Source organism: Cricetulus griseus (genome assembly GCF_003668045.3).
Source record: "Cricetulus griseus strain 17A/GY chromosome 1 unlocalized genomic scaffold, alternate assembly CriGri-PICRH-1.0 chr1_1, whole genome shotgun sequence".
In the NCBI taxonomy this organism is placed as follows: domain Eukaryota; kingdom Metazoa; phylum Chordata; class Mammalia; order Rodentia; family Cricetidae; genus Cricetulus; species Cricetulus griseus.
The window spans coordinates 121,816,363-121,960,541 of NW_023276807.1; the positions used below are offsets into that span (position 1 = coordinate 121,816,363).

At 40.5% G+C, this 144,179-nt stretch overlaps 2 protein-coding genes and 1 long non-coding RNA gene across 7 annotated transcripts in view; 2 read left to right on the forward strand and 1 right to left on the reverse strand.

Annotated features, from left to right (window-relative positions):
- Positions 1 to 19,234: 19,234 nt before the first annotated feature.
- Rbpj (recombination signal binding protein for immunoglobulin kappa J region) lies at positions 19,235 to 102,956 on the forward strand. 5 transcript variants are annotated; one of them, XM_027386947.2, is made up of 12 exons: positions 19,603 to 19,722; positions 50,952 to 51,133; positions 66,818 to 66,856; positions 75,314 to 75,409; positions 85,393 to 85,558; positions 89,162 to 89,336; positions 93,061 to 93,198; positions 93,353 to 93,465; positions 95,434 to 95,574; positions 96,802 to 96,957; positions 97,306 to 97,409; positions 97,520 to 97,835. In XM_027386947.2, exons 2-12 carry the CDS (start codon positions 51,117 to 51,119, stop codon positions 97,833 to 97,835), a joined length of 1,461 nt encoding a protein of 486 aa, XP_027242748.1. In that variant the 5' UTR covers positions 19,603 to 19,722; positions 50,952 to 51,116. The 5 variants fall into 5 exon arrangements, with proteins under 5 accessions (XP_027242746.1, XP_027242748.1, XP_027242747.1 ...); XM_027386945.2 differs by lacking the exons at positions 19,603 to 19,722; positions 50,952 to 51,133 and adding an exon at positions 19,235 to 19,490 and having other exon boundaries at positions 97,520 to 102,956; XM_027386946.2 differs by lacking the exon at positions 50,952 to 51,133.
- Positions 38,533 to 43,486, forward strand: LOC118237815. The gene is made up of 2 exons (XR_004772598.1): positions 38,533 to 40,449; positions 41,340 to 43,486. It is a non-coding gene; the product is annotated as an uncharacterized LOC118237815 (long non-coding RNA).
- Positions 102,957 to 143,204: 40,248 nt separating the features above from the next.
- The window catches only part of Cckar (cholecystokinin A receptor), an 11,656-nt gene continuing 10,681 nt past the window's right edge, over positions 143,205 to 144,179 (reverse strand). The window contains exon 5 of the mRNA XM_027386944.2: positions 143,205 to 144,179. This exon is cut by the window's right edge and continues 2,474 nt beyond it. The gene's annotated coding sequence lies outside the window, so the exon portion shown is untranslated.

The window sequence follows — 144,179 nt, forward strand, 5'->3', positions numbered from 1 at the left end:
CACAATCAATACAAACAGCAGACATGAAAACACAAAACTAACACAGAACATACAGCTCACACAGAGACAGAATAGACAGAAAAGAACAGATGCCAACCCAATCTGTCCGCGCAGCTTATAAGGCAATGGTGCCTGGCAGATGGGTGGCAGAACCAGGTGGCTACAATTGCCACTATCTGACGAGCGTCTAAGCATCCTTGGGGCTCTAATCCTCCTGTGGGCCGTCCACTCAGGGCAGCAGTCTGCGATCCTCCAGGCACGTCTGCTGATCGTAGTCCGGGAAGGTCTCACGACCTACCGCCAGGATAACTGCAAACCAAAAACTGAAAGTGCTTTTACAGAATATATAGAGACAGAGCCGGCAGACAGTAGACAAGACAGAATAGGGTACCCATTTACCTCCAAGATCGACTCCACTCAGGTGAGGGATGGTCACAAATCCTGGATGAGGCCCCAAATGAAAGACCCCCCAGAAGCTCAGGCCCCCAGGATCTCGGCCCAGGACCACAATAACCCCAATCACCCTAATCACCCCAATCACCCCAATCACCAGATGGAGGCAAAAACTTGATGCAAACAGCAAGAGGTTTTATTGCAGTTGTTTAACGAGCTAACCCCATGTTAGCTCGGGCCTTTCATTCATCAACCATGGCGGATGGCTGGGGAAAGACACCGAGAAGCCACTGGATAGAGATCTTATAGGGCAGCTTAAGGGGAATGTCTAGGGGTACGCACAGGCTCACTATTGGTGTGCCTCCAGCCTTGGAGGACTTGCACTGTGTTGATTGGTCAACTGGTTGTTATGGCCCATAAGCCCTCCCAGGGTGGTTGCTATGCTCTGCACGTCATTGCTGTGCACTTGTCTGTAAAGCACACCCAGAGCCATAAAGCATAGCACCACCAGCTAACTTCTGATTGGTTCCTTGCCATGAGGCAGGCATCTGACCTCTTCGTGATTAAGACAAGGTCAGACAAGCACGTGTTAGACTGTCATGGCTGCTGAAATGGGCAGGCATCTGACCTCCTAGTGACCAAGGCAAGGTCAAGCAAGCATGTGTTAGGCTGTCATGGCTGCTGAAAAGGGGAGCTGGTCCCTTCCAAACAACATTATCATAGGACTGGAACTCAATGGAATAAGCCGAAGCTAAAGGCTAATTTTAAAAAGAAGCATTAAAGGACTAAGTTTGCAAAGACGACTTTTAAAGACATGTGCATGGGTAGAGGGTACAACAAAGAAGAAAGTTGGAAAACATAAATCCTGGGAAAACTGTAGTCAAGGGAGTTCCCTGCATTCTCTTTGGGCCTGGAGCCTCAAGAATACAAAGGTCTCTGGAATCCAGAATATTTAACTTCCAGGCCCAACCTTAAATTCGAGGTTGACTCCATCTTCCCCTTCTTACCTTCCCACATTTAAAAATAAAAGAGTTCGGTTTCCCATACCATTTCTGATGTCATTCCTTTTTTAGCTCCCTGATTCCCAGAAGCAACCACTTCCAGGAGTAGCCTAGACATGGTCTTCAAAGGAACATCAGCACAGTGTTAATTCCCTTCAAAACACCCCTCCTCCAGTCTTGGGTTATAATAAAAAGTGGGAAAGAGAAAAGGCAGTCTTAGGCCACCCATCGGGCTATGGAGAAAGGCTAGAACACAGCATTCAAACTGGAGCTATCTGGAACCATTTGTGAGAGTTTAGGAAACCTTACTTAATTTCTCTGGGTCATAGCTTCCTTCCTTAATCTCTCTGAGCCATAACTTCCTTAAAAGGGGCTGCAGAAGTCTTAGGGATGAAGAAAGAGCCACAAAGATCATGTCGATTAAAACTACTAGAATTAAGTTGGTGTTTATACTTCCACCCATTAATTTCTCCTCTTAAGATAAGCTGCAGAGATGGCTCAGTTAATAATGTGCTTGCCAAGAGACCTTGAGGACTTGAATTCTATCCCAAGCGCCCACATGAAAAAGCCAGGTGCCAAGGTGTGTGGCCCACACCTGTAATTCCAGGGCTGGGGAGGCAGAGAAGGAAGGATCTGTGGGGTTTGATAACCAGCAGGTCTATCCAAATCAGTGAGCTCTGTGTTCAGTGACAGACTGTCTCAGCAAATTACATAGAGAACGATCAAGGAAGACGCCCGAAGTCAACCTCCAATTCCACCTGTACGCACATGCGCATGCGCATGCGCACACACAAATACAAGCATGCCACTTAGGAAATGTTAAAGAGTCTATCTGGGAAACCACCTCAATTTTAGTGTAAGAAGCAGGGATAGATCAACACAGTGATGACTGTTTCTGGGTTTTCTGTGGAGTTCATTTCATTATTTATTGTCCCTACTTGGACTTTATATCAGCACACATCTTACCAAGCAAAGCTCAATGTGACATTGGAAATCATTTAATTGAATGCAGTATAACTACCCCGCCTCCTTTCCTCTTTTTTTTGGGGGGGGGGCTGTCATCTTAACAACTTTATTAATATATATAAGCTATATAATTGAATGATTTAAACAACATGTTCAGGGTTAGGATATGGCTCATTTGGTAGAGTGTTCACTTAGCATACACAAAGCCCAACTTCAATCCCAGCCCTGCATAAACTGGGTGTGGTGGCACATGCTTCTAATCCTAGGACTCTGAAGACAGAGGTGGGAGGATCAGGAGTTCAAGTCAGGTTCAGTCACATAGTGAGTCCCAGGCCAGCCTGGGATTCCTGAAACACTGTTTCACAAGACAAAGCAAACAGATAAAAGTGCACATTCAGTGAATCTTAGTTAGTTAACATAGTTGTACACTTGTCATTACAGCCAATTTTCATTACTCCCTCGGCCCCCACTCAAGCCCTGAACCCTTTGGCAATTACCATCTACATATACACTTCTCTGGTCTAGACAGCCAGTCTCCTGTCTCTTTATCAATCTACTGTCTTTACAGACTTCTCTTTTTCTGGACATTAGAATCATACTATACAGTATCTTCTTGTAATTTGCTTCTTACAATTTAGCATAGTTTTAGAAGTTTGTAATGACTATCAGCAATTCACTTTTTTTTTTTTTTAAATAGCCTAATAGCCAATTTCTGGACATACCACACTTTGTTTATGGATTCATGGGTTGGTGTGCATTTTCAGTTTCACACTTTCAGATATTACCAAAAACACTGCCATGAACACTTATGCTTTTATATGGACATATATTTCATGTTTTCAGTTCTCCTTGGTTGCATACCTAAGCGTGAACCCCATGAGTCATTTAGAAAGTCTGCATTAGCCTTTTGAGGAACTGCCAGTGTTTTTCAAGATGGCGGCATCACTTTACATCCCTATCAGCTGGGTATGGGGGTTTCAATCCTTGTCAGTCTTTGGTCCTTGTCATTATCTCCTTTTTCTTTGTTGCTTTATTAGTAGGTATGAAGTGGGTGAGGTTTTGATTTCTTTCTCACTAATAATGTTGCCTATAGTGTTGAATACTTTAAAAGATTATGTTTAATGGTTATTTGCATGTTTTTTGGAAGAGTTTCTAATCACATCCTTCTGTTTTGAGGTGCTAGGAATTCAACCCAAGGCCTTGCACATGCTAAGCAAGAGTTCTATCTTCAGTTACACCTCCAGCTCGACTTCCTCTTCCTTCTCCCTCCTCTCCTTGTCTCTATCCCTTCTCCTTCTTCTGTGTAAGGGATTAAACCTAGGACTTCCTGCATGCAAGGCAAATATTCAATCAACTAAGCTATATCTCTCAGCTCTTTTTGCCCATTTTTAAATTGAATTGTGTTTTAAAAGTGTGTGTGTGTGTGTGTGTGTGTAAAAATGTAGAGGTCAGGGGGCAGCTTGAGGCAGTCCTTCTACCAGGTGAGCACTGAAAACTGAACTCAAGTCTTTGTATTTTGAGGCAGGTGTCTTTCCTCACTGGGCTATTTAACCAGTTTGAGTTATTTGTGTTTTATTATTCAGTTTTAAGAGCTTTTTTCTTATTCTCCATACTAGGCTCATGTCAAATGAATGGTTTGCAAATATCTTCATTCTGTGAGCTATGTTTTCACTTTGTATTTATTTTTTTACTTTATTTTGAGTGTAGTATATACATGTGTGTGGGTACACTAGTATGTGAAGCCCCAAGAATGTCACGTGTCTTCTTCAATCTTGCTCCTCTTTTTTTTTTTTGGTTAATGTGTAACTAAAAATGTTGAAACATTTATTTTGTGCTGGATTAGCTCTTAGAGTAAATATTGACCAAATAACATTGGTATTATTTTGGCATACTACAAATCATTTTTATTATAATATTTTTTGAAATTATAGTATGATCACATCATTTCCTCCCTTTCTTTTCTCCAACACCTCCCATTTACTCTTCTCTTTCTCAAGTTCATGGTTTCTTTTTCTGTTACTACATACACATAGACACCCACAGACATCCACACACAATTCCTAAATATGTGAATATAACCACTCAGTCTATATATTTGTATATGTATGATTTCAGAGCTGACCACTTGGTATTAAATACCCATTGTGAGTGTTCTTCCTTTGGGAAGGCCGTTTCTCCATCTCAGCACCCCTTAGCTGCCTGTAGTTCTTTGTCTAGGATTGAGGCCTTATGAACTTTGCATCTTCCATGTTAGCATGTTGATTGGCGTCATCCTTGTTTGTGTCTTGCTTAAGCAGCTATGTTGATGAAACTTCATGAGTGTAGCATCCATCTTATTTTTTTTGAACAGGTGTTACAATAAATCTTTCCGCCAAAAGCTGCCTGAGCCCCACCACCATGTGTGTGCTTTACGCCAGCCGCCTGCCCGAGTTAGGCACAAATAAATACACAGAAACTTGTATTAGGTTTAAAGCTGCTTGGCCAATGACTAGGATTCCTCATCTGTTAGCTCAGTCTTAACTATCATAAATCTATGCATGTTATAAGACTTATCTTATCGGACGCCTTATTGGCGTCCCTCCTTGTCGGTGGCTCACATCCTGCCGCTGGAGGAGGTGAACGGGAAAAAAAGGGGCCCTTCCTGTTTCATCTTTGCTTAAATATGAGTCTCCTTGCTATGTCACTTCCTGCCTGGATCAGCACTTCTCTACTACATTTCCCAGAATCCTCTTTGACTCCTAGTCCCATCTACTTGCTGTCTCATTGGCCAAACAGTATTTTATTTAACAATCAATAAGATAAACATACACAGTACATTCCCCAACATCTCCTCTTTTCTGTCTAAATAAAAAGAAAGATAACTTATCTAATAATTGAAGAAAACTATAACCAACTCTATCTTTAACTCTATCAAAGACCACAGAAGGATAATATATAAACTCTAGAATTAACAGAGACATCTCGCTACCTGGACAGTCACCCAAAGTTTCTCTGTAAAGTTGGGGCATCCATCTTTAGCCTATAGGCCATAGTGTGTCTAGCACACTTCTCCATTTTAACAGGAACCCTTTAGTACTGTCTTGTTTTGTAAGTTTAGCAGTCATTTTCTTGTGGGTCCTGCATGTCTAGTTTATACAGCAACAAATGGTCCAGGCAAGAGGTCTTGTCCAAATGGCTAATCTTGTCATGTTGAAAGCAAACTCCGTAACCAGTTTCTTCGATGCCCATCCTCCTTTCTGACATAATTGGTGTGCCAGGAGCAGTTGTGTCTTACTGCCAAGAAAAACCCTAAACCATTTAAATGCCATATTTCTGTAGGTCTTTGAAAGGTTTGAAGAATACCTATCCATCTCAAATACATCTTTGTATATCTAGAAAACCTAACTAACCTGATTATAAGTTCTGACTATTATAGGTAAAAGATCTGTATAAACACAATACCTAAACAAGAAGAGACATATACCTATCACAAAATTGACCTTAAAGTTGTATCAACAAATAAAAATCTATACCAATGTAAAGTATTCATTCCTATATCCTATTCCCTTTTTTTTTCTTTAAAAAGAGATTGACTATGCTCATTATCATTTATAACTAACACCATTTAAGTGAAAACAAATATTTATAAACAATATTTGGGAATATGGGCGTCGTTCTTTCTAAACTGTTTTCTGCTGATTGGGGACGATGTTTATATACCATAGGGATAATGATAAAACATAGAAACCTGACCAAGTCCTTGTTTTTTGTAGTCTGTAAGGCTGTATCGTCTCAGCTTTAGGGGGTCTTGCTTGATCAAACCATATTAGTCTGGAAGGAATCCACAGCTTTTGATTTTCTGTGGAAATACAAGTAAAACCTTTATTTCTAAGTAGCCTGTCCTTAAACTCAAATCCTGAAGTTAGAGCATTTTTAAAATGTATAAGTTGGATTAATTTAGCAGCATTTATAATCAAATGTATTTTAGTAGTAGTAGTAAGTCTTTCCTCAGCAATCAAACAATTTAAAGACAACAATATGGCATATAGTATCCAGATTCTCTGTGTATTTTCCATCTTTATGTGGCTTTTTTATTACTTTATTTTTACTTTCATTTGCTTCTTTTTTCCCCGAGACAGGGTTTCTCTGTGGAAATCCCCCTGCCTCTGCTTCCTTCAGCAAAATCCTACCTACGTGCACCATCACAATTGGCTACTCTATTTCCTCCTGTTATTTTTTCTCTCACAAGCCTACATATATTTTTAAATGCAATGTAAACTTTTAGAGGTTTTTCTTTATCTGGATCTGTCTTTATCATCTTAGAAGTGTTGAGTCTAAACTCCAGAAGCGCCAGGACGGCACGAGCATATGGAAGCTGTTCCGATGCCTCTCAGCAGCCCGACAGGGCAGGCTGTGGCAGCAGGTTTCCCTCTTTCTCTGGGAACCTTGGGGTGTGGAGTCATCCCACTTCTGACACCAGACAGGCTTTCACTAAAATTGGAGCTTGTTATTTTCAGCTAGACTGGCTGGCCAGTGAGCAGTCAGAATCAACCTCTCTCCTTTGTTGGGATTACAGGTCTAGCTTTTCACATGGGTGCCAAGTCTAGGGTCAGGACCTAAGGCTTGCCATCAGAAGCAGGTTACCCACTGAGCCTTCTACCTAGCCCTCATTGTACTGTCTTGAGAGTGTCCTTAAAAGGACAAAAATTCTGATTTGGATGAAATTCAATGTTATTTTGTTTTTCACTGTTACTGTTTGCATTGTTTTCCTTGTTATGGTTTTTGTTTTTGAGATAGGTTCTCACATAGCACAGGCTATGTGCCCAGGTTGGATTTAAACTCCTGATCTCTCTTTCCCTACCTCCTAAGTTCTGGGATGGCGTCGTGCCTAGCTTTATTGTTTATAATTTTTTCACATCATAGCTATAAGACCATTGCTAATCCAGAGTCCCGAGGATCCAAATGCTTTCTTCTATGAGTGTGGGAGTTTGGGATTTTGTGTTCACATATGGTCCAATTTTTAAGACTTATTTTTATTTATGTGGATGTGTGTATGCATACTGTGTGTGTGTGTGTGTGTGTGTGTGTGTGTGTGTGTGTGTGTGTGTGTGTTTGAATGACTGAAGATGCCAGAAGGAGGGCTTTGGATCCCCTAGAGCTGGAGTTACAGGTTGTTCTGAGTCAGCCAGCATGAAAGCTAGGAATTGAACTTGATCCTCTTCAAGAATAGTTGAGTATTCTTTCCAACCCTCAGTTTCACTCTGTTGCATATAGATATCCATATACTATTCCTGTTAGCGTATAATAAAAATAATTTACATATCTATAGTCCCTAGATAATGAACTGCCTTGAGTCATAGTTCTACTCTTAGGAGTAAAATGAGCATGAATTATATTTTCTGTGAATAATCTGTGAAAATGGAGAAAGTTTCTTACTCTCAGCATTGTCCTGAGAAGTGGCAGAAATGACTGATGTCCTTGAGAAGGTTTTAGACAATGACCATGCAATGATATTATTGAGTTCACAAATTATATATAAAAGCATGTATTCATTATTTATTGCAGGATTGGGGATGGAGACCAGGGCCTCATACATAACTGGGCATGTTCTCTGCCACCTCCCAGCCACATGCCTAGCCCTGGCATCTTTTAGAATAGAAAGTAGTTGCAGGTTTGGCATACATCCTTTTGGAAACCCTTTACTTCGTAAAACGAAATATTTCTGCATATAACCTGTTCTTTAGAAGTTGTCTTTCAGTTTTTACGTCCTACCCTTTTTGCCTAGATTCTATGATTATTGCTTATTTTGGGAACTTGGAAAGTACCATGCAAATATAGATATAGCTATGCTAGTTAAAAATAAAAGACTTAGATTTGCTGGTGAAGGAAAATATGATGCTCTCTGTAGGTATAACTGCTTGATGAACACCAGATTTGCATTTCATAAGAACATTTCTGGAGAAATTGAGAGTACATTGAAAACCAGGAGCCAAATGCCTTTCCCAGACGGTAATTTATAACTTTCGGTGAAGTCAAAAGTAATTCTGAGGGTAGAGTTTAGGCCACGTGTTTGGAAAACTGGAAGAAAAAAAAGCATGAATAAATTTCCAAAGCTTTCCAAAGTACTTAGAAGGGAGGCAATTTGTAGTTATGAGCTTGAGAAATGTTTTTTTCCACTGGTGGAATATTCTTTCCACTTTGGTATAATTTATTTTACCTTTTACAGGATGCTAATAATGGTAAAATTTAAATAATCACTTAAGCAGCAAAAATTAGGTAGAACCATACCAGTTATAAATCCTAACACAGTCCTTAATGATTCTTTTAAATGGATTCTCTAGTGCATTTTTCGATGACCGTATCATTAGATGTAGCTGAAGCTTTTCAAACAAACTTACTATGTATGTATCAAGATGTCTGTGCTCATGATTTATCCATAGTTCCACTGGAAATTACCGGAGGCTTTTCCTTTTCTTCTTTTGATTTTTGTTTTTGCAAAAGTTTCCAGAGCTCCTTAAGAAAAAAAAAAATCCCTGTTTGTAGGCCAGGTGTGGTTGTGCATGCCTTTATTTAGTTCCAGCAACTCGGGAGGCAGTGGAAGGCAGATCTCTGAGTGTGAGGCCAGCCTGGTCTACAGAGTGAGTTTCTAGGATGGCTAGGGCTACAGAGAGAAACTCTGTCTTGAAAAACCAAACGTAAGTAAGTAAGTAAATAAATAAATAAATACCCCCTACATACCTTCTACATGTTGGAACTCTAGAGATGCTTCAGGTGTTAAGAACACTTGATCTCCTGTGGACACTGGGCATACGCATACATGTAGGCAAAACATCCAAGCACACAAAATAAAAATAAACCTAAAAATAGTGGGTTAGTTGTAGCATACTCCTTTAATCCCAGCACTTGGGAGGCAAAGACAGATAGATCTCTTGAATTTGAGGACAGCCTGGTCTACAGAGCAAGTTCCAGGAGACTATGTCTATACAGAAAAACCCTGGCTCCAAAAACAAAACCAAAACAAAACAAAAATCTAAAAATAATTTTTCAAAATCCCGACATGTTGATGTCATGACAATTTAAAGCAGTTAAATATAAAACTGGCATAATGTCAACTGTAACTATTAAAGGTGATGGCACACAACTCTGGTAGTGATGTTGAGGGGGTGATGGGGTACTGAGCTTACTTTGATAGTGATAATTTCATAGGAATTATTTGAAAACTCACTACTTGTTATTGCTCAAACAGATGGTTTCCAAGATTAATTTTATTAGTTAGCCTGTTTTGGACAAGGATATTAGCCACAAAGGTCTCTGCAGGTTTATGCTTATCATTATGAGACAATTAAAAGCACAAAACCTTTCTGGCAGCCTTGCCTTGAAACTGTGAGAGAGACCAACCACCCTTATGTTCAAGACAGAAGCCTAGTAGTAACTGCAGCACAAATAACATAAACCCAGAGATAGATATTGGGATTTAAGCTAAAGATCAGAAAAGCAAAGCAGCCAGCTACTAGCTCTTAACCTGTACCTCAGACTGAAGGGGTGATCCTGGCTCTGAGAATCCTCATCGTGGCTGTAGACTGAGCTCCTTATATACCTCTCTAGTGCTGGGATTAAAGGTGTGAGCTCTGTTTCTTCTCTTTTAGACTGATTCACTCTCATTGTAGCCATGGGTGGCCTTGAACTCACAGAGATCCATCTGCCTCTGTCTTCTGAGTCCTGGGATTCTAGGTGTGTGCCACCACTACCCAGCTTCTATGGCTGTGGATAATTTTGCATTTTGATTCCCACGCAAGCTTTATTAAATCATACACATTATATCACCACAAGTAACAGTCTAGAAAAGAAAATGTAAGGGTTGTTTTCTATTATAATGATTCACTTTATAATATAGCTAGCCTTAAAATTTTTTTTCTGTATATGCATGTGATTGTGTCTAATTTGTTGGGGGGGTGTATGTGCATGTTTGTGTTTGCACATGTATGTTTGTGTTTGCATGTGCATGTGGACGCCTAAGGTTTGTGTCAGGAATCACCCTCTATTGCTCTTCCACAATCTTCCATGGACCTGTGTTCGACAGTCTCCTAGTTAGCTTGCTCTAGGAATGCCCTTGTTCTGCCTTTAGAAGCTATTACAGATGGGCCTCTAGGTCCACCCAGCATTTCCATGGGTTTGTGGGGGATCCAAACTCTGGTTCTCATACTGTGATGACAAGCACATAACTGCTAAGTCAATGACCTAGCTCCAGAGTAGACTTTTCAAAGGCAAATGTGCCAGTTGAAAATTAAATGCCGCAACCTTACTTATGGTCAATTGTTTCTATTTAATTGCTTACAATTATCTAACTTGATGCATGCCACAAAACACTAATGCAGGTGATAGTCCATTGAAGGGTTCAGAAAACAGAAAGTGGAGGTGGGGGTGGGGAGAATTTCCCAGGGTAGAAGCTTCCTGTATACCTGGTAAGTTGATGTAATATTTCAAACCCTCTGTTTCCCATTTGCAGATTAGGAAAAAATGAACCTGTCCACAGTGGACCAGCTGATTAGTGGTGAAGGCCTTGGTTCCAGCTGTTTCTTCAAACTGTGGATATTTAACAGTGACAGTGCAAACACCTTAACTAGTGCAATATTTGTATGATACACGACAAAGAGGGAAAGTCCATGAAGTCAGAATTTTAATGTATGCTTCTATGAATGGATAACTGGAATTTTATGATTCCCATGGTATTTTTTTTTAGTGTTAACTGCCATTATATTATTTATAAAAAAGAATGAAATACATGGATCACACATGGAAACATTCTCTTCCTATCAATTTGCTGTTAAAACCTGTGGCAGATTATTAGATTTGTACACATGCTTTTCACCAAGTGCACATTTGGTTTCATTCATGCTGCACTTAGCTAGAGCAAATGGCCTGCTTTCCTACTCTGACTCCTATCATTACTGCACCTTAGCAAGCAAAGCAAAAAATGCAAACCAGGCCCACAAGAAAGTCAAAGAATCTTGTTAAAACTCCAATGTAACTTGAAAGAAAGCATGGGTATTTGTTTTTCTTTCTCAAGTTCACCCGAAGCCTGTTTCTCAAGTTCATTTTGTGACTCGCTTCCAGTGTTCATATTCTTTTCCTTCTTCCTTCTTTCCTTCCTTTTTTTTTTTTTTTTTTTTTTTTTTTTTTTTTTTTTTTTTTTTTATTAAGACAAGGTTTCTCTGTGTAGCTCTGGCTACCCTGGAACTCACTCTGTAAACCAAGCTGACCTTGAACTTAGAGATCTGCTAGCCTCTGTCTTCTGAATGCTGGGATTAAAGGTGTGTGCTACCACCACCCGACTTGCTTATTTTTTCAATCTTGGAGTTAGAGCTTATGTTTCTTATAGAATCGCATAGTCTAATAACATCTTCCATGCTCTTTCAATATTCTGAAAAATTGATTAGCATACACTAGGATGCAACAGAGATGATGATACTGTAACTACAAGGGAGGTGTAAGGATGAATGAAAAATAGTATATATGTGTACATATTTGTGTGTGTGTGTGTGTGTGTGTGTGTGCGCGCGCGCACGCGCGTGCGTGCGTGCGTGTGTGTGTGTGTGTGTGTGTGTGTGTGTGCGCGCGTGTGCGCGTGTATGCACATTTGGAAATCAGCAGTTGACATTAAGTGTCCTCCTCAGTTGCTTTCCATCCAATATTATCAGGGTCTCTTTCTGAATGTGGAACTTGCTGATTCCCTTAGAGCCACTGGCTAGCACTCATCCTGACTCTTCCTTCCCAGCTAGGATTACATGTGTGTGTAGGAGCATGTCCAACTTTTACATGGGTACTGGGGTATTGAACTCAGGTCCTCATAATTGTCTGGCAAATGCTCTACTAATTGAGCTATCTCCTAGGCCCCAGGAAGTCTTTTTTTATTTTTATTTTTTAATAAATGTTGTCACCATCCCATGTGATTGATGGCAGGATGCCCTATTTTATATACTCAGAGGTACCCTCTTGCTACAAGTGGTTTTCCTCAATTACTTGAGGCATGAGAGCCTTGTTGAAATTAATACTAAATAACTGTCATTTTTTAGTGGGAAATGCTAAAGAAAGAAACTAACATTTATCTGGATATTTGGCTATCTGAAAATGGGTTTTTGAGATGCTCAAGACACTTTGACGAGTTTTAGAAGGATTTTGGCAAGAATACAAGCCATAGACTTGCTGATTAATAGTGACTTGATCTCATATATAGTGACACTTTGAATCCCCAGAACAACTCTACAAATTGGGCACTATCACCTACATTTTATAGGCAAGAGACAGGGCTTTGAAGGTTAAATCTGATATCTAATGGCTTATAGCTAAGAGATCAGTTGTTGGGTGTGTGGTTCATTAATGTGGGAATCTTGATTAGACTTGATTTTAAGTTAAAAGCAGCATCAGCCTTGTTGGGAGGCAAAAGCGGGCTTGTTAGAAGTTCAAAGGCACCTTGGTTTGCACAGTGAGTTCCAGCTAGCCAGGACTCTAGTGACACCCTACTGAGATATAGAGAATGAATAAAAGCAATACTGAATGTTACATGTGTTAATGAGCTACCAACTGCTTCGATTGTCTACTGGACATATGTTCAGGGACTTCCAAATTCATTCCTTTCCTATTTAGACATTTCATTTATTGGGTTAAAGAAAAATGATATGCTGTCACTCATGGAATGAAAACCTCTTGGGGGCCAGGAACAGGCCACTGCGTCAGCATACTTGATAGATACCTCTGGTACAGTCTGTTAAATACGCCCACTCTGTGGCACAGGTTACTAAACCCACAGATAGAGTTTCAGTGATGCACTCTAAGATTTTTTTCTTTTTTATGTTTGTAGGTAGTTTACCTGCATGTATGTATGATGGGGGATATCCTTCTGTATATATGTTTCTCTTATTGGTTGATGAATTAAACACTGTTTAGCCAATAAAGGTAGGAGGATAGGTGGGAAAGGTAGGCAGAGAGAGGCACCACAAAAAGAGATGCCATGTAGAGACCAGGAAGACAGGAAGCACCAGGAGTTTGCTGGTAAGATAAGGCCATGTAGAAATACATAGATTAGCAGTTATAGGTTAATAATTATAGGAGAGCTAGCCAATAAGAAGCCCTAGTTATCGAGCTAGCCAATAAGAAGCCCTAGTTATCGGCCAACAGTTTATAAACCAATATAGTGGCTGTGTGTTTATTTGAGGTTGAAGCGGCAGCAGGACCATCTTCTAGAAATGGAATTACAGAAAGTTGTGAGCTGCCATGTGAGTGTTGGGAATGAAACTCAGGTCCTCTGAAGAATGCTCTTAAACCCTGAGACATCTCTCCAGCCCCCTTCCCACACCTTTACAATAGAAACATTTTAACTTTGGCATAGACAATATTGTGTTTTATTATGTTGTTTTCAAACAAAGTTTATTTTTTGCTATTTTTTCCTCCCTTCTCTGTCCTCCCTTTCCCATGACCTTGCACTTCTCAATGACCTTCCACTTTTGTGTCATGGTTCTCTTATTGCCTGCTCCTTCTTTGATTCCTCAACGTTTCCTCTTGTCATCTCTTGGTTTCCTTTCCAGTTTCATGTTGTATGTCGACACTTACACCCACTTACATGCATATGTATAAATATAAGTTAGGAACCACATATGAGAAATTCAATATTTGTCTTTCTGAGTTTGGGTTACCTTACTTAATCTGTTTTCCAGACCCATTCATTTTCCTACATATTTAATGATTATATTTTTCTTTACCACTGAATAAATTACATTGTGTATATGGGCCACAATTTCATTATCCATTCATCTACTGGTGGGCATCTAGGCAGGTTCTATTTTCCTGCTGTTTTGAATAATGCAACATTAACATGGATGTACAAGAGTGTCTGATGCAACTCATATATAAGGACTGAGGTTATCCTACATGCCTGCTTGTGACCCTGTGCGGATTCTGAGCATTTCTTCTATATATATTGGTCCTCCAACTTGAGTTCTCCTGAATGTAAGTCTCTTCACACCTCAGAACTTGCTGTTTCCTGTCCTGGTGTACACCTGCCCCCTCTTACTGTCTTCCAAAAGGCAAAAGGCAACTAAAGATCATCTCTGCAGAGGTTTCCTGCATTAATCAGCCAAGGGTTAACTCTTCTACCCTGTTCCAATCCTGTTACCTAGGCTTGGTGTCCAGCATTGGTCAGTCAGTGCAGTCTGCTAGCCAGGAGGACCCTGGAGTCTCTCTGTGTTAGCCATTTTTGTAAAACATCAAAGGTGATATTTGAGCTCAATGGTACTACACCAAGTGGATCATGAGTTAGTTTTTCCATTTTAATGCCACTGAGATGGCAGAACACGTGCATAACTTTTATTAGAAAATGATTCCGATGAAGTGAACAAAAACAAAACCAAATCTGGTAAAGAACAGGGTTTTGTTTTTGTTTTTTGCTTATTGAACACTTACTACATTTTCTTTTATTTTCCTTTGTTTTATATTTTAAGTAGGAAATACATGCCCATGGTCCAAATTCAAAGATCTAAGAGAGCCTACTTTGAGGAAAGCCAGAGTCATTTTAGGTATAAATAAGCTACTTGTGTACATTTATGTATAACTGTTTGCTTTTGTTGAAATTATGTGATTCTTCCACATAAATATATAAAAACTAGTTTTTGCTTACTAGCAGAAACACACTATTGCATTGTTTCCAGAAAAATTTTAGACAGTACAGGCAAATACACACACACACACACACACACACACACACACACACACACACACACCAGTTTGTTATTGGAACTATGAGATCCTTCAACCTAAGTACCTAAAGAGTCATTTTTACTTATAAACAAATACAGACCATTACATTCTGTCATTTTTTTCATGATTTAAAACACAATAAAACACTGGACTGAGAAGGCTCAGTGAGTAAAAACTGTTGCTTTATGAGGACTCAAGCTCCAAACCCCAATCTCTATGTTAAAACCAGACTCTTACTTCAACTATCTGTAATCCCAGTGCTCTTATGGGGAAATGGGAGGCAGAGACAAGAGAATCCCTGGATGCTCACAGGTCAGCTTACTTGGAGTATGCAGGGGAAAAACAACAAAGGGACCCTGTCAAACTACAAGACAGGTGATCACTGACAATTGTCCTTTGATCTCTATTCACAAGTCCACATTCAGACATACAAATACAGAAAAAATAATTCTGACACGTAGGAGGTTCCCAGTATTTTCTTTCATCATCAGAAGTGCTGTAATATAGGTAGCTTAATAAATGGGTTAGTATACTTGTAGCATAAACTACAAAGAGTTTATGATTAACACATAGTGACAAATATGCCCAATTCCCAGAGCCACCCATGAAAATATCTATTTCTTTATTTTCCATTAAAAGCATTTTCCTTTCTTGTGGGGCTAAGAGAGTAGGAAAACTCTTAAAAGTATAGTTTCATTTACTGGTCTAACTCAAAATGGTTTTCTTCCCTTCCCCGTTTCATTTCATCATCTTTCCATCGTTTAAAATTGTCTCTACTCTGTCCTAATAAGAGAGACTCACTATCTCTCCTCCATCCCCCTGTAAATACTAAGTATCAGGCAATGTTCCAGGAACTGAGGCTTGAAGAATGAATAAAGAGATGAAACTCCTTATTTCCAACAGTCATTATAAAGAGAACAGTCAGACCGTAAACAACACACTGAGTGTCATCCATGGTGCATCAGATTGTGATGCCTTGAGAAGAACAAAGGATGTAAGAAGAAAGAGGCATGGAAGTCACTCTAGTGAAGGGTGGCCAGAAAAGGCCAGGGTATAGCATTTACCTAAAGACTTTAAAGGAGTCTTCCTTCCTATGTGCATAAGGGGAGAGCATGGCAGGTCATGGAAAGGGCACAGGATTGGAGTGGAAAGTGCTTTAATGTGGCCTGGGAGCTTCAAGGAGGGCAGTGTGCTAGAGCTTCACGTAAAGGAAAAGAGGATTGGTTAGAAACAGGTAAGAAGAATTTGGCAGTAAGCCCAATGCTAAGTTCTCATAATCAAATGGGAAAACCACTGGAGTCTTAGAGGATGATGAGGAATGGTCCACTGAGAAGACAGGGGGAAGCAAGCATGGATGAAAGAAGTATCACTTAGGAGACTACCTGAAAACCAGGTGGGGACATTGAGTTAGACGAGGCTAGTAGCTAAGGAGGTAGAGAAGGTTAGGATCTATGTCTATTTTGAAAGTACAATTCTGTGGTTTGAACATAGTTCACCTGTGATCCAAGTTCATGTGTAGTTTTGGTCTTCAAAGTAAAAACTTGAGAAGTCGTTGAACTTTTAAGAAGTTGGGCCTGGTGGCAGGTAATTAGGGCATTAAGTCTGGCAACCAAAGAACGATCCCTAGAACCCACAAGTAGGAAAGAATGGGTTCAGCAAGTTGTCCTCTGACCTCCACATGTATGCCATGGCCTACATGGCACACCCACACACATAAAAAAGTGATTCTAGAGACAAGCTTAGCTCCTGTTCTGTCTTTGGTTTTCAGTCTTGCAGTCGATGTGACCTCTTCTGCATGCACATACTTCTGTTACTGTGACATCATCTGCTAAGGGGGACTAGCCACAGCCAAGCAGATGTTAGTTAGCATCATGCTCCTGCACCCTCCAAAGCTGGAGCAATATTAACTTCTTTTCCTTACATTTGAAAATAGACTAATAGATATAACTAGCACAATTTTTTCTTGGCGATTCAATTCTGGGCGAGTGATAAAAGGTAAAAGTAATTTCAAGGTCCTCTTCTTAAGTGAGATAGAAGGATTTACCTTTATTGAAAAAGGAAAATATTGTAGGTGGAGCTGATGGGTTTAGATTAGATTTATGACTAACAGGGTTTTCCAAGGTCTCCGATGGCATAGGTCCAACATTACCGTCACAGACTACACTATGTCTGAAAATCCTTGGGATGACAGTTCTGAGGAAATGTTAAGAAACATTTTCCTTCTGCAGCACTCTTCTGGTCTGGATGAGACTTGTTCAGACATAGCCTATTAAAAGGTCATACATTCTTTTCTTTCTTTTTTTTTCTTCAAGAAAGTGCAACAGGGACATATATTCTTTTCCATGAAGTAGATAACCAAAGTAATAGGCAACCCCTACTATACAAAAGCTTGATTTTCTGTCCATAGTAGAACCAGGAGACACTATCTATTAGGGATTAGGGGGGCTCGCTGTCCCTTAAACATCAAAACATAGTTCAAGTCTGTATTTGTGGGTCTATGATGAGGCCAGAGCCAATCTGAAAAGTGGCTGACTGAAGAATATTTTGACACCTCCTGGGCAAATAAAAAGTCCCAAAAGAAAGGGTGCACGGAAAACAGTAGCCGCTAACGTTATCTGATGAAACAGTACCTAAAACGGGATGCTTACTACAAACGCATAGAAAGAGGAAGGAAACAAGACCGCACCGGGGAGAGGGGAGACAGAAACTGGTTTGTAGGGATTCATTTAAAGGTTAGGATCAGACTCGGGTAAAGATACTTTTAAATCGTGACCTTCTAAGACAATGCAAACACGCGAGATCGCCAAGCTCAGCTTTCCCGGAGCCTTGCCCGGCTCACAAGTCCAGTGAAGACACTATGAAAAAAAACCATCCATTGCTAGAGCAGTTAAGGGAATCCAAAGTTGTAAAGCAAAGTGAAGTGGAGGCCAGACTAGGTGACTCAGATGCATGACTCAAAGCCGACACGGGGCTGTCTGTCAGCTCCCAGAGGCGGGGGGCACTACGTCTGGCACAGTTCAGGAAAGTACCAGGCTCGGGAGGGCGACAGGAAGCCTCCCCGGCGCGTGCGTGAGTGTGCCAGGGAGGCCTCCGCCCGTCCCTCCCCGCCACGCGCCCACCGCCCCGCCTTGCGGGCCTGCCCGACCCTGCCTTCCACGCCCGGGCACGCGCGCCTCAGACGCACGAGACGGACACCTGTCGGGCCCCTGCTCCGCGAGATTTAGGGCGCACCCCCAGCCGCCCGAGGGTTGGGGGGGGGAGCACGTTCTCGCGAGGTTTCGTAAATTTCCCACGGCTCGTGTTGTGTCTGAGCCGAGCGGTGGCAGGCGGTCGGAAGGAGGTGTAGCGTGAGACTCGGCTGCCCGCATTGCGCACATGCGCAGTGGCTCAGGCGCGCGCCGCGCCAATCCTGCGGCGCCTCCGAGCGGGCTTCGGGCGGTGTAGTCCAGTTGTCCGGGTTTTGCGGCTCCCTGCAGGAGGCAGCGCAGGAGCTGGGAATCTCTAGGAAAGGACAGGGCCGGGAGGGGGAGTGGGGAGGATCGCAGGTAGGGGAGGGGCGGGGCGCTGGCCTGCACCTGGCGGGGAGCCGTGGGGAGCACGCAGCGGGCGGGGGGACAGGGCCAGGCCACCGGGGGAGAAGCTTCTCCTCAGCCGCCTGCACGCCGCCGCTCGCTCCATCTGCCAGGAATTCCTAGGCAGTCTGGGTTCGGCGGGAAGCTCGCTCCCGAGTGCCTGGGCTGGCAGTGTGGCTCGCAGCGGTGGCTCCGGGGAGAAGAACCAACCATTCGGGGCTCTGATGTGTGAATGCGAGGTGGACATCCGGGGGCTCCTCGGCCAGAGGCTGACCTCGGGGTGACCTCATTTTGCACCGGGGAGAAGCGGCTCAGGCCACAGAGCTTGATCCGCAGAGCTATCCGTCTGCAGAGCTCTGGAAAGGGTCGGGCCGTGCTGTAGTCATGCCCGTCTCACCACGTGTGCGGGTAGTCAATGAAGACAGCCGCTGGCGGGTCACGGGGGCCGGATCTCGGTCCGGTCTCCGTCGTTCCGGCACCTGATACCGAGATTAGCATAAAGGAGGTGTCCAATGAACGTCTGAATGAATGAAAAGGGCTGGGAACCCGCGGTGAGCGGGAAGCCGCTTGGAAAACACCCATTTGAGGAGGTGTCTCATCTAGGCCTGTGAAACGCTCACATTTTCCCAGGACCCCTCCTCCCGGCCCGTGGGCCCCGCCTCCTGACCCCTCCAGTCCTTGTCCCCGTAGTAATCCCCTCCGGTTTTCCTCAGTCTCCACGTACGTCCCCGATGGCGCATCCCAAAACCCGGATAACCGGAGCGCTCCCCATGGACTACACGGAGGGCTCGCCCGCGGAGGAGCGGCGTGCGCATGCTCCATCGCCGGGGTAGGTTTCCAGGGAAGGCAGCGAACTGGATCCCCTAGTCCGCGGGCGGCGCGAGGTGGCAGGCTCCCGGCGGCGGCGGAGCGGGGAAAGGCGGCGCGGGGGCCGGGTGGCAGCGATCCGCGAGGCCGAGGGAAGGGGCGGGGGAGAGGAGCAGGGAAAGGCGGCGGGGGGAATCTCGCGAGGGTTGGAGTTTTGGCGAGAGTTTGTGGAAGATGGCGCCTGTTGTGACAGGGTAAGTCTGAGGGGGCAGCGAGTGCTGGGAACCGGGAAAGTTGCGGGCGTCTGACTGCCCGCGGCAGGCGGCGGGCCCGGGCTGCGCGGCGCGCCTAGGCTCGGGAGGGGGCGCGGGCGGCGACGCGGTCGCGCGGGCGGTGCGGTGCGGGACTCGCCGTGCGCCGCGGTGGAGCGGGCTCCGGCGCGTGAGGGCGGGCGGTGACGAGGCCGGCGGCTGCGGCGGGCGGGCGGAGTGCGGGCGGCGCGCGGGGCCGTGGGCACCGTGCCCGCCGCGCGCCCCCTCGGCGGGCCTGGCGGGGACCCAGCGCAGCTTTGTTCCCGGCGGCCCGCGTCGCCTGTCCGCTCCGCCGCTGCCCCCGGAGCCCCGGTGCTTTGTCTCTGCGCGCTGCCCCCCGCGACTCTGCCCCCGGCCCTTTGTTTCGCCGCCTTAGGCTCTCGGTGGGAGCCGCTGCGCGCCCAGCATCCCGTCTGCATCTCCCCTCCACGGTCCTTCCTCCAGTGCCCCTTTGTTGTGTACCTCTCCTCGGTAGCCGGGTGACCTGCCACAGCCCAGGCACCAGATTCCTGGCTTTCTCTTTCTTCCATTGTCTTTCTCTTATGTATCCTCTCTCACCTTTTTCTGTTTGGTCCTTAGTCCCCCCCCCCCCAGAGGCTTTGTCTCCCCTATCTAGTGGCTCCATCGCTTAGCATCCCCTTCCTCTCGTGTCACTGCTTGCTTGATTTATCCACTGCCCACTGTGTCTGTTGAACTGTCTCAGCCCCGGGGACTCCATCTGGTGCTTCTAAGTGTGCACAGACTCTATGGTTTGCTTTTGTTGTTTGAGTCTGGTAGATGCTTGGGGGATACTTAAGTTTGCCCCTCCGCTCCCCTCCTTTCCTTCGCACCCCTTTCTCTCAGGATCACCCCAACACCAACACTATCACCACCCCCACGCCCCCCACCTCCGTTCGTTCTCCTGGATTAAAACGACTCCAGTTTTCTTTGACATCTTTCTGGGCCGGTGATTGTTTTGCTTGGTGACAGTAGCGCTGGAAAATGAGCTAGATTCTTGATGGTTATTGCCCTCCATCATTGGCTTCTGACGGCCCAGGACGCCCGCAGTAGCGTTGCACCTGGGTTACCCGAGGATTGCTGGAGGGTATATTGTAAGACTGTTAGAAATAGACCTAAAGACATTTTTTCCCCTTCCTTTTGGTGTTGAAGAATAGTTTCAAATATTCGCAGTGGATATTCATTTGGTGTGAGTAGGAGGTGAGTGAATTTTGATGTTGAAAACTTATGAATGTTGGGGTGGAGAATAGTATTTTTTTTTCTAGAATCTAGATCTACAGTTTAATTGTTTTCTTACTCCTGCTTTATAAGGAAGTGAAATCTCGATTTTGATAAATGACTTTTGATAAAGGGGGATTTGACAAATGGCTTGCTTTTTAAATTTTAATTAGAGTTTACCACTTATGATATTGAATCTTGATTTTTACTTGTGTAGATGTGTGGCAACTCCTGTTCCGACTTTGGGATCAGGTGCCAAAGAGCAGGGGCAGTTTTGGCTTGATAAATGCTGCTTTTAGCATCTTTGTGGAATACATTAATTACAGACAATGAAAAGACAGTGATAGCTTCTAGTTCGGTTATCCTAAAGGTACTTCCTTATGTTACATGAGCATTAAGTTGTTTTCAGCTCTCATTGTTATGGTAATGTTTAAAGCTGGGGTGATGGCTAGGGGGTGTGGTGCAGGTTATTGTACACTAATGGCTTGAATTATCATGCTAAGAATAATGTCAGGGTTGCTAATTTGGAATGTAGTGTTCAGGAAATTTTCTTCTACTAGTTGATCACCACATTTGGAAGACACATTACCCACAGAGTCATATGCAGCTTCCTCTCTTTAAAGTTGTACTTGTACAAAGGGCTGTTGATGAGGACATAGAAGATGAAGTCTGAGGGATGTTGGCATGTTGGAAAACTTTAAAACCTTGGTGATTAGAATTCATAGGCTGATTTTTAACCCCCAGTGGAAATCGTGTTTTGGTGAATGATACATGAAGGTTTTTTTGTGTGTGTGAGAGAGAGAATTTTCATTTGTCTCATACTTAGTGCATAACTCTCGAGGTTAAAATCAGGCACACACTAGTTCTGACTGAAAGCACAATGTGAATGCTGTGTTATAATGGAATGTACTTTGCTCTGATTTGTGTATTTAACAGCCAGGCAGTGGTTGCGCTTGGGAGGCAGAGGCAGGTAGATAGATCTCTGTGAGTTCGAGGCCAGCCTGGTCTACAGAGGGAGTTCCAGGACAGGCTCCAAAGCAATACAGAGAAACCCAACCCTGTCTCTGAAAACAAACAAAACAAAACAAAAGCAAAAATGAATAATCACAAAGACCATAAAGTGAGTTTCACAGTTGAGTTCTGTTGCTTCCAAACATGCAAGACTTTCATACTTTATCCTGAGTGATCATGTAAGAATTTTCATGAAGTAAAAACAGTGCCTTAACTGACAACAGCTACTTGGAAATGTACAGGATGGACTGTGGCTGGAAACTTTCTGAGTATTGACCATTTTAGCTTTAAATTTATTTTCTCTGAAAAGGCTGGCTTGAAATTTTTAGGTTTGTTTAGAATAGTACTTCTAGGGCATCTTAAACAGTTAAATTTATGTTAAAGTTACTTTTTGCCGTAATACTCAGATTTCTCCTACTATCTCTTATATGGGTAAGATAAAAACCAAGGGGGACACTGCTATTGCCAGATGTAATTCATTAGATTATCTTTGGTAAGGCATTAGGAGAAAATGATTGTTTTAAAGTTCTTACATGTTTTATTTCTGAGGTTCACTAAATTTTAGAAATAAGACTTGGCTTGGAAGCATTATTTTGCATTTTACTTCCTCCTAATACTAAATTCATGTTATTTCAGCTAGGGGCAGTATTTTCTCATGGATTGACTAAAAGTTGTTATTTTTGGCGTCTGTCTTTGTGATTATTTCCAAGTTACTCTGTTTCCTCTGCCAGTTTCCTAACTCTGTAGAATGGGAATGGAATTACTTGCCACATCTGCAGAGATGCACCCTGGGGTTTTCAGAGTCCCTTTGGATGAACAGTATGCTTAAGATCTAGGAACTGTTATTGAAATGAATTGATGTGAAGTAGGTCATATTTTATAGGAAGTCAAGTAGAAGGTTATGAACTAAGTTCTTGGCAAGTTACAGGAGTGACAGTGGAATGAAAAGAAAACCCAACCATGTATTATAGTTTGTATAAAAGGTATATCTTCCCTATAAATTTAGAGGGAGAGGGTAAAGTGAAACAAGCTTGTGTAAGAGATTGAAGATCTATAAAACTAAAGTGTAATGACACATTGTAAAATCATGGGATGCCTTTATTGATTTCTACATGTAGTAATAGTTTTTAAAAGATACTAAAGAATGTTTTCCCTGCACTTTTAGCCAGGTCTGGTAATGAAAACTTTTATATCTGGCTTATATTTTTTGATGTTTTGTCATATGCTTTCAAGAATGTTTTTTGACCACTAGGACGTAATTTTAGACTTTCAGTTTTGGGGGGGGTTCCCCCTTGTTTTGTTTGTTTCTTTGTTTTTTGAACTTGACATTCTGTAGATAACTATTGCTGAGACCCATTGTTCCTTTTGGTAGCTGATAGTCAGGTGTCATCTGGTCCGTGCCCTCCCCCCCTCTCCATCTCCTAGCAAAATTTGGGCTTTCTCTCACTAAATGTTTACTTCTGAACCATTGAGAGGAGGTTGCAACATGTAGCCTAGCCTAGGGCGGCCTGGTACTTAAGATACTCCTGCCCTTAAGCCTCCCCAGTGCTGGGATTACATGTGTGTATATAGCTGAGCCTTTACTTCTTTCTAATTACTAAGAGTGGTAGTTTTACCGCCTAAACAACCCTTTTAATCTGTCTTCATCCTTAACACCACAATGCATGCTGACGTCACTTCTCACCTATTTTACCACAGGCCTCTTTCCCCCTTCTAGATTTACCTCTAGATTCTCTAGCTTCCACATAGCCAGAGCAGTGTTTCTGAACAGTAGTAAATCAATAGTTGTAACTTTAAAAAGCTTTCAATGGCTCCCCCTACAGCCTTCACTGGGAGAGGCAGCAGGCTAGAGGGTTTTGAGGTCACATTTAAGATTTGCTCTGTGTTGGGTTCCAATTCTGTGTTTTCTTCCATTTAACTATCTATAATATTATCAGGCTGCTCTACCCTTCCCTTGCATCAGTTGTAAGATAATCATTCCTAATTCAGAGGGTTTTGAGGAGGTTAAGTGAGATAATAGTTGAAAGCATTTACTAGAATTCAAGGCATACACTTAGTGCTTGAAAAAAATCTTTGCTAGTGTTTCATAGAAGGTTCTGCATCGATATTTATTTCATAGGTGCCTTTTGTTTGTCTTTTGAGACAGGGTTTCTCTGTAGCCTTGGTTATCCTGGCACTCACTCTGTAGACCAAGCTGGCCTTGAACTCACAGAGATCCGCCTGCCTCTGCCTCTGCCTCTGCCTCTGCCTCTGCCTCTCAAGTGCTGGGATTAAAGGTGTGTGCCACCACCGCCCGGCTTCAAGTCTCATATTTAAGAGCTTGAAGTTCCTACACAGGCCCAGGAGTTTAATGCCTCGCTAAGCTTTTTGAGATTGAGGTCAGAGAATAGTCTAACCAGATATCAGGCTAAGTTCCATGCCCCTGCTGTGTGTTATTAAAAGATTGGTGTAATTCTCTTGGAAGTATGTTACTTAATTGTAGTGTAATCATTATATTCAAATACTGCCAGTTACTTGGCCACAAATACCATTTTCTCTTAATCATTTATATATTATACTCACAAGTGTGCCAGAATATTTGTTACTTTGAAACGTGAATGTACTATGGCTATATAGTCTGAATTTAGTATATATAAATTGCTCATGTAATAAGATACTTGTATATCTCTTGATTACGATTCTGTTAAGAAACTGTTGCTGATGAACCCAAAGGAATTGGTGTTCTTAGCCTCAGGCTGTCACATAATATTAGAAAACATAGTGAGGCTCATGGAGGTACCTTTTAGATGATAGAAAACACTGCTGTAAATTGTCTAAGAATGACAAAAGTAAACTTCATTTTTGTTTTTATGTGGTTGGTAATCAAGTGGCTCACAATAGGTTTTTTATTTATTTAAAGACAAGATTTTTGGCCTGGGAGATAGCTTAGATTTTAGTGCTTAGGATATGAATTTGAGTCCCAAATGCTGACATCCTAACTCTGGGGAGGTTGAGACAGTGGACAGTGGAGCCCCTAGAATGTCCCCCACCACTAGGTCATCCTAGCCTTCTTGGTAAGTTTCAGGCCAGAGAGAGATAGAGACTGTCTGGAAAAAAGAAAAAATAGTGGACAGCTACTGAAGAATGACATCCTAAGTTGTCTTTTGGCTCCACACATATATTCACATAGAAAAGACACATAGTCTTTCTCTGAAGCCCAGCTGGCCTATTCCTGAGTGCTGGGATTATAGATATGCTGTAGCCATCCTGTGCAACTTAATTAAAAATTAATTTTTAAGTGTTCATTTATTTCTCAGATGCATAAAAATGTGTATGAAACTGTGTACTGCTTTGTTTTTGATCCATGCTTACAGAATCAAATTAATGATCTGCAGGAAAATTCATCTTTAGGAATGCTTATTTACTGATAATTTCTTCATCAGATTCTATATAAAATAGGGAGACATACTTTCATTGTATTTATCTGCCAAGCACATTGTGACTATGTTACAAGTGAAATTTATAAAGGTCCAATAAAACAAGGTGTGAGTGATTTGTAAATAGAAAAATATGGAGCTATTTTGCTGTCAGTTTCCTTGGTAACCTCTTATGGACACAGCTCAAGTTACACTTTTCTGTTGCATCCTGTGGTTTGTGGGTCATGTTTTAGGAAGGCAGCAGTGTGTTTAGTACATAGGACCGCAGCCCTTGAGCTCTGTGCTTTGACATTTTGAGCAGGCATATTTGGTAAATTACTGCTTCACTAGGGATGTTGTCATTGAGTCACCCCCAACTTTGGGGTTTACTTCTTGCTGTTCATGGATCTGCTTGGACAACCAAAATAATAAAAGAATGTTGACTGCCCAGCTGTTGCTATCTTTCAGACACTCTGTTAGCATTTCTGGATGCCTCTTAGAGCCTGGCATTACATCATGATGTTGCTTATGCCTCATTAGGCCTGCTGCTGCTTTGATGAATGTAATGACATTTATTGGGATGGAGGAAGTATAAGTGGTGATAATTGTCTTTTCTGTATAAATATTTGGTTTTTTGATAATTTGTTTTGGTTTTTCAAGGCAGTGTTTCTCTGTAAAAGCTTTGGCTGCCCTGGAACTCAATCTGTAGACCAGACTGCCCTTGAACTCACAAAGATCCCCATGTCTCTGCCTCCCAAAAAGCATGTGCCACCACCACCTGGCCTGTACAAATATTTGTGTAAATTTGTTGGGTTGGGAAAATGCACAGAGGTACACACAGCACAGTCAGATTGGTAAAGTCTCTGAAAGTACTGGGATTAAACTATTTTAAGCTTATATATAAGAAGAAAAGACAGAAACCATTTTTTAAAAGGCATTGTAAGTTGCAAAGACTTGAACTGAAAGTGCTGCCTACATCTGATGGATGTGAGATAGAATACATCAGAAAACCCCTCTGCTATGATTCCTGTATTCCATCAGTGTGTTTGGTTGGCGCTAGAGCTAATTTGCATTGTTAATTAGGTAATACTCTGAATTGTTAGAATAGTTTCTCATAAAAAGTGTCCTATAAAAGTGTTACTTTGTGAACGTGTTAGAGAATGTAATAGAAGCAGTATAGAACCAGTGCTATAGGGGCTTGTAAATTATAAACAGCTTTTCTTTGGACACAATTTACTCAGGATTCCAGGACATACTAGCTTTAGACTGGTTTGCATTAGAACAAAGTATTTTCCTCCTTTTCTATAAACTCATGAAGGCCTTCTGCAGGCGTATTTGTTCAAATTGTATTTTTGGTTCTAAATGTGAGAATAGTTTCCCTGCCCTGAACCAATTAATTCTATTGGTAATCCTTATACCAGTTGGAGTAAGCAAAAACATGGAGGTCCCAAGACATGAAGAAAGTAACTTCAGGGAAATGAGGCTGCCTTCCCTTTGTATATTTCATTAATTGTGTAGTAAAGAGACAGTTGTTGAGCACTCCTAAGTAAAGGATTCCACTGTGACAGTCTCTTATAAATGCCCAACATGCTGTGTTGGATATGATTTAGTGGAACGTGTTCAGATAATTAAGAGAAATTGTGGTAGATGCTGAGACACATGTATAGTGTTGGTACGGACACTGTTATCATTGATTATATTCAATTGAAGGGATATTTTTAGTAAAAATGGGTGGTAATAGGGAGTTTTAATTAAGCCAGGAATGTGGTTTGGGGCTCTTGGGAGAAACTTGTCAAGCAAAGTCAGGGATGCATAGAGAATACAAGCGGGTTTTAGTCGATCCAAGGCTTGTAATGGTAAAGTAGGTTGGAATTGGTGTTGATCTTAAGAGAAACACAATAGAGGTCCATTTTGGGTATAGGCCTAGGAATGGAAAGGCAAAACAGCTTTTTTTTGAGCCAGTGTAGAATTGGAAACTGTGGAATCAGTGTGCTGTCACTAAAGTAGATCTTTCGTAATGGGCATGTTAATTTAAGTCTTCTTCATGGTGTTGATGTAAGGATTGAACACAGCAAGGGAAGTAGTTTTGGAATTAGTAGATGCTTAAATAGTTTAGTATTCCCCCTTTTGTACTGAGGAATTTTCAGATAATGAGAAGGGGATATGGAAAAGAAGGGAGAACAAAATGTAAATGTTTGAAACCTGAATGTTGACATAATGGAAGAGTCAGAGTGAAGTGAAAAAATGTAAGAGAACATATATATATGTTGAGTTATTTAATAAATGTCAAAATACTTACATATGCATAGATAACTGCTGTGGCAGTTAACCTTGTTCTACAATTGTAGATTTGTCTGTGTTGTATTTGTCTAATCTTTCTGTGAACTCCCAAAGCACCAGAGTCATTTTATTTGTCTGTAATAATTACGTAGACCGTCTCCCAGATTGCTACTTGTTGGATGAGTGGCTGTGCCTGAAAAGGATTTAATAGTATGTAACACTTGCCACTAGGTGGCACTTGGTTTAAGTGATAAATCTGAAACTCCTCATAGAGTGGTTTTTCTACTTATATGGCCCACATAGAAACTGACTCTTGGATTAGATTCATCATTCTGTATTTCTGGACTGTATTGTTTGAAGTGGAATATGAAAAATATCAAATAGAAAACCCAGAGTGAAGGACAAAATTGAACAGTTTTAGACTGTCGTGTAGATATAATCTTATTATAGTAGGTGTTTTTGTTGGTAAGACAACATTAGTAAGATTTCTTTAGAGGAGAGTGTGGCGGTATGTTTCTTAGAGGATTTGTTGACAGATGGTGAAATGTGGTCTGTCCTGACAGTGAGGTATGACTTTTATTTTTGACCCACTTCCTTACCCCCAGTTCTAAAATCTTGTTACTGCTAACTGTGTCCTGGGCTATACACGATGTATATAGAATCCATTAGATTCAGGGAACTTATTAAGAGCTGGAAAAGAACTTAACAATTTCATGTTCTAAAATCCTCACTCATTTTAATAGGCACAGACAGGTTAGATAGTTCACAGGTGGTTAGACTGAGGTTCAGCCACTGGCTCCTTTTGGTTTTTTTATTGTTGTTGCTGTTGTTTTTGGAGGGGGGAGCATATGCTTGTGATTTCACTCTTTTCTATTTATTTATGCCTCTTGGCCATCTGTTACTGTGTCCAGCCTTTCTTTGTGTGGACCAAGAAGAATGCAAGCAAGGTCTTTAGCCCCCCAGGCCCAGTGGTTTGCCTCTGCCAGCATTGCTGTGCAGTTGTCAAGTCTTCTTCCTTTGCTGCCATCCTACTTTTGTTTTTGTTTTTATTTATTTTTTTTGAAAATGGGTCTCAGTGTGTAGTCCAAGTTGGCCTTGAATTGATTATTTAGTCCAGGCTGCCTCAAAATCACTGTAGTCACCTATTTCAGCCTCTCACTTTCTGGGATTACAGTCCTGTAACCCACTATACCTTGTTTTTGTATTTGTTTTTTATTTATTTGTTTTTCATTTTTTAATTTGAATTACAAACAAGATTCAATTACATGACAATCCCAGTTCCCTTCTCCCTCCATTCCTCCCCTTTGTTTTTGCATTTGAGACAGGAATTTATTAGTAGCTTTGGCTGGCTGTGAATTGCTATGTAGCAATCTGGTCTTCACTTATCCTCCTGCCATAGTTTCCCCAATACTGGGTTTATAGGCACCAATCACCATATCTAACTGAGATCGTCTATTATTGATATTACTTACAATGCATTGTCTGTTTCTGACTGACTCCTGGGAGTATAGCCACCTTACTGCATACCTTCTTACTCACTGAGGACATAGTTACTTCTGCCTCAACCTTCTTACTCACTGAGGACATAGTTACTTCTGCCTCACTCCTCTCTACCATTTTACTTAGTTTGCACCTGGCTGTCCCTAGAAGAAGATGGAAGGGCAGAGGGTGACAAGAATGACTTTCACACATGGAAAAAATGCTGTAACTTTAAATTTTATGCTGAAAAGCTGACTGGCTTATAAACTTGATGATGAGCTTGCAGCCATTATTCTGGTCTGTATGCTAAGACAATACTCTTAACTACAGAGTATTAAATCTCTGCTTCAGATGTCAAGGAAGTGAATTAAATTCATTTTGACACTCAAAGATAGTAGCGATATCATTTGCTTATTCACTTACAGCTTAATAATGAATGCCATTATTTGACTAAAAGAATTGTTGGTTCACTGGTGTAATTTTTTTTTAAACAATCAAATCTAGGTAGCTGCAAGGGTTATTTCATGAATATTGGCAATCCATTCTTTAACCTAGCCTTCTCTGTTATATTGAGTGTACACAGTTTTGTGACATGTCATTTATTTAAACCTATAGTTTCTCAATTTTATCTCCTGGAAATTGTCAGTTGGTAAATTAGGTACTTGTTAAATTATATAAGAATTTACTGTGGACCAGGCCTGCAACTCAGAGGTCCACCTGCCTCTGCCTCCTGAGTGCTGGGCCTAAAGATGTGCATCATCACTGCCTACCACCACCCACCACCACATGGCTGATTTTAAACTTACATTCATCTCGTAGTTGTACCATGGCTCTTTCCATAGTTATTTGTGTAGTGGAACTTTTTCCTTCCTTTCAAACCCCTGGCTTTGTACCTGTAAGGCAAGCATTCTATAGGCTACATCCCTAGCCATGGAAAATTTTCTTAAGGGTTAATGTCACATTAGTACATACTTGATTCTTTTTCTGATTGGAAAAATGTTACAAATGTTACAAAAATATAAAAACTTATATAAAGAGAGCCATTGTTATAGCAAGAATTAACTATTGTTAATATTTGTGAGTATATTTTTTATAAATGCAAATGTTAACATTTTGTTTTATATTAAAAATGTCAACAGATAGCCAGTATAATATTTAAAAAAAGATGAGGTTGTGGGGCTGGATAGATGGCTCAGTGGTTAAGAGCATTAGTTATTGCTTTGGACCTGGGTTTTATTTCCAGCATCCATAGGCGGCTCACAACCATCTATATATCCAGTTCTAGGGGTCCTTGCCCTCATCTGACCTTCATTTGCACCAGTTACAGGTGATGCATGACATACCTGCAGGCGAAACACCCACACAATGCAATACAGTAATAATGAAAAAACTGGGGAGTTGTTTAAGAGTCCTCAAATAAAGTCAGTCTTAAGTACAGGTGGCATCTCTGTCTCATGGAAATTTGAAGGTCAGAGTTGTTTAACTTCAAACTCTGCTTTGATACTACATTTGGGTTGTACTTCCCCACCCTATACTGACTTGCTTTGTATTTGTCTTTCCATTTGAATGCTTTCATGCTGCTACTTGGGGCAAGGCAGTTCCTGGTTTAAGTCAGTGTGGTAGAATACTTTAAGGAAGGGTGACAGTATTCTTTTTCTATTAGATCGCTATAAAAGTAAACATTTCTAGAAATGCATTTAAAGTTATATTTGATTAGATTAGTTTATACTAAAAGTTTTGAAGTAACAGTTTATCTTTAAATTTCCTATTTAAAAATTTTAAAGTGTCGGGCTGTTAGACCCCCGGAAAACTCAGGTATCCGGGGTCCCAGGCCACAACCGAGGTCACCCCAATCACCAGGCGGATTCGAGAGCTTGCTGCAAACTGCATGAGGCTTTATTGTAATTTAACGAGCTAACCCGTGTTAGCTCGGGTCTTTCACCCACCCGCCATGGCGGATGGCTCGCAATAGACAAGACCTAGGGCCTCCCAAGAGATCTTGTAGGGCAGCGTAAGGGGAGTGTCTAGGGGTACGCACAGGCTCACTATTTGGTGTGCCTCCAGCCTTGGAGGGTTTGCCCTGTGTTGATTGGCCAACTGGTTGTTATGGCCCATAGGCCCTCCCAGGGTGGTTGCTATGCTTTTCGTCATTGCTGTGTTCTTGTCCGTAAAGTACACCCAGGGTCGTAAAGCATAGCGCCACCAGCTAACTTCTGATTGGTTCCTTGTCACGAGGCAGGCATGTGACTTTCTAGTGTCTAGGATGTCATAGATGCACGTGTTCGGCCGTTATGACTGCCGAAAGGGGAGCTGGTCCCTTCAGGGCATTCTTGACATGCTGCTTCATTAGATAATGCTGTTTTTACTTTGTGTTTTCAGATCCAACTCCCCTCCCCAAGTCCCCAAAGAATTCATTTTCTGCCTACAGATCAATTTCAGGTCTTGTAATTCTTATGTATAGATACAGCATGGCTTTGGGTGAGAGTAACTGACTTGCTTTGTGACTAAAATTTCTCCACATGGGAAATGGAAAAAAAGCACAAAGTTCTTGGGAGGGCCAAATACACTGCAAAGAACCTGCAACAAGAGACTGGCCCTGTTGAATTGGTTATACATCTTTTTTTCATTTCTTACTTCAGCTGAAGCAGCTGCTGCCCTCTTTCTTTAAGGTTCCTCGTAGCATGGTGTCTCCTTTTTACTCCCCTTGTTAGGTGTTAAAATACAGTGTGTGTGTGTGTGTGTGTGTGTGTGTGTTGGTTGCTTTTATTGACACAGTATCTTTATATCCTTGACTGACTGCAGCACACTCTATTGCCTATACATGATCTTTCCTTTGATACTCTATTGTCAAAAATATTGTTAATTTTCCTTGTCCCCTCTTTGCTGTATTTGTTACTTTGTGTCTTACTACTTTTAGTGTTAGATCTATATTTCTAAAACTCCTGCTGTCTGCTCTGCAAAACAAGGTTGGTGTATACACTATATGCATCCATCAACCATCTAAGTAAGCTCCATACCTTATAATAGTGCTGCTGTCCTGACTTGCGCGCCCCCCCACACTGCTCCCTAGGAAACATTATCTACTGTCTGCTGTGTGTGTGTGTCACTTCCTTCTATTCTCATTTTTTTTTCTTGTTTTGTTGATGACCAGATCTTTTCATATTCTTCCAGGTGTTTCTTACTTTTGTAAGAGTAAAAGCATTTTTCACTTTGCTTACTGCCACTGCCTTATTGAGGTCTGCCTCATACTGCAGTTGACTGTTTCATTCTTTACTACTCCACCACCCCTACTATCAACCCAAGTTATTTTATTCTGTAGTCTATGGCTGTGGACAGTTTTTCCCCAGTTAGCATTTGGGGGTTATAGGGTTACTTGGCAACCTGGTTTTATTGTAAATTGTATCTATGAATTTTGGATTGGTCATTTGGTAGCTGCCTTGTATTGTGAGAAATGGTAAAATTATGTGTCTGCTATTTCCATCTTAAAGTTCTTTGGCCTTTTAAAAAAGGTATCAGACAGATGTATTAACTGTAAACTAAGTCGATCGATATGAAGTGTATTAAGTCCTTTCTCTATACGTGTAAGTCCCAACCCTCAGAGATAACTATGCTAAAGTGTCAGTGGGCTGTTTCTTTCCAGCTTGGAAATTATTTTCTTGGCATGTCTAGTGTCTAGTTACAGGTTTTATGCTTGTTCTTAATCTTTTATTATTATTTTGAGACAATGATCCTCTAGCTCAGGCTGATCTAAAGCTAATGGAATGCCATGGGTGGTTTTGAACTGTCATCCTTCCCCATTGCCGTGATTACAATGTGAGCCACTGTGTCTGAGTGTTTTTTGATTCTTAGAGGTTTGAGTTAACTTGTGTATGTTGAATAAATTCAACACATCTGGTATTTATAATACCACAAAACTAACAAAATATAACAAAAAATTCATAATCCTAAATTAAACATAAGTAACATTTTAATGTATATAAATCCTTTCAAACTTAAAGTTAAGACTCCTCCCTCTCCCAGGTAATATGTGAAAAGTAATGGCAGTTGTAGAGCTATGAAGGTTTCCTTTGCCTCTGTCCTGTAGAGATAGCCCTTGTTGAAGTAGTTTTCTAGACTTCTGGTATGTATTGACTTGCACAGGTGATCTTCTCAAAAATATGTGTTATGCTAGTCCTTGCTTCTGTTGCATAAATTGGACAGTATTAATTAGGCAGTGCATTGTTTTTCCACTTGAGTTGTTAAGCAGTATTTTATGTGTTACTTTTGATGTCTGGGAGGTGTGGTTTCCCAGGATTCTTTTTTTTTTATTTTGAGACAGTGTTTCTCTGAGGCTTTGAAGGCTGTCTTGGAACTAGCTCTTGTAGACCAGGCTGGTCTTGAACTCACAGATATCCCCCTGCCTCTGCCTCCCAAGTGCTGGGACTAAAGGCGAGGGCCACCACTGCCTGGGGTTTCCCATCATTCTTAATCACTGCTTGGAGGTTCTTAATTCTTGCCATCATTGTATCTGTGTATCTGTGAAAATGAAAAGCATGGATATTTTAAGGTGGAATTTCTGTTTTTCAACTGTACTTATTATACATTTACATTTTATTGATGAATTACATTTATAAATGTATTTTTCTGTTGAAGTCTTTTTTTCTCAATTTGTGTAAGAACTTGTATTTTTTCCAATCATTCTTGGGTCAATTCTCTATATTAAATATTTTCTCTTACATTTTTTGTTGGTTTGTTTTTCTAGAAAGTGTTTCTTGGTGTAGCCCTCGATATCCAGGAATGCTAGACCAGGCTGGCCTTGAACTCAGAGATCCATTTGCCTCTGCCTCCCACTGCTGGGATTAAAGGTGTGTGCCACCACCACCAGCCTGGCTGCTTCCCTTAGCTTTTTACCTAACTGATTCTTATTTGTGTTGAACAGGCATTAAGATTTTTTATGTAGCTAGGAGTTTTATGTTTTACCTCCTTCATCCTACCTAGGATTATGAAAGCATTCTTAACCCGCCTCCCCTGAAGCATTAATCAAATTAATCCTATCAGTAAAAAATCTGGAGTAAATATTGGGGTATGAATCTAAAAGATCAGAGAAGCAGGGAGCAGCTGCAAGACTTCCTGCTTCTACTGTTCCTCCCTCCAAAAAGGCCAGGATCCTCTCTCAGCCCCGCCTTACTATTTCCTGTCTCCTCTGTCTACAATCCTCCAAACCTCTATGGTTAATTTTGGTTGGCTAGTGGATGACTCTGCTGCCCTCTGACTTCAAGCAAGCTTTATTTGTGAAAGCATAGTCAAAATATCATACAACACTCTCTCCAAGCTCTTTCACAATTTAAAGAAATTTAGCTCTTGAAACTGTTTAGGGGGGCATTTATTGATTGATTGGTTTATTTAGGTAGGTGTTATAGAATATAGGATCTAACTTTATTTTATATTCATTGATATTTTGCTCAAATGTATGTCTTTGTGAATTGGAACTGCCATGTGGGTGCTGGAATTGAACCTGGGTCCTCTGGAAGAACAGACTGTCTGTGAACCATTGGGCCATCTCTTCAGCCCAGGATCTATCTTCTTTAAAGAGGATAGTCAAGTATACAGCATTTCTAGATCAGGGTCATCTAGAAACTCGACAGAAGTACAAACTTTGAATTTTACCCTGTAATTCTTGTATAGAAACATTAGGGTCTACCTGCCTGCTTCATCAGGCCCTCAAGAAGAGGCCGTACATACTGCAGTTTGCAGACGCTTGGAGAGCTCTAAGGGCCATTGAGTTTGTGCTCTAAAAGCCTTGTTCACCTTGTCTAGGTTAAAACATTGAACTCAGCAGCTCTTTCCTGCTTTCTCTACCCCAGTTCTTACCTCTTTGCTGAAAAGTTCTATAGTGGCCACTTAATGCTGCTGTTCTTTGCACCCACACTCTCCCTGGTTCCCACCACTCCAAAATCACTCCTTTCAAGTTTACCAGTTCTCTTCACACAGTGGGACTTCAGTAGCCGTCGGGTTCTTACATCTTGATTTAACTCACTTCAGCAGCATTTGGTGTCTTGGGTCAATTTGGGGAGTAGGAAAATTGAGAAATTGATTTTGAGAAATCAGGATTCCTTCTCCCATGTGGGTCTGGGGCTTGAACTCAGGTTTGATAGCAAATGCCCTGACCCCACTGCGCTGTCTTGCCTGTATACCATGTGGGATTTTAGTTACTTATTTTTTCACTTCTTTTTTAATAAAAAGATTTAAAACATTTTGTGTCTCATGTGTATTTAGCAAATTATCATTGTTTTACTTAGAAATTAGGACTCCAGTCTAAGTTTGACTTCCTAAATTCTGTAATATAATTGTGACATAAAATGAAAATTTACAGTGTAGCTATTTCCATTTTATTGACAACATTTTTTTTCATACTATACTTTTTGGTTATGTTTTCCTCTCCTTAAATCTTCTCAGATCCTCCCCCCATCCCTACCTACCTAACTTTATGTTCTTTCTTTCCCTCTCTTTAAAACAAATATAAAAAAATAAAACAAGAAACACAAAACAAAAAGCAAAACATTAGTAAGACAAAAAAAAATCCAAAACAAAAAATGAAATGAAACAAACAAAAGAAATAAAATGTCCACAAAAATACCATTGAGTGTTTATGTTGGCCAGCTACTCCTGGGCCTGGAGCCTGCCCTGAGATGTCCCCTGGAGAAAACTGCTTTTTCCTTTGCCTTTGAGTATTTGTTGTAGATAGCCTCTTGGTTAGGGATGAGAGCCCATGTCTACTTCCCCTTCCCAGTGCTGGGACCCCATTTGGCTTGAGCATATGCAGGTTCTGTGCATGCTGCCTCAGTTTTTTGAGTTCATCTATGTAGCAATCCTAATGTGTCCTTGGAGTTATCTGTCACTTCTGGCTCTTAACAGTCTTTCTGCCTTTTCTTCCTCATAGGACTCTTAGCCTTGAGGGAAGAGGTTTCACGAAGAATTCTCATTTAGGACTGAGTGCTCCAAAGACTCTTCATATTGTCCAGTTGAGGGTTTTATTTTTATTAGTTTGTCCTGTTCTGTCCCATCCCATCTGGTCTCTGCATGCATGGGTGCGTGCCTGGCAGGGTTTCTCTGAATTGCTTTGGAGGTTGTCCTGGAACTCACTCTGTAGACCAGGCTGGCCTTGAACTCAGAGATCCGTCTGCCTCTACCTCCCAATTCCTGGGATTTAAGGCATGAGCCACCATTGTCCAGCCATTTTTTTATTTTGTATTTCAATATGAGTTTGGGAGGCCATTTTGTGGCAAGAACATAAGCTTATAGTCATGAGAAACATTCTGCTCTCAACTATTGGTTATCGAATGCTAAAGTTCTTCTAATAACATTATCAATTGAAGGTATTGCTGAGAAGAGTCATTCAGTAGTCTTATAGTTTGATACTTTAAGCACCATTCATGACTTTCTTTTGTTGTTTAAAGGTGTGTGTGTGTGTGTGTGTGTGTGTGTGTGTGTGTGTGTGTGTGTGTGTGTGTGTGATGTAGCTCAGGCTAGCCACAGATTTATGTTCCACTATGCCTGTCTACCATTGATTTTCTCTGTTACACTCAAGTGCTTTTAATTTTAGTTGTATCTAAAACTGTTTTATATATGTCATTTTAAAATCTGGTTGTTTTTTTATAAGACAGCAGCTGTGGATGTGGCTTAAAAACTGATGAGCCCCTGTAGCGCTAGCCTTTGTGGAGCAGTGAAAGGCTCCTTACAAACTAGCCACAGCTGCAGTGAATGCTGTGCTTGTGGGTTTAGAGGTGGGGGCGACACTAAGCAAGCCAGTGTTTCTGCCTTGGTCATCTTAATGCTACTCTTTTCTTTCTTTGCCTTTGAAGGAATTTGGAACGTTTTTGCTTGATTATCTTAATGATTTTTTTTCTCTCTAGACAAGCTTTATGTTTAAGACATTTTATGGGCATTCTGTCTGTCATCTAGTAGTACACAGTTGCCATTATAGGTGACAAACACTACCTGTGTCCACTGTTGGAAGTTATGAACGTGGAGTTATTTGGAACTGAGTATTTCTCTATTTGAAAAGAACAATCACTTCAATGACTAAAATAATTTAAAGATTGGAGTTTCACCATGATTTTTTTTTAATCAAAGTAGTTACTTTTACTATTATATATCTTATATTTATATCAAAATAGAAGACAATTTTCCTAATTAAAAGAATAACAGAATTTATTCTTTCTTTCTTTCTTTCTTTCTATCTATCTATCTATCTATCTATCTATCTATCTATCTATCTATCTATAGTTTTTGAGATAGGACCTCATTGTATAGTCCTGGCTTGGCTGGAACTCACTATGTAGACTAGGCTGGCCTTGAATTTACAGACATCTGATTGTGTCTCTGCCTTCAGAGTGCTGGAATCACACATACCCACCCGCCCCCACACACACACCAAAAACATCACATGGGACTGTTTTTGTTGTTTGTGAAAAGTTTTAGATCATACGCAAAGCTTAACATAATTTCATACTGTAAAACATTTGAGTACTGAAGATAATCTGAAAACAGATTATAAAGGAAAATAGAGATTATAATTACCTAAATGTCTACTTTAACTTAATTTTTGGTGTGCTTGGCCTTGAACCCAGGATTTTGCACATGCTAGGCAAGCACTGTAACCTTCCTCCCTTTCCTTTTTAAATAAATAAAGTTGGTCTTTTCCCAGTAGTTAAAGTGTTTGGACAGTGACTAGCATTTGATGTTTCATTTTGTGGGATGAGTTTATAGAAGGATTTTTAATTCCTTGTAAAATGAACAATTTTGTGAGTTGTGTTGGTTAACCGTACTTTTGTATACAAAAGCATTCCCAGTTTTAACAGTGGCTATAGACTAGTAGTGAGAATAATTAGCCAGAAAATATTATAAGGGTAGACATCCCTTTGTGTAACATTTAACTTTAATTTCCTGGCCAGTTTATATGAATAATTAAAATTTTGAAGCAGTTAGGATTGTGCTGTTGTGGTTGATTCCTTGAGCTCACCAGGGAAGTTGAAATACTATCTCAAACATCAAGCAGATGGTTTTTCTATTGCTGTTCCTGAGAAGTACCTCCTGAAGCTCATGTTTGTGTTGGGTAATTTCCCACTCATACCAACTCAGTGTACTTTGGAATGATCATGCCTGGTAATAGAATATGATGTAGATATGTGCTTCCTACAGTTGGAATTGTGTGTGCTTAATCATGCTTTAGGGGAAAGAAGGACACTTCCTTTACCTAATGGATAAATATTCTTTAATCCCAGGTAATTTATTCTTTCTCTCCAGTTATCCTTTCATGAATTCTTAGCTGCTTGTTCACCCTTTTTACTTTCATCAACACCCACCCACCCCCATTATTTTAGACAGGGTCTTTCCTGGTAGCTTCAGGTGGGCTTTGAATTTGGGATCCTCCTGCCTCAGTACCCTGAGTGCTGGGATTATAAGCCTGTTGCTGTTTTCAGTGTGCTATTTTCATTTCTTAGTCAAATGACAGCTTCTATTTAGTGCTTTTAGGATGGCTTATAATAGAATTATGGGTTTCATTGTGCTGGGGAAGGCTTTCAGCATGCAACCATGCTATGGTTTACAATTACAAAACCATCTTCAGTTAGTTCCTTGGGAAGATTTGTTGGAGATTTTACTTGCTCATAATAGGGTAACTTTCCCTAGTTGTCGATGTTGCTTGACTTTCTTCTCCTGTGGGAAAAAATTTAAAAAATAGAAATTTGGGATATCCATACACATTTGTGCTCTTAAAAAATTATTTACTAAGATTCTAAAAACTTTGTAGACTCTAGTTGAAATAGCAAAAAATGTTCAGTCTACTTTAAAGTCCTTTCTTGATGATATCTAAAAGCAACCCAGTGACATTTTGAGATAGTATGAAGATGAATTGTGTTTTGGGGAGAGAGGGTAAGGTTATATTTCTCCAATACAACTAGTCAGACCAGTTCTAACAGAATAAAGTTAAAGAACTCTTAAAGCTTTGTCAAGAAGGGGGGTGGGATTTTAATGCTTTACATGTATTCTAAGGGAACATTGGTAACATTTATTAGGGTATGGTGATACTGAAATAAATGGACAGTAGAGGAGTTCAGTTATGTTGGGAGAAGTTTTGGGTTAGTTGACCAAGACCTTGAGTTGTTTTGAAAGCTGATTCAAGGGAGGTAGATGAAGGTAGTCAGTGGCCAGTCATATATGGGATTCCAACTCAAGAGGTCAGATTTGAAAAACATACTCGAAGACTAGTTGGTGGTAATTAGAGCAAGTTCCTGTGGAGAACTAAGCAGAAACAGCTGGGAAGCACCCGCATGTAAGGAATGAGTAGAAGCTGGTGGTAGAAACCCGTAGTAAGAGCAGTAGTCTTCAACAGTGCAGTACTCCCACTCCAGAAATAAGCAGAGAGAACCTGGTCACTGGGTCAGATACTGCAAAGAGCAGAAGTCTAGTAACTGTTAGATTTAGGAGTTGTCAAGAACCTGTCAAGACAGTTGTTGTGAACCATTGGGAACTGCAGTGTGATATTGTGCAAGTTGAGTTGGGTTGGAAAGAAGTAAACAGTAATGGCTCTGAGTATGGAGGATGAAAGCTATGAAGCTGCAATGGAATTTTGTAAAAACAAAAATATGTTGGGAACATTTATTCATTTGTATATTTGATTTTTGTTGCTTTCAAGTATCTTGTATGCCTTGGTAACTTCATCATATACTTTATACCAGAAAGTGGTGATTGCGTGTTTGTGTGTGTGTTCACTTGAAGACAGAGGACAACCCTCCCTACCCCTACCCCTCAACCCCCCCCCCACCCCGTTTGTTTCCCAGGCATCATCTGTTTTTTTGTTTTGTTTTGTTTTTGAGACAGTATCTCTCACTGGCCTGGAACTGGCCAAGTAAGCTAGGCTAGCTGGCCAGTGATCCTCAAGGATCTGCCTATCTCTATTTCCCAGCACTAGGATTACAAGCATCTGCCACTATGCTCAGATTTTAGGTCCTTGTACAAACTTTACTGAACTGTCTCTCTAGCCCCCATTTCTGTTTTACGACTTCATCAATGGAACTCTTAAAGGTGGTTTTTAAAGGCTTGACCTGTTTGATGCTTGTTAAAGGGACAAACAGGGAGGAATTGGAGGCCTATCCCCCATGCCAAGGTTGAACCCAGACCCTTCTTCATGCTGGATAACTGAGATGTCCCTCTTCTAGAACTTGACTTTCCTCCAGTGCTCTGTCCCCTTCACTTAGAAGAGTGTCTGACACATGGAAGACATAAATTCCTTAAAGTGGAAAAACTGAAGGTGAGAATCTGTTTCCTTCAGGTATTAACTTAGCAGTTTTATTTCATTTATAAAGGTGCAGTGTACTGGAAAATCCACTAGTACTACCAACTTCATGGCAAATTTCTTATGTGTGGTGCAGTAACTTGATGTGGTGTGTGTGTGTAAGTAAAAATGGGTGGGAATATCACTTGCATACAGTGGCCTCAGAGGCCAGAGGAGGTTATGGATCCCCTATGGCAGGCATTACATGTGGTTGTGGGCTACCCTGTGGTTGTTGGGTCCTCTGGAAGAGCAGCTAGTTCTCTTAACCATCAAGCCATCTCCTCAGCCCCGGCAAATTGTATTTTAAACCTTGTTTATGAGAAAAATTGCCCTAGCTCTCTAGATGATGGTACAAGTTTCACTATTACATAAGTCTGGCTTTATGCAGTTGCACTGATCTTTTAAAGTATAATATGTATGTGGGTGAGATTATTGTTGATAGTCAATATGTTTTTTTAAGCAGTCATCGTTGTTATTGCTCTTATTGTCTTGTTATATATAAATCGGAGGTCTTACTGAGACAGTGATAGTTTGAAGGTGGGACTTTAAGGAAGTATGGTCAAGAGGTACATGTGTGTAAAAAGAACACCCCAACAGGAAGAAACAGCAGATACAGATTAGATGGTATGTAAAGTGAAGATAAGAGCCAAAGTTGACTCCATGGATTAGGCCTGTGCAACCAATGATAGAGTTCCCATCATTCAATAAGAGAAACATTTTTGGAATGAAATCCTAAGATGGGCATGTATGTGAGTGGTGTCCTTTTATAGCTTCTGCATATTACATAGTGACTGACATAAGAGAAAAATCTCAAGCTAGTCAATTCTTGATATGCATGGTTTTGAGTGCTATTTATTTACTCTTAGGGAAGATGCTCTCATCAGAAACAATTACAAAGAACCAGCTGGTGAGGTGGTTAGGTGGGTAAAGATGCTTTCCATCAAGGCTGCTGAGATGGGGACTTGAGTTTGATATCTGGAACTCGGTGAGTTGTCAGGGGCTTGGTGGTTAAGAGCGTCAGCTGCTTTTAGAGAGGACCTGGGTTTAATTTCCAGCATTCACATGGTGGCTCATAACCCTTGAAACTCCAGTCAATCTAAAGGGATCTGACACTTCCTGGCCTCTGGGCACCAGACCGGCAAGTGGTGTATAGACATACATTCGGGTGAAACACTATGTTCTGCTTAGTTTTATATCATCCTGACATGAGCTAGAGTAATCTGATAGGAGGGAACCTCAGTTGAGAAAATGGCTCCATAAGATCCAGCTGTAAGGCATTTTCTTAATTAGTGATTGTTGTGGGAGGACTTAGCCCTTAGTGGGTGGTACTATCCTAGTCTGGTGGCCTGGGTTCTATAAGAAAGCTGCCTGAGCAAAGCCATAGGAGCAAACCATTAAGCAGGACCTCTTCATAGCCTCTGCATCAGCTCCTGCATTCAGGCTCCTGCCCTGTTTGAGTTCTCATTCTGATTTCCTTCAATGAACAGTGCTGTGGAAGTGTAACCCAAATAAATTCTTTCCTCCTAAGTTTCTTTAGCCATTTTTTTTTAAACAGCAATAGTAACCCTAACTAAGACACACCCATACATAAAATTTACAAAAAGGAAAAAAGAACCTTTATGGAGTTAACATGTTATATACTAATTTTGAGTTACTTAAGGAAATTATTTAAATATTTCTTTGCACATGTCCTGCCATTCAGTTGTTTAAAAAGTAAATATGGTAGCATTTATGTAGATCATAAACCACAATATTTTGATAGGGAAAGGGGTTAGAGGGCTGTAAAGTAAAAGGCCAGTATTAAGGTAATGGGAAAAATATAAACATCTCTGGAAATTGCTTGAGTCAGTTTGTTTGAAAATGCTTTATATTGAAAGCAGTTAATACTGGTCAACAGTCTCTTCTAAATCTGTGCTTTCTGTAACTTTCTCCACTATGTTTCTGGTGTGTTATAAGGCACATATTCATGTGTGTGTAAGGGATTATGTTTGCCCATACTCATGTGTTAAGGCAAGAGGTAGACATTGGGTGTCCTCCATCACTCTGCACCTGATTTATTTCACAGAATTTAGAGCTCACTTTTTCCACTAGAGTGGCCTGTGAGCATCTAGAATTTGCTTCTATGAGCACTGGAGTTACAGACCTGTGCTTCTGTGCCCATGTCTCAGAACATGGCTAGGGTCCACATAGAGGTTCACATGCTAGTACGGCAAGCGTTTTACCTGCTAGGCCAGTTCCCAGGCTCCACTAGCTCCCTGTTTTGATAGTGTATTTATATGTTTAAAAGACATGCATGCTTATATGCTCATTGGCTTTATTTAATACATTATGAATAGGTCACTCTAGTGACTTTTTTCTTTCCTTGTTCTATTAGGAGACAGCATGTGCTTTGTATATGTGAGTAGCGTGTGGGAGCTCTTCATAACTATTTTCTAGGGTCACAATAAATTAATCTTTTATGTCTAAGTTATTTTGAGTCACAGTAGCTTTCTATTTCTGAGTTTGTGTCTTAAAGGTAGACATTTTAATTAATTTTATAAGTAGAGTTGGAGTTTGCTTCCCTATCTTAGTCTACTGGGGCTCCATAACAAAACTCCATAAACAAAGTGCTCTATAATCAACAGTCATTTGCCCTGTATTGAGTCTGGAAATTCTGGGTCAAGAAACTAGCAGATTCAGTGTCTGATGAGGGTTCAAAGATACCTTGGTTCAGACTGTGCCTACAGTGTAAAGGCTGTAGGACCTCTCTTGTGAGGGTACTATTTTCATTCATGAGGGCTCTATCCTTAGGACTTAATGAATTCTCAACATCCTGCCTGCCCCATCCCACTTTATCACCTCTCTTAGTCCCCACCCTGCCTGGTGGGTGAGGATTTCACTAATATATTTTGAGGAAATACTCAGGCCAAAGCACTTATACCATGTAAAGAAAAATTAAGCAAAACTGAATAAAACAAGCAAAAAACCTTTCCCTGACATTCTAGTTACATCATAGAAACCTAACGATTGTTTTAACTAATGAAAATAGGAATGTGCCATAGTGTCACATGTCTTGACAAACCCTGAGTTCTATATACATTGTTTAATAAAAAGGCTTATGAGGGAAAAAGAATGGGGTAAACTCAAAAATCCATGTAACTAAAAAAATCAGTGAAAGATTGGCATTTGTACCATCTTTTACAGTCAGTCTTCAGAGTCTTTCTCTCTAGATAGCTAAGTCATAGAAGAACATTAATCCTAAAAGGCTATCTTCAGCTGGGTGGTGGTGGCACAACCCTTTAATCCCAGCACTCTGGAGGCAGAGGCAAGCGGGTCTCTGTGAGTTGAGACCAGCCTGTTTTACAAAGCTACACAGAGAAACTCACCAAAAAAAAAAAAAAAAAAAAAAAAAAAGCTATCTTTGCTAAAATTACAATCTGGTTTGGGGGTAAGTGTAGATGTGGTTCAATCCCTATCACCAAAAAACAATTCTGAAGTATTCCATATTGATAATACTGGCAGACAAGGTCTCTATACGTTTTTGCCACTCAATGGTGTATTCTCCATACCACAGTATCTTCAAGATGCTTCAAGAACACAAAGTAAGCATAGAGAATCATAATCAGAAATTTGAAACAACACATGGATATAATAAGTCCCTAGAGGCTTTTCAAATAGCTTTTTACCACAGGTCTTCAGCTTTTTGTATTTTCTTTCTCTTAGTCTTATTGTAGAAATTAAGCTAATGCCTGGGGCTGGAGAAATGGCTCAGAACTTAAGAGCACAGGCTGCTCTTCCAGAGGTCCTGAGTTCAATTCCCAGCAGCCACATGGTGACTCACAACCATTTATAATGAATCGGGTTCCCTCTTCTGATGAGTAGGCATACATGCAGACAGACCACTGTATACATAATAAATAAATTTTAAAAAAATCAAGCTAGTGGAAGGCACTAGGTCATTGAACAGAGAAGTTTAGCCTGTGGAAATATTCCATAAATGTTACCCATAAAATTTATTATTTCTAGGGCAGTGGTGGTGCATACCTTTAATCCTAACACTTGGCAAGCAGAGACATGTGGATCTCTCAGTTTGAGGCTATCCTGATCTACAAAGTGAGTTCCAGAACATCCAGGGCTACCCAGAGAAACCCTGTCTCAGACCTCCCACAAACAAACAAACAAACAAACAAACAAACAGTATTATTTCTGATCTATATGTTTGAGACAGTAGGGTATTTTGGTTAATGACTTCAGGTTAAATTTCCTTCGTTGTTTTACTTTAATATGAAATAATATTAAGTTAGCCTCTAGGATATAGTGAAAAATTAAATCAACTCAAAATATATGGAATTTCTTTCCCTTCATCAAGTTAACAGTCCGTTCTATTGCAGACACCACCTGGGCATCCTCCAGTTAATTAAGTTCTGAAACAAAACAAAACAAAACAAAACGGTGCCAACCGGGCCTAGTAGTATAGGCCTGAAATCCCAGCTATTTGGGAAACAGATGTAGGAAGATTGCAAGTTCAAGGCTTGCCTGGATTACAGAGTGAGTTTAAGGCTAGCCTCAACACTTTACTGAGACTTTTTTTTTTTTTCTTTTGTTTAAGAAGACTGGAGATATATAGTTCATTGCTAGAGAACCTGCTTAGTGTGCCCCAGCACTTCAGTCCCTAGCACTGCATGGGGGAGGGGCATTCGGACCCCCCATATTTGGTATGTGTGTGTATTTGGTTTTGATTTTTTGAGACAGCATGTCAGTAGTCCAGGCTGACCTAGAACATAATTAGCTGAGACTAGCCTTAAGATTATAAGATCAACTTGTTCACCTTCTGAGTACCAAAAGTACAGGCATTCTTATTTTTATTTTTATCGTATGATTTCTGTATTACCTTTTTGTGGGATGTAGTATTCACACTCTTGCTCTGTAACCTAGTCAGGTTTCAGACATGAGGTCCCTTTGCCTAAATTTATGTTGAGGCATGCCCACCATGCCCAGCTCTTATTACCTTTTAATGGTCTTTAAAGAATGTTTTATACTGAAACTCATTGTGGTTGAAGAATGAAAATACAATATTAAAGAATAAAAAATTATTCCTATAAGAGGTAAGTTCTTCTTTCCTGACCTTAGTTGCTTGCTTTAGTGATTAAATTTTCTTACCCTTTATAAATAAAAATATGATTAAAAGATAAGAAACTTAATTTTTCTGGTTTAAACAGAAAAATTAATTCCATGGCCTATACTAAATGTATATCAATCAGTACAGTATGGATTGGGTTGTGATGCACACAAGTGTGGATGGATATTAACTACAGACTAAATATTTTCTCATATTTAAAAGCTTTTCAAATTTTGTGTGTGTTTGTGTGTGTGCACGTGCGCGCACAAGCATGTACATATGAGTGTAGATACACTCACTCAGAGACCAGAGGTGCTGGATCCCCTGGAATTGGAGCCCCCTGTGTGCTGGAAGTTAAACTTGGGTCTTTTAACTCCTGAGCCACCTCTCCAGTACTATTCTAAAATGTCTTTTATCCTGATAGGTCAGTTCTTACTTTCAGACATGAAATTCTCAGGTACAGAGAGGGCCAGTTGCAACCAAAATTCAGTTATCAAAAATGGTGTCTTATTATTGACCTAATTATCTTTTAAAAACTGTTATCCTGTCATTGCACCACATTATGTCTTTATGTATACAAATATATATAAAGTTGTTCACTGTAAATACATATCAGTACAATTAAACACAGGCTTCAAGATAAAAATCTCCCAAATGAGTTAATTTTTAAAAATAGAACATTGGATATGCCAGCCTATCATTTCAGAGTCTTAATATCTCTCTTGGCAATGAGTGTTTTTCCCCATCCCTCCTAAAAGAGTCATTGTCAAATATTGTCACTCACGTTCAACAGATAGATACTTGAGTGTCAGCTGTGTTTTAGATAGAGCATCACATGTGCTCAGCATCATTTAGCTGTCATTCATGTGTTCAGAATGAGTACTACATTTTCACTTGGTGCTTACTGTGTTCTAGACTTTGTTAAACAACAGATTTATGAGAATAAAACTAAAAGGAGGGCGTAAAAAGTGTCATGGAAATGTATTTCTGTCTCATCTACTAAAGGAACAAAATGAAGTGAATTGCCATGTGGACATTTACATAGGTTCTTTCATACTTACTAGTTTTACAAGTAAAGAGTTTAGTTAAGGCTGAGAATTTCTTATGAACATCCTTGTAACTGTGCTGTTTTGGACTTGAGGCTTTTTCAGTGAGTTTTGCCTAAGGCATGCTGTTTATAGTCAAGTGTTTTGGTTGTTTTTGAGACAGGGTCTAACCATGTAGCCCTGGTTGGCCTGGAGATTAAAGAGATCTGCCTGTTTTTGCTTCTACCTCCTGACTGCTGAGATTGAAGGTGTGTATCACTAGACTGGCCTGAGGGAAAATACTTTAAATGATCTTTTAGTTTCCTTGTTACAGATTTTGAACCAACCCTTGATTGTAATAGTTCTGGAGATTGTTTCAGCTATTATGAAGAAATGGTGTTTTGGTTTCTTGTTTGTGTTGTCCAGTTCATTATCAACATTGGCATAGTTTAGTTTCTTGAGTGGTTTTTGAATGAGTAGATGTTTCTTTTCAGATCTTGAAGTTATTTAGGAATTTTCTGGACTTAATTTGAGAGGTTTTTGCCAATGCCGGTGTTGTTCTTTTAGTGTAATCACTATCTAAAGGTCTGTGTTTGCTCCTCACTTTGTCATCTCTGTAACCCAAGGATAACTTCACCTCTCATATTGATTTCCCTTGCAAAGATAGGACTTGACTATTAGACAGGCTGAGGAAAATGTGTCTGTACATCCATCCATCTGTGGAGATTGCCTTTCATGGTCACTTTTGATTTGACAGTTAAAATGTACACAAGCAAATCTTCATGGTTTAAACATTTTCAGATTTATTATTTTATATGTGTTAATGTTTTGCCTCTATGTATGTGCACCAGGTGTACATGTGCTTGGTGCCTATTGAGGTCAGAAGAGAGGGCATCAGTTCTCCAGGGAGTGGAGTTACTGTTGTGAGCTGTCATGTGGGTTCAGGGAATCAAACCCAGATCCTCTACAAGAACAACAACTGTTCTTAACCATTGAACCAACCTTTTCATTCCAAACTATAGTTTAAAGAAACTATGAAAGATCAAGTGCATCACTTCTTGGGAAAATTGGATTTCATTTGTAGGCATCAAGTTTCTGACTTGATTAAATATGATTGTTATTATTCTGGTGGCTTATTAAAATAGCATACAGACCCTTGGTCTGACATAGCTCACTAGCTATTTATATGATTTTAAGTATAAGACTGATCAAGTTTTGAATGAGAAACATTTATATAATAAGGTTATTACCATATCAGCTGTATTGAGAAATAAATTTATTAGTTTGACTTGAGTTCTTCTAGTTATTTCTAGAAGAAAAATTGGTATAGCAGTGGTAAAATAGGTTTTATATTTTGGCATTAGATGTAATGTCTGTCCTACTACTTTCATTCTTTCTAAGATTCAGAAGCTGTGTTGGCTAACAAATTAAAGATGACATCAGAGAACACCAGAGTGTATTGAAGATTCCTTAAGGGATAAAACACAGCACTTACTCTTGGATTAGTTTGATCAAGAATGAGCTCAAGTTTAAATTCTCCACTTCTCTCCCTGTATCTTCTGCCCAAACTGTAGTATGTAGTTACTCACATCTTTGTTGTATGTGTCTGTGCTTACCTGAACTGTCTGATGTCTCACTGACCCCATTGCTATCCCTCACACATCTTGAACAGCACAGAAAGCATACGTAGGAAAGGCATGAGGGAATCTTTATCGAACTCTTTATTAGAGCTTTACAAGGGAAGAGACTCCAAACTGACCCGGAAGCACTTAGAAAAGCAAACATAACTAAACATGCATTTTCAAGCTATCCATAAGTTGCTTTCCAACATGAATGATATTTGTTGTTTAAGGTAGCTTCCAACCTGTAGGCTGTTTTCAACAAATGATAACCCCAAACACACACACACACACACACACACACACACACACACACACACACACACACACACACACACACACACGTGTACGTTATTCTGGGTCAGGATCATGGAAGAGTACATAATTTAAGATGAAAGATGCATTAACTTAGGTTATCAAGGACATAGTAAGCTCCCCTTCCCCCCTCACCTTTTTTGCCCCTGTGACAGAGTTTCTCTGTGTTAACAGCCCTGGCTGTCTTGGAACTCGCTTTGTAGACCAGGCTGATGTCAAAATTCACAAAGCTCTCCCTGGCTCTGCCTCCTGGCATGTGCCACCACACCTGGATATAGTAAGGTTCTTTTAAAGGCAGTTTAAACTTAAACCAGCTGAGTACACAGTAGGATAGCAGGTTAAATCACACCTTAAGTGATCTCAAGGCATAGTATTAACTCTCCTTTGAACTATGACCTCAGGAGTTCTGCTTTTGGGATCAAGAGGTATTTTCATAAAACTATCACTACAAGCAACTGACCTACATACATATCTCAGAGTCCCAGTCTCTTCACCTGTCAGGAGGGGTCAGGATGGAGTGGAATGTCATTAAGTGTTTAGCATTGTTTTCGGACAACATGCCAGCACTAGAGCTTCTGTCCCTTAGCAGGATTGTGCAACAGTTTTGTAGTAGGAACATTCTGAAATACTAGGTAGAAGATCCACTTTAATTTCTAGTCTTTGGTATACTGCATGGGTTTTCTTTAGGCCAATCATTTGAGTACAGATGCTGTCTTCTGTAGAACAGGGCTCTTCTAATTAGATGAGGCAGTGAGTAAGTCTAGTAGACCTATACTTTTGTTCTCTGATGTACATTTGCGTGCTTTCCAGTTACTCGCTTTTTTTTTTTTTTTTTTTTTTTTTTTTTTTTTTTTTTTCCCTTTTCCTGTGTGGAAGAGGAACTGTTTTAGAAGCATTCATCTGGTATCCTGTGTGTAGGGTGAGTTTATTTGCAGGAGCATAATGTTCAGGAAACAATATAGTATTCTTCCAGGAGGGGACACCACTGTACTAACTTGTTTGAGCAGAAGTGGGAGGGCCTGGGGGCCATTAACATGGCAAAATCATTAGTTTGAAAAGATGCTGTGGTTGAAGAAAGGAATTTCATTGGGCTAGGTCCTTTGGTTCTGTTTTCATTAGTTTCTTTTACCCTGGTCAAGCTTTCTTATATGTAGTTCTACCATCATTGTCAGCTTTCTGTAATCTACATTAAGCCTATGTTCCTCACAACCTGTAAAAACCTAAATCTTAAAAATGTGTCGTCATTTGACAATGGACTTGGAATATGTTCAAACAGAAAATAGTTTCACTTTATCCTTAGCACAGACTGCAGCCCTGTTCCATTCTTCACCAGGCCTTCATACATCCAGAGTCTTTCTCACTCTTTCTCTTTAGAAACTTGCTTTATGACTAGCTTCATTAAAAGTTTTCTGATCTATTATGTTAAAATAATTTAAATTGCTTTGTGACAGCAAATGTATATATCCATTGATAAGTTAGCTCTATTTTGTGCAATACAAATATTCTGCATTAAATTTGCAACAAAGATTGAGAGTTCTTAGTAGATAAAAACTGCAACTTATGGGGCTGGAGAGATGGCTCAGCGGTTAACAGCACTGACTGTTCTTCCAGAGGTCCTGAGTTCAATTCCCAGCAACCATCTGTAATGAGATCTGGTGCCCTCTGCTGGCATGCAGGAAGAAGACTGTATACATAATAAATAAGTAAAATCTTAAAAAAACTACAACATATGAATTTATCACTATATCTTAATTATGAAATGTTTTTAATGTTTTCTATTTTTAAAAATTAGGTCAGGGTGAAGAGAAAAGGCCACATGTTTCCAAGGTGCTCACAGAGCAGCAGTGAAGCCATTCTGAGGAGTAGGTTTTCTCTTGATTTTATAGCACTTAACAGAAGACTTCTGTGATCAAGCTCCACCTCCACACAAGCAAGCAAACAGATGATTTCTGTCCACCTGGATGTTTTAGTTCAGTCTGCTCTGACACTATCTTCCCAGAAGTAGCATTAGACCACAGGTTGAGGATACAGTCCCCAAGACTGCTCTGTCCACTCAGACTCTGGGCACAAGCTCTGGGTCATTTTACCTGTACTTCTGATACCTTAGCTATGGAGCAGAGCTCCTACAGGACTGTGGACAACAATAAATACTGCTCTCAAGTTGATTATGAGGAATATTGCAAAGAATACTGATGAGTCAGATGAAGAGATGACTAGGACAATGGGTAGAAGAAACAGTTAAGATAGAAATTTGTGGGAACTGTTAGAAAAACAAGAAACTACTTCGGCCACTGTGCAACACTGTCAGCACTTGCTTTACACAGATGTTTCTCTAAGTCACAGCGGCAGTTAACACAGTGCACTAGTGCCTTAATAAACCAACACTTAAGTCCTTATTTATTTTTTGTTTTTGTTTTTAAGTTATTGAAATTATGAGGCTATCAATTCAAATGGATGCATTATAGTTCTTCGGAACCATTATGATCTCAAAAGCAAAGGAGAATGATACAGATACACGGGCTGAGGTGTTATGAGGTGCTTCGAAGTGTTCCAGTGTGACTTACCTTAACATGTTCTTGAAGTACTATGGCGTGGATTAAAAGGTATGCTTTTAGAAATCTTTCAGTGACCCAGAGGTCATAGATGGAATCAATATTTAATAATTCTGTCATTTTTTCATACTTTAGCATACTTTAGTACTTAGATCACAGTCATGGTTATGGATGTATCATGGGGTTTTTGTTATTAAAATCACAAGCTTTATGCCAGAGATTTTTTCCCCCTCCCCTCTTTTGATATAAGTTTGTGGACGACACCAGGATAGATGCTTTCCTTACACTAATTGTAAAAGGCTGTAATTTCTTTGATCAGATAGTTTAGAGATACATAACTAATGTTAAGTATTATTCTGTAATTATCTAATAGCTGGTGTCACAGACTGTTTCTCTGCAATGCTGTCACTTCATGATGGCCTGAACAAAAAACAGTTGTATAAAATGATTCCTTGTACTGTTTACAACAGTGTCGTGTTGTAACAAACAGTATTGTCCTTTGTGGAAAAAAAACATTTAGAGGAAAATTTTATATATATATATGAGTTTGTGGATGTAAGTATGCAGTTAATGATACATGTGTTCATAGTATGTAGTCTTGTAACTTGTGGTCACTAGGCATGGTAAGTCTAGGCTCTGTAACAACTACTTATCATTAAGGGTCTTTACAGTTTTCATGTTCATAAAATTTTACTTGCATGATGTAAAATTATGTCATTATTTGAAATCTTGGAATCTAGTTTTTGTGCTGTGGTTGTTCCTGAGTTTGTTTTGTATATAGAAGTGAATGAATTTGGGTGCAGCACTGACCTTATTAATGTTCTATCAGATTTAGAATTGTTTGTCTTTTACAATGGGAAGGAAAATGTGTTCATTGGAAAGATAAAGGTATAAGCCACAGATCAACAGCTTGAATGGAAACACTGATACAGGCCACAGTTTAATTGGGCTGCATATACTGGATCCTCTGGCATGTCAGTAACTATGTTATTACTGGAATTTAGTTGTTGAAGCCAGGACAAAACTGTTTCATATTAAAATCTAGCCAGTGATGACAGTGATCAAATCATGTTCCAAGGTATAGTCATCTGGTGGTTATGAGCCAAGGCAGTCATTCATTTAAACCCAGAAGTTGATGTCTGATGGCAAACAATACTATCTTTATCTTCCAAAAAGATGTTTTCTCCCATGATGGTGCTCAGTACATTGTTTACAAAATAGGTTTCTCCATTAGACTTGCTACTTCAAGTTTTAAGTTTTATTTCTGGGTTGCACTTTGGCCTCCATTTTCTTTGTTTGAAGTCCAGATAGGATTGTAGTGCTCTGGCAGAGTTGGCAATTTGTGTTCTTGGTGGAAGAGTTATGGCTTTGTTTTAAGAAATTTGTAGTCTGTTTTTCTAAGTTTCATACTGAGTTTTCTTTGTTATCTTGACAGGTTGTAAGAATAACCTGGAAAGCACAAATTTATATATTAAAAAGGTGTATAGCTATATAGTATAATTTACATTTGATATTTAAATGATTGTATGCATATGAAGGGTTTGGCAATAAGAATCAATGGTAGATAGTGACAGTGATAATTATTAAATGTGAAATCAGGAGTCTTGGGGTGCAGTTTTCTGTCCTATCCTGAAACTTGCACTTTTGCCAGTAACTTCCTTCAGCTAAAACCTATCAATGGATTGGGATTTTCAGTTTGAGCTTTTGTTCTGGCACTAAAAGTTGGCCACTAAGGACTGGTAATTTGTGATGTTCTTACTTTGCTAGGCTAACTTGTGTTCTCTGAAGTTCGGTGTTTTCAATTGTCAATTCCAGCCTATCAATTAGTGGATCAAAAAAGTCAGTGGGTTATGACCATCCTTGAAAAAAATATTGTATGGCAAAAATAGGGAATCCATTAAATAAAGAAAAGGATATATTAATATTTTAAAAATTATTTCAATTTTTAAAATGTAAAAATAAAAAAAAAATACGTACACATATGGATCTGTGGTCTGTCTTACTTAGCTCTAGTTGAGTTCTATAGCCATAAAGTCCTTAAGAGTGGTATTGATTTTGCATGGTCTTGCTTTGCTGAAAAGAAGTGACCAGAGTATGTCTGTTTGATTGTGGCTTTTATTGGTATGGATGCTATATCCTCTATATTACCTACAGAGTTCCCTTTACATGTATGTGTTATATAAGTAAGTTATAGGCATCTGTGGGGTATAGAAGAGAATGGGAAAAGAAGGTTAACAGTGGCTCTTCATGGTGTTATCCAAGGCTGTCTTAGATACCATCCTCTCTACTCCCCTTCCCCAACACACACACACACACACACACACACACACACACACACACACACACACACACACACACACACACACACACCACATCCCTCCCTCCCTCCCTCCCTCCCTCCCTCTTGTATGTGGAGACAGATGACAACTTTGTTGAGTGGCACTGGGTCCAGGATATTCAACTCAAATTGTCAGCAAGCACACTTATCTATTGAGCCATCTCACTGACTCTTGTCAAACTTTTGTTTCAAGAACATAAGTAGGTACTAGATTATAGAAACCTGAGTTATAGTAATGTTAGGCTAGGAAACTGATGAAAGCCCGACTATTTGTTACCAAGCTTCTGTCGGGTTCCAAAGCTTGCAAGTATCTCAGGCAGGTATTAGTGAACCCACTGTTTCATCTGGAAGGAGTTAGATATTAACTAGAAGACCATGATTTGTTTCATTTTGTCGGTTATGTCTGTCTCAGTAAATATTTAGAGGGTCACCATTAATAAGACATTTGCAGTACTTATTAATTATAATTTGTTCTTTTCATTTATGTAAATGGAACAGATAGTTAAAATTTCAAGGAAACCCTCATGACTTTTTTTGTGATATGTAAGGAATTGTTCATTTAACAGGTGTTTCTTTAATTCAGTGTTCAAAACGATGTCAGTGTTAAGTGTTTGAGATGAGAATTTCTGTTTCTGTTAGGATTTATATGACATTTACACATTTTTGTTGGACTAGTATGTATCTGTGCCTACCACAGTATTCCTCATAAAAGCAGATATTTGCTTCCTAGATCTATTGAAAGTATTGGTAAACATTTTTAAGTAAATAATGCTTCAAGGTAAATAAATGTCAGTATAAGTACATTTTATCTTGTTTCTAAAATAAAATTATGCTTCCTAGAAAACAGTGAACAGTAAGAGGATGAAGACTTCTGGTGAGTTGTTTCACAGTAATGGATTTTATGCATTAGTTTTCTGTACTGGTGAGTTGAAAAAAAGGAAGAATTCTTTGTCAGAAGAAGAGGGCAATGATAATCAGCATAATTCATCTTTCTTTTCAAGTTCTTAGAAATTGAGCTAAAAGATATGGTTCCTTCTCTGAATTGTGTATGAGGTACTCCTTAGGAAGGAATATTGTTTTGAAATTGTAGAAGAATATGTACTTTCCCAGCCAGTGATTAGTTGCCCTGTTAATGGTGGTGGTCGTGGAATGCTAGCCTCTGAGCTCTAGCAACCATCATCTTCATCAGAACAGCTGTGACTGCTTTCAAGATATCCTCAAGATGCAGTGGAGGGACTTCTTGATGTTCCCTCATAGAAGAAGGGGTCATTAGAAACTTAACTTGAGATTCCAGCCATTCCTTCCTCTACTTCACTCCCACCTACATGTGTCTTAATGCCTAGGAGCTAGAGTATATAAAGAGTGGAAGACTGTATAAAGGGGAGGACACCATCTGTGCTGCTATAGAAAAGTGTTATCCATGCTGTGGCTATACTTTTCTTTTGTAGAGCTATTTTGGGGTTACCCTCATTCTTGTAAGTTGCCACTGACCCATGCTTTATAAGTAAGCCCAAAAAACTCACTGATTTATCAAATTGAACTTTGGACTCTTGCTTTAGACTGACTACCATTGGTTCCCTTTCTGTAGGAATATTTGTTCAAATCAAGTCTAAACAGATGTGTGCAGACATGTGTTGTTAGTAGGGAGGTAGTGAATGATGAGAGCATATGGATTTACGGTTTGGAAGAGTTCAGTTTCTTTATTGCTTTCTTCCAAATTATCCCATATCCCAAATGTCCCTTATCGCCAGAGGATTCCTTTCTTCTTCTGTTTTCAGTAGCATTGCTTAGCTTTTCAACATGAAGATCACCATGTCCTGCTTCATGATTCTGGGAGCTCTGGCATTTTTGTCTTCAGAGATATGTCCCTTTTCTTTGGTATCATAAAGCACCATAGAAGCTTGTCAATTCTTTTGGTGAACTTGTCCTTCCTAGCACAGAGCTGAGGACAGTAAAGTATAGTCTAGCTTAGTGGGTTCTGTGGCCAGACTCAATAGAACACCTCTTCTATAAGGTAGAAAGAGCGTAAGTTAAGGCAATCGGTACTAAATATAATTTTAGTATATTTTTGTTTATTAAAAACATGTCAGAGGACCGGGGAGATGACTTAGTAATTAATAGCGCTGGCTGCTCTTCCTGCGTTAGATTCCCAGCACCTACATGACAGCTCATAACTGATTGTAACTCCAGTTTCATGGGATCAGATGGCCTTCTAGCTTCTGTGGGCACCAGGCACACATGGTACACAGGCATGCATGCAGGCAAAACACTCATAAAATAAAGCAAACAAACAAATGGTTTTAAAAACATATTAGAATTATCCTCTAAAAATGAAAGTTAGCTGCTTTTTAAAAATCTTTTAAAAGATACCTTAATTTCTTTTTGCTTACATCTCAACCAAAGTTTCCCCTCCTCCCCACAATTCACTCCACCTCCCCTCCCCCACCCCCCCAAAGAATTTTTAAGATAACAAAACTTAAAGTGTTCTGAGTGAGTGATGATACTGTCATTAAGCACGGCTTTGACTATGCCAAATTTCATTACTTTGAAAAATAGTACTGTTTTGAATGTGTGTGGATGTGGGATAGCTCAAAAAAGAGTACTTCATAAAACCTAGTTGAGAAAGTGGAATATGTTGTGTCAGGTCAGTTTCTGTGAGGAAAATGAGGGAACAAGAAAAAAATGGCCCTTTTGAAAAATGCAGTGAAGCCACTTTTTTTCTGTGTGCCTTGGAACTGCTAGGACATGAGGAAAGGACTGATGAACAGGAAGATGTGCTTGTGTTTGTTGTCCACAGTGCCAAACTCCTAGCTAAATTGAGCAAGTACAGTTTTCATTGGTGATGAAGTCAGGTTCTCATTCAGCCAGAGGGTGGGAGTGCCATGAGACTTTTTTAGCTCATTTTGGGGAAGCTGCAAAAAAATACCATGCAATGTCAGGTCACATTGCTTTAACAACTATTGTGTTAATACAGAATTTTTAAAAGCTGTGACTGTAAACATGCCACATTGGAAAACCGTCATTAGGGAGAACACGGTTCTCCCCCCCCCCCCATCACAATAGTGGTGATGAAGGTGATGGTATCAGTTGAGCAACTGGAGCTTTTCCTAACAATGGAAAGATAGCGAAGTGTAAGATAGTTTATAGGGAAACTGATCTTTTTTTCACATCTCACAGAAGAAAAACTGTACCCAACTAAAACATTTCCATGTTTGGGAATGACCAGATTTGGTTTGTTAGGAGGTGGACAGCCTTTTATGGCTACTGGATTCTCCATTACTCTTCTGCTTCCTTTGATTTAGTGACTGACACTCCCCAAAGCAGTTTTTTTTCTCCTGTCTTTTGTTGCTGCTCTCTTGGCTCTAGTGCCTCTGTTTCCTTTCCTCTGTCTTCTCTTTGTACTCTGCAGCCTCACCCAACCCCATTACTTGCAATTTAAACAAACAAAAGTCTTTGCTCTGAATTCTTCCTGTAGATTAATACTGTGAACATTGACTGAGGTCAACCTTTTTGTCACAGAACCAGGCAGGTCAAATGAGAAGTGACTAGACCAACAAGAAAGAGTCAGTCTTGAGATGCTAATCCTAACAGATTGATCCGTAACAAAACGTCTTAAAAATAAGGAGCTTGTTGGCCTCTTGGTACTTCTTTTGCCACAGGCTATCCTGGTGTGTCATTTCCAACACTGCAGAAAGAGGAAGCTGAGAATTCCATCTTCTCCGAGGCCTCGTTCCCTGGCTAGTGTTTATGGGGAGAAGGCAGATGGGCTGGGGTTCTTGACCAATAGGATTGATTCTTCATCTATACCAGAACCAAACTGTGGTACCAGTGTGATGTCTTGTTCTATTTTTGACATTTTGACATGTAATTCAGGAAATGTTTAATGTGATTGAGACAACCTAATAATACTGTCAGTTTGTCTTAGTATACATGTCTGCCATAAAATTTGTCCAGCAAAAAAGGATAGCCTAAGGTTCCATTATGCAAGTCTGGCTTATTGTGGAGACAGTTGGTATTGTCTTTGTTTCTAAGCTTCTTGCAATTGTTTAGAATCTATATTTGATTAACCCTTACCATTACCACAGTCATTTTTTTTTTCTGGTTTGTTTAACCATATTCCAGTCTTCGTATTTTCTGGTTTGGTTACTATAATACTTGATCCTTAGAATGTAGTTTTCATTTTACAGATAAATACTTGTATTGGTTAAGAAGAGTTCCCTCTCTCCTCCCTCTGAAAGATTAAACAAGATATGCTAGATGGTTGGTATAATAGGAAAAGCAAATGAGCGTTATCAAAAAGAGGAAAGGGCATTTTGGGGCAGGAAAACAAGGCAAAGCAAAGAACATGACTTCCTTACAGATGTTTTATGTGGGTCTTTCTCATTGTTTTAGCATGATTATTAGTGTATAAGTACAAGTTTGGGGAAGCTGGGCTGGAGAGATGGCTCCATGGTTAGAAGCACTTGCTGCTTTTGCAGAACACACAGATTTGGTTCCCAGCACTGACTTTGGGTGGCTTACAACTGCCTGTAACTCCAGCTTTAGGGAATTAGATTCCCTCTTCTGGCCTCTTTGGGTACCAGGTAACATGGTGCATATATACATGCACACATACAAAACTCTCATACACATAAATTAAAAATAAGTTTTAAAAAGGATGTAGGGGAAAGCAATACTTTATAAGTTAAAAGCAATACCAACTTTGAGGAGTGTTGATGAAGCTTAAGTGAGAGCACATGTAAAGATAGATTCTCTGTTGCTTTTCTCTCTGTATACTCTGCTACAAGAGGCCAAGTTAGAAAGCCCTGGGAGATAACAAGGAGCATTTCACCTAACTTTATGGCATCGAAGAATGGAAATAAAGAATTAATGGCCTTTCCCAATGAATTGCTGTAGTAGAAGAGGTCTTCGATATTGTAGAGCAGAGAGACTTCCCATGACCTTAGCAAATTCGTGAGAAGGAATATTAAGTGGCTGTAATGGAGCTTAGCCCTAAAGAAAAAAACTATTGTATATATTTTTTATTAAATAAATCTGGCTAGTAGGTTAATTAACAATAGCTTTGCAGTTTGCATAATTTAAATTTGTTGAACAATGACATAACCAAGTAAATGAATGATGTAACAGGAATGAACTAAACTATAAAAGTTTGCTCAGCAACTACAGAGGCCTTATCCTTATCTTTTTTATTTTTTAATTTTTTTGGTTTTTCGATAACAGGGTTTCTCTGTGTAGCTTTGGCCCTATCCTGGCACTCACTCTGGAGACCAGGCTGACTTTGAACTCACATAGATCCACCTACCTCTGCCTCCCGAGTGCTGGGATTAAAGGTGTGCGCCACCAACGCCCGGCTCCTTATCCTTATCTTACTTTGTGCCATTTCAAGCCTATTTTTTTGACTGCTGCACAGTGTGCCAATTAGTGGAAGGATGGGCTTTGAGGAACTTATTCCTCAAGCAGCCAAGTGTGCTGATCCGGGGAGCAAGTCTCAAGTGTGCTGCTGGCACTGGTATTTCTGATGGTTGTGGAAGATGGAGCAATGCAAAGTAAAACAGTAAAACAGTCAGATCATCTCCTGAGCCACAACTGTGCTCTTTGTGGCTCATTCTGCCTTCAGAACCCCATGGCCTCCAAGGTTTTTATAGGTAAGTATGAGGTTCTGGGCTCTCCACTGTCTATAAACAGTTCATGCAGGCAGACTGACAGCTTAATGCCTCAGATACATTTTGGCAGAAAGCCATTCTTTGAACTGTGGTTAAGATCCTGTGTGTGTGTGTGTGTGTGTGTGTGTGTGTGTGTGAGAGAGAGAGAGAGAGAGAGAGAGAGAGAGAGAGAGAGAGAGAGAGAGAGAGAGTACTACAAAAGTAGATTTGTTAGTAATGTGGCATGTGATAACACAAAGCATAATTATCTATAATTCAGAGGAAATGTATTGTTTGGGTGTTAACACTATAGACTACTTTTTTATGAAGTCACAGGAAAAGCTTAGTAATCTCTGATTTGAACATAAGTGTTTTGATTCTCATCATGTTGTTTTACTCCCATGTTAGGGTTAGGTATTCACTGTGACCTTTTTATGACCTAGAAATGGTAATCCTCCCTCCAGCCCCTTAACACCTGATAGGACTTACAGCATGATGATAGATAGGGTTGGAAAGAATTTAGTGTTTTACTAGTCATAAGTGTATTTTATAGAATCTGTTGTATTCAAGAAATATGTACCCATTCATCAAACATTTGTGAAGTGTCTTCTGGTCAAAGGCACATGTATCCCTTACAATCACAATTTTGCTTTGTGTCTATGAATTTGATTACTCTAGGAATTACAATACTATTTCTTAAGTTTTAAGTCTGATTTATTTTACTTTGCATTTCTTCAAAGCTCATGTATGTAGTATATGCCAGCATTACCTTCCTTTAGTCTGAATAGTACATCTTTGTATATATCACATTTTGTTTGTTCACCTTATTGTCAGTGGGTATGTGGATTCTTTCCACTTTTCAAACTATTGTGAATAATGTGCTATGCCATTGGTGTACCCCTCTGAGTACTTGCTTTCTCTTGTTTATGTGCCTGGAAGTGGAATTGTATCATATGTCATGAAGTAATTCTGTTTCATGTTTTGATAAATCATATTGTCTTGTGTAACTGTTGCAATATTTTACATTCTTGTGTTTTTTAAAAATTTTTAAACTTATTATCTTTATTTGCATTGGTGTTTTGCCTGCATGTGTGTCTGTGTGAGGGTGTCTGAGCTTGAAGTTACAGACAGTTGTGAGCGGCTGTGTGGGTGCTGGGAATTGAACCCATATCCTCTGGAAGAGCAGTCAGTACTCTTAATTGCTGAGCCATCTCTCTAGCCTCTTGTATGTTTTTTTATTAGTCAGTCATCCTAACAGGTATATCATGGTATCTTATTGTGGCTTTGATTATTTTCTTTCTTAGTGATTTAAGACATATTTTCATAGTATATTGCTCATTTGTTTACCTTATAGAGATGTCTGTATGGCCTTTTACATTAGGCTTTTTGCTGAGTTATAGGAATTTGTGTATTCTGTATGTTAATCATGTGTTATGGCTGCATGGTTGTCAATATGATTACATCTGGAATTAACTAAAAACCCAAGCTGTTGAGCATAGCTGTGAGATATTTTTAATTAATTATATCATTTGAGTTTGGAAGACACACTTTAAATCTGTGTCGTGTGAGGTCATATAGTCATAAGACCCACCTTTAATCTGGGCTACACCTTCTCATAGCAGCTTTTGCTCTCTGCCTGCTTGCCCTTGCTCTCCCTTCACTTGTATTTGAGCCCACTTCTTTGGGATTCTAACATATACTAAAGACTAGCTAAGACATACAGCCTCATGGACTGACAACTACAAGATTCTTGGACTTTCTGTTGGGAGACAGCCATTGTGGGATTAGCTGGACCTTACATTTGTAATTCTAGCAACTTGGGAGGCTGGGACAGTATTGGTGCTTGTGAGGCTGGTCATAGTGGTTGTTGTGGTGTCATGCACTTAGAGGATTTGTTGGAGGGGATGTGACCTTGCTGAAGGAGGTGTGTCAGTGGGAGTGGGCTATAAAGTTTCAAAGGCCTTCACCGAGCATAGTGTCTGTCTTTCTGCCTGCTGCCTATGGGTCTGGGTATAAAGTTCTCAGCTACTGCTCCATGCTTGTTTCCTGCCATAATGATAATGGACTAACCCTCACAAACTGAGCAAGCCCCCAGTTAAATGCTTTCTTTTTTTGCTTTGGTCATGGTATCCTTTCACAGCAATTGAACAGTGATGGAGGCATTATTATAAATTTCATTACATTATGTGACTGTATTCAATAATCCAGCTTTGAAGGAGCAGGAGTGTTTATTGTGTGCTTAGTTGGTGTTAGGTACTCTTGTCTGTTCTTTTCATGTACTAACCTTTTGAATTTTTTAAAACCCTGTTTAGAAGTACTCCATCTATGATTTCATTTGAGGACACTGAGGCATAGAGTGGAAGTTGCTTTCTTTCTTTTTTGTTTGGTTTTTGTTTTTCCGAGACTAGGGTTTCTCTACTTAATCCTGGCTATAGATGGAGTTTCTGCCCTGCCACCCTTCAGCCCCAAATAAACACATTGAGCTTATATTAATGATAAACTGTTTGGCCAGTGGCTTAGGCTTCTTACTGGCTAGCTCTCTTAATTAGAGACTTAAAGTCCTGCCCATTAAAGAAGCTGCCATTGGAAATTATTCTAAATGCTGGAGGTTGAAGAGGAATGAAAAGATATTCCTGCCCTAAGGAGCTTAGAATCCAGTGGTAATAAAACAAGTTACAGCACATCACCTTCTGTTTGACAAAGCAATTGATCTGCACAACACCTTGGATCTATGGTGTAGATACTATGCTTTTCATGCTCTGGTGAGAAAAATTGAGGCTGGGATACCCAGGAAAGCTCATCATCACCCAGATCCTCAGTTTAAGCTAAGATAATAATGAGGGTTTGTTAACAACTGGAAAAGCTAAGTAACTCATTTCTGTTAAACTGTGTATTGTCACGAGGCTGTGGCTTACCCATAATGCTCCAGAATGTTACTCCTTTTGGCCGCTACATGGCTTCTCTCTGGCGGCTTCGCTCTGCCTTCCTCTCCTCAGAATTCTCCTTGTCTGGTAGCTCTGCCTATACTTCCTACCTGGCTACTGGCCAATCTGTGTTTATCCATCAACTAGTAAGAGAAACATATATACAGAAGGATGTCCCCCATCACCTGGCTGTCCTGCAACTCTCTCTGTAGACCAGGTTGACCTCAAACTGAAGTTGCTTTCTTGTTCCAGGTCAAGCCACTAGTTTGCCCTGGAGTTAAGAGTCAGTGCTCAGCACAGAGCCCTTCCCATGACCGACGGATGGTACCTCATCAGATGGCACTTTGGGTCTGAACACTACCCTACTCTACCACACAGATTATATTTCTTTTCTCCAGTGACTGAGAGGATAGAAAAAGGCCAGTCATTAGATCAGCAAGTCATGGCCATAATTCATAAAGGCATGTGTACAATTTTGAAAAAACAGGACACTAGATAAAGTTCCTAAAGACCTTATTAGCAAGTTATGACCAGAACATAATTTTTTTTATTGAATCTTAGGGAATTTCACATTACCCCAATTCCACTCACCCCTCTCAGTTCCTCCATAGTCTCCCCTCTCTCCCTGCAGTGGACCCCCTCTCCTCCAATAGGGAAAAAAAAATCAAACCAAAACAAGCAAGGAAGCAAACAAAAGAACAAAAGCTAAACAACAACAACAGAAACCTCTTCTCCATCTTTCTCACCTTCTCCAACACCTCTTCATTTGTTCTGGTGGCATTGGGATCTTTGGTGTGTCACACAGTATACCCTTTTGTTCAATCAGCTTTACTTGCAAAAGTTAATTGCAGTAAGCCACTGGTCTGGTTCAAGGCCTTTGGTTTCTGGTACACCCTCATCACTGGATCCTCATGGAAATTCTTTTTGGATATCTGGTGGCAGCCTCAAGTCATGGAAATCCTGTGTGTTTGTTTGTTTATTTGGTTTTTCAAGACAGGGTTTCTCTGTAGCTTTGGAGGCTGTCTTGGAACTTGCTCAGTAAACCAGGCTGGCCTCAAAACTCACAGGAATCTGCCTGTCCCTTCCTCCCAAGTGCTGAAATTAACAAGCTCTATATCTACAGCAGTTACTATATAATTGAGCTAATAATATAAAAGCTGTAGCAAGAAACTAGCTACAAGGCCTGTTATGTACCATCTCTATGAATGAATTCTGACAATTTTCACCACCAAGTTCTGTATTCTGTGGAGTCAGGCCAACATCTTGATTTTGTTCTGCTGTGATACCAGCTTCTCCGAGTAGTCTCAAAATTACTACAGTAGTCAGCAGATACCTCAAAGAGAACATTGACCACATTTACATTATCTCCCCCCCCCCCCCCCGTGTGTGTGTGTGTGTGTGTGTGTGTGTGTGTGTGTGTGTGTGTGTGTGTATCTGTCCACACATACATGTGATGGGTATACACAGATGATCCTTTATCTTTGCATCATTTGAAGATGTCAGTATCATATTTTTCTCTTAAACTTCAATATTTCTAGAAGTGATAACGTTCCTCTATACAGCTACAGTATAATAATCAAAATTAGGAAATTAAAATAGATCTGATCTGTTAATTTTCTAATGTCCTCTGCAATTGAAATATATTCTAAATCATGTTGCATGGTCTTGTTTTTATGTCTTTAACTGAGTCAGCTTCTTTGTCTATTTCACATACTGAATTTGTTCCTTATATTTAGATTCAGGCTCTACGTTTTCACCATAGTACTATAAAAATGCTATTGTTTCTTAGTACTTTGTGTAAGTGGCATTTGTATGATTTAACTGAATCCCATTTGTTCTCTCCCTTGCCTTATTTTAAGGGGAACTGGGTTTCTGGGGATGAACCCAGGGTTTCATGTATGCTAAGTACACATTCTACCACTGACCTACACTTTGCTTCATTCAATGACACATACAATTGGAGTAGTTTGTTCAGAGTGTGATTATACTTCTTTTTGAGGCTACAAATTTAAAGATTTTCAATTTTCAATTCAGGCTATAATTTTTTTAAGCACCTACTCTCCCACCCCTCACCAAAACAACTTCCACTAACCCCTTACAGAGTTACTTGAAAAGCCAAGTGCAGAGCGCAGTCTGAGATGATAGTCTTAGTCATGTATATCTTTTCCACTCCAGTGCATTGACAGATTGCTGGCAGGTTGTTAAAGGTATTTTTGTTGTTGTTGTTGTTGTTGTTGTTGTTGTTGTTGTTGTTGTTTTAAATTCAAAAAGCAAAAGTAAAAGAGACTTTGAAATTAAGAAAGGGTACTTTAAGTGTTTCTACACAGTATGCATAATAGCAAGTAAGGAACATGTATTCATCTATTGGGGTCTACTACTTGTCTTTGACATCAGCACATTCCTAATAGACCAAACATCCCCTGAGCTGATGTCAAAGACAAGAGGACCTTGTTTTGCCTTGATCATATTTGTCACGTTACCCAAACCAGTGATTATACTGGGCCAAATTCTAGCACCATTACTTTTAAATTGGCTCTTAAGGTAAGACCTGATTCAAAGTTTGAAAAAGGCTGACATATACTCTTTTTTTTAGTTGAAGCCTAGGATCAGATACCCAGGGTATTGAGCTCTCCCACCGAGCTATACTCTAGCTCCTGATGAGTGTTGTTTTCAAAGGATACATGGTTTCATAGGCAATTTGTAGATTCAAAAAATGAATAAACTATTTAAAGAGAAATCATGTGTTTTAAAATGTATTTTCAAGATTGAGGATATCAACTAGTTGTTAGAGGACTTAGTACACACAAGGAAATTTTTGCTTTTGTAGATTATGAATATGAATATGAATACACTAAATGTCTCCTTGTCCATTTGCCCTAACTGTGAATAGGTTCCTGTAAGGGCACAAATTTATACCGTATGCTCATTGATGTTTGGATGTACCTGTGCTTGGTCTCTAGTAGTTGCTCAATAAGTAACTGGTGAGGGACAAATCTGGTGCAAACATTACGTGGGAGCTGATGATGCTGGTAAGCCTGCTATGGTTTTCTATAGTTACTAAGCACTTTCCCAGTCAGTACTGACTTCATTTGTGTTTTATGCCATTTGTTATCAAGAATGTATACTGATGTATATCATATAGTCAGTTTCTCTTGAAGGTATGAGTTACGCTTCTGTCTTCCACTTTTTTCTCTCGTAAGTCTCGTAAGTTATCGTTCATAAAGAAGGGGATTTGGTGTAGGAGGAAACTTCTTACCTCTCTTCCCCAAAGAAAAGAAGTATGTACAAATGGAATGGGTTTGTAACTTTCTCTTTTAGAAATTCTAATGGATTGAAGGCTATGTAAAAAAAAACAAAAACAAAAACAAAAAAACCCAAGCAAACAAAAGCTTAGCATTTTGTGCCCACTCCCTCACCTACTTGCTGGAATTTTGTCTGGCTTGAAGGTCTTGTGCCTGCTATTAAGTCTGTGAGTTCCTGTGTGTATCAGTTCTGCCGTGCATGAAAGAGGCTGTTTTCCTTGGAGTCATATTCCATGGTTTTGTGATGGTTCTTCTTCCTCTTCAGCATGGATTCCTGAGCCTTGAGGGGAGGGAGTTCATAAAGACATTCCATTTAGGACTGAGTACTCCAATGCCACTCTCACTTTCTGCACATTGTCCAGTTGTGAGTCACTGTGTTAATTACCATCTACTATAAGAAAAAGCTTCTCATCCTTAAACAAGAAGCTATTTGTAACTGATACTTTCTGGGAGAGGAAAAATCAGTTTTCTCCAGTGGAGTGTCCCGGGGTATATCAGCTTGGGCTACATAAGAATGGGGTACTACTTTTTATTACTTTAATGCTTCAGTAGACTTTGGTAATTCCACATTTGTTTCTGTAAATTAAATAAACTCCTGTCTGAATCAGATCCCTCTATTGCACCTACATGACAGTGGTGCATGTGATCACTCTTTGTTTTTGTTTTTAAAACCCAACCATTGTCTGTGGAAAAGAGTCCAGGAGCAAATTTTTGCCTTATACTCTGTAGCTGTAATTCCTGAGTATGAAGTAATTGAATGTTTTGAAATAATTCCACTTAGGCTTCTTTGCTGGTATGTCAGGAAAACATTGAGGGGGATGGGCTATGGGTTTCAAATTTTTTTATATAAAATATTGAACATACTGTAGAATAAAAATTCAACACAAAAGCAGTTCTGTTTACAAAATCTTAAGGTGGCAGTCAGTATACAGCTTATATGATTTGGTTCCGTCTTTTGACTATGTGGCTTCCAGGGATTGAACTCAGGTTAGCAGGCTTGTTAGCAAGTGTTTTAACCCATTACCTCATAAATCTGAGTGGTTTTTCTGAAAGATGCTTCAGAAGTTTGATGTTAGCCATCCTCATTTAATCATTTGCCACTGGATCAGAGTAGATGTGTAAAGCTTGCCATTGGATTTTTGTTTTGTTTTTAGACTTATTTTATGTGTATGAGCATTTGCCTGAACACATGAGTGTTACATTCATGTCTGGTGCCCAAGGAGGTCAGAAGAGGACAGACCCCATGGAACTGGAGTTACCAGTTACTGGCGTGTAGGTGCTAGGGATTGAATCTTGTCTTCTGCAAGTGTATTTAACTGCTCAGCATCTCTCTGGCCCCATTGCTATTGTTTTTAAGAACTTTGTATTGTGCATTTGTTATTTCTGGGCACAGATGATTGTTGGGGGATTTCTCTCTTCACTGTTCATCAAGATTGACAAGTCATAAGGGACACTTTCTAGTGCTTTATAGCATATTGTGGTATTTATCAGACAACTTATTTACTTTATTTCTTTAATTTTTTTTCTAGGAAGTTTGGTGAGCGGCCTCCACCTAAACGACTCACTAGGTAAGCATTTTACTAGCCATTCAAACATTGACTGTGCATATAGAGTGTCATTTTAGACACTAACATGAATGGTTCTTAGAAATCATTTAGATATAGTAATTACATCTTGAGCTTATTCCCACCCCTTTAATCCCAGTACTCAGGAGGCAGAGGCAGGCGGATCTCTGGGAGTTCGAGGCCAGCCTGGTCTCCAGAGCACGTGCCAGGATAGGCTCCAAAGCTACACAGAGAAACTCTGTCTCGAAAAAAACAACAACAACAAAAAGGATATACTTTAAAAATGAAAAAGTGAACTATTTTCAAAATCTCATCTTAAGTAATAGATTGTGAAAATAACAACTGTAACTGTTTAGCCAGTCACACTTTGATGATTAAGGGGAAGACAAGAGATTTAATGTATGTTTTCTGAAATGAATATTAAATATTACTTTCCCCCAATGAAAAGTAAACCTAAGATTTACCCACTTTCATGATAATATAGTGTTTTAACTTTCAGTTAACTTCTCAAGCATATATTTCAAAGAATTAATTTAAAAACTCATCAAAATTTTTGTCGGGTTGTAAAGTAAGGAAACCCAGTGGTCTTATACCCAGTGGTCTTGACAGTTTCAGCCCTCAGTGTTAGACTTAATCTTTTAAGAAGGAGGGGTGTGTGGGTATGGATGTGCTTTCTTTTGACCCTAAACTGGGATTCCCACCTATTATTGTTCTGCATCCTTTAACCCCACAATGTATTATATTACCTTAGACTTTAGAATTCTCTGTAATAGTTCTGTGGTGTTCTGTTGTAGCCACATCCTTCTTGTTTCATATTGATGAGGACTGTTAAGACTATTACCAAATAATTACTATTAAAATATTTATTAAAAACAATTGTGGGCTGGGCATGGTGGGGCACACTTCTATTCCATACTGTACCTGGCAGGCAGAGGCAGCTAGATCTCTGAGTTCAAGGCCAAACTGATCTACATAGTGAGTCTCATGCCATCCAAGGCTGCATAGTGAGATCCTATCTCAAGAAAGAAGGAAGGGAAAGAAAATTGTACTTAAGAGTGATGAACACAGGGCCAATTGATGGTTGCACATGCCTTTTTATCCCAGCACTTGGAGGCAGAGGAAGTTATGACTAAAACTATAGGAAGAAATAATGCCTGAACATATTTTGTTGAAAGCTTTTGAACCATAGATCCAAGAAAGTCAGTTAAGTCTCAAGTGTAAAAGTATGTTGAAGCACATCATGGTCAAATTGATTACTGGTGGTGAAGAGAAATAATTAAAAACAAGGGAAAAGATGGATTTCAAAAGAATAAAGATAAAGATTACAGCAGGGTTTTCATCTAATTTTGTTACAGGTAAGACAGCTTTAAAGTTAATTTAAAAGGGTGCAAATAGAGACTTTATACAACACTAAAAATATCATAAACAGACCTGAAGAATATTGAAAAAAATTCTTCCAAGCATAAAGGCAATATTGACTAGAAAACTGATTCTAATTTACTGGTCCAACAAGAAAGAGAACATTACTGCAGACCCTACAGATACCAAAGACTAATAAGCAAATACAACTTTTAGTCTATTTAATAACTTCTGAAGAAATGCTTAAGTATCTTAAACTAACAAACTGTCTAAGCTTGTTCAGGAAGAGGTTGATAACCCAAATAGCCTTATCTAAAGAGACTGAATTTGTTATTAAAAGCTTTCCAACAAAGAAACTGCAGACATAGGCTGGCTTCACTGCTGAATTCTACAAAGTGCTGAAGGGAGAAAATGCCACTAGATAACCTTTCTAAAAGTGGGGAGAGAATCTGTAGTTCTAGTTCATTTTGTGAGGGCAGACTACTCAGTTACCTAAGGTAGACAATGCTTGTAATATTACATTATGAGAAAGTAAAATTGTAGAATAACATCTCATGAGCAAAGATTTCTATTTAAGAGGACAGACTACTCCATTACTCATAATGTTACTAAAAGCATTATGAGAAAGTAAAACTTTAGACTAACATCCCCTATGAGCAAAGATTTCTATTCAAAAGTTCAAAAAAGGATTGCAGTCTGCATGCACAACTTGCTCTTCCTGACAGAATAAAGGATTTCAGAGACTCAGAAGGACAGCTTTGGGCAACTGAGAATCTCTTGTGGTGGTGGTATGCTGTGCTCATGCAAAAACCACCATAAGGTATGCCAATTAGATCTCAATAAAACTTTTAACATTTTAGTAACCCTTTTACATCTGAGATAACCTGGGAGACTAGCATATCTGCTGGGGAAGAATTCCACTAAGCTTTATTTCTCTTAAAAAGGAAAGTAGATATCTTTATTGTCGATGCAAACTTAGCAAAGCCAATCTAATGGCAAATGCAAATTGAAAACCAGTAACTAATTGTGTGGTAATTTTATTGAGTACAAACTTAGAATTGGTATATTTTTCTCATTAATTTTTATACTAAATTTAGTACCACCTAATACTATCTGTTTCTCCTTTAAAGTGATTCTGCTTTAGGTAAGCAATATCTTATTTGGCCAAAATATTTTAAGGAGTTTATCTCCACTGGGTTATAGAGAGTCTAATTTGTGGGCCATGTCTTCTCTTTTGAGGCACTTTCAAGGCCTACCCTGAGCTCTTCTTTCTTACTCCTGTTTCCAAAGTAAACGCTATCGGTGGCAGAGTCTCTCATTGGGGATGGAGGATGGGGGTTCTTTCTACACTATTTAAATTTTAATTAAAAGCGTAAATAATTGGAGTAAATACTATGCATTATTCAGCATGATTGAATTTTTTTTTTTTAAAGAATTGCATTTTGTGTGTGTCTGTGTGTATGTATGTATGTGTATGTGTTACACTGTGCTTGTGGAAGTGCGAAGTCAGCTTGAGAAAGGAGAATATTCTCACTTTCTACAGGTGGGTCCTAGGGATAGAAATCTAAACATTCTTTCAGAGATAGTTTTGTTAATTTACTCCTTCCATAACTGCATAGTAGCTGCTAACTCATGCTCTTGCCAGAATTTGATTAGTAGTAGAGGAGTTCCTTTGTAAGGTTTACCATTACTTTAAAATTTGTATGACTGTTAGAATGATGTTTAGTTGTTCTCTCACTCAGAATATCTTCTGCTTAGGAGTAAAGCTTTTCAGAGAGACTATCTTCTCTGGCTCTTATGGAGATACCACTCTGTTCTTAAAAGTCCTATGCGTGAGACACATGTATTTTTGTAGACTCAAGCTAGGCCAATAACTGTTTTCAACAGTTTTTAGTAGTCAGACTATTCTCTCTCTCTGTTTAATTTGTTATTGTGTGGGAGCATCATGTGTCATGGCACATGTTTAGAGATGAGAGGACAGCTTACACGAGTAGGTTAATCTCTTCCAAAATTGTCAGGCTTGCAAGGCAATATCTACTTGTTGAGCCATTTTCCTGCCCCCCTTCTCTATTTTTACATAGTAAAGTGCTGCTCTTTCTTCTCTATACTTTTATGTAGTACGATGTTTTAACCCACTCATTCTCCTATTAGGTAAGACAACCCTGTATAAATGTAATTATAAACTTGATAGGTATTGCTGTGTATGGTTGAAACAGCTCTCACCTCAAAGGAATAAAAGGCAAGGTTAATCAGTAGCAAAATATAAGTGACCATGGCCCAGAACATTGATTTAGGTCTCTCCAAATACAGTGTTCTAATGTGAAAGCAGTTTCATGGAGTTTTTATGGTAACAGACAAAGAAAGTTATAATTCAGGGGATTTAAAAAATACACTCATGGAGCCAGACAGTGGTGGCACACATCTTTAATACCAGCATTTGGGAGTCAGAGGCAGGCAAGTCTCTTGAGTTCAAAAGCTAGGCTGATCTACAGAGCTAGTTCCAGGATGGCAAAAAGGCTATACAGAGAAACCCTGTCTCAATAAAACCAAACAAACAAACAACCATCCCCCAAAAAATACATTGATGGAAACATCAGAGAAGCAGGTTGCAGTAAGATGAGGAGATCCAGCACTCTTAGTCCTTTGGTGGAAAACTGGGGTTTTGTTGAGTTAATACATTCTAAAAGATTTTTATGTTTGTCAGGGTGTTAGGTCTAGCTTGACACAGAGCTTGTAGTGGGGATATGACCATTTAGTAGGCTTAAGATAGCCTCAAATTGATTGTAATTAGGCTTTGAAACTGCAAAATTCTAACCTTCCCACATCTTTGGTTCCATCAGCTTGTGCAGATAGCTTCTTCCCAAAAATTCTCCTTTACAAATACATTGAGGTTTACATTAAAAATACCAAGTCAGTATGCTACATTAATGATAAACAATTCACATAGAAAGCCTTTACAGTTCAGTGCTTCTCAACTTTCCTAATGCTGTAACTCTTGAATACAGTTTCTCCTGTTGTAGTGACCCCCAACCATAAAAATTCTTTTTGTGGCTACTTCATAATGCATTTTTGCTACTGCTTTAAATCATAATGTAAATATCTGTATTTTCTGGTGGTCTTAGATAAACTCTGTGAGAGTGGTCATGACCCCCAGGTTGAGAACCACTGCTTCACACTGCATTCAGCATAAGCTAATCATACTTGAAGGGAATCTGGAGATGAGACTGGGGTAGAGCAGGAAGGTACCTGGCATCCCTAGAATTCATGGGACCATGTTTGCAGTGATAGGGCTGGAAATCAAGATGGTGTCCTGACCCAGTGCTCCCTTTTGGTTATGTGTTTCTAGAGACCTCTCTTCCCAGTTTGTCTCTGCACACACAGTGAGTGGTGGTCTTAACATGGTCAAACCAAAGTAAAATCTGCAGATTTGTTAAGACACAGGAGTGCTCGTGGCTCATATCTCACAGACTGGCTTTAAAAGGTGTGTGTGGGGGGTGCGGTGGGGGGGTGGATCACCAGAGTGAATAGAATTTGTTTCTTAGCTATGTGGTTAAGATTTCAAGCTGTTTACTCATCTATCCACTAAAAACCCATATAGAATGAAGGGACATTTTGACTTGTTTAGAGTGGAGATGAAGAGATGTCTTGCTAGGATCAAACACTTCAATTTCTTCAGCTTTGGTCATCAAGGGTACTGGGAGTTTGTTTACTATTAGTACTATTCCCATACTGTCAACTTCAAAATTAGCCCTTGAGGAAACTTGTTCACAGAAAACAAAACAAACAAAAAACCAAAAAAGATTTTGGTTTAGTCCGCAAGAGTCTATTTGGCAAATCCCTGTTGCAGACAACTATTACTAATGACTACTACCAGACTCTAGTTACTGTTCTATTTGTACTAAATGAAGGGAAGAAGGAAACTGAAGCTGCCCCAGGCAGCCATAACACCAAGAGGAATTAACTCTGAATAGTTGTTTCTAGTACTGAACACTAGTACAATGCCAAGCACCTAGAATGCGGTAGCCCTCAGTAAGTTGTACATGGGAAGATGGATTATGTGTGCTATCAGAAACTGTGCTGCTCAAATTGGATAAATTGCCCAGTAACACCCCAATGTCCTTTATCCAGCATGCCTACAAAGCTTTTGTGGAAGTCTCCATCTTCGTTCTGCAGCCTGTGTAGTTAAGAGCTTGGAATGGCTTTTAAAAAAGAAAACAGTAGTGATATCTGTAACTTGCTGACATGAGCTACTTGTCAGTAAGGGTTTAACTTACTTTGAGGTATGCACTGCCCTCATAGCTTCCCCAGAGGAGAAAACCCTCAGATTCAATAAGTGGCAGAGTTAAGATTCAGACCCTTGTTGCATTTCATAGCAAAGCTGTGGCTTAGCCATTGTACTACCAGTAAGTAGAGGTAGCTTTGTCTTTGAGGTAGGTAGCTCAACTACTAAGCTTTACATCCTGGCTCTTCTGTATCATTTCAAGAAAGTCAACCTTTTCCCCATTTCTAATGTGCTTAGTCATATGTCACCCTCAAGGTTGTTGGTTGTATTGATACTTGCTTAGAAAAATAACTAGTACAGCCTCACCACTCAGTGTCAGTCTTTCAATAGTGATACCTTTGTAGAAAGAATCTATACCTGCCTCAAGTTCTTTTACTTTTAGCCTCTATATTCTGACTGGTAAGATAGGAAAACCTGATCGAATACCCCTTAAGTGATATAACAGGGACCATAAATGTTAATAGAATTTAGTTTGGGAAATATACTTACAGTTAAAACTTTTCAAGTGTATAGCTACTTCTCAAATTTCCTGCCTGGGACTTTTGTACAAATTTTGACAAAGTGTTGGCTTTCTCTTGACTTCTTGTTTTTATCTTGTTTTGTTTGTTTATACTTTTGTCCTTTTTTTTTTTTCTTGTATACTAGGGAATCTTCTTCACTCTCTCTTCCACTTTATTCTTTTGAGCCAGGGTCTTTTAATCAAATCCAGAACTTGCTAATATAGCTGGTCTTACTCCATGGATCTCCTGGCTCTGCTTTCAAGGCTGGAATTACACATGGGTTACCATGCTTTCCTGACATTTAAATGAGTTCTGGGAATCCAGCCTTCTTGCAAAGGTTTTCGCCACTGAGCCGTATTCCCAGCCCCCTTGTTTTATGTTTTAGCATTCCCACCCCCAGTCTTACTCTCTGAACTGTCAGTCACCTGCCATAGTAACATCTCCAATCCTTGCCATGGCCAGCCTTTCCAGTGCCCTTGTCATTTGAGGACTAACCCCAATGCAAGGTCTTTTGTCCCTTATTCCCTGACCTAGACAGACACTATGTTTCTAGGCTTTTCTTGCACACCTTTGCTAGTAGTACCCTGCTTATTCTGTTCTCCTGTTTCCTTTGGTGGTAAAGGTCCATTCTTTCTGCCTACACTGTGGTATCACTTTCCATGCCTTGAAGCTAAAAGATTTTTTTTTGAGTAAGAAAAAAAATGTCATTTAGGTTATCTAATTTGACTCCTTTAGCCATCCTGAGCTAGGTGGGTTGTGTTAGCTCCCAATATTCAGGTATGAAAATAAAAGCTAGGTGAGGCTCAGTGGTTTGTCCAGGCACTTTAGTGCACAAGTGACAAGAAATCTATAATTCCCTACATTTAATAGCTTTTGACAGTTGACAGCTTATTACTATCATTTGGATATATATCTGTATGGTGTGTTTGTCTTTATTTGTAATGTAAGTAGAATAATTAAAATTTAGTAAAATATTTCTTGATTATCCTAACTTAATTTTTTGTTTGATTTTTTTTTCTTCTTCTTCTTGACAGGGTTTCTCTGCGAAACCCTGGTTGTCCTGTCCTAGAACTCATAGACTCATGTCTTAATGTTTCTATTGCTTCCAGGAGACACCATGACCACAGTGACTCTTATAAAGGAAACATTTAATTGGGATGGCTTACATTTTCAGATGTTTAGTCCATTGCTATCATGGTGGCATGTGAGCAGACATAGTTGTTAGAGACTGAGCTGAAATTCCTACATCTTGGCTTGCAGGCAACTTGAAGTGGTCTGAGACACTGGGCTGTGTTTTGAGCATAGGAGACCTCAAAGCTTCCTCCCACAATGACACACTTCCTCCAGCAAGGCCACACCTACTATAATAGGTCCATACCTCTAATCGCACCATTCTCTTTAGAGGCATTTTTCTTCAAACCACCACAACCAGACTGGCCTCAAACTCAGATATCTGCCAGCCTTTGCCTCCCAGAGTACTGAGTTTAAAGGCATGTGTCACCACCACCCAGCGACTTTAATTTTGTGATGTGTAAAACATCTCAAGAATTGAGATTCTGCTTAAACCTATAAGAGTTTTTACCCAACACCCCCCCCACCCCCCGGTGTGGCACTTAGCTCTGACAGGATGATTGAGTGAATAAATGCACATTGAAGTTTGTATAAAACATTTGCTTAATAAGCATGTTGCAGTTTTAAATTGATGTAATATTGAATTTTTTGAAAGTTGAATACAATTTTCAGCAATTTCAGTTAGCCTCTGAATTTAATATATTTAGCAACATCCTTTGGGCAATCATATGTTTGTGAATAAGTGACAGGTCTTTCTAAATCTTTACATGGGACTGTTAGTTGGGGATCAAGCAATAGCAATTTCGGGATTTGATGTTTTGTTGAGACTTAAGATGTCAAAGGATAGAGAACAAGATAAGCTATAGCAGTGCAAAGCTGCCATCTGTCTGTCTATCTATCTATCTACTATCTACCTATCTTTTTTTTCGAGACAGGGTTTTTCCTGTGTAATAATGGCCAGGGCTGTCCCAGAACTTACTTTGTAGACCAGGCTGGCCTCAAACTCACAAAGATCTGCCTGCCTTTACCTCTCAAGTGCTGCGACTAAAGGTGTGCACCACCATACCCAGCTGTAAATGTTAATTTTCAACAACTAAAATGCATAGTGAAAGTGGGTATGTATTGTCCTTTGTACAAGTTTCTTTTAAGGTAACCCATGTATTTGTTTTCATTTGCTTATTTAAAAATTGTGAAAGATTTCATCAAAAATACCATCCCTAAAATAATAATATTTATATTTGATTCCAGGGAAGCTATGCGAAATTATTTAAAAGAACGAGGGGATCAAACAGTACTCATTCTTCATGCAAAAGTTGCACAGAAGTCGTATGGAAATGAAAAACGGTAAGATTATTGGGGAATAGGTACTTACTGTACAATTTGCATATGATTTATATTTATGCCTGAGGCTATATTTATTGCTGGGCTTATTTGCATAATAGAAAATGAAGAGAAGACTTATCTCTTAAAAGGGACAAACAGTGAACTGTGCTATGTTCAAGTCAGAAAAATTTAGAGAAGACCATCTGGCCACATCCCTAATTTTGTAAAATTAAGTCTGTTTTTCTTTGGGCCTGTGTTCCAAGAATCTCAGTGACACATTAGCTCATTTGCAAAGCACTTTTCCTTTGGGAATAAAGTGTAATTTGGTAAACAACTGTAACCTCCCCTCCCCCTGGTGCCATTTTAAAAAGGAAGAGACAGTTGTGACACAATTCTGTAATCCTCAACACTGGAGATGCTGAGGCCAGGAGGATGATGGCAAGTTCAAACGTACTCTGGGTTACAGAGTGAGTATAAGTCCTGTGTGAGTAACTTTGACACTGATGCAGAGAAGTCTAGGGATGGGCTTGAGAGATGGCCCAGTGGTTAAGAGCGCTTGCTGCTCTTCCAGGGGACCTCTAAAGCTCCTGTCTGCACTGGCTATAACTCCAGCTCCAGGGGAACTGGGATCCTCTTCTGGCCTCCATAGCCAACCATACATATGTGGCACACATGCACAACCTTTTTTCAGGGGAGGGAGGCTGGGGGCGTTTCCAGACAGGGTTTCTCTGTGTAGCTTTGGAGCCTGCCTGCCCTGGAACTTGTTCTGTAGACCAGGCTGGCCTCAAACTCACAGATCCTCCTGTCTTTGCCTCCCAAGTGCTGGGATTAAAGACATGCGCCCACCACCGCCTGGCTCACAAATCTTTTTTAAAAGGTCTGGGGATATAGCTCAGTGATAGAGGGTGTGCCGGTATGCACAGGGCTCTGGGTTCAATTCCCAGTGACATGATAGGTAGGTAGGTAGATAGGTAGGTAGGTAGGTAGGTAGGTAGGCAGGCAAGCAGATTTTGCATAGATAATAATACATAAGTAAAGGCTAAAAGATTATAACTGTAAATGTGTCTTGAGGTCAGTTTAAGTTGAGCTTTGGAGTCATTGTAAAGAGCTCTCAGCTTCCTTAACCCTATACCTGACAGTTGAGAAGGTTCACCTGCTACATAAACTGCATATGGCTGCAGTGTGCTATAGGCCCATCTGCTTTGGAGGCTAGGTCAAGAGGATTACTTGAGCCCAAGAATTTCTGGGCCACATTGCAAGGTCTATCTAAGAAAAAGAAAGACAAAGCCCCTTCATACTCAAACCTAAGTGGCCACTACAGAAATTACTTGTAAAAGTAATTATCGAATGTTATTTCTGTGTAGTCTTTTTCATGAAAACTCATATATCATTGTGTTTGGATTAATTATGGATCTGTTGTTTTGGGTTTTTTTTGTTTGTTTGTGTGTTTATTTGTTTTTTTTAGTTGTTGTTAGAGATCAAACCCAGAGTTTCATACATACAGCGTAAATGGTCTACCATTTGGTCACATCCTCAGTTCAACATACTCACTCAGGTGCAGTTGTCACAGAGTGGGGTATGGCAGTGAGCAGAACCTGGCCTGCTAGACCGGGTCATTGTTGTCTCGGAACCTCATCTTTGCTGTTTTCACTTGATTCCAAGAATTTTAAGGCATTGTCTTTCAAACAGCATGTTTTGTTAAGCATTTATTGGTAAAGATAACTTGCTTGTCGGGGGTGGGATGTCAAAAGTTTTTGGGATTGGTTGGCTAGGGAAGATACCTTACTCTAGCAGAAGGAATGAAAGTGTGATTTTGGAGACTGGGTTGAAAAGAATGAAAGAAAGCCTAGAATGTGTGACAAAGGAAATGGCCTATGAACAAAGTGGGGAAGTACAAATGTTTAATTAAATATGGACTGCAGTGGCTTATCAAGTTATTGTAAACATTTTCATGATTGTCTTTTATTACAGTAGCCTATTTTTACCTTCTATTATTTGACTATGTCTTAGTAACCCCAGTTAAATACTTGAAGAATCTTAGCTTTTGACCCCTGCCCCCAAAAAAGACAGCAGCAAAACCAACTTGTGAATAGTTATAAAACTACTCTTTTGAATCATGTGTACTGTTAATGTTTCCAGGGTAAATATTGCTACTTTACAGGAAGAACCTCATTGACTTACTTTGTGTATATAAGGCATTAAGGCCCTCATTAGTGCTTTACAGGATTGGACATAATGAGGAAGTCTCTTCCTTGATCTCTGAGCTGAAAAGAAAGTAAAGCTTTTTGAATTGATAATTATTCTCAAAGAGGATGAATAGTGAAAACAATATCTAGGATCTGTACATCCTACTGTTATTATTATTATTCAACTTTTCTAAATTTGCTGCCCAGGGTCTGGCAGACTGTGGTAGTGGTAGGATGGAATTCCAGGCCTTTCTCATTAAGTACACTCTCTAATGAGCTACAAACCCAGCCCTATTTTGTTTTAAGTGACATGTGAAACTTGATCACTGATTCATAACTAACTTGAGTTAATTGCCCTTTTGTTCATGAAGTTGGTACTAGAAATTCAGGTTTAGGTATGTGTTTGTTCATTCATTTATCCATTTGTTTGTTTGTTTGTTTATTTATTTATTTATTTGAGGCAGGGTTTCTAAGTGTAGCCTTGGCTGTCCTGGAACTTGTTCTGTAAACCAGACTGGCCTTGAACTGGCCATGTTTGGGTTTTCAAATAGTGAAAATTTAGTGTATATGTGTAGTGTTTATTACAAAAACAGTTCTTACCTTAATTCTAGAGCCAACATGAATGGTCATGGCTCAGGAACACAAATTTAGGTTGCTTCAAATGTTATGTTCTAGTGTGAATATGCTTTGTCAGGTTTTATAGCTACAGAACAAAAAGTCACAAATGAAACTTTTCATGGTTAGGTGGGTTACAGCAAAGACTATACTGCTGTCCCACGACATTCTTAGCTATTGGATTGGTGAAAGCTAGTGATCTGATAGTAATGTTCTAACAGATTTTACGTGATAGTCTCAAGGCACTGGTAGGCAGTGAATGGCTGTTAAGGAGACTGAAGGTAGCCCAAGAGCCCTGGATCTGCAACATCCCAGCTGTACCCAATCATTGCATTCTAATCAATCAGCCTTGGTGACATGGGTGTGACCTTTTCCTGGGAACTATAGTTCACACTGGTCAGTTGTTTTATAAGGAAAATGGGAGTGCTTCTCACTGCTAAAGAAAACTGTGCAAGGCTAGTTGTGCATTTTGACAGGAAATAGCTTGCCTAGCAGCTCCAATATTGAATCAGAGAAGTGTTCTACCAATGCTAGGATGGAGCATTTTAAGGAAAATGAAGATAAGGGACTCTAAACATACCTTTGTTTCCATTGGTTAGTTATCCTTGGTGCCAGAATTGGAATTCCTTTTTTTTTGTTGTTGTTTTTGTTTTTGTTTTTCGAGACAGGGTTTCTCTGTGTAGCTTTGGAGCCTATCCTGGCACTCGCTCTGGAGACCAGGCTGGCCTTGAACTCCCAGAGATCCGCCTGCCTCTGCCTCCCGAGTGCTGGGATTAAAGGTGTGTGCCACCAACGACCGGCCAGAATTGGAATTCTTACAACCACATCTAATTCTAGGGTTTTAAAATTTTATTTCTGTAGTTTTAAAAAAATAGAAATTCACATTTTTATTTCCCATTAAGTGAAATTCCAAAGGAATATGCTATCACCTGGATTCAGTGTTGATGCTGACTTACATTTTATTAGGTTGGCAACAACCAGGTGTCAGGGTCAAGGAATTAAAAATGCTGGGAAAAGAGTAATCCTTGTGAACTTCACTCAGTCTCATCCCATCCTCCCCATTATTAGAGGAAACCAGGTTAGACCTCACTGAAGCATGGGGCAAACTTGTTAATCACATGGCTGCAAACATGGGTAGTGCTGCTTTTGCTTTGCTTTTCAGTCTCTGCAGTTTTGACAAAGCATTCCATTAGGTTAGTTGCTTCATTTATTCTTTTTTTTTTTAAAAAAATACTTGTTAGGTGTTAGTGTAAGAAGGTTCTATAAAAAAATCAATTGTAGTATTTAATTTATGATGGCTGAGACCTAGTGAAGTAATAAAAGGATTTGTTAGTCATTGTAAGAAATACAGGGCCACAGGACTGCAATGGCTTATCAAGTTATTTTAAATACTTTATGATTGCCTTTTATTACAGTAGCCTGTTTTTACTATCTTTTATTTGACTATGGCTTAGTCATTCCATAACCCCAGTTATACACTTGAAGAATCTTAGCTTTTGAACCCCCCATAAATAATTAAAAGAAAGGAAAAAACCAACTTGAAGTAACTACTTTCTATTTATTTTTTAATCATGTGTATTGTTAATATTTCCAAGGTAAACACTACTTTACATTACAATTAGAACCCTGTTGGATTGCTGTGTGTGTGTGTGTGTGTGTGTGTGTGTGTGTGTGTGTGTGTGTGTGTGTGTGTGTGTGTGTGTGTGTGTAAGGGTGTGTGTGTGTGTGATATGCCCTCCTGTGACTGGATTGTTCTGCTGAGGTTTCCTTGTGGATTAAAAGAGGTGATGGGTCTGGTCTCCACTCTGGAAAGAGGAAGGTTCATCCTCCTTGCTGATCCAGGCTCAGGCTCTTTTAAAGAGTTGCTAAGGCATAAGGCATGAGGTAACCTGGGGACATGACCACAGATACTTTGGCCATGTCCTGTCATAAAAAATAATTCCACTGACTAATGCTAAAAATATCTGGCCAGGAAATTTCATTTAAAAAGCTTAAATATTCTTTGTATTAGCATCTTTAGTATAGCATATTTAGTATACACATCGATGGTAGTCATCTATTTTACTTTTTCATTAAAAATCAGTATGGTTTATAAAAAATGAAACTTTGTAGAAAGATTATTTCCTCTAGAGGCAGTGTTAACTTACCTTTTGTTATTAATATGATATTAATATTCAGTGTTGTCTCCTGGTGAGCAAGCAGTTATACTAGAGGTGCTCTGGGTACAATTACTAACTACACACTTAGACTCTGATTCTAAAGTCACACTAAGAACTGTGTTAACTGTAGTAACCTATGTGCCAGAGATTCCCAGATAGATGTTACTTCAGAGGTCAGATGATGTCAGTGACAAGTTTGGGTTTTGTCTAGTCAAACTTAATTGTCATACCAAGTTAAATAAAAACCCCCTTTTAAATGTAAAAATTTCCCCCATGTGTGTTCTCAGGATTTGAGTGAGAAAAAAAAAGTTAAATCATTCACTAAAAGTTTGACTGAATTTTAAAATGAATAGTCTTATGTCTACATACCGCCACCAAGTGGAAGAGAAAAGCATTTCTTGTCAGTTGAGAGGTGCTGAAAAAGAGGAGAAAGATACATGTTGTTTCGAAGGATTCATTTTATAGCAGCCCTTAAAAGTCAGTTTCAGACACAGAAATGCACCTTAATTTTTCTTTGGTTAACTATTTGGGTGCTTATTCCACACTCCCTTCAATTTCCTTTATCTTCATTCTTGTGTATATATTTATATTTCATCTGATTATTACTTCTGAGCTATGTGGAAATAAAGTTCTGGTTAGTTTACTTTTAGGAGTGGCAGTTTGGGGCCATTAAAGCTATGATTTCATCTGCGTCTTACAAAAGAATTGTTTCAATTCTGATTAATTTATTAATTATTTTCTTGTCTTAGTTATTTTGAATAATTCTAGTGACTATGGAAAAATAAATAGGACATTATTTCGGGGGAGGGGGAAGAGAAAAATAGGGCTTTAAAGAGCCTTCATATTTTTTTTTATATTTATTGTATGCTTAAAACTTTCATGGTAGAAAGAATCTTGATCAGTGCTTTGGGCTTTTTTGTTATTGTTGTTGTTTGGGGGGGTTGTTATGAGAAGGTCTGGTCTCCCTATAGCATTGGCTGTGCTGTTCTGGAACTCACTGCATAGACCAGGCTGGTGTTGAACTCAACAGATCTGCCTGCCTCTGCCTATGAGTGTTTGGATTAAAGGTGTAGACCACTGTTTTAGTCAGTGTTCCATTGCTGTGAAGAGACACATGACAGCAGCAACACTTATAAAGATAAGCATTTAATTGGGGCTGGCTTACAGTTCAGAGGTTTAATCCATTATCATGGCATCATGCAGGCGGGCATCGTGCTGGAGGAGCTTGAGAGTTCTACTTTTTTGTTTTTTGAGACAGAGTTTATCTGCATAAGAGTTCTGGCTTCCACTTTGTAGACCAGGCTGGCCTGAAACTCACAGGAGTACTACATCTTGATCCACAGGCAGCAGAAGGAGACTGTGTGCCACACTGGGCATAGTTTGAGCATATGAAACCTCAAAGCCACCCCCATAATGGCACACTACCTCCAGTAAGACCACACCTCCTAATAATGCCAGTCTCTAAGGGGCAAGCATTCAGACACATGAATCTGTAGTGGATATTCCTATTCAAACCACCACAGTCATAATGCCTGGTTTTGATTAGTGTTTTATATAAAGAACTTTAGTTTGAGTAATTTTGTTTTGTTGTTGTTGTTGTTGTTTTTTGTTTATCTGTATAGCCTTGCATGTCCTGGAACTCAAAGAGGCTGGCCTCAAACTCACAGAGATACACCTGCTTCTGCCTCCCACCTTCTGGGTGCCTGGCCTGTTTGACTGATTTTATGCCATTAGTTTCCTGTGTTTTGTTGCAGCACTCTCATGTGTACCTAAAACATTCAATTCTTTATCTTTTCACTGTTCATATAGTCTTCAGATATGTAATAAAAGTACATTTTGTGATGATTCATAGAATTTGACTACTACATTTGGTATATTCTCTAAAAGCATAGTCATTTAAATTTGATAATATCAACTCACCAAGGAGTTCTTAATAATCTATGTCCAATAAAATACTAATATGGCATGAAGTTCCTAAAAGTACATTAGCCTAGGTATTTGAGATGTTTCAACCTAAGCATTTGGTGGCAGTGCCATTCAAGGCCTGAAGATTACTGGTGTAGACATAAACTAAAACCTAAAACATGCCCAGCCAGTATTGACATCCCTCCAGACTTGAAGCCCAGCAGTACCTTGGCTGTGTGACCTTGATATCTGTGGTCTCAGGTGTGAGCATGCAGGCATAAAGGCTCCTCTTGTTTTGTATTGGTTAATTAGATATTACAGAAACACTACAGGGCTCCCTGATCTGTTCCACAGTGTTTCCTCTCCAGGACACACTTGGTCTACTCAACCTTTCTTGCCCAAGGCTTCCTCTGTCCAGTTGATCCTCTTCTTCTAAATCAGCCACTCCTTCTGTATTTCTTTTTCCTTTCCTTTAGATTCTGCAAAGTTACCTCTTTAGGGAGTCACATTTTAGGTACCCTGTCCTGGCTTCATTTTTGGAAGTACTTACTGCTAGCTAACAGAGTCTCTATTTTTTAAACCCCCCTCCTTTTTTTTTTCTTTTCTTTTCCTTGTCTCCTGTTAGAGAGTTCCATGATGGTAGGAACTTTGTTTGATTTTATTTTTATGACTATAGTCCTGGTACCTGGAGGAGATAATAAGTAATTTGGAGAACTAATAGATACTGAATAATCTCAGCTCAATTCTTGTAAGTTACATGTGTCAGTTACTTGCAAAGTCATCTGATTAAAGTTGAGAAAAGGTTCCAGTACATTTGGAGGCTGTTAATTGCATCCTAATGTTGATTTGCTCAAGAGGAAGCAAACTGTTCTCCCCACCCTCCCCTCACGGGCCTGAAACTGTATGCATAGGCACTTACTTTTTTTTCTTTGTTTCATTTTGTATTTTGGTTTTGATTTTAGTTTTGTGGGTTTTTTTTTCAGTTTTAGTAATTTATTTAGATTACTTAGCTTACAATGCAGATCATGTCTGTGAAAAAACACCTTTACCTTTCTTTCCAAATTACATGCAGCTTACTTACTTTTATTGTCCGATTACATTGCTTTAGTATTCCTTGTACATTAAGTATCAATGGAAAAAATGATAATCTTATATTAGAACAGATTTGATCCAGAAAATCAGTTTTACACTCTTTTTTTTTTTAGTTCAAGTTAGGGAACAAGTTTCTTTCACATGTAAGTCCCTTCTCCCTCTCCCTCCCCTCACCCCCATCCCTCCTCCCTAACTCCCAACATACCCCCCACCCCATCCCCTTACCACTCCCCAGGCAGAGTAGGGCCCTCACGGGGGCTCTGCAAAGTCCACCAAATCTTCCTGTGCTGGGCCTGGGCCCTTCCCCATGTGTCCGGGGCCAGAGTGTATCCCTTCACGTGGGATGGGCTCTCAAAGTCCCTTCTTACACCAGGGAAAAATACTAATCCACTACCAGAGGCTCCCTGGAGTGCAGAGGCCTTGTGTTTGGTTTTTTGTTTAAGACAGGGTCTCACTATATAGTTCAAGTTGTCCCGGAACTCACTATGTAGATAGATCATGCTAGCCTTGAATTCACAGAGATCTGCTGGTTCTGGTGCTGGGATTAAAGGCATGTGTCATTATGCATGCCCAGCAACATAATTTATTTTCTTTAGTCTGGGCTTTAGGTAAAATTTGATTTCTAGTATCAGTTGACTGGAAGACATGACTGGCCAGTAGGAGGCCCACATGCTGCTAGTTCAGTAGCTTGAATAGGTGCATATATCCACATGCTTTCTTACAACTGGAGCTTGGCACAGGTAGTTGATTTTTGTTATGCTTAGGCTGTTTTGCTTATATTGAGATTAACAAAATCAGACATTTTTCTATATTCATAACTGTGCAAAAAGTAGGAATTACCATGAGGGCCTTTTGTTTTAAGAGAGAAGGAAGCCAGTTATTTAGGTAAAAGATATTTCCTGCCTCTTACTTATATACCTGGTTCATTCATTTATGCTATTTGCCTAGCTACTATAGTCATTTGAGTTTTCAGCCCCTTAAAGAGACGGGACACAAACATTTTAACGTATGTACATGTCAGTGGGTGTCATTAGGCAAAAGTACATTACATATCCTTGGGCAAGTACATTATGCCCTACATATGGAATGAATTTATAGTTTGACCTCTGCTTTTTGATGGTTAGGTTAAGACAGTCATTTTGTGTGGAGAGAACTTGGGAAGTCCTGTTTTTTGGCACACAGCAAGACAAATCTACAAATCTGGTAGTAGTCATGGGCTGAAAGAATACATTATATTGATGCCGGGCGTTGGTGGCACACGCCTTTAATCCCAGCACTCGGGTGGCAGAGGCAGGTGGATCTCTGGGAGTTTGAGGCCAGCCTGGTCTCCAGAGCGAGTGCCAGGATAGGCTTCAAAGCTACATAGAGAAACCCTGTCTCCAAAAACCAAAAAAAAAAAAAAAAAAATACAGTGTATTGTTCTTTTGGCCCAAGATGTTTCTCAGTCATGCATTCCAGGTTTTCAGGGGCTAAGATGCTTAAAAAAAAAAACAAAAAAACATGGATTCATTCATTCTAGAGCTCATATCAAGTAGCCTATTTTCTCTTTTTCCTTAGTTGCCTCACTTGAGGTATTGCTTTAATGCTATTTTCCAGGTGAATTGACAGATAAAGTTAAATATAATATACCGAGAATAGCATTAAAATTCATGATGCTGTTATCTTGATTTGAACTTAATTACTAATCACTAATTACTTAATTAGTAATTATTAATTCTGTGGTGATCTAATGTGTTTTGTGTTTTTTGTTTGCAAGTAACTCAGAGCCTTGAGCTGTGAGAATTCAAAGGGAAGCTGCTTGAAGCAGGACTAATCTAACTGAAGAAGGTATAATGCTCAGATTTTATTAGAACAGATGAAGTCTTTATTTCAGTTCTTTTGACATGATGATTCACTTTATAGATGACTTCACTGTTTTGTTAGGAACAAACTTAGTACATTGAAGTATGATTTTAATTTATATATTCAAAAATGAAGTATGATCTTGAATTTAATTGTTTTTCCTGGCATTCCCCACCCCACCCACCTTTTTTTTTTTTTTTAACAGATTTTTTTGCCCTCCTCCTTGTGTATATCTTATGGGCAGTGGTTGGAAGAAAAAAAAAGAACAAATGGAGAGAGATGGTTGTTCGGAACAAGAGTCTCAACCCTGTGCATTTATTGGAATAGGAAATAGTGATCAAGAAATGCAGCAGCTGAACTTGGAAGGGAAGGTAAATTTAAAATATACATTCTTCATTCATTTTTGCAATATTATAGGTATTTTTTTCCATCAATGTTTATTGTGTTTTTTTAGAGTGCTTTTAGCAACAGTTGTTTAAATGTGTATATCAGAATCAAAAGTATACCTGCAGGACAGCTATGTCTGGTGACTCATGGATGCTTTTCCACCTTCTTGACTGCCTTATCTGCAAGTCAGATTTCATTGGAGGCCAATAGTTTAGGAAACAAGCCCCTCATTTTCTGTCTGACAGGATTGTGATACTCAGATATTAGTGAAAATACATTCCGAAGCTTTGGTTTGCTCTATCCTTTTAATCTTCATCCCTCAATGTGAAGTGGCTGCTGACACGGGGTAGATAGAACATGGATCTGGGTATAACAGAGTGACCCTTGTCTAACCAACACAACACCAGCCCAGAACACAGGTTACTCCCAGAACAGTCTGTCTATTGCTTTGCTGACAGTTTTGTGAACACAGAAAATAGTAACAGTCAGTATACAACTTTAATTCAGGAAAATGGTTTGTTCATTTATTATACTTCCTAATGTTATTTTCCCTTAATATTAGTATCTAGAAACTGGTTCTCAGTGACTACCTAATATTTTAAGTAGCATATAAAGCTGTCTCCTTTTGTAGTGACTCTTTGTTGGCTAGCTTGGCGTTTATGTTTTATGACACTAGGATAGGATGGCCTACAATGTTGACTGTGGTGAGCTAGTAATTAGCATTCTTAATTACATTTAGTCGTGTTCATAGAGTACTAAGAAGCCATAAAGTTAACCTTCAAATCTGACTATTTATATGCCATTATGTTTCTGTAGTTTTTAATCAGTAAGGTGTGTTGCCATGGATTTTAAATTAGGTTTAGTGTAATGTTTATTGCAATAGTGAATGCTTATTGTAAAAGAAATAGAGCAGTAAAACCATTTTAAATTAAGACTGTTGAGCTTAAAAATATTTTGCAGAGGGTTTGATCTATTCTTTTGTTGTTATTTCTGTAGCTATATACAGCATACTCTACTCCTAGACATTCAATTCTTTAATGAGTAGATAAGTAAGTAATAAAAAGCCAAGGATCTGGCTACCAATATGTATAACTGTGATTGAACTTCATCTTATTTTTTTATTTTATTTTATTTTTATTTTTTTATTTGTTTTTCAAGACAGGCTTTCTCTGTGGCTTTTGGAAGCTGTCCTGGAACTAGCTCTTGTAGACCAGGCTGGTCTCCAACTCACAGAGATCTGCCTGCCTCTGCCTCCCAAGTGCTGGGATTAAAGGCGTGCACCACCAACGCCCTGCTTGAACTTCATTCCTATTTTAACTAGTTCTAGTTTCAGTCATTTTACCTCCCAGCAAGATAATACTAAACGAACCAACCAACCAATCAATAGCATCATTGTCTCTCCTAGGATACTGGTACCAAGCTTTGGGGACTGCCTCAGCATGAAGTCCTTCCTTCTGTCTATCCTATGTTAGACCTTATTACACAAGTTCTGGACATTGGTAGGATGCAAGCACACATGTGCATGTGAAGATGTAAAGGACTACTCAAAGGAGTCATCTATTCTCTCTTACCTTGTAGGACCCAGGGGGTGATCTGAAGGCTTGGCAACAAGTGCCTTTACTAACTGAGCTGTCTCACCAACTTGTGTTCACCTGTTTTATTTATGCTAGACAGTATCTTCTCTTTCTTGATGCAGATCATACCCAATCATGTTAGCATTCAAAACTAAGTGATCCTTATCTTAGGCTTTCCCACTAGAATGATGTAGTTCCCTTGTTTAGATACATTTTTCATTTTTCTTCTGTGACTGCCTTGGTACAATGACTTTATCCTATGTTCCAAAGCACAACAGTTCTAAATTTGACTTTTAGCTAGTATTTAAAAAAATATGGCTTATGTATGAAGTCAGAGATAGAATATCTCAGTACATAAGAGAACCACTGCAAAGGGCTATTGTATTTTGCTTTTATTACTATTGTTTATTTTGCCTTTTACACAGCAAGGCCTTTCAAAATTTAGAATATTCAGGGTCACATTTAAATTTTCTTATGTAACTATTATAGAGACAAATTATTGCAGTATTTTTATCTGCTACTAGTAGTATATATTAGTAAATCTTAAGGATAAAAGCCTAGAATTAAGTACTTTTTGGTGAGTAGTACTCATTTTAACAGGTGCACATTTTAAAAGGAGCACACAGTAGTAGCTGAAATATATTTTGGACATTGTTTGCCCTGTTTGGTAAAGGAGGTCAGTATTTTGGCCCAGGCCCCCACAGTTCACAGTGATCAGGAGTTTCCCGACCATTACATACAGGTGAAACAGTAACATTTCAAAGTATTGTTGCTTTTTGGCAAGTGAGTGTTTTCTCCTGTCTCTTTAAACTTTGTTGTTTTGGTAATGGTGTGATAATCGAAGTTTATCTCATTTTAAAATAGTTCTTTAGTGTATTCTTGAAGATACCTAAGATGTTTAATGGTCCCATTCACTCTAGCACTGTTACCACAGCATTCAGCCATATAAAGAGAAACATTGTATGAGCTAGTGTGAAAACTGCAACCAAAAGTTTATTTACACAATTCTACTAAATTATGATAGTCTTACTACTTTTGTCGTAGATAATCATCAGTTAAGTGAAAAAGTCGAATAATAGCTGTAACACTGAATGTTGATTCTGTGAAACATGTAAAGCTATATAAAACAAAGACTTTAAAGAGAGTAGTACAGAGAGTAGTACAGGCTTTTTTTTTTTTAAAGAGAGTAGTACAGGCTTTTTTTTTTTTTATAGAGCAAATGTTGTAGTCATTTTTGTAAAAAACTAAAACTCGATGTATTCAAATTAATGCCTTTGCTGGTAAGTGTCTTGTAGATACCTGGAAGAGTCTGTGCCTATGTTGAATGTTTTGCTGCTCTTGGTCCAGATGGACTTGTAGGAGCCAGCCACATTCATCCTGTGGATGCTCACCCTTAGTTACACTTGGGAAGACCAAGTCCTCAAGCATTGCTTTATTTGTCTACAGCTATCAGAGCTTGGTTCCTAGATATTTGGCTTATTTTTTTGTGCAGCTTTTTTTTTTTTTTTTTTTTTTTGAGTTGACTTAGGCAATGCTTTCCTTCCCTTCCTGTACTAAGTGGACTTGATTCAAGTTGAGGAACTGGAATGATTGATGTAGTGGTTTCTTAACTACCCTGAAGACAGCTTTTTTAATGACTGTAATATTCAGTTCCCACAGCTGAACACTGAGATTCATTCATATCGTCTCCAGCTCGAGAATTGCCTAGGAGATGCTCAAGTTCAGCTTTCTGGACTAAGCTTTCTAGGCACATAAGCTGAGTTTGGTCTGTCCTTGCTGACCTCTATCTTCAGAAGAGGCTCACCTTTCATGAGCCTGTCATTCCTTCCCCATTGTTTGTTTTGAAAACTTCTTAAAGATTTCTCTTTAGAGAGCAATGTGAACAGTTCATTAGGTTATCCATATGAGTGGTATCATTCATGCTGTGTCAGATGTAGCCACACCATTCTGAGTGGACGGTGCATAACCTCAAGGGTTTGCTGCTAGTAACACCACTTTGCTTTTCTTTCACAGAACTACTGCACAGCCAAAACATTGTACATATCTGATTCAGACAAGAGAAAACACTTCATGTTGTCTGTAAAGATGTTCTATGGCAACAGTGATGACATTGGCGTGTTCCTCAGCAAGCGGATAAAAGTCATCTCCAAACCTTCCAAAAAGAAGCAGTCATTGAAAAATGCTGACTGTATGTATGCTCAAGTTTCCTTATTTGTTCCCAGTTATCACATTACATTAATGAGACAAACTTTTTAAAACCTAAATTCATTGTTTTTGTTTTTTGGCCTTACTGTGTTTTACATTTAAGTATAAATAAGTAGTGTTGGGTGTTGGTGACGCGCACCTTTAATCCCAGCACTCAGGAGGCAGAGGCAGGTGGATCTCTGTGAGTTCGAGGCCAGCCTGGTCTCCAGAGCGAGTGCCAGGATAGGCTCCAAAGCTACACAAAGAAACCCTGTCTCGAAAAACAAAAAAAAATAGTGTCTGGCTTAATGAAGTGATTCATTCTCAGTTCGTGTTCTGAGAATCTGTTACTTCATTTCATTAGGATTACTTTAGAGTGGTTTCTTACTGTTCCAGGGAAATGGAGGGAATTTTCTCCTTTTGTCTCATTGACTGGGAGGGAAGATAAATGTTAAGCACCTGATGCTGTGGGCCAGTGATAATAAATGTCCTACAGTGCCCAAGGTAGTTCCCATTCCAAAAAAATCTATCCTTCCAGAATGGCGGAAGTACCCGTTTCCAAAAACATCATAGTATGCTCTGGAAAGCCAGGTAAGACACTAAACCAAATGTCTAAAGGTCTCTGCAGCAGGAGCTGCTGTCTCATGGCAGATTGTTAAACTACCAAGGCTGTCTGGGTACTGTCTGTGAGTTTACATTTCAGCACATTTGAAATTGGTTGACTGACTTGTATGTTTTTTGTTGTATAAACTTTTAAGTTTATGTAAAAGGAAGAAAGTAGCATCATGCAACAATCTCCCCAACCTCAGTAATTTTACTAACTCTGTTTTGTGGTGGGTCATTAACAGCACCTCTTCCCTTTCTAACTGCTGGAATATTTGTAAATCTCCAACATCCTAATCTTTCAACTAACATTTCTGTAGTACTGACTCTTAATGCATGGCTTTTTTTTTTTTTTTTTTTTTTTTTTTTAGCACCAGACCTCACAAAGTTGACAGTCTTTTAATGTCATTTAATATTCCATGAGTAGATTAGTCATAGTGACTCGGCAATCTTTTTTTATATACAGTTTGTTGTTGTTATATTTTGTTCCATTTATAGTTAGCTTGTTCAAACATAGAATTAAGTAGGCCCATAAATTTTAATCTGTGATAGTTTTTCTATTCTCTCCTTACCTCCTTTAATTACTTATTGAAGAAACTGGGTCATTTTGAATCCTATGGAATTTTTATACTCTGGATTTGATTCGTCCCTTGTTTCTTTGCCTTAGGTTTTCTATGGCCTGATGATTAAAGACTTAAAATTAGCTGGTCATTCTCACTGGCTTAGAAATCGTAGAATATCTGGTTACCCCCTCCTTTTTGCCACATTAATACTGTAATAAGTTCAGCAGTTTGTTTAATTTCCTCCTAAGGCTCCTGAGAAACCTGTAAACTAGTGGTTTAGTGGCCTTTACTTCATCGAGGTACACACAGTACTGATTTTCCAATTCTTTTATATAACTTCCACATACTTAGTCTTTATTCCTATCAGTTATTTAATATGGAAAATTCCGTACCACTGAAGCAAACAGAATTACATAATAATGGAAATCCTAACTTCAATAGTGACTTAATTTCAGGCCAGTCTTATTTCATCATAATTCATTCTTCTAGTTCAGTCTGCTTTCCTACTTATTTGTAGTTTGATATAATCTCAGACATTTGCTTCCTATAGCTACAACAGATAGAATTTCTTATTTTTTAATAGTATAATACCATGATCATAAGAAAATAGCATGCAAAGCAAGCATAAGGAGAGATGCTTCTAATGTTCTGTCAGTGTTCAAATTTTGAATGGTCTAAAATAATTGAATTTTTAACCAAGTGAGTCAAAATTGAAATTCACTGGATGTTACAATATACAGACAACATTGCCATCTACATGGGTATTCTTAATCTATGTTCCCATGCAGTTTACCTGAGGCATTAGGAATTTATGCATTCAGATTTGTTAAGTTCATTCTTTTGGTGTGGTTCAATGTATGTTCTATAAATTGGTAATGTTTAGAAGAAACAGCTGCCACAGTGAACAATGGAAAGACAGACTTCATTTAGTACTCTTTCAGGAGAAGAGACTTTAGTATAGAGTCATGTTCACTTTCAATATAACAAAGGCAAGTTCCAGTTTTCAGCCAAGGAGGAAAATGAGGGGCCTAATGGATGGAAAAAAATCAATCAATCACTCAATCAAGGACAAGGGAGTTTTTGCTAAAGCAACTTTATAGGAGTCCTGATATGACAGCCGGAGTGATTCCTGTATCAAGGGAAGGGTGTGACTGATTTGCTAAAAACCAGACTTAGAAGGTTGTGCTGGGGCCCAGGTGAAAACTGATAGAAAGGAATGCTGGGAGGAGGACCTCTGAAGTTTGTTCAGGAGGACAGTTTGTCATGGTCATATTTAAGCTTGTTCTTTCTTTGTTTTGGTAAGTCCTCATTGATGGCCATATGCTCTTGTGTACCAGGTCATATCTGGCATCTTGTCTGGTATTCAGGCAGTTTCCAGTTCAGATTTCAGAGGGCTGAGGTTTTAGTTTGGGGCGGGTATATTTTTTTAACTTCTGAATATTTTGTTAAGTTGATGTGCCTTTTACATCTAAAGTACATCTTTATTTTTAAATTTTACAAATTATAAAACAGGTATTGTTTTTCAGCCAGGCGTTGGTGGCGCACGCCTGGTCTACAGAGCAAGTGCCAGGATAGGCTCCAAAGCTACACAGAGAAAACCCTGTCTCGAAAAACAAAAAACCAAAAACAAACAGGTATTTGGGAGATTGCAGAATTCCCTAAAATCATAATGCAGTGGGACTGCCTGTAGAGACCTTTCAACATGTATTTTATAGGGTTTTAATGAAAGTACCTAGAAGCGCTCCTGTGCTCATACAGAAGTGTGTTTGTTGCTTAGTAGGACCACAGTGTATAGAGTGTTTCACCATTGGCCTTTTCATTCAGTAATATTCCAGGAATTTATGTAGACATAGTTGAAATACATGAATGTTACTATAATCAATTTAATCAAGTGTCTACCAATAGACATTTGTTTTTAAAATAATTTTCCAACTAATAATTGTCACAACATTAAGTGCATTGTGTAACGCTTTCTGAGTGAGAAGTTGACAGCTGACTGAAGGGTACAACATGGTTCTTTCCATTACTTGTTTTTTTTTTACTTCTGCTTTTTGTAAAGCCCATACTAAATTAAAAATGAAATTAATTAAAAAGAAATGAAAGTAGGCAGCAGTGATGTCTAAACACAGTACTCAGGAGGCAGAGGCAGGTAGATCTCCGAGTCTGAGGTTAGCCTGGTCTACAGAGCAAGTTCCAGGACAAGACAGGGCTATGGGAGAAACCCTGTCTTGAAAAATCAAACAAAACAAAGAACTGAAACTAGTTTTAAAAAACAAACAACAACAAAAAAAACAACCCAATTTTTGAAAATCTTTTATGTCATTATCTTGATAATATTGAGAAGAAATAGACCTTGTTTTCTTTTTCCTTTTCTTTCTTTCTTTTTTTTTTTTTTTTTTTTTTTTTTGCTATCCCTTGTCTTAGAAGGCTAAATTATTTGCCACCAGAATCTGTTCATTATTTGTATTATTGTAAAAATACTCATAATTTGCCAAGCAGAAATCCTTTGTTTTGTTAACCTCTGCCTCAGTCATATAAATAGGAATCCTCTTGTCATTGCAGTGTGCATTGCCTCAGGAACAAAGGTGGCTTTGTTTAATCGACTTCGATCCCAGACAGTTAGTACCAGATACCTGCATGTAGAAGGAGGAAATTTCCATGCGAGTTCACAACAATGGGGAGCATTTTATATTCATCTCTGTGAGTATAAAAATACACATTTGATATTTTCAGTATGAAAATAATATATTCTCTTTAGGGGGATAAAATGTATGAATATAGTCATTTTGTTGTGTCTTAAACATATACTAAATTTTAAAAGATAGCAATTTTGTCTATTTTGCACCCACTATAGTGGATGACGATGAATCAGAAGGAGAGGAATTCACAGTTCGAGATGGTTACATCCACTATGGACAGACTGTCAAACTTGTGTGCTCAGTTACTGGCATGGCACTCCCAAGATTGGTAAGACCTGGTTATATGAGATAGAAACAAACTAGGAGAGATAGAAAAGTGTAGTTCAGTTTTTATACTTTTAGATGTGAAAATGTAATGTCCCAATTATCCCCTATTAGCCGTTGCCTCAATTCGTAAGTGCCCTTAAAGAATTAGTCTGCTGTGAGTGCATTGCTGAGGTCAGTCTCTTATGCCATTTTAAATGAATTTGGTGTTGGTTCCCTTTTTGATTGTGTGTCTGTTATTTTTTTCTTGAATGTTGCAGATATACTGTATTCCTTTGTGTGTGTTACCTGCTGTATCTGAATGTAGGACCAAGTTTTCAAAAGCCTAGATACATACATATAATTTTTATTAGGCTACTTGACTGAAACATTTGTTTAAAATTTGGTAGAGTTTAATTTCTTGCTTTGGGAACAATGCACAGGATTGGGGCATTTTTGTTCATTAGATCATAAAACTATAAAGACACTCTTTTCCCTGTAAGTTGAAAAAAAAAAAATCCCAAAATTCTGCTTTCCAGAACTGTAAGTTTAAGATGCATATTAAATATCTTAAGTGGAAATGTTGACTAGTTGTGACATATGCAATGGCACTATGAAAGGTCTGTTAGAGCAGGCATGGCTCTAGGAAAAATGTCTGAATCAGGTGCTTCAGAGGCTGTGAAGCCCTGTGGAGGAGAAATGCATGAGGGTCACCTTTCTGGAGGCTCTTGGTGGCCTTGGTGAATAGTTAACAAAGGAAACTTTGAGACAGAAGGTTATAGGGCAGTGGTTCTGAATCTGTGTGTTGTGGCCTCTTTGGGGGTTGCATATCAGATATTTACATTATAATTTGTAACAGTTTCAGAATTACAGTTATGAAGTAGCCATGAATTTTATGGTTAGAGGGCACCACAATGTGAGGAAAGGGTCTCAGCATTAGGGAGTTTGAGGACCACTGTTATGGAGGCTTCAGGAGACTGGACTGTGAGAACGATGTCTGTCTTTCTCAAGTAGCACTGAGAAACAGGCTTAGGGAGAGGGAAGGAAAGGCATGCTGAAGGAAAAGGCTTACAGTATTTATAAGTATTTATAATGTGTTTGTATGCTCTTGGGAACAAGCAGCAGTTTCTCTCCATGGAACTTAGTGACTACCTGTTGTGCCTTGTATCATTTAAAGTTTGCTAGCATTGTCTTTAATGTACACACATGGGTTCTCTAGAATGCCTAGATTGGTGGTTCTCAACCTGTGTGTTTCCACCCCCAGGGATCCTTGAGTGGCTTTGTCATAGGGGGTCACCTAAGACCATCAGAAAACACAGTATTTACATTATGATTCATAGAAAAATAGCAAAATGACAGTTATCAACTAGCAGTGAAAATAATTTTATGGTTTTGGGGGTCAGGTCATCACAATTCGAGGAACTGTGTTAAAGGGTCACAGAATTGGGAAAGTTGAGAAGCACTGATATAGTAGCTTACTGTAGATGTTTCCTTGAGGTATTAAATTTATATATTATTGAAAAGATCACTAGAACCTTACAGTGAAAATCCTTGTATCTATTAGCAGCATTCACAGCACCAGTGTGGTACAAGTGTAGAATGCTGGGCCCCAAGTGTGTTAGGCATTTTTAGTCAAGAACTCCAGACAATTTATGTATATATTAATGTTTAAAAAGCACTAATCTATATTTTTGGTTGTGAGCCTAGCCTTTAACGGCTGAGCCATCTCAAAAAGCACTAATCTAAACAATGAATGAACGCTTTCCTTATTTCTTAATGTATTCTTTGAAGGGGTGATTTCCACATTTAATAAACATATGTTTATAAAATTTATGACTTTTTATTCCTAACCTTATTGCTTAATAATGTCTAATACGTAGGTATAAGGCTAGTGACTGATACATCATCATGTAGTGTATTCTATGGCCTATGACAGTGTATAAAATAAAAACTGCATGTGGATGACTTACTTTTTTAAATTGTTGGAATACAGATAATTAGGAAAGTTGATAAGCAGACAGCATTACTGGATGCAGACGACCCTGTATCACAACTCCACAAATGTGCATTTTACCTTAAGGATACAGAAAGAATGTACTTGTGCCTTTCTCAAGAAAGAATAATCCAATTTCAGGTATGTTATAAAATGATTGGTGAAATCCAAGCTATGCAAATAGGGCTAGGGTGCTGCTTTGTGACAAATACCTGCCCAGCACTATATTCAACCCCAGTAGTGCAGATCAGTAATGACTGGATGAAATGTGCTGAAAAACTATTGAATTAACAGTTTACAGAGACATCCTTCTTACTGGTTGTCAATTATATCCACATACAAGAAGCTGGGTTCATATGTTTATCTTAGGTTATTGGTCCTTAACACACACACTACTCTCACACATACCTGTGAACTTCTAAATAACTTAAAACTAAGAGAACATTTTTAGAGAAGAGTTTTTACGGCAAGTTCAGGATTCTTAATCTGGCATTCAGAGAACCTCAGAATATCTTAATAGTAGAACACTGGTCTTCAGTGGCTCCTCCAAAATGTTGTATAGAAACATACACACTGTGCATTCAGCAAAAGGGTTCAAATCTTCATCTGCTTTACAGTGGGGCCACCCATTAGTAACACTGACAAGATTTAAGTGCTAATATTCAATTACATTTACTCACAGACTTTCAAGAGGACACTTAGGACATGAATTGATGATATAGGATAGCTGCAGTTTCATGCTGAACTCTGCTTTGCACCACTGTTGCAGAGGCATGGCTCTATACCACACTAATGGGAATACTGGGTCCCAGGTCAGGGTTTGGGACTGTGAAACAAAGTTCACAGACTTTGTTTCTTCCTCCTGGGAGTGCCATAGTTCTCTCTTTCTTTGTGAGTCCACTTGCATTTTGTGTCACAGGTACTGATCTGTTAATGAAATTATATAATAATAAGCTGCATGCCTTTAATCTCAGCACTTGGGAGGGAGAAGCAGGTGGATCTCTGAGTTCGAGGCCACCCTCATCTACAGAGAGAGTTCTAGGACAGCAAGGACTACACAGTGAAACCCTGTCTTACAAAACAAAACAAAAAAGAAATTATATAGTAATGGGACACTCTTGAGTGATTGCTAAGAGGTGGACTCATTACTTAATGTATCACTGAAGTGTTGATATTCAAACAAAAACTGCTGCCTGTGCGGCTTCATGTTAACATTCTACATGTAGGGATTAAGTGTATTAGGATGTTCCCAGATTTTATTTTTCTAAATTTTCTCCTAGTTAACTCAAGTCTGTGAATGTTACTTGGTAATTCTCTTATACTGTTATGTATATAAAACTCAGTATATGAACATTTGTTTTTCTTAAGGCCACTCCATGTCCGAAAGAACCAAATAAAGAAATGATAAATGATGGAGCTTCCTGGACAATCATTAGCACAGATAAGGCAGAGTATACATTCTATGAGGGAATGGGCCCTGTCCTTGCTCCAGTCACTCCTGTGCCTGTCGTAGAAAGTCTTCAGGTGAGACCACTTAGTCACAAGGTGGCTTTAGCCTTTACTGCTGTTCTTATCTATAACCTGCCATAAACTTATTTCGCTGTGGTACTGATTTTTCTGTAAGTGTTATGATTTTGGGGTCTCACTGCATATACTATTGATAGGAAATAAAATAGAAGCAACATGATTATATGGAAGAAAGTTTAAATGACAGTGAATGTTATCTTGAAATAGCATTAGCTAGAACAGAAATGTTCTATAAATCTTAACTTACATTAACCTTCATGAAAATGAAAGCAAGTATAACCCAAGCTGTGTTCTTTAGTGGAGAGTGAAAAACTGTCTCAATATTGTGGTTTCTCTGAATTGCAGTTGAATGGCGGCGGGGATGTAGCGATGCTTGAACTTACAGGACAGAATTTTACTCCAAATTTACGAGTGTGGTTTGGGGATGTAGAAGCCGAAACAATGTACAGGTACTGATTGATAGAAGCTGTTCTATCACCCAGGGGAGGGGAGGGTGTAGTTGATGTAGAACTGTGCCTTGCTTTGAAAATGCTTCTAAATGGTGTGTGTTTCTTCTCAGATGTGGAGAGAGCATGCTCTGTGTGGTCCCAGACATTTCTGCATTCCGAGAAGGTTGGAGATGGGTCCGGCAGCCAGTCCAGGTTCCAGTAACTTTGGTCCGTAATGACGGAATCATTTATTCCACCAGCCTTACCTTTACCTACACACCAGAACCAGGGCCGAGGCCACACTGCAGCGCAGCAGGAGCAATCCTCAGAGCCAACTCAAGCCAAGTGCCCACCAACGAATCAAACACAAACAGCGAGGGAAGTTACACAAATGCCAGCACAAATTCAACCAGTGTCACATCGTCCACAGCAACCGTGGTGTCCTAACTACCGTCTTTTTGCTAGGACTTAAACTGACTTGAATGCAGCAAAAAGTTGACAAAAAAAGAAAAGAAAAAAAAAGGCAAGGATAAAATGAACAATCTTTTGTGGTTTCTTGGGAAAACTTTTCATACCAGGTGATCAATTCAGAACCCCATTATTACCTGCAAGTGCTGATGTGATGTGCAGAAGCCACAGTAAAACGAAAAACATCCAAATGTACAAACCGTTGGAAATCAAGGTTTTCAGCTCTCTCTCTCTCTCTCTCTCTCTCTCTCTCTCTCTCTCTCTCTCTGTCTCTCTCATACACACACACCCCTTTTTGGTTGGTTTTTGTTTGGTATTGATTAAATGGTCAAGAAGTAGATATGTGGCTGGAGTACAGGTTAAGCTAGAAGACACAAACTAACATAGTTTGTATGGACCAAGGGACTTGCATAAGCTTTAGTAAAAGGTACATTTTCACCATGCCTTTTTTGTATCACAGTATGTAGTACACCTTGTTACCAGTAGGTTGCACTCTCCACCCCTCTGAGCTTTGGCTCTAAAGTACATTCAGGTTCAAGCCTGACCATGTTTGTTCAATCTGAGTACCAAACACTTCCAGGTTCTTTTGGTCTAAGGCTGGAACTTTTTTTAAGCTGAAGTCTTATGACTTTTTCATAAGTTGGAATTATTTTGATTTCAGCAAGTCAAATTTTGTAAAGGCCTGCATATTTTTTTTAAGATTATATGAAGTCTGTGCAAAAGCTTTAAAAAATGCCTCTGCCTTGCCTGCAATACATGCAATGTATGTTAATTTAGTCTATTCTCAGATACTGTTAGTAGTTATTTCTGTTTTCTTTTTTTAAAATGTATTTATAGTGGTAATCCAAGAGATTCTAACATTTACGTGGAGTTCAGTGTGGCCATTTAGTCATTTCTGAGTTAATGGCACAGAACATCACCATTTGAAGGTTTGCGCCTCTTTGCCTGTTCGTCAGTTTGTCTGTGTTCCAGGGTTTGTTCAGGTTTCCTTCCTCCCCCAAATCTTGTACATAACTTGTATTATGTGTAAGTTAAACATTTTATCTTTAACTTGGAATGTTCCCAGTGATTACATTTAACAGGGTGTTTCCCACCTTGTTGGCAAATGACAAAAAAAAAAAAAAAAAAAAAAAAAAATATCATGAAAATATTTGCTGCCAAGATGGTGCCCTTAGGGTAAAATGAGGAAAGTCTCTGCAAGAAAGATGATCTATTGTATTTCATTTTCCTTTTTTAGCCTAGGCCAGAACATCATTATAATTCTAAATATAAGATCACAAGATGGCTTTTTTTTTTTTTAGATGATAACTAAGTAAAATAGCCAGAAGACAGTACATTAGAAACAGATAGTTGTAAGTTTATAAAAATACAAATGTAACTTATATTTTCATTTCCCCTTTTGCCCTTTGTCTGTTTTTCCCCAGTAGAAATGTTCTGTCCAATTTTTTTTTTCTTTTCTCTTAAACTTTGGTTGCACTCGGGCTTGTGTGTCAGCCTTGTGTGCTAATATTGCCAGTTGTATTTTGTTTCCATTCCTGCACTTTGGTAATGCCTTGTTCAGTTTCTTGGGAATTGCAGCAGACTCATTGGGCTACATTTAGTACAGGAAGTACATGTGTGATGTTAAAGGACACAGTCTAGTGATGGCATCCTCCTTTGTAGAGTAAAAACTACCTCTAGATTGTGGTAAGCTTTTACTGTCCCTTAAAACAGGAGCCACAAGTACCTTCTGATGCAAACTGTAATTTCTACTGCATTTTCGATGTCTTTCTGGCTCCCTGAACTTCTGAAAGTTTTCATGTAGACTTGTTAAAAATCCTTTTGTCAGAAGCATTGTTTCCCATCTTTGCTGCTTTGTCTTGTCACTCACCATTTCCTGGAGACTGTGCCACTGTAAAAGCTACTCTGAACATCTATCTGTAAACTGTCTCCTCCTCGGTTTTTCAAGGGGGAGGCCATCTGTAAAATGTGTGCTGGTTAAATGTGTGCTGTGGCTTTCTCTTACTGCCAGCCTTCTTAATCACACAGGCTGCGCTGTACTAGATGTTGTAGCCATTTCTCTTCAGATCTGATGCAGACGGTCTCCTTCCCCGCCTCATACCTTCATTCTGCTTCAGTGATCAAGGGCAGAGCTCACTGTGGCCTTACCTATCTTTGCAGTAACTGTTCTCGGTTTCCTTCAGACCTGCTTCTTCCCAAGCACCACTCCTCAGTTGCCGTGGAAGCAGGACACTGCAGTCTGTTCAGAGCCTGAGCCGTCTCAGCGTCTGTGCTTTCCCAGGTCACAGGTCTCCTCTTCCTAGATTTGGGATTTAGTTAAATCATTAAGTTAACCGAGAACAGATGAGATGCTTTTGAAGAACAAACTATTCCTTACCCAGCTTTGTAGCTTAAAGTAACTGTTCAAGTTCATGGCTTTATTAAAATGAACTTTGACTTTTTTTTAATGTTTATATCTTATTTCGGTTCTTTTGTTTATTTTAATAAGAATTGAAGTAACTAGACTATAAGTCGTTTTCCTTTTTCTTTTTTTTTTCTTTTTTTTTTCTTTTTTTTTTCTTTTTTTTACAAAGTCCAAGAATGTAACAATAAAGGCATCTTTCCTATGGTTCTATGCCAGAGTCCTACCACAGAATAGAATGAACTGATATGTCTGTTTACCATGTTATTGATAGTTCTTTTGTCAGCTGCTTTTATTAAAAGTCCTTTTTGTGGATTTGTAAATCATTTTCAATACATGATGTAATGTATAGGAGTCTTGTCCCCCATTTACTCGGAATGTTTCCTCCCAGATGATGCTGTTACAGATTCTAGGCGTTTACTCTCAAGAAGATTTCTTAGAACTGATTTCTTCAGTTGCAGTGTGTGGGTTTGTGTTTCCATTCCTTTTAGAATGAGTCTGCACAGCTTCTCAAAACATGTCTAGATGTAGAACCTGAGCCCCAGCATGGTTTTTAGCCGCTTAAATTTGTCAAGATTTGGAAGGCAGGTCAAAAACTGAAAATGCGGGATGCCCTTTACATGATTGCAGAGCCGAATACTAGTGGGATTTTGAACTCGCTGCTAACCGCTCTTAAACTGTGGCAACTTCCTCATGTACAATTAACCAGTGGACTCATCTGTCACTCTTACTGCCATCATCTTTTACAGTTTTGTATCATAATTTTTTGTATGGCGCTTGGGTCGAATCCAGGGCCTCAAGCGTATTTGGTAAGGCTTTTTGTTTGTTTGTTTGTTTTTTTCCATGAGAAAAGGATCTCACCCATGTAGCCCCTCAGACCATTCTTGAGCTTTCCTGCCTTAGCCTCCAGGTGCTGGGATGCCAGGTATGGCGGAATGCCACCACTGCTTTTGCCTTTAGAGAAACTGGTCTATCTGTCCAACCACAGAGAAATTCCAATGTGATTTTTATTAACACAACTAGTTATTTAATCAGAAAATCTGTTGGGGGGGGGCATTCCTATTTGAAAGAAAATGCTATTTGATTATTAACCAAGTTAATGGACATTGTTTTCCAAAGCAGCTGTGTTTCTGGTGAGTACTGAACAAACGTGTGATTTTCTGTGTCACTTGATTTATTTTTCAAGCACTGTAACTTGGGATGGATGGTTAGAAACAATAATATATTAGGGTTTCTACTTAACCCGTTCAGGACTGAGCTGTATCACCTATTAATTTCTCCCTGTGTCGTGATAAATGTTTGCCAGCATTCAGTACTGTGTCAGTCCCAATGTAGGTTTATGTAAAAGCTCAGTTAGTTTATTTCTTGTACCTTACAGCATGCTCTACACTTCAGTCCTCAAGGGGTTACTTTACAAACTGTGCGCCTGTAAGGGTTATTAGCAATAAGATAGAAAATTGAGCAAGTTTATACCATAATTTTGTAGAAAAAAGAATCTGCTCAATTCCATATTTCATCCATGAAAAAATCTGCAATACGGGCAGTTTCTAGGAATAAATAAAAAGGAAATGTAAACCATTGTAAATGTCTTCTGTGGGATGTGCCTGATGCATGTATCATCGTCTTTGATTTCAGAACTCTTCATAAAGATCAAATTAAATTCCATATTACAGTTTGTGGACTTAAAATCTTACCTTGTCTTTTAGATGACATTGAAGTAATAATTATGCTAAATTAGTTTCCTTTTCAGTATTAAAAAATGATTTTTCTTTCTTGTGTTTGGGAGTTACTACTCAAAGGGCACATCTCCCAAGCCAACCCCAACAAAAATGGAGACTGCTTTCTAGCAATGGCTTGTTTTCTAGTACAGAGTTGTCATTTGGTATAGAATACCAACAAAACATAACACCAGTTTATTTATGCCTTTAGGAGGCTCCCCAAAATGGGGCTGAGCATACTTAATGTAATATTGAGACAAATATAAAGGAAAAAAAATCACACCATTTCTGATCTCAGGTTTAGTGCTTCCCTGACCTGACCTTCAAAAAAGGAGCTGTAAGAACTTTGATAGGAAGAATCTTAAGAAACAATTTAGTTGAAATTTGCTTCGTGGAGTCTATAAAGATTGAGACTTTCAGTGGATTGTTTAATTTATAATTTATAATAACAAGCTTGTAGTCCATACTATATGTGATCTTTTCCTGGGCAGTCTTAAAAACAATTGATTTTAATACATTGTGTCTTTGGCTGTTGATCCCTAAATGGTCACTGATTACAACAGTACAGAAGGCAAGATATGTTACATTGCACATAAAATAATATGAGTGGTCATAGAGGGAAATCTCAAATAAATAAATAAATAAATAAATAAATAAATAAATAAATAAATAACGTACACAGACTCTTTGGTTAGGAGTAGGGTCACTGACATTCCTGAAGAAAGAATATTGAGTCCAGTCTAAGGTGCTGCTATGTCTGTGGATGTAGGAAACATGGTGAATCTTAACCAAAAACTGCAGCTAAGCCATGACACAAGAGGAAGTTGTGCCAGTAACATGCATATTAAATGCAGCTGTTGGAATTAGTGTTGATTTTGGGGAAGTGACAATTGAAATTCGACACTTACTGCAAATGTGAGTGGGAGGTAGGTGAGCATTGAGTGAGGTCTTTCTGGTACACACACACACACACACACACACACACTAAAAAAAAAAAAAAAAAAAAACAGGGAGGCTGTGACCAGGTTGTTACAATGGCCTCTCGAACTGGTTTCCTCCATCATAGATTCTCAGTATGGTATGTAGATATTTCAATGGTATAATGAAGTTTGGGGAAATAATTGGAGCTTTGGGGACAGTTGGACAATTGCAGTTGAGAGATGGATGCCCTACTCTTGGTATTTATTGTCCTGAGAACAGCGGGTGTGCAGGTGGCTGATAGATCCCAAAGGCACAAATGGTGTGATCCTTGGGAAGGGTTTCAGAGAAAGGGTAAGGGAAAGAATGTGTAGCCATTTATCTTTTTTTTTTTAATTAATGTTTTGTTTGGGGGGGTCTCATAGAGCCCAGATTAGTCTCCTGTACCTTGTCGTTGAGGATGGGCTTAAACTCCTGGCCCTTGTGCCACGTGTAAGATTACTAGCATGTGCTCCATGCCTGGCCTCCCAGGATTAAGACTTATCTTCTAGTAACCAGGAGGTTAGACTTTGTTAGGACAAGACTGGGATCTTTAAATGTTCTGTAACATTCCACACCTAGAGCTCAATTAGAGTGCAGTCATCTGGAGAGGACTCTAAAGTACTGCTGCTGTGACAGAGTCCCATAGACTGTCAGTGATAGAAGATTGTTCTCAGTGGTTTTGGAAGTTGGAAACTCAAGATCAAGGAGCCAGAACAGTTGGTGGGATTCTGGCTTTCAGATAGCTAGTTTTACTGTGCTCTTACACCAGAGAGAGAACAGTTGTAGGCTCCACCTCATAGGGTAGTTTCTTCCTGAAGACTCTTGCCCCAGATACATATGTTGAGCTGTTTAAATGACAAATTATCTGTCTGCTGCTGCTATTTGTTTCCTGTATTTTAAATAGTAGTTGAGGTTTCTCATGGTACATTAAGATGATGTATGAACGGGTACTAAAGGGACAAACAGCGAGCTGGCTTTAGGGAGAAGAGTGGAGATAGAGTTCAGTAGTAAACTCCTTCCTAGTGTGCTTGATACCTGGCATACACTAGTACAACAGGAGAAAACAGTGGCAGGGCAGGTCACATTCATTACCACTTGTAAACTGGGAAGTTACTTTCCCAACCAACTTGAGCCAGAATACTTGCTTATTTTAGAGAGGAGACTGGCTGGGGAGTTTTCTCAAGGTCAGATTTAAGTTAGCTGGGGTATCACATTTACATAAAGATCTTCCAGAGACACCCTCCTAAATATCACACTAGATTTTCCCCACCGTAATTGTCAGAGCTAGGAACCTAGGGGGTGACCCCAGATGGTATTGTGGCGAGTTGTGTCTTTATGGAGCTAACTGTTCTGTTTCAATCTTCACATGTCACCAGTGAGGAAAACTGGCGTAGAGAAATTGAATTGTGCTCCTGTTACGGAAGATTCAAAACTGCCTTGTGAACAATAAGTACTGCTCACTTTTGGTGTCTGGCCTCTGTTACTGTTCTTAACCCCCTGTACAAGTCTTACACATAAAAGCATGTGGCACACACTAGGGAGTGGTCCTGGACATCTCAGCACATCTCTGTCCTCTGGTGGTATAGCAGGTCTTTGTCACAAAACAGGTATGAACTGGAGGTAGGTGTTCCATATTACTGGGACTTATGTTGGCTTTAGGAAGACCAGGACTCAGTGTCAGACTCTGAAATAACATCATCTTTGTGCTCAAGAAAAACAAAACCCTACCAGTCTGCCATTACTTATTTTCTACCATTCATCTAGCATATGGATTTGAGTTTAGTTACTCTCAGCTAAGTTTTGTCTTGTGGAGATGAAGGGCAATCTAGTTGAGAGAACACACTGGCTTCTGCTCTGGCTATTGGGTTTAAGATTCTGTTTGTGTTCCAGGGTAGTGTGACTCTAGAGTGCAGGGCAAATGTCTGCTGGTTTGGTTTTTTTTTTTTTTTTTTTTTTTTTTTTTTTTTTGTGTGTGTGTGTGTGTGTGTGTGTGTGTTTTCTCTCAAAAGAATGAGAATTGATTTTGCATGTGATACTGCAGATTTTTGAAAAATGCCAAGATCACTTGAAATTACCTTGTAAAGATAGGGTGACTTCTTGGGATTCACCAGTCAGGTGAAAAAAATGGGTCCAGTGAGCTTCCAGGGGCTGACTAGTTTCTTTCAGAGGCTAGGGTTTCCATTTGGTGGAGGGAGAATGCTGAGGTTGCTAGGTAAGACACTGCTTCATGCTCAAGTTCCTGTGAACCAGTGGAAAGGAAGCCCAAGTCTAAAGGCTTGTGGTGAAACTGCCCATGCCTTCCAGCTCTCTCCACAAATGTTACTTCTACAGGGCAGTCCCTTTGCCGCTCTGGCATGCAGCTGGTAGATCAGTGACTAAGTAGGAACAAACTGGGACTCAGAAAGAAATGTCACAGGAAGAATGAAAGACAATGGAGAGTCATCCAAGTTCCAACTTCTGTCCAAGGCTCTGCATTGTTCCTTGGGAGGGTTTTACTGTGAGATTACATGGGAAGAATCGTGGTCTTTGCCACCTACATGGCATCAATGGCTGTTTGTAGACCTGGTGTATTTCTAAGCAATACCATAGCCAGGCCCTTCACATCCAGCCAGCTGTACGGCAGATCCCTGCCTGACAGAGGTGCTTGTCTCCTGGAGAAACAGGAGGCATTTCTAGTGGGAAAAGGTAGCACATAAATGAACTGTTGCAGTCACCAACAGAGTATAAAGGAGAAAAAGAAAAGGTTACAGTTTGAGTCCTGCATTTCCTGGCCAAAGAAGACTACTCTAGCATGTGTAGAGGAGTCCACAGGAGGGGACAACTAACTGCAGATTCTCAGCAATGAAAAACCTAGTGGTCTTAGGCAGAAACAGGATTGATTGATAGAACAAAGGAAAGCCTTCACTGTCTAGTAGTTTTAAATATCATTTTCCAAATCACTTCAAACTTGCTAACAGTCAGTTTGGAATTAAGTTTCTCTTTATACCAGAGAAGGCCTCATGTCTAATCACAACTTAGTCCATCTCCAGGGCTATGAATGTTGCCTGTCTAAAACTGCCAATTCTCATGCATGACCAGAGTTAGGTGACCACGTGTCAAGCTGCCTACAGCTGTTTAGCATCCAAATTGAAAGTACCCAGAAGTTAGAGGGAGCTTTTAAAATCTTTGGCTTGAAAGCAAAACACCATCATCATTGTAATTGGGTTCCTTTGTCATGAGAGCAGTTTTTAGTAGAGTATAATTAGAAAAAAAAGAATCCTAATGAACAGTGTATGTGGTAGGATAACATTGGCTGAGCCAGTGTGCTAGAGAGGGATACTATTGCTATGAAAAGACACTATGACCCAAGAAATCAACTTGAGGAAACAGCTTATTTTCCTTCCCTGAGGTGTTTTCTTAATTGAGGTTTCTTTTCTCTCAGATGACTTTAGCTTGTGTCACGTTGACATAGAAGTAGCCAGAACAGAATGACTGTCTGTCTGCTGCGGGGTAGGGTAGGGTTGGGATGGGGGCTGTACAGATTCTGCTTGCAGCCTGGTGCTTGAAAACCATGTGTGTTCCTCGCCTCACAGAAGTAACTGGACATCTAGATGACAACCTTCTCAGAGTGGATATGTAGATGCTTGGTGAACTGAAAAGAGTCCTAGAGATAGGTGGTGAAGGGGTTGAGGGAAGAGAACTAAATTGAAAAATACAGAAACATACACATATCCACATCACTGCATGTCTTAGAAGCCTGCTCTGAGCATGAAAGGAGCCAAGGGGTCTTTGGGAGCACAATGTTGACCTTTTTCATTATGTGGTTTGAACACTGACTTCTCACTCACTATGGACCACCAGTGAGAAAGATAGCCACAGGTGCTGATGTTGGAGCACGGAGCACCTGAACTGCTGCTTTTGTAACTTTTCCTTTTTAACATTTGTAATAAAGGTATTTTTAGAGACTGAGACATATTAAGGTATGTGTACTTTATGCTTTTGTAGTAGCTGGTGGCAGGGGTGGGGTGGGGTGGGGGTGTTGCAAGCCCCTGATGTGATAGTAACTTGTTACAGAATCAAATTGATGTATTGTGGCTTGCCTGGCAAATCACTGTGACACTTCCCCACCACTCCTAGGTCCTAGGAACCTTCGCACCTGGCTTCTTTATTTTCTGGCTACATTCTCAGCCTTTCCACTTTAATAGCCCACACAACCCTTTTTCCCTCTGCTCCCCTACAACACTGCCCCCAGGACTACCCCTCTCTGCTTAACCTACCGAAGTGCTGTACATAAAGGAGCAACTCCCAAATTCATGGGTCCTGCCCGGGTGCCAACATTTCTGGAGCGTTCCTCAATAAGACTGCAATAGGTGGTAAAAGGTGGCAATGAACTGCTCTGGAGACGATTTTAGAGGACAGCGTCTACTTTATTATACATGAACAGCCACTTACATAGTGGAAGCCTATCAACTGGGATTGGTTAGCAGTTTGCCTTGGATTGGACAGTGAATAACTAGCTCAAACCACCAGGAGCTTTGTGGAAGAAGCAATAAAAGGAGACATGGAGAGTGCAGGCTCATCATCAGGCCTGCTAAGGACTACTCACTACTTCAGAATTCAGTGTTCTGACAAAATACCTGACATCAACATCTTAAAAGAACAAAGACTTACTTGGTTCATGGTTATTTCTGTCCATTGTCCTTGGCTGTGTTGATTTGATGCTCATGTTGAAGCTCCATGGCAGTGTGAGTATGAAGGAAGAGGCTTGTTTACTGTGGCAAATTGGACAGAAGCAGAGAGAAGGGAATGCCTCTGCTTAGCTGCCTGCACTCCCTTTTACTCAGGACTCCCAGCCTGTGGGATGGTGCTATCCACATTCAGGAAGTCCTACACACCCACCCCTGCCTGAAACAGCCTCAGACAACCCAGAGATTCCCATTGCCAACTACGGGTTTATTCCAAGTTGACATCAGTCCTTGCTATCTCACAAGTTCTCCTACAGGCCTTTCACCCTCTTCCCATATTGACTGCTCTCTAGGCACATGGACTCTGATGTCTTCCATTGGACTCACCAAACAAGCTCTCATTTGGGACCTCTGTGTCTGTTGTGTCTGAAACACTTCTGTGATATTCTCAAGTCTGTGTTACACCGTCTCTGGGCACCTGAAAAAATGACATTTCTACATCCTTCTGTCTCTGCCTGTACCCTTGACCTGATTTCTCAGCATTTGCTTTGCCTGGCCTTATCTGTATTTACTTGGGTTGTTTATTTCTCTCTTACAATCAGCCTTTTGGGACTGGAGACATCATATTGTTCCTCATGTCTCCAAACTCCAGTAAATGGCACATGGCAGATGTCCCATAAATATCACACCAACATCATGGACACATGTTTCCAGGATGGGAGGGCTCATCAGATGTGATAACCCATTTTGCTTTATTTCTTAATAAAGAAACTTACCCTGTAGTGCTTCAGTGACAGAAACATATTTGTGTCACCAATCACTCAAGCTCAAGAAGACAGAACAGACAGGGATATAAATACTGGAAGTGAAGAGATTCTTGTCTGTCAGCATTGGAACCCATGCTGGTTGTACAAATGAGGATGTCTGATTAAGTGAAAGCAGCAAGCAGGGGTTCTCATAACTGAAGGGATAGCTAGCTTAACTCTAGTGACCTCATTCTTTCCTGGGTAATTTCCAGTTACTGCATGAAAAGAAGTAGGGTTTGTGGGTGTTTTGAGAGAAGCCAGTCTGTTTTGGACAGGGCTTTCTAGAGCAACAGAACTTACGAATATACATAATAAGAATTTATTAGGTTGACTTACACAGGGCCTGGGTGGTCCAACAATGGACTGTCTGTGCACTGGAGAGTCAGAGAATTCAGTGGCTGCTCCATTTAGGAGCCTAGCTACCTCACTTGTCCTAATCTGGTGCTGAAGGCCTGGAGCATTTCTAGAAATGGAAAACTTGGGTGACTGGTGACAGTGGAGGATGGCAGGTTTGGTGAAATTAGGCAGACAGCACCCATGTTGGGCAGGTCACATTCACCTGTAACTCAAGGGGTCAGACATCTCAGCCTCCAAGAGCACCTGCACACATGTGCACAGACACATCAATAATAAAATTTTTCTTTAAAAGAAAATTTACTGTTTTAAGTATGAATTTTTTGTCGACATGTACATATGTGTATCATGCATGTGCCTGGTGCTTGTGACGTTCAGAAGAGGGCATCAGATCTGGAACTAAAGTTGCAGATGGGCCTTCATGTTAAAATTTTACTATTTAGTAAACATAGAAAATTTAGTGTAGTAATGGAGATGCTTGCTTATTTTTACTTAAGTTATTAAATATCTGAATACTTGGTACTGTAGGATGCAGAGCGTCATCAAGACTTTTCAGGCCTGACTGATGTTTTGATATGATCGTCAATGTTGAGAACATTGCTTTACATAAATACATAGTACAAATAACAGAAGCATTTCAGAAAGCATTGGAAATTGTGTCCCAGGCCAAAGCCAAAAGTTACTTAATGATTTCTATGAAATTCAAGCCAGCAGCTCGAACAGCAATTTTTTAAACACTTTACATGTAGGTATGTATGTGTGTGGGGGGGGGGGGGTCGTGTCATAGCCACATCACAAGTGTGCAGGAATTGATTTTTTTCCCTTCCATCAAGTAGACTCCAGGGATTAAACTCAGGTTATTGGATTTGGTGGCAAGTGCCTTTGCCTTCAGAGCCATCTTTTGGGCCCTACAACTAACAATGTTTAAAATCAAGCATTCTAACCTAATACAATTCCAAGTGACACTTCCATGTTGAGGAATGGTGATAGAAAAATATTGGGCTTTTATTCCCCACAATTAAATGTTAAAATGACCAGAAAGCTTTATACATACAGTAAAAACACTGCAATGTCTAGTGTACAATGGTCTTTGGTCTGAGGCAGTGTTTCACACAGAGTTTATTGTATTCACGTGATATTGATAACATGCACAGAGCTAAGTTTGCATGTTGCATGTTCAGGAACACAGCTGCTGAAGCAACACAGAAACACCCAGATTAGTTACACGTTTAATTTTGAATTAAGTTTTGCTTGTGGCACAGTCAGAAACCTTTTACTGTTGCCAAATTTTTCACAACTCCCACATTCAGTTATATGACCCCATATTGAACTGCCACCCACAGTTAAGTGACTGCCCTCTAGACCCTGTATGTGTGTCCCCATTCATCTGTCACAGTAACAAATGGCAGCCCTATTTGCCTATGCCCTTGTTCCCATTCCTTTGCTTCCTTTTCCTCATAGTTAAGACAATTTTTGTTTAAGTCATCAATCAAAGTCCACATTATGATGAGTTTGTTCCACTGTTAATTGTCTGTAGTACAGAAGACTAATTTAAACACTGAAAACATCAGAATAAAATTAAGGGGATACTTTTTTAAAAAAGATATTGGGGTAGGCACAAGCATGCTAGAATAATAACAAAAGTCTCTTTGCTTTTGCATTGGAAAAAAAATTAGGACACCAACAGGAGAGAAACTAGCCCCAAGGACCAACAGATGGGACTATAGCAAAATAAAAGGTTTCTGCTGGATAGTGATGGTACACACCTTTAGTCCCAGCACTCAGGAGGCAGAGGCAGGCAATCTCTTGAGTTTGAAGTCAGCCTGGTCAACAGAGCCAGTTCTAGGACTGCCAGGGCTTCGCAGAGAAGCCCTGTCTCTCAAAACATACATACAAACAAACAAAGGTTTCTGCACGGCAAAGGAAACAATCGGCAGAGCAGATAGCCCACAAAAGGGAGAGAATCTTAACCGGCTACACTCGAGACCAGACTAATGCCTAGAGTTTACAAAGAATTGCAGAAATTAAATACCAAGGGAATAAAATGGCCAACAAATGGGGAAATGAACTGAATACACAGTATGCAAAAATGGAAAGACAAATGGCCAGTGACTCACTTAAAAAGTATTGAACATCCTAGGTCATCGGGGATACAAATGGAACCTACTTTGAGATTACTACTTCACCCCAGTCAGAATGGCTGCCATCAACAAATCTGAAAACAAATGGTGGAGAGGATGTAGACAGAAAGGAATTCTACTCACTGTGCATGGGGTACAAACTAATACAGCCATTATGGACATCAATTTGAAAATTTCTCAAAAAAAAAAATTAGAACTAGAGCTAACATATGACCTAGCTATTTTACTCCTCGTCGTGTGTCCAGGGAACTCCATACCCTAGAATAGAGATATTTGCACCTCATGTTTATTGCTGCTTTATTCATTATAGCAAAGAATTGGAATTAATTTCACTGCCCATCAACAAATGGGTGAATGAATAATGAAACTTGTATATCTATAAAATTTATATTAAGTGATACAAGTATATATATGTTTGAAGAAAATGCATGGACTTAGAATGTATAAGGTTGCCCTTTCCGCCAACCGATCCGCAACGAGGTGAGTGACCCCCTGCTCTTACCCAAATTCCATCCAAAGCGTAATTCACCCAGATCTCCCTGGGCTTGTGCCTGCTTGGAGTAGACATGCCAGGCAGGGAGGAGCTCCCTGAATCTGGGAACAGGCCACTCTACATTCCCATCCCACCCCCAAACCTGACCCCTACGGATGCCTAACTCCTTCAGAGTGAGGAGACTACCAGGGAGGCAAGACCATCCAGAGCTGCACACATTGAATTCCTGGCCCCCACACATCACTGGGTAACAAGAGGAGATAGAGAGACCCCTCCTGCACTCACTGGAAGAAGATACGGGAAGAAGACAGAATAAGAACTCACTCAACAACAGAAATACCAATATGACACCACCAGAATCTAGGGACTCCACCCCAGCAAGATCTGAAAAGCCCAACACAGTGCATGAAGAAGAGATGGACTTCAAAAGTTATCTCAGCAAGATGATAGAGACCTTTAAAGAGGAAACAAGAAAATCCCTTAAAGAAATAGAAGAAAACAAAAGCAAAAAATTACACGAAATGGAGGAAAAGACAAACCAAAAATTTCAAGAAATAAACAAATCTCTTAAAGAATCTAAAGAAACCCAAGAAAAAACATCCAAACAAGTGAAGGAAGCTCTTTAAACAGTTCAAAGCATAAAAGCTCAAATAGACACAATAAAGAAAACACAGAATGAGGCGATGCTGGGAATGGAAAGGCTGGATAAATGATCAGGAACTAAAGATGTGAGTATAACCAATAGAATTCAAGAGATGGAAGAGAGAATCTCAGCTATTGAAGACTCGCTAGAGGATATACATTCATCAACCAAAGAAAACCTCAAGTCCAACAAATCCCTAACACAAAATATCCAGGATATATGGGACACCGTAAAAAGACCAAACCTAAGAATAATAGGTGTAGAAGAAGGTGAAGAAACACTGCTCAAAGGTACAGAAAACATATTCAACAAAATCATAGAAGAAAACTTCCCCAACCTACAGAAGGATATGCCTATGAAAGTACAAGAAGCTTACAGGACACCAAACAGACTGGACCACAAAAAGAAGTCCCCCCCCAACACATAATAATCAAAACACCAAATCTACAGAATAAAGAGAAAATATTAAGAGCAGCAAAGGAAAAAGGCCAAGTAACATATAAAGGCAAACCAATCAGAATCACACCCGACTTCTCAATGGAAACTCTGGAAGCCAGAAGGTCTTGGATAGATACCCTACAAGCACTAAAGGAGCATAGATGTCAACCCAGACTATTGTACCCAGCAAAACTTTCAATCACTATAGATGGAGAAAACAAGATATTCCATGACAAAAACAGATTTAAACAATACATATCCACAAATCCAGCACTACAGAAGGTTCTGGAAGGAAAATCCAACCCAACGAACATAACTACACTCACAAAAACACAGGCAATAGATAATCTAATTTTACCAAACACAAAAAGAAGCAGGAGGGCCAAATCCACATGCAATGACACCACAAACAATAAATCCAAAACAAACAAGAACCATTGAACAATGGACATTAATATCCCTAAATGTCAATGGTCTTAACTTACCCATAAAAAGATATAGGCTAACAGAATGGATACGAAGACAGAATCCATCCTTCTGCTGTTTACAAGAAACACACCTCAACTTCAAAGACAGGCGATACCTCAGAGTAAAAGGATGGGAAAAGATTTTCCAATCAAATGGGCTCAAGAAACAAGCTGGTGTAGCAATCCTAATATCTAACAAATTAGACTTTAAACTAAAAGCAATCAAAAGAGATGAAGAAGGGCATTTCATACTCATCACAGGAAAAGTCCATCAAAATGAAGTCTCAATCCTGAACATCGATGCCCCAAATACGAAGGCACCCACATTTGTAAAAGAAACATTACTAAAGCTCAAACCACACATAAAAACACACACACTTATAGTAGGAGACTTCAACACCCCCCTTACGCCACTAGACAGGACCACCAGACAGAAACTTAATAAAGAAACAAAGGATCTGAAAGAACTTATGACCCAACTGGGGTTAACGGATATCTATAGAACATTCCATCCAAACTCAAAAGAATATACCTTCTTCTCAGAGCCACATGGCACCTTCTCTAAAATTGACCACATAGTAGGCAGCAAAGCAAACCTCCATAATTACAAAAGAATTGAAATAACCCCCTGTATCTTATCAGATCACCATGCATTAAAGCTAGAATTCAACAGCAATATGAATGGCAGAAAACCTATATACTCTTGGAAAATGAATAACACCCAATTGCACCATTCCTGGGTTGAGGAAGAAATAAAAAGTGAAATTAAAGACTTCCTAGAATTTAATGAGAATGTAGACACAACATACCCAAACTTATGGGACACTCTGAAAGCAGTGCTAAGAGGAAAGTTCATAGCACTAAGTGCCCACATGAAGAAACTGGAGAAAAGTCACATTAGAGAATTGACAGAACAACTGAAAGCTTTAGAGCAAAAAGAAGCAAACTCACCAAGGAGGAGTAGACGCCAGGAAATAATCAACCTGAGAGCTGAAATCAATAAAGTAGAAACTAGGAAAACATTACATAGAATCAATGAAACAAAGATTTGGTTCTTTGAGAAGATCAACAAGATAGACAAACCTCTAGCCAAACTAACCAAAAGGCAGAGAGAGAGCATGCTAATTAACAAAATCAGAAATGAAAAGGGGGATATAACAACGGACACTGAGGAAATCCAGAGAATCTTCAGGTCATACTTTGAAAACCTGTACTCCACAAAATTGGAAAATCTAAAGGAAATGGACAGTCTTCTGGATAAATATCACTTACCAAAATTAAACCAAGATCAGATAAACAGTTTAAATCGACCCATAACCCTTAATGAAATAGAAGCAGTCATCAAAAGCCTCCCAACCAAAAAAAAGCGCAGGGCCAGATGGCTTCTCTGCAGAATTCTACTAGAAATTCAAACAAGAACTAATTCGAGTACTCCTCAAACTGTTCCGAACAATAGAAGCAGATGGGATATTCCAAACTCTTTCTACGAGGCTACAATCACGTTGATACCCAAGCCACACAAAGATATGACTAAGAAAGAGAACTACAGACCGATATCCCTCATGAACATCGATGCCAAAATACTCAATAAAATATTGGCGAACCGAATCCAAGAACATACCAGAAAAATCATCCACCATGATCAAGTAGGCTTCATCCCAGGGATGCAAGGATGGTTTAACATATGAAACTCCATCAATGTAATCCACCATATAAACAAACTGAAAAAAAAAAAACCACATGATCATCTCACTAGATGCTGAAAAAGCCTTTGACAAAATCCAACATCCCTTCATGATAAAGATCTTGGAGAGAACAGGAATAACAGGAACATATCTAAACATGATAAACACAATATACACCAAACCAATAGCCAACATCAAACTAAATGGAGAGAAACTCAAAGCGTTTCCTCTAAAATCAGGAACAAGACAAGGCTGTCCACTCTCTCCATATCTCTTCAATATTGTACTTGAAGTTCTGGCTATAGCAATAAGACAAGAACAGGGGATCAAAGGGATACAAAATGGAAAGGATGAAGTCACTATTTGCAGTCACTAATGATAGTCTACATTAGTGACCCGAAAAACTCTACCAGGGAACTCCTACAGCTGATAAACACCTTCAGCAAGGTAGCAGGATACAAAATTAACTCAAAAAAAATCTGTAGCCCTACTGTATACAGATGATAAACCCAATGAGAAAGAAATCATGGAAACATCACCTTTCACAATATCCACAAGCAACATAAAATATCTTGGGTTAACACTAACCAAAAAAGTGAAAGACCTGTACTTTGAGACTTTAAAGAAAGAAATTAAAGAAGATACCAGAAAATGGAAAGATATCCCATGCCCTTGGATAGGTAGAATTAACATAGTAAAAATGGCAATCCTACCAAAAGCAATCTACAGATTCAACACAATCCCCATCAAAATCCCAACACAGTTTTTCACAGACATTGAAAGAACAATACTCAACTTTATATGGAAAAATAAAAAAACCAGGAAAGCCAAAACAACTCTTAACAATAAAGGATCTTCTGGAGGCATCACCATCCCTGACTTCAAGCTCTACTATAGAGCCATAGTTGTGAAAACAGCTTGGTATTGGCACAAGAATAGACAGATAGACCAATGGAATCAAATTGAAGACCCATATATTAACCCACGCACCTACGAACACCTTATTTTTGACAAAGGTGCTAAATCTATGCAATGGAAAAAAGATAGCATCTTCAATAATTGGCACAATTGGATTCGGACATGCAGAAAATTGCAGATAGATCCATACCTGTCACCATGCACAAAACTTAAGTGAAAATGGATCAAAGATCTCAGCATAAATCCAGCCACACTGAATCTTCAAGAAGAGAAAGTGGGGATTACCCTTGAACAAATTGGCACAGGAGACCGATTCCTGAACATCACGCCAGTAGCACAGACATTGAGGTCTGCAATCAATAAATGGGACCTCCTGAAACTGAGAAGCTTCTGTAAGGCAAAGGACACAGTCAGTAAGACAAAATGACCACCCACAGAATGGGAAAAAATCTTCACCAGCACCACATCTGACAGAGGACTGATTTCCAAAATATACAAGGAGCTCAAGAAGCTAGCCACCAAAACACCAAACAATGAAATTAAAAGGTGGGATGCAGAACTAAACAGAGAATATTCAACAGAGGAATCTGAAATGGCTGAAAGACACTTAAGAAAGTGCTCAAAAATGCAGAGAAATGCAACTCAAAACAACTCTGAGATACCACCTCACACCTGTCAGATGGCTAAAATAAAAAATACCAATGACAATCTATGCTGGAGAGGATGTGGAGAAGAAGGAACACTCCCCCATTGCTGGTGGGAGTGTGAACTCCTAAGACCACTCTGGAAATCAGTATGGTGGTTGCTCAGAAAAATGGGAATCAATCTACCTCAAGATCCAGCCATTCCTCTCTTGTGTATATACCCAAATAGTGCATGTTCATACAACAAGGATATATGTTCAACCATGTTCATACCAGCATTGTTTGTAATAGCCAGAACCTGGAAGCAACCTAGATGCCCCTCAACTGAAGAATGGATTGAGAAAATATGGTACATTTATACAATGGAGTACTACTCAGCAGAAAAAAGCAATGGAATCTTGAAACTCGCAGGCAAATGGATGGAACTAGAAGAAACCATCCTGAGTGAGGTAACCCAGTCACAAAAAGACAAACATGGTATTACTTACTCATATATAAATTTTAGACATAGAGCAAAGGTTTACCAACCTATAATCCTCTTCACCAATGAAACTAGGAAACATGAAGGACTCTAGGGATAAATAAACCCCAGGAATGGGAAGTGGCATGAACTCCTGAGCTAATTGGGAGCATGAGGGTAGGGGAAAGGGTGCTGCCACAATAAGAGCACGAGAAGAGGAGTGGAGAAGAAATGGAGGACCAGAGATAGTGAGTAGGGGGAAGAATAGAGGAGAGAGAGCAGGATGAGAGATACCATATTAGAGGGAGCCACTGTAGGTCCGAGAAGAGAACTGGAACTAGGGAGATCTCCAGAGACCTACAAGGATGACACGATCTGACAATCCAGGCAATGGAGGAGAGGATAACCTAAAAGCCCTTCCCCTAAAATGAGATTGATGACTACTCTTTATGCCATCCTAGCGCCCTCATCCAGTGGCTGATGGAAGCAGAGACAGACATCCACAGAAATACACTGAGCTGAAATCTGGAATTTAGTTGACGAGAGAGAGGAATGAAGATTGAAGGGGTCTGTACCAGGTTGGAGAAACCCACAGAAACAGTTGGTCTTAACAAGGGAGAGCACATCGACCCCAGATGCTATCTGGGAGGCCAGTACAAGACTGATCCAGCCCCCTGAACATGGATGCTAATAAGGAGGCCTCTGCACTCCAGGGAGCCTCTGGAAGTGGATTAGCATTTTTCCCTGGTGTAAGAAGGGACTTTGAGAGCCCATCCCATGTGAAGGGATGCACTCTGGCCCTGGACACATGGGGAAGGGCCCAGGCCCAGCACAGGAAGATTTGGTGGACTTTGCAGAGCCCCCGTTGAGGGTCCTACCCTGCCTGGGGAGTGGTGGGTGGATGGGTGGGGGGTAGGTTGGGGTGGGGAGGAGGGATGGGGGTGAGGGGAGGGAGAGGGAGAAGGGACTTACATGTGAAACAAGCTTGTTCCCTAACTTGAATAAATAATAATAATAAAAAGAATGTATAAGGTCACACAATCTCAGAAATAAACCTATATGTTCTCTTGCACATGCAGAATCTGCCTAATATTATATGCATATGTGTAAACAAATATGGCCACAGTAGAACATGAAGAACATGAAGAAAAGAGAACAAGAAAGTCTAAATGTAAGGGGTGAGTATGGGCTGCAGGTGATGGACAAGAGTTATGCAAGAAGATCTGAAGCTGATTTTTTTTTTCTAGTTCTAATTGTATCATGGGTTTTTTTCCTTTTGGTGGTGGGTAAGTGCATAAAATATATTTGATACTGGAAGTGTAAAATTGAATGTGAAGCTTCACAGCTTCCATTTTTTCTTTTATTTTTATTCTTCTTTCATACATTACATCCAGACTGCAATTTCCCCTCCCTCCCCTCTCCCCAGTCTCTCCCCCTCACCACTTCTCTTTTCCCCTTGATCCTCCCCCTCTCTGATCTCTTTGCTGAGGATCTTCAAGGCTCCAGTCCCAAAACACTCTGCAGGCAGGACATACTGTTGATACAAGGTTTTGTGGCTGGGTTGGTATTCCAAATCCCTCCACTTAAGGCCTTTCCTGGTTATAGATGGCCAATTCAGGCTCTGTGTCCCCCATTAGATTCCCCTTTTAAAGAACATTTTGCTTTTCCTGAAGTTCTGGGTGCATTGCTTTCCCCTGCTCCACTTTCTTCACATCCAACTCTTTATTCCAGAGTGCTCCATCAGATCCAGAATTCAAAGTGGCCCTGTGTGTCTGACACAGTTCTTAGTGCTGGAAATCCGTAATGAACAACTTACACTTGGTTAAAAATCTGTCACTTTTCAAATATTTAGATGTGTACCCAGGAATCATTGTATATGTATTCTTTCTTTTCCTTATGCAAAATCTGCCTTCCAGAGCCCCTGATTTGCTGTGGCTTTTGCTTTATTCTTAGAGTTTTCTCCTTTGTTTCTGTTTGTATTTTCTTCTCTGGGAGATTTTGGGATATTTTCAAAAATTCTTGTGGGTTTTTTATATACAAAGTGTTATTATATGTATATATTATTTGTATTTCTGCAATCCTACTCCTAACACAGACTCAGATGGTCACTGGGAGCATGAGAACTTCAGTGGTGGGACCTCTTGTTGCTTCACTGAAGGATTCTTTTCTTCTCTTTCTGGATTCTTACCAGGCAGATCCATGCCCCAGCCCCTCCATCCTGGGTTAACTCTTCCATTTCTCATCTTCCTCATGTCTTCCATTTCGTTTTCCATGTCTGAAGAATTTTGTTTTCCCTTAGTAGTTTTAGATGCCACCCCTTCCTTTTTCTACCTCTCTCTCCTATATTTCCGAAGTATGGATGGGCTGGGTGAGGCTTGGTTTACTGAAGCCCATCTGGGTTTACTAATTGGTGCCAGATGGGTAGGGGATGGGAACTGTGTTTCAGGTGTCCACTGGAACAAACTGCACATTCATTCCGAAGCCTTGAGTCTGCTCCGCCAGGCACTCTGTGGGAGGAAGGTCATCCTAAGCCTGTGGCCTTGAATGGCCAGAAACGGCTAGTGTTTGCTCAGCTCCATGTAGGCCAATGGGAGGCCTGGGGGAGAAGACAGTTGAGGGCTTAGCTAAGGGTTGGCTCAAATAGAGCCTTTGTCACCCTCATTTAACCCTTGACAGTTGTTGGCAGCTGTTCGTGTGCCTCATTCCTCACTCTCCATGTCTCTGTGACCGTTTAGTTTCACAGGCAACTGGGGAAAGTACATTTTAAATAAAGCCCAAAGTCAGAGATTTGGGGTGACATTTTTGTAAGAAAAAAATGACAGAAAACTTAATTAGTGGACACAGACAGTCTCAGAAGAAAGGAGTTGGCCCAGTATAAAAAGATCAAGACATTAGCAACTATATGTTTATGTTAATTAAAACCTTACATTTCATTAAAAAGATTTTTCCCACCTTAACTAAATTTTTTTTTCTTTCTTCCTCGATGATCTGGGTTGAGGCTTGATTGACAAGAAATGCAGGACTCACCTGGAGTGATAATGTGTTGCCCACGTCCTGAGGATCAGGTGCTGGTGGGAGCTGCAGATGCTACCCTCCTCAGCCCCCTGAGCGGCACCAAGAAGCAGGAGCTGGTGCTTCTCTGCACAGGGAAGAGCGATGCCTTGAGTGCATCTTGCAGATGACGCAGCATAGATGCAGCGGGACTGATATACAGCATACGTGTAGCATAGACCTAGGCTGGTATAGTTGCGGAATCTGCTGTTTCCTTTATACTGATGTGCTATTTGTATAGGTGTGTACACGTGTGTGGAGCCAGAGGTCAACACCGTGTGTCTTCCTCATTAACATCCACCTTATTATTATTATTTTTTTTGACACAGAGTCTCTCATTGAACCTGGAGCTTGTCTATTTGGCCACACTGGCTGGCTAGCTAGTCCCGGGGATCCCTCTTGTCTCTGCTCCCCAGTGCTGAGATTGTAGTCATGTGCCCATGGCTAGTAAGTAAGTAAGTAAGTAAGTAAGTAAGTAATTTTTCTTCTTATGTGAGTGGTGGGGATTGAATCGGGTCCTCATGGTTGTGTGGTCAGCTCCCCAGTCCCTGCTGGAACATTTTCATTGTAACGGGTGGAACAACAGCTTCATAAGGTCAGAGCCTCACCATGTCCTCTGACAATTCCCAGTTTTTGCTCTAAATCTAACCCCACCTTGCCAGGTCAAGTTGCCCTGTGGGTTTTCTCAGTCCATAATTTTGCTATGTTGGGATGGACACTTCAAATCCCTGTACAGGGCTTTGGTCTTGACACACAACTTCAGAAATGGCACAAGCTGTTCTGGGCAGGGTGATTGAATCGAGGCTGGCTATTTTTGCTTTCACACGACTATCTGCTGCCTCCCTGTGGACTGTAGTGGGAATGGTCAACCGTGTGCTGTGCAGAGCTTGATTCAGGAATGTCACAAACCATCAATGACTCCAGGTTGAGTGTGGGTTGAATGGAGAGCTTGGGCACAGAGACCAGATGTTTGCCCCAACTTGCCTTAGACTGTTATCAGACCTAACCTTAGAGCCACGGGAGGTTAGACTACGCGTTTCCAGGATTCACTTCTATAGTGTCTGAGTCAGGAAGACTGTCGGGTCCAAGAAGTTCCAGGTAGTGTTGATGCTGACCCAAGAAGCCCCATATCTCAGGGTGCTGGCCCATGCCAACCTTCTCTAAAGTTTCTCTCAGTCGTGACTTGGTACTCTCTGTGTCTCCCCTCTCCCAAGAAAATACAGTATGTGTAGGAGTGTAAGGGGGTAAAACATTGAAACAGTTTTTTCCTTTGAAAGGCCAACCTTGCTGGTTTGAAAAGTATAGCATCAAATCTTCACACATGGGTGTGGTTATCCTCTGTTCTCTCTCCCCCCCCCCATTGCCTGTACCTGTACCCCCAATCTGGTTCCTTTCCCTCCCGAAGTTAGCTTTCCCTTCTGCTTTCTTATCATACACACCCATTGACCTCTGCTTCTGTCTCCTTAGGCTCTCTCCCCACCCTCTCACGATCCTATTTCTAGCTTCATGACCTATCCGCACACTGTAAGTACACACACATGTGATTACATACTGTCCTGATTAGTTCTTTGTCAATTTGACACAGGCTGGAGTTACCTGGGAAGAGTAGTCTCAGTTGAGAAAATTGCTTTATCAGATTGCATGCAGCAAGACTGTGAGGAATTTCCTTTTTTTTAAAAGAGTAGCCGGGCGTTGGTGGCGCACGCCTTTAATCCCAGCACTCGGGAGGCAGAGGCAGGTGGATCTCTGTGAGTTCGAGACCAGCCTGGTCTACAAGAGCTAGTTCCAGGACAGTCTCCAAAGCCACAGAGAAACCCTGTCTTGAAAAACCAAAAAAAAAGTAAATTAATTAATAAACTAATAATAATTTATTAACTAGAATAAGTTTGTTTTTTGAGACAGGGTTTCTCTATGTAGCTCTGGTTCTTCTGGAACTCACTCTATAGACCAGACTGGCCTTGAACTCAGAGATCCATCTGCTTCTGCCTCCTGAGTGCTGGGATTAAAGGTGTTTACCACCACTGCGGGTCTGAGGCATTTTCTTGATAAATGGTTGATGTGGAAGTGTGCACTGTTGGTGGTACCACCCCTAGCCAGGTGGTTCTGGCTGGTGTAAGAAAGCAAACTGAGCAAGTCATTGAGAGCAAGCCAGTAAGCAGTACTCCTCCATGGCTTCTGTTTAAGTTCCTGCCTCCAGTGATGGACTATGATGTGGAAGTGTTAGCCAAATAAATCCTTTCCTCCCCACATTGATTTTGGTCATGGAGCTTCACCACAGGAGTAGAAACCAAACTGAAACACATACACATATGTAATATTAAATCCAAGTCCCACATATGCTAGAAAACATGTGCCTTTTGTCTTTGTGGGCCTATCTTGTTTATTTTAACAGGAGTTTTTGGTTCTATCTATGTTCCTGTAAATGCTCAATTTCATATTCTTTACACTACATAGATTCCATTGTGTGTATTAGCACATTGTCTTTGTCTAGTCACCAACTGATGGACAACTACGCTGGGTCCATTCTCTGGCCATTATGAATCTGCAGTTATAGACACTGATGTGTAAGTGTCTCTATGGTGTATATTGAGAGTCCTTCAGCTATATACCTAAGGAGTGGTATAAATGGGTCATACAGTAGTTTTGTTTTTCAGGATTTTAAAAAATGAACCTCTATAGTGGCTGCACCACTACAGAGGCAGAGGCAGGTGATCTGTGAGTTCCAAGACTGCCAGAACTACATAGAGAGACCTTGTCTCAAAAAGCCAACAACATACGAAGAAGAGTTCCTCTTGTCCTACACCCTCTCCAGCATTTGTTGTTATTTGTTTACTGGGTGGGATGGAATCTCAGGACTGTTTTAATCTGAATCTCCCAATGGCTAAGGACATTAAACATTTTTTTTCAAATATTTCCTGGCCATTGCATTTCCTTTGAGGGTTGTCTGCTTAACTCACTAAGCCCTTCACTGGTTGGTTTGGTGTTTTTGATGATTAATTTTTGCAGTTCTTTGTATATCTGGGTGCTTGTTCCCTGCTGACTGTGTGGCTGACAGATGGCTTCCCTGGCTGCCTCTTCACTCTGCTGATTGTTTCCTTTGCTGTGCAGAAACTCAAAAGTCAGTTGGGACAACCTTGACTCTGTGCTTGAAAAAGCATGAGCACGGATATGGGAGCCCTGCGTTTCAGACCCAACCCTTCACTATTGCTTTTTCTGACCAGAGGAAGGTCCAGGAACAGAGACTGTAAACGCTGAGCACAGGGGAAAGAGGACAGGCATATCGGCTCTAGTGTAGATAATCTGCTCCCAGGAAGATGTGCTGGGAGTTTGCATTTCTGCAGAACAATACTAATGTTACCCCACGGATACCCTCAGGGAGTTTTTTTCATGGAGGGATTGAGTCCTGGGCAGGGGCATGATGTGAGGCAGGACTTCCAAACAAGTGCAGTCCAGAGACAGGCTGAGTTATTGCTATTGATAAAACCCAATGGTCAAAGACACAGAATGCCCAGTGCCTTGGAGTCAATAATGAGAGGAGATGGCAACTGTCTAGGGCCCTTGCCCTCCATGGAAGCCTTCCACCTTCTCAGGGGAACAGGTGAGGTGACCAGCAGCCACTTAAACAAGTGTCATTGGCTTCATCACCTGGAACCCAAAGGTGTGCTAGCCAGTATGAGATAAGGTGGGCTTGAGGGAACACAGGTGTACAAGATCTCACAGAGGCAGAAGCAGTTAGAGTTCAGGCCCTGCATGCGGTGGTTCTCACACAGGGCAAGGACTTGAGAGGCAAATAATGACAAAGATAAATTTTCAAAGAGTTAAAAAAGCAAATGTTGACATTAGTCAGATTCATTTGAACCAACAGGAGGAAGTGCACAGCCAAACACACAAATCCTATGTGTCAGCTGGGCATCCGAAGAGACCAGACATATTGATTGTTCATTTGCTTTTCCTTTTTTTCCTTAGATAATCGGGTCACAGGTTGATCATAAATTTCATCTCAATGAGGCAGAGCCTTAAATCTGGGGATGAGGAGTTGAAGTTCTGCAGATTGGTACCTGAGGATACAAGGAAAGGAGAAACATCCCAATGTCATCCTCTTGTTCCTGGACTAGGATTCTAGCATCTGGGAAAGTGGTGTGTTGTATTCCTAGAGACACCTGCATGTCACATCTTAATGACCACCATCCTCCCTATGAGGTACTTTCTTGAGCTGCCATGAATGGTTTAGCCCTATCACTTCTAGGTACCAGTGCAGGGTCCATGACAGTCATACAAGTGGGAGGTAAAGGTAAAAGCATTTCTGAACCTGCCTGGCCAGCCTGTTGAGCTGTGTTCTGAACATTTCTTGTTTCTGTGTCTGGCTGTCTTTTTCCAAGGCCACTAGCATCCAAGCCTCCACCACTTCTTCCATCACTCCTCCAAGCTTCTCTTAACCAGTTTTCCCTCATGCACGCTGGTTTTCCATATAAACCAATGGGATGTTAAAAGTAGTATCATATCTTTCTCTTAATCCCCTTACCAATGGGTGGGTGGGGAAAGTGGCTCAGACAAAGAGGACAGCTGTTGCCAAGACTGTTGAATTCAGTCCCTGCAACCAGCATGGTGGATGGAGAGAATTAACTCCCAAAAGTTGTCCTCTGAGCTTGGCAGTGGTGATGACCACCTTTAATTCCAGCACTCAGGAGGCAGAGGCAGGTGGATCTCTGTGAGTTTGAGGCCAGTCTGGTCTACAAAGCAAGCTCCCGGACAGCTAACTTGCTAACACAGAGAAACCCTGTTTCGAAAAACTAAATACCAAACCAAACCAACAACAATACAGTTGTCTTCTGACATCCATGTGAACATGTGGCACATACACACACTCCAACCCCCGCCACCAGTTAAAAAGATGTAAACAATTCTCCAGGGCTGAGTAATCGTCAGAACTCAGGTATATATGACCAACATTTTGAGAATAGCTAGGGAAGTCCTGCAGATCCAGCCCCATTCCCCATCGCCCCTCCCATCTCCTGGTTCCTTCCCTCTCCCCATCTCTGCACCCCTACCTGCCCCTGTCAATTCCTCTTCCACCTGTTTTGTGTCCTCAGCTCTGCCCTTTGCTTCTGTTGGAAATGCCTTTTTCTCAACCCTGTCATCTTTAATCCAGCATGATCTACTGAGCTTGGCCCAAATGTCACATCCCCTGCAAACCTCTGACTGCCTCTCTGACACCCAGTGTCTCTCTGACTCTCCTGCTCTTTCCTTACATGCTTCCCCTCAGGTGGATGTGTGCTATTTGCTTGATTTCTGATTTCGGTGAGTTTCCACTGCATATGCGAATGGGCAGGCATCTTGGGGATAAAGGGTGGTCATGGAAGGTCTTAGACCTTCTATTTTTCAAACCTGCAGGGGCCTGTAAGAGGGACTAAGCAGTATTTGGTAATTACTCAAGTAAGTGCTAGTGGAGAGGTGAGCACAGTGGTGAGGGGTGAGCTCGTGAATGGAGCATGCTCTCTCTCTCTCTCTCTCTCTCTCTCTCTCTCTCTCTCTCTCTCTGTGTGTGTGTGTGTGTGGGGGGGGTGTGGCAGTGCAGCTCCAGGATTCAGTGGGACAGCATCACCCAGCAGAGTGGCTTGCTCCAAGCCTGGCCAGCACCCAGCTGAGGCCTGGGGACACCCAGGACCAGGGAGGACTCAATCCAGGGAGCCACAGAACTTCCCTATCCCTGGAGCTGTGGGCACTCTTGGCCTTCAGCCTCTCTTCTGGGCAGGGGCAGCACGAGACCCTGGCAGAACCCCCAATGTGCCACAAGATACACTCACTGAAGGCAGTTTTGTCAGACTAGGGAAAGTAGGAAGCATGACAGAGATGACTCAGAAACAGAGCTTTTAGAATTGCTATCCAAGGTAAGAGACTAAGAAAAAATAAGAATCTGCACTCAGGTGGGGAGGGGTTTGTTTTATTTGTTGTTTGTTGGCTTTGTTTCAGTTTTTCTGCTTGAGACAGGATCTAGCTTTCCAAGCAAGCCGGTGTTGAGCTCATCATCTTCCTGCCCCAGTTGCCCCACTACCAGCATCAGGAGTGTGTGCTGCCAGACCTGACTCAGGAGTAGATATTTCTTCCAATTATCACCACTTATTTTCTTTCCTTTAAAAATAAAACTGCAGCGCCTACTGTGAGCCTCTATCCTCAGAGGACAAAGAAACAATACATGATGTCTTCCCACAATCAAGCCACTTAAAAAGCATTCCATCAATGTAATGAAATACCAGAGATGACCAACCTAACAAGAGGAAGACCTTAGTCTGGTTTATACTTGTGAAGGCTTTAGACCTTGGCTGGTTAGGCCCAATAGGCCTATGATAAGATCATGGAGGGAGCATGAGGCACAGGAAGCCTGTTCACTCATCGCCAATGTGGAAAAAATAGAGAAAGGAGCCAGAGCCCCAATAACCCCTCCAAATAACGCGGTGGAACAATTTTTGTATACTGTAAATATGTATTTCTCTTGTTGTTAATAAAAAGCTGACTGGATTGGGGAAGCAGGAGGACAGAAGGGAGGGGGAACTGGGATTGGTATGGAAGAAAAAAGATTGTTTAAAAAAAGCTGATTGGCTGATGGCTAGCCAGGATTTGTGGGTTAGAGAGAATGCTGGGAACAAAGAGGGTGGAGTCAGAGGAGTTGCCAGCCAGACAGTGGAGGAAACAGAAGGTGTATGATGAAAGAGAGGTAAAGCCATGTGGCAGGATGTAGACTAATACAAATGGGTTAGTTTAAGTTGTAAAGCTGGTTAGTAGTATTTGGGAACAGCTGCTGAGACACAGAAAAATCTGCCTACAAATGGCACCCAACAGGCAGAGGCTGAGGAGTCTAGAACCACTCACGAAAGAAGCAACATGGGAACTTCATAGATGAGATACAGAGCCTAGGGACAGCACATTAATAGAAATGGGTTAATTTATGGGTTGTAAGAACTGACTGGAGACAAGCCTAAACTATTGGACAAGCTTTTATGGTTAATAATAAGTCTCAGTGTGGTTATTTGGGAGCAGCTGCTGGGACACAGAGAAACTGCCTACACAACCCCCAGGGACTTACAGCTTCCCCTACCCTTTTTTTTTTTTTTGACATTGTTTCATTGTGTAACAGCCCTTACTGTCCTGGTATTCACTCTGGAGACCAGGTTGGCCTTGACCTCACCTGCCTCCCTGGGATCAAAGGTGTGTGCCACCACCACCACCACCTCCTGACTTATAACTTCCTTATACAGAGATCCACCCTTAAAAATTTCACCATCATCTCCCATGGCATCTCAGTCTGGTGACTAATCTCTAGCACACAGGCCTTTGAGGACCATATACTGAAGGCTGGGAAGGCTCTCCTGCAGCCCCTGGCAGATTTGCTCTGGCTCTCATGCCCTGCTGTCTTTGCAGGGCTTCCTCTTACACCTCTGTGTGCATTTACTGCCTTTTTCTTCCACTGGAAGACAAGACCCAATAGACAGTGAGCACTGTCTCTCTACCCCACCATAGGACAGTTCCAGAGCCCAGAACAATGTCTGTCCAGACTTCATGCAAGCTCATTGGGTGACTCTAGTTATCAAATAAACACCATTAAGTGACTGTCCCCCTCACTGTCTCTCATATGCTCATTCCCAGAGACCTTACATCTAGTTTTAAGGGGGGAGGACATCCCCTGGATGACAGCACGGCCTTCCTGCCTGTGCCTGGCCAGAGAGGATTTTCTGTGTGTCTGTGAAGCAACAGCTAGAATCTCCTGACAAGTGCAGGGCTCATTTGCATATAAAATCGGGGGCCCTTCCAGACTGTTAATTCTAAATGACCATTCCTAAGCTGCACCAAGTCTACAGAGACTCTCTGATGTGAAACTTCTGTCTCTCCTACTTTCTCTTTCTCTGTCTGTCTCTGTGTATGTGTGTGTATGTTTTGTTTCTGGGTCAGTTAAACTTACTAGACTAGAACCTTGCTCTGACCTCCAAAGGGGAGACAGTATGAAGGAAGCTGTTTCTCTGTGAAACTTATCCATGACGGTTGCATGAGCACACACACACACACACACACACACACACACACACACACACACACACACACACACACGAACACTCACAGGCATTGTACTTTTTGTGGGGATTGGGCCCTTCTGGCAAATCCTGCTCTTCTGAATTCCAGGGCTCAGATTTGAGTATCATCAGGAGGCTGCCTCTGTGTTTTTGTTTGTGTTTTGTTTAGTTTGCTTGTTTGTTTTTTGAGACAGGGTTTCTCTGTGTAGCCTGGCTGTCCTGGAACTCTGTAAAACAGGCTGGCCTTGAATTCAGAGATCCACCTGCCTCTGCCTCCCAAGCTCTGGGATTAAAGGCATGCACACCCACCTCCCGCCCAGGCCTCTATGTTTTTAATTTTCTTTTTGACACAAGGTCTGCAGTCCAGGCTGGTCTCAAACTGTCTGTAGTGCAGGATGACTTTGAACTTCTGAGCTCCCACCTCCACCTCTCCAGTGTGAGGACTGCAGGTCTGCACCAGCCAGAATGAATGCCTGGCTTTATGCAGCACCGGGGATGAAAACCAAGGTTTCGAAAGTGCTAGATGAGAATTCTACCAACTGAGCCACATCCCTGGCCACTTCCTCTGCCATTGAGTCTGTGTCTTCCTAGACTTACAGATCTAAAACCATATATCCTAGTGGCAGGTCCAGGGATAAGTGTCAACCATCATCTATTGACTGGACAGTCTTTGAGCCCAAATTTATAATATAAACTTAGAAAAACATTATTAACCAAACACAACAGTTTGTGTTCATCCTTTTAAAATCAGAATGCCTCGGTAAGCCTATGGTGCTGTAATGTTCTGCAAGAGCTTTTTGCGCTTCACAAAGGTTTAAAGTTGAGCCAGGTAAAACTCCTGCTATGTTGGCCAGCAGATGGCAGCAAACTCGAACTCTACCTAGAAAGGTTTTTTTTGTTTGTTTTTGTTTTTGTTTTTCTTGCATTTGGAGCATTCAAGTTAGGTCCAGTCCAGTAAGAATGGAAACATAAGCCAGGCCTGGGGGTGCAGGCCTGTATTTGTTGGGCCCAAAAGGGGGACCAACTTCAGGAGACGCACCCCACAGAGTCACTCACAGAACACAAGTTTGATGCAAAAGCAAAAGGAGTTTATTCCAACGCGTTGGGGTCGTTCCCTGGGAAGAGAACGACCCCGAGTTTCTAAAGCAAATAGTTTTTATATCTTTTTGGTCAGTAGGCAGGAGTGTGACAACATATTGATTGGCTATAACATACATGAGTTATTTACTGATTGGTTGGGAACTGAACTTACAATTTTGCCCACGAGGGGTTCAGAATGTTATTTTGGTTTTTACACCTGCAAGGCCATGGGACAGCTAGTGGTTTTTCCAGGAACAGAGTGACTTATACTTATTTTCAAAACTTGGGTGCCCTGGAGCAGGGTAACCCATAACAAGTTTTAGAAACCAGACAGTTGTTGAAAATAATAACATTCCCTGAAAACTAGTAATAATAAAAATTTCCAGAGACTGGTCATCATGACTGACCATTTCATGTCTTCTTTTTCCCAGAGCTGTGTGTGTGGACAGAGTGATTTTTAAATACATGCTGGTAGGTATCAGGCTGGGTTTGAGTTGGGGACTTTCATATTCTCTATTTGGGATGCTGAGACAAGGGGGTGATTAGTTCAAGTCCTACGTGGGCTACAGAGTGAGTTCAAGACCAGCCTGACAAACTCAGTGAGATCCTGTCTCAAAATCCAAAAGTAAAAGGAAGTAAAAGTTGAAGCTGTGACTCGGTGGGAAAGGGTTTCCCCAGCATGGGTGAGGTGTGGGACCAATCCCCAGCACTAAAGCCAATAGTTTTGCATAGAACAAGAGTGGCAGTGGCTTCCTGTCTTAGTCAGGGTTCCAACTGCTGTGAAGAGACACCATGACCATGGCAACTCTTATAAAGGAAAACATTTAATCAGTGATGGCTTTCAGTTCAGAGGATTAGTTCATTGTCATCATAGCAGAAATCATGGTGGCAGGCAGACAGGCATGGTGCTGGAGAAGAAGCTGAGAGTACTACATCTTGATCCAGAGGCATCGAGGAAAAAAAAAAAAAAGGCTGTGAGCCACTGAGTGTGGGTTTGAACATCTGATACCTCAAAGCCCACCCTCACAGTGACACACACTTCCACCAACAAGGCCACACCTCATATTAGAGCCACTCCCTCTGGGCCAAGCATTCAAGCACATGAGTCATTGGCGGCCAGACCTATTCAAACCACCACACCTCCCACCTTCAGCATAATAGGTCTCTCTTTAACGTCCATTCATTGTCAGAGTCCAAACCTCTGACACTGTGATCCAAAATACTCCTTTTCTTGTGTTTAGTGGGTTATCTCAGGTAATTTGCCACACTGGCAGAAAGCTGACTGGCACATCTATTTTGTGCCAGGTAGGATGGTAATAGCAGAATATCGATACCCCTTTGGACAATAGATTTTAATGCGGCCATGTAGCTGTCGTCCCAGGACAAGCAGCCTGTAGGTGATGCATTGAAAAGAGGTGCACTGAGCTGTAAAGCAGAGGTGTTATAGAAAGATGTGTGAGGTGTTCTTAGCTCACTCTTCTCACCAGCCCAAATGGGAAACAGAAAGCCAGTCCCATGCCTCTCAAGAGTGATTTTTTTGTGCCAATTTAGAGAGGAAAATTCTGTTTCTGGAAAGTTTTATCATAGAAATGAAGAAACAAATTGCTGTTATCCCTTAAGCTTAGAGTAGGTGAACAACTGTAGACAGTCCCAGGGAAATTTTGGGGGGCTAGGAAGGGTCTTTCCTTGCTTCTGCCTCTACCTTCAGTTTGTGGACTTGGTGGCTGTGCTGGTTGGTTTTAACTGTCAACTTGGCACAACCTAGAGTCACCTGGGAAAAGACTCAGTTGAGGAATCTGTCTAGACCAGGTTGGCCTCTGGGCATGTCTGAGGGGTTGTCTTGATTGTTAATTGATGCAGGGAAACCTAGCTCATTGTAGATCATGTCATCCTCACTATATAGGACAGGTGAAAGCTAGATGTCTTTGTTCTTGACAATGGATGTGATGTACCTAGCTGCTTGAGCTCCTGCCACTGTAAGTTCTCTGCAGTGACGGAAGTGTAAGCCAATAAACCTTTTCTCCCCATGTTACTTTTGGTCATGGTGTTTTTATTTTATTGTTGTTTGTCGTTGTTGGCGTTGTTTGTTTTTAGAGACAAGGTCTCTACATAGCCCTGGCTGTCTGGCTGTTCTGAAGCTCACTATGTAGATAGGCTGGCTTCAAAGTGACAGAAATATGCCTACCTCTGCCTCCTGAGGGCTGGAATTAAAGGTATTGGTCAAGGTGTTTAGTCATGGCAACAGAAGTGAAGCTAAGACAGTGGCACAGTAAAGAGCCTCTGGCCACAGTCAGGTCCCTGCTTTATATGTTTCTCAAGCATAGCAAGCAGACCTGGAAGATGGCCAATAGGAGAAAGCATGCTCCCAGGAATCAGAGGCACTGGTCAGTGAGGGTCAGGGCATTTGCTGTCCTTATGGGTGATGCTGTTGGACTCTCCTGGACTCAGATGATTGGTCTGTGGGGACATCTGCTGAGAGGCTCTCAAGTTATCAGGAGTCCAGTTGCAAGTGCCAGGTGTCTGAGGCCTGACAGCTGGATGGGCAGCAATGTCTGAAGCATGGAAGCTGAGGTTCAGGTGCTTAGGACAGTGCAAAGGACAAGGGGCCCCGACCTAGCTTATTCTCAGCCCTGCCCAGCTTTCTCCTTTTTGTTTTGTTTGAGATGACCTCATTACAATAGCCCAGGCTAGCCTGGTTCTGCTGCTTCTGCCTCGTGACTACTGGAATTACAGATGAATGCCCCCATGCCCAACTTTCAACCTCCTTTAGATGATAAGAATGACATGGAGGTAGGAGAGTTGTTCATTCAACATACAGATGAAGGACTTTCTCTTACAAATTCTGCTTCAGTGTATCTATGGGTAGATCTGGGATCAGTTCTAGTCCCCACCTCCCCTAAGATCCAGTAGAGCTGGTCAATGGACAGCAGTTTGAGGAGCAAGACATACCATCCTTCTCACCTTTCAGTTCTATAGTAGGATCTTGTCATTTCAGTGACTCAGACTTTGCCTGCACTGAAGAAAGAAATTTGAGATTTCCACAGGATTTGCCCTTTGGCAGCCTCACCCTTGACTCAACACAAGTTGTCCCACTTAAATCTCTCCGCTGCAGACCTTGTGAGATGGCCTTGCATCTCCATTGTGCATAAAGGGTCAGAGAAGCTAAGGGACTTCCCTGGGGTTGAACAATTAACAAGTGAAGGATTTAGGATTCAAGCCAAGATCAGACTGGCACAATGCTCAATAATTAGTTATCTAGCTAATCATCCCAGAGAGAATTGAATACTGATCCCAGAAGCCACGAGTGCCAGGCATGGGATACTTCATTATGAGCTGTTGGCCAGAGAGCCCCCAGAGGCTCCCAAACAATACAGGCTATTACTATTGCTCTTGGATGTATACCAGAATTAGAAGGTAAGACTGATTACTAAAGACAGCACACACTTTGGATACAGAACACAGAGAAATGAAGCCAGCACTGAGCTGGAAGATGGGGAAGAATATTGTGAGATGGCATCTTCTGGACATGACATGATTGTGCAGTCATGAACACATGACAGCTCTGGCTACCTGCATTCAATCTACACACACACACACACACACACACACACACACAGAGAGAGAGAGAGAGAGAGAGAGAGAGAGAGAGAGAGAGAGAGAGAGTAGAGGGAGGCTAGTTGGGCAGAAGAGAGTCAGCATGGGGGTGGGAGGGAGTAAGAAAGGTTTAAGGACGAGTGAATATGACCGCAATGCATCATTTACATGTATGAAATTGCCCAAGACAAAAGAATTAAGACATTAAGAAACAAATTCATGAATTGAACACTGAACTTTAGCACCAAGGAACATGAGTCCTGTGGGGTTATTTATTAAACAGGAAAAGACACAAATGAAAACCATTCCTGAACCTGTCACTTCCTTTCTGGTCCACTACCCCTCATCTCTGGACTATAGGATTAAAATGATCTTGTCCTTGTGTCTAGAACACTCTCCCATGGACCTTTATATGGCTGCCCCCTCCTGCTGCTTGCTTCCATGCCAATCTCCCTGACTCCACAAGTTGGTGTATAGCCTAGTAGATGGCTACAGTACTTGGCCCAGTCTTCCAGTTCCTCATGTGTTATTGGTTGTGTGATATAGATGGAGTTACCTAGCCTCTCAGTGTATCAGTGTCCTCACCTGTGAAAGGGGTTGTAAGAGTTTCTATGGTAGCATGTATTGTGTCTGTCAGACAGCTGCACGAAACATCTCCTTGCTGCTCCTTGCTATTCTCACCTAATTGGATGTATTCTTTTATTGAGAGGAACCATGTCACCCTGTCAACAGACTGCCCACTGGCATAGCAATGTGTTTTCTGAGCCAGAAGACATAGGACATTGTCAAATACTCCATGTGTGATAGCATCTTGCTACTTATGAAGGGTTGAGTAGAGGTGTGTGAGAATTCTAGAGGCAGTGGGTGGACACACTGAGTCTCTCTAGCTCTGGTGGGGGCCTTGCCTGGTACACAGTGGCGACCCTGGCACAAAAGTCATGACCTCTGCCTTTGCTGTTAATAGTAATTGATGGACAGAAATAGATGACTCTGTTGACCAGTGCTGACCTCTTTTCCAGGATTCAGGACCTTCCTGAAAACAAACGAACAAACAAATCATCTGTCAGGGGTTTTAAGCCTATGGGTTGAAGCTTGAAGAACACCTAGTTATTCAAGGTTAAGGCTGGCAGTCTGCTTTGGATCGGTAGGTCTGTGTCATACCCTTGACATTATATTTAAACATGGTTTTCTTGATTTAATAAACAGAAAGGCCCTGAGAGGTTCTCTGGAGTCTTCTGTGAACATTAATCACCTCCCTGAATGCATTCTGCCATTTGGACTGGGAAGCTGGCCAAAGCAGGAGCAGGCACAGGGAGGAGGAGTTCTTATCCTCATGCTGAGGGTGCCACCATGCTCCAACCTTCTTCCAACAAGCAAGAATCTGAGAAAGATGCATGACATTTGCTGAGTTTCCCTTGCAAGATTTTGAAACTTCCAATGTGAATGTGACATCAAGAGACCCAAGAAAAATGCCTGTATATGTCCATTCTCATCTGTTTGAAGATACCAAGTCTAATAGTAAAGTCTATCTGCACGGACAAGTGTCTTGAAGAATATACACATTTGGGAGGAGAAAGTCTACAATTGCAATTCACTCCAAGAGTTAGATTTGGCCCAAGATGTTTAAATATAATGGTTCTGATAGAAAGCATGGGAAACACCTATAGATGGTAGGAAACAAAGAAAGGACAGTGTACCAGTATGCTATTGATGTACTGTGTATGTTAAGCTTGGTTTTCTGCCTCACATGTCTATCAATCAACTTGAGTTCAGCAGACCTGTGTAAAGCTCTGTAGACTTAGCTTCAAGCATCAGGTAAGGCCCAGAGGTCGAGGCCCCCCCCCCTTGCTTTTCATCCTAGGATCAGCTACTAACGATGCATGATGAAGACACTCAAAGCATCTCCACTTGTCAGCTCCAAACTTGCTATGTTTTCACCCCATTCTTTGGGTTAGAGCAAGCCACACAGTCAGTCGAGATATTTATGGAGGTCACAGACCATCTTTAGCAATCTCTGCATGTATTTTAGATTCTGCTTTTGCACTTTTGTGGGTCCTCCTGGAGTTAAAAAAAACAATGACTTTCAGAGTTCTGGGCCTTTAGGTCGTATCATCATTCATCCCCATGTTTCTGCTCATATAACATAATTTTATTCCTCAAAGGGTTCCCTTTCTCCCCCCGCCCCCCCACTGGTGGTGCTGGAGATCCCAGGACTGTGTAAATGCTTGGGCACGGATCTCCCACTGAGCCATAAACATTGCAATAGTCAAAACAAGGTGCAATGCAATGCCCACTACCCCAATTATGCAGTTGAGTTTCTTGAATTTGGGGGAATCTCAGGTATTGGAACACTCAGAGTGCAATGGATGAGCTTCATTGGGAGAAAACCGTGTTCCTGAGGAGCGTCTCTTGTCAGGGAAATACTCAGTGGTCTTCAATGCTTCTCCACTTTCTACCATCCCAAACTCTAGGGTGCTAACTTCACTGTGCTAAAACCCACCAGATCCACTTTCTTCTGTCAGGAACTTTCTGCTCTTGGCTTGCTTCCTCAGGCCAACACTCTTCTCACCATAAAATACCCAGCTGTCCTCCTTTGTCGATGCATTTCTAAAACTCCACTTGTATATACAAGGGGCCAGCATTTCAGAATCACCTTATTAAGACTATAGTTCCCACAAGCTGGGCGTTGGTGGCGCACACCTTTAATCCCAGCACTCGGAGGCAGAGGCAGGCAGATCTCTATGAGTTCGAGACCAACCTGGTCTACAAGAGCTAGTTCCAGGACAGCTTCCAAAAGCCACAGAGAAACCCTGTCTTGAAAAAAAAAAAAAAAACAAAAACAAACAAACAAACAAAAAACCTGTAGTTCCCACACGTTATTTTATTTTTTTTAAAGATTTTATTTATTTATTATGTATACAGCCTGCATGCCAGCAGAGGGCACCAGATCTCATTCAAGGTGGTTGTGAGCCACCATGTGGTTGCTGGAATTGAACTCAGGACCTCTGGAAGAATAGTCAGTGCTCTTAACCCTTGAGCCATCTTCTCCAGCCCTATGATGGTTATTTTCATAGCTAATAAGTATATTTTGCTTTTGCAAGCTAAAAATGAGACTTTAATAGGTCAAAATGGACAGAAAGGAAGCCAAACCCATTTTATTGAATCAGCCCTTTGTGCACATGCACAGAACCTCTTGCCTTTGGAGTCCATCTTGCCATTTGCAGGTAGCAGGGTTCATATGGGTGAACCTGTAGCCTGCAAGAAGAGATAAAGTCCTGGAGTGGGAACCAGGAACAGGCAATGACAGAGACTGGCAGAAGCTTTTCTCTTCCATGGGTGAAGCTCGTTTGCAATTACAGCTGGTGCAAACAGGCAACCTTCAGTCTCACTGGCAGCAGGCACACAGCATGGAGTCTCCCAGTCAGAGAGGCAGGCAGTTCTTAATAGTTTGTCAATGGCCCTCCTGAGTCCAGCTTCAGAGAGAGGGTTTCCTGTTCCATGTGGCCTTCAGAACAGAAAGGTTGATTTTCTTCCCTGCCTTTGACCTCTTCTTAGTCCTTGTCAGTTCCAGCCTGTGACTCAGTCATCTCTCCAGTGGCCCACAAATAGGGGCATTGGTGAGGTCTGTCATCTCAACATTCTTGTCTTGGGAAAAGAGAAGTCAAAAGGGGTAACATATTCCAGGATAGAGATTCTGAAAGTCCAGCTGCACAAATGTCACCCGAGGGTGTTTGGTGACAATACGTCTCCCTGAGTCTTACATGAGACCCTCAGGCCAAAGCTGGAGAGTCTGAAATTTCTTCCTATGTTCTACTGTATGGTAATGTTTGAGAATGTGACACACCCCACCCCCTTTCAAAGAGAATCCCTGAAAAGCTGCTTGGGTATGGAATGCTAGTCACATAGACAGACCCAGACTTACACAAAAGCTGGTAGTATGGCATCTGGAAGTTTAAAATGCTCTAAATGTAAAACCACATGTGTCAATCCACACATCTGTATGTGTGACCTGAGAACTGCTTCCCCTGACATGGCTTCCCATGTCAGCTGTCCCCTGGGAGAACATCTTCAACCTCAGCCATCTCACCAGAAGAGTCAAGACTCAGTCACCTGATCAGTACCTTGTGGAGGACAGCTCCTTACTAGAGGACATCTTGTGATAATAGACTTGGTGATAATAGACCCAAGCCTTGCCCATTTGTCCTTCTTATGAGGAGGCTAGTGCACCTGTGTCCCAAGTGTGCACCTTCCTGCTTTGCCCTCACTAGTAACCTGGCTTTGGATCTGGAGCTCACTCCTTAAGGTCTCTGCCATAAACCGAAGTCTGTACTCACTTCCCAAAGCCGTGAATATCTTCAGAGTGCTGCACATCTGATCTATACTGAGAAGCTGGGGGTTGCCTGCACTTGGTGGGGTTCACCTCATTCACTCACCGAATGAGACCACAAATCCCCTTGTGTATGGTGGTTCGTGCCTATTTCACAGAAAGCTGAGATGTTTAGAAACTCTTAAGTTCTAAAGAGATAATTATGGGCTCAGTTTATCGTTTCCAAACCCAGTCTTAAGTCCTTAAGCCTTCAGCACCTTAGACCGTGGCCTTATTTAGAGATGTTGTTTTGCAGATGTTATAGGTTCATTAGGGTGGCCCTAATCTCAGGTGACCCATGTCCTTATACAGAGACATGCACATGGAAGGACACCCCAGACCTCTGGAAGCAGCGGTGGGATGACGAACAAGCCCCCAGGCCTGGAGCAGGGTCTTCCTCCTAGCCCTCAAAAGGAACCAGACAGCAGATTCTTCATCTTGGACTTCCAGCTGCAGAAATTCGAGAGATGTCTTCATGTTGAACTGCCCAGTCTGTGGTCCTTCATTATGGCAGCCACACCAATCTCACATAGTCACAAAGATTCAAGAATGTTTAGCATCTCTCTACCTTTCACAGGCATCTGTAGATAAGACTGTGGCTAAGGCAACAAGGAGCTCATGGCCACTCTGGGGTGTCTATCTTGGAAGTACCTTGATCTATCTGCCAAAGCTAAGTGAAACCTTGCAAGTAGGTTGGAGTTAGTCGTAGGGCACTAGAAATGTCCCCCAGGATCCACAGTCCTGACTTTTTAGGGGTTTGCCAGATGAGTATTATCAATGTGTTTTAGTTGCAAACCCATATTTCTTCTTTTAATACCCCCACCCCTTAACCTCGCAAGACCTCAGTGTCTAAAACTTAGAACTGTGTTTTGCCTGCGAGTCCTAGGAACAGAAACTATAGTCAAACCCTGTTTTTCTTTTTTCCCCTTACAGTAGCCATGACAAAGTAACAGATGTCACAGGGGAGAAATGCCATGGTAGGCAGACTAATGGGCCACCACAGATGTTGTTGCACCATAAGCACATGATCATGCGATTAAGGTCATTATTCAGGTGATGTAGTAACAAGAATTCTTATAAGCAAAGGTCAGAAGAGCCAGTCAGAGAAGGCGTGGGTGACAGAGAGAAAACTTGAGTGAGTGAGACAGAAACATGGAGAGAGGATGAAATAATGAGAGGAAGGGAGAAAATGAAACAGTGAGAGAACAAGAGGAAAATTTTGAAGATGCTGCAGCGTGGGCCTTGGAGAAGGAGGGAGAGGCCAAGAGTGGGAGCATGCAGGCATCCTCAAGAAACCAGAAAAGGTAGGAAGCAGCTCTCCCCTAGAATTTCCTGCTGACTCCTTAAGTCTGACTTTCAGGAGTACAAGATAGGGAATCCACGCTGTCTTGAGCCACTATTGTGATGAATCTTCGTGGCAGCCATAGGAAACAGAATAGTCTGAGACTCTTTAACCAGACTCCAATTGAGGGCAGTAGGCATGGATGACAGCTGAGACTCGTGGCTCCCAGGGCAGGCCTTTCCTTCCTTCACAATTGGCTCAATGTGTGGTGGGTGGTGGTGTCTGTTGTCCCCTCTGTGCATGCAGCCATCAGGACAGTGCCTGGTCACATTTGCTTTCTCTCAGCTCACTCTCTCCATTCCGCATGATAACCCATTAAGAATTCCTTGATAGGCCTGTTGATTGGGCAAAGAAAACCACACTACCTGGGATGTGCTTTGATGCAGTGATCACTGCTTATCTCAAATTCACATTAGAGACATTTTCTGTTTCATCTGGCAACTCTACCCCTGTGCCAGGGAAACACCTGCTGCTTTAAGGTTCTGAGATCTGATCTGTTGGCTCCGTCCCTGGAGACACTTTTAGCTCAGCTGAACCCCATTTGGAGTTCTTACTTAGCAAATTGTTAATTGGCTGGTCTGTCCCTCAGGGGCATTGCTGAGAGCAGAGAGCAGGTGGGAAACACAGAGGCTATTGAGGGAGGAGGGAGCTTGGAACAGGACACCACAGCTCAGGTGTCCTCCTACAAAAATTATCATTGAGCTGCCATCTTCTCTGGCCATCTGGGGACTGGTTGTAAGCCACTCTGTATCCTTCAAGGAGGGAAGGAATCATGGCTTTCTAGGACTTCTGTAGTCAAGTACCACAGACCAAAAGGCTTAAGTAGCAGAAATTTGTTTCCTCTTACTCCAGAGGTTGTAAGTTCAAGATCAGTGTGTTGGCATCTGGTCTCTGGTAAGGGTTTTATTCCTGGGTGGTTGATGGCCACTTTCTTGCTTTCTGTCCACATGGTTCTCTCTTGACATTGTGTTAGGATCAACACAAGGTCTTCATTATACCTTAGTGCTGTACATGGTTCTATTTCCAAATATAGCCACATAGTGAGGTATCAGTAGTTATGACTACAGTATATGAATAATACAGTACCATTTCAGCCTGAATCAGGAAGCTGGTTAGACAAATTATCCCAGCATCTTTCAGAGCTCAGGACTGTGGCCCAAAGGGAGGAGTTCACAGAGGCTTCTTTAAACTTTCACCAGGGTCAAGGAGTCATAATGACAGGAAGCTGGGAGGGACCTCAGGCCAGAGGTAGTTAATCCTCTGAGAGGTAGTTTGGCAACTAAGAAATTAGTCCTTCAATGCAGGGTAGAGCCCAGGTTGGGACCTTGGTTTTATTTGTCTATTAGTTTTACTCACGGAAACTAGAAAACTCCAGCCATTCCAGCTGGCTTGTGGGGCTCTTTGGTGTCTTCCTGATGTCAGGGCATCATTCCATCAACTGCATTGAACAGCGAGCAAGTCCTGGACCAACATTTCCCTCTGTTTTAGGAAACCATGCAGGGGAAGTCTTGTTACGATGCCAGAAGTGCTGGGATGATGCCCTGAGAGTCTAAACATTAGACTCTAATGGAAGGTCGCCTTCTTCATCAGGATCAAAAGTAGAGCGTATCTGGAAAATAAGGTCCTGATATTATGTGGCAAAGCTTAATTGAAGCCACTGGCTACTCCTGACAAAGGTTGGTTGACATTGCAGGCCTTAGAGTCACAGGTTATGGGCCCAAATGGCTCTGCATTAGTGGCCTTCAAAATATGTCCTATAGAACCCTGGGTCCCCACACCACCCCAGGACTTCAAGGGAAGGTAAAGTCCCATTACTTCTAGGCAACTCTACTGCTATCTTTTTCCCATTTTGGACCTCCATACAGAGCTACTTTGGGGAAAGAGGGCTCCCTTGCATAAAAATGTGAAGACCCTCAATTTAATTAAATACTTTGTATATAAAAGATTTGTTCTTCAAACATGTTTGGAGCTCTATAACTTATGACACATTGCTAGATTTAAAGGTCTTTCTTCCTTCCTTCCTTCCTTCCTTTCGTTCTTTCTTTCTTTCTTTCTTTCTTTCTTTCTTTCTTTCTTTCTTTCTTTCTTTTTTACTTTTTCGAGACAGGGTTTCTCTGTGTAGCTTTGGAGCCTATCCTGGCACTCGTTCTGGAGACCACATTGGCCTCGAACTCACAGAGATCTGCCTGCCTCTGCCTCCTGAGTGCTGGGATTAAAGGTGTGCACCACCAACGCCTGGCTGAAGGTATTTCTTATTGAAGGAGAATGCAGTAGATACTGACTAATAAGCCCAGAAGTCCCCAGGAACTTCTCCACACAGTTCATTTACTGGAACCAGTTTGGGGCTCTCGTTACCTTATGCTGCCTTGCAAGTGACAGTTGTTTATGTTTCTGGAGACTTGGTAATGAACACTCAAAACATGTAGCTTCCTGGGAGTTGGAGATATGGCTCATTAATGTCACTTAAGTCTCACTGTAAATACTGCAGACTTGGAGGCTGAGTAAATCTCCCACAGTTAGTTAGACCTAGATACAAATCCAGTCTAACTCCAGAGTCTGAGTTCTTTTTGATAACTGATTTTCAGAAATGATCCAGATCTTGAGCTTAAGGATCCAGGGTTTAGGGCACCATTGGCATTAGGAAAATCAGGAGAAGTGGTTTTGGATGGTGGCAAAGCTCTCCACTGTAAATCCCATCTGTTTGAGATTGTGGTGAATCCAGGCATCCCCCAGACTCCCTTTGATGATCATTCCACATTCACTGGGAAAGGGGGAGGGGGGCTTGGCAAAAAGGTAGCAAGTGGAGGGGAAACCAGGAGGCTTTACTCTGACAGCTGATGAAAAATGTGGCCTTAGCGTATCTTCATTCTAGTGAATCTGAGAAAACAGGTCTGCTTTAATATAATGCTGGTATTTGCCAAAGAGGTGAAAACTTGTTTACTGATACCATATCTTGGCTTTCTTGTGGGGTGGTAGAGTGTATTTTACTCCTTAAAATAAACACAGGGCTGAGTGTACCCAGGACAGGAGTATGAAGAACCAGCTTGTGTCCACAGGGAGGCAGAAGGAGGATGAAGAAACAGGGACTTGCTTCTTTTGGAGTGATTATAGCATAAGGACTACAAACTAGACAGCATTGCTGAAATGAAACCATTGCCTATAGATTATTTAGAAGGGTAAATGTTGTCATCTAACCCCAACAGCAGCCTGGTAGAATTAGTACATTTTTGTGTTTATTTTGTGTGTGCACTTGTGGAGGTCAGGGAGCAACTTATGGGAATCAGTTTTATCCTTCCACAATGTATGTCCTCAGGATAGAATTCATATCATCAGGCTGAGCAGTAAGTGCCTTTACATGCTGAACCATCTTGCCAGCCCATAATGGAATTAAAATAAGGATGGGCCATGCCTCTGTCATTTGTCAGCTGTCTGATTTTGAACATGTTATCTGCCCTTCTATTCCTCAATTTCTTCAGTTAAAATGTGGGAGATGGTACATCACACATGGCATTTGGAGATTCAAATGAGAAGCCATATGTAACACAAGTGCTCACACACACACACACACACACACACACACACACACACACACACACACACTGGAACTATCTCAACTCCTTTATTTCTTTCCCCAACAGGCTTCTGCAGAGACAACTGTATACCACTTGGGGACCAAGAAGTTTCCTTGTTGCAAAGGGAGTGGTGAAGCCAGGGAAATTAAGGGAGGGCATGGGATATGAAAAAGATAGCAGACCCTCACATACTGGGTCACATACTATCACACATGGTACCACCACCCCTCAAGAGGAATTGATTCCTGGAAATAGGTATGACTTGCTCAGGGCCTCACAGCAAGCTAGGGACAGCCACCGAACTTGGATATAGATCTCTGGACCTTATCTTCATTACCCCAGAAGAAACTTTTTATGGTCAGTGATCTGGGAAGCCAGATTTCCTGGACACTGTGTACAACTGAAAACAGACCTTGACCTCCCAGGCGGCTCTGTCTCTGATCAAATGTTAAGTGCATATCTATACTACAGTCACCTGAGTGTAAAGGTGGAGCCTCCCAAAGGCATCAGGGAAGGACTGGCATTGAGAAAAGACTCCGTTCAAACCCATCCATCCATTCACTCCTCCATTCATTCCCTGGAAGAGTTACTGGACCTTGTAATGTGCTGTGAATGACGTCATGTAGTTGTGTTGACTTTTCTCCGTCTTCTGTTAGTGGCTCTCCAGCACTGGGAATGTCTCGTGTGGGTGATCACACTTACTGTGTGGTAGTCATTCAGGATGGTAATGATTATCATGTGCCAGAAGGAAGGGCATGACATATGTGCCCCCTGTCTGAGCTCTCTTCCTGTGCAAGAAGGACATGTATTCCATCCTGGCTGTGCCTTAAAGTGCTGGAGTAGGTGGGGTGTGCAGCGGTGGGGCCAGCCCTGGTCTAGGAGAACAGCTCTTGGAAACTAGGAAGCTGTGTCCATTTGAGAGAGGTTCCAGGACACCAGAGAAGTCAAAGACATTTATTCTGAGAGAGGGAAATAGTGCATTTAGAGACAAGGGGCAGCAGATGCCACATGGGTAGGGGTGCCTCCATGTGGTTGCCACTGGGATTCTGCAGGAAAGCAAATGAATGGGGGCATAGCAAGGGATCCAATGGGAGCTGGGTTCTTCAGATAGTTGGAAATGTGGGGAAGAGTTTGACTGTTCAATGAAATGAGGGCCAGGGCAACTAAGCTGAGGGACGTTAGGGACCAGTGGTTCCCAGGCTTTGTTTATTTGTATCTCAGCAGTGTTACTAGGCAGGATAAACCCATCAGAAACATTTTGGGTTCTATCCACACTCTCTCTCCCCACTTAATTAACAAGGGTAAGGAAAAGAGGATCGAGAACACAGCAAATGATCACACAGGACAATCTGAGGTGGATGCATGCAGACAAGAAAAAGTCTTGTCAAAGCTCTGCTCTTCTCCCCCAAAATTGAGCTCCCCTTTGGTGAGGAGTACAGCTGTGGATGGAAAGAGAAACCACTGGAAGCATCGGAGGCACGACAGAAGTCGGTTATAACATTTATTAAACATCCGCGGTACGTGGGTTACTAGGCGAAACACAGGAAGAACATACAGTGGGAATCCAGCAGCTGTCTTCATTTAACTCACCAAGATGACATTTTGCTTAAGCAGAGAGACACCTGTTAAGCACACAGGGACATTGCAATGGAACCCTAGATAACCAGGCACTGCCCTTTCACCACCTCAAGCGCATTAGATCTTACCATGGTGCTTGGGGCACAGGAAGCCGAGACACAACTCTTAATTCCAATGCTCCAATGGATCCTGCTTCTGCTGAAGGAATGCTGCTACAAGTCACTGAAATCCTAGGAAAGTATTTGTTTCCTTAACTTAAATTCGTGTTCAAATCAGTAATCTTGTTTAACACAAGGCCGAGGAAGCTGACTTAACAAAGTGTGAGAACAGCATTATGTGAGAAAAAAAAAATCATCAGTAAAAGCAGACCTTTCCAAAGCTTATCCCAGATTCTGGGAGTTAAGAGCCCCCTACACCCATCTCTCGGCTTCCAATAGGTGAGAGACTGTCCAATAAATTAAATCAACAAAGGCATTTTATTACTGTATGTGGAAAATGTTTCTGCCTGCTTTAAAATATTTCAAAAGCAGGGTTGGCAGATAAAACATAGGATGTCTTTCATGTATGAGATACACTCAAAATAAAAAAAAAATAGTATTTATAAGGGTGTTTCTCAACATGTGGGTCACGACCCCTTGGTGTTGACTGACTCTTTCACAGAGGTCACCTAAGACCATTGGAAAACAGATATTTACATTATGATTCATAACAGCAAAATTATAGTTATGAAGTAGTAATAAAAATGATTTTATGGTTGGGGTCACTGGTCTATGGCTTATCCAAAAGTACACTTTAGCTGCATATATGTATTTTTATTAACTAAATTCTAGAATCTTGTTTCTAGGTTAATATAACTCCAGAAAGTCAGAGGCTCCTAATAATGGG

Excerpts from the sequence above, each read along its gene's own strand:
- Rbpj (XM_027386945.2), top strand. The coding sequence starts at position 19,393 with ATGGCGCATCCCAAAACCCGGATAACCGGAGCGCTCCCCATGGACTAC. Across the intron at positions 19,491-66,817 it reads GCGCATGCTCCATCGCCGGG|GAAGTTTGGTGAGCGGCCTC; the intron begins GTAGGTTTCCAG and ends TTTTTTTTCTAG. Across the intron at positions 85,559-89,161 it reads AGCTGAACTTGGAAGGGAAG|AACTACTGCACAGCCAAAAC; the intron begins GTAAATTTAAAA and ends TTTCTTTCACAG.